We start from the raw sequence: 144,179 nt of genomic DNA, 5'->3' as shown, positions 1-144,179 counted from the left end.
CAGCGCCCGTAGAAATGTTCGACCCGCAGCACTCTGGTGTACTAGGAGAAGTACCGAGGCTGGACCACGGCTGAGGCTTCCAATTATCCCATTGGTCTATTCTTGGCCTAATAGCGCCTGTAGAAGTGTTCGACCCGCAGCATTCTGGTGTACTAGGAGAAGTACCGAGGCTGGACCACGGTTGAGGCTTCCAATTATCCCATTGGTCTATTTTTGGCCTACCAGCGCCTGTAGAAGTGTTCGACCCGCAGCACTCTGGTGTACTAGGAGAAGTACCGAGGCTGGACCACGGCTGAAGCTTCCACCCTGTATTTTTTAAATATTGTTTATAAGTCAGCGTTGTTGAAAGTAACAAGATGTCACGGATATTTAAGTACACACAATATTTTAAATTTTAAATTTAAATTTGAGCAAATTTTCAATCATCTTGTACATCAACTTAATAAACCCAAGCGGAATTTTATCGAAAATAAAGTTTTCGAGTTGCTTGGTCAGAAATCTCACGTAAAATTAAAATTTCTTAATGCAACCGAAAACGCAGTTCAGAAATGATCAGTACTAACTAAAAATATAATATTCAACCAAGTCGCTTTTAATTTAAAAAACGTATGTAGATTTTATTATTATTATTATTAAAATCGCCAAAAACCTCTAACATGGGAAAATTATTAACTACTTGTTCTTCGATTCCAAAAATTTATAACGAGATACCGAGGGCATAAAAACAGATATCGTTGGGCTGCCGAGGCAGAAATTTTTGTAAAAATGTTGCCGTTGTTTTATTAGGCCTAAATGTTTTCTAATTTTGTACTTTAATCGTCGTGAAATCATATCTCTCCGACATTACAATAAGTTGGGTTCACTATTTCTACGTTTCTCAACATGCGTACCTAATACCATAAGTGAATATTATTATTACATAAGGCTGACACTTCTTATTCTTCACACGCAAAAGGTTTACTGAGAGCTATTCGCACGTAGCTTTTGACAGCGCCTCGCTAGGGGGATATTTTCTTCTTGTGATGACGTCACCCCGTTACTAGCTCTCAATAAAATATTCCCCAAAGTGACAAACTTATGGAACAATATTATACACTTATGCTAATACCTATTCAATGCGCAACTTCATAACTTTTCTTATTACTATTTTATCAGTTTTAAAAACTATCTGTATTTTTTATTATTTTAATGTTAATTTTCTTCGACACTGACACTCTAAGCCAGCTCCAACTTGGACTCGCAACCACAGCGAGTAGTATTTTATAGTCCTTGGACATATTTAGACACTTGGCGGCTCTTGCGCGCTTGATTGCGAAATAATTAGTTCGATGATAATTTTAGCTAATTGCCATACTTATTACTTATTTATTTAATGTTGCTTATGGATAACGTCATTCAGCTGAATCATGTTCCTAACATCAGAAGTATATAAAATATCTCTTACGATATAAGTATTTATCTTTAAAACGTTAAAAGGAACCACCTATGGAAGTAGTCCTGTAATGCAAAGGATGATAAAATTAGCGAATTAGTAGATTAGTAAATTATAAAAAAGGACAAAAAAGCTAAACCCTAAACAAATTTGAAGAAAATTTAAAAAAACTTACTATTCTCCACCACTCTCCCCCTATTCGGCTTTCCGTTGCTACGCAACTCGTTTTGACATTTTTAATGTTTAGGCTTAGTTTCGCGCACGGTACTGATGAGTTCCAAGTAGGACGAAACCGGTCTACCGTTGGAAATTCTGGCTATTTTATTTATTTTAAATTTAGTTTTTCACTCGAAGATCTATTGGTCCGAGTTTCGCGTCTTTTGTTTGCTCGAAGACCTATCGGTACGAGCTATGTAAGTTTTTAAATTTTCTTTTTCTTTTTTATCCCTTTTTATAATGGACTAATCTACTAATTCGCTAATTTTATCATCCATAAGTATTTATCTACCTATCCTGCGAATGTTATTAGCATATTCCGGTTTATTTTTGTCATATCGTTATTTGAGAATAATATTTCATTGTGGAAAATACGGTTATTAATGGGTAAATATATCTCAAGATAGTAAAATTTGGGATCCTAACAAGGCGATATCTGCAGAACTTTGAGAAACTGCCGCTATGGCAAACGCCGAAATATATTTTAAAATCCTTTTGCCGCAATTAACGGGTCATATTTACACGAGCAGAGCCAATGCATACGAGACTTAGTTCTTGAGACAATGTCATTAAAACTTGCAAAACTATACGAAACTGTAACCGCCGAGCCGTTCCGGATGCGGAGATGGGCCGTTTGCCTTTTCATCATAATAGCACGCGCGTCGCTAATATCGACTAGGACTTTTAAAACCTTCAAAGTGTTCCGGAAACTTCGGCTCTCTTTTATCGATTAATCAAGGAATGAAACGCCGGCGAGTTGAAGTGCGGGGAAGTATCCCGCGAAGGAGGAACGTTTCTATAGAGGCGCTGCCAATTTTCCAGTTCAGCGAACTTTTAAAATGTCGTTTTCCCTATAAGATGTAAATATTTGACCAACAATCTACGCGTATACCGATTCCCTATAACCGGTTTTAACCCATGGGTTTACCTCTCTCTCTTTGACTTCGACCGGAAGCTGTTAGTACGTTGGACGGACTCCAGGGGGAGGGACGGAGGTGTTTGAATGTTGTTCGGACACATCGAATTCCTCCCCTTTAGCGTCGTCTGCTATCTTGTAGGACGTCGATTAGAACGAGAGGCGAACCCCTCGTCTTTAAGATTAGCGCGATGCTACGCGACCATCGCCGCCGGAGTTTTCGCTTAAGTAAACAAAGTTATTTACCCTTTTCCGCCACTATCCCAATCCCCCCCCCCTAGTCGTCGAAGCTGACACATATATCACGAGGTGATTTTTAAAGAGAGGCTAAATTTAGACAGGTCATTTTAGATTCCACATACCTGTAAATTTTGAAAAGCAGGTTTTCCTCATTTCGTTTTGTGAGAGTCCATAAATTAGTTTTGTCAAAGTTCGTAGTTTAGTTTTGTCAGAGTTCGTAATTTAGTTTTGTCAGAGTTCATAATTTATTTTTGTCAGAGTTCATAATTTAGTTTTGTCAGAGTTCATAATTTAGTTTGGTCAAAGTTCGTAATTTAGTTTGGTCAGAGTTCATAATTTAGTTTTGTCAAAGTTCATAATTTAGTTTTGTCAGAGTTCATAATTTAGTTTGGTCAAAGTTCATAATTTAGTTTGGTCAGAGTTCATAATTTAGTTTGGTCAAAGTTCGTAATTTAGTTTTGTCAGAGTTCATAATTTAGTTTGGTCAAAGTTCGCAATTTAGTTTGGTCAGAGTTCATAATTTAGTTTGGTCAGAGTTCATAATTTTGTTTTGTCAGAGTTCATAAGTTAGTTTTGTCAGAGTTCATAATTTAGTTTTGTCAGAGTCCATAAATTAGTTTTGTCAGAGCTCATAATTTAGTTTTGTGAAATTCGGTGAAATTCGTAATTTTGTTTTGTGAAATTCGTAATCTAGTTTTGTGAAATTCGTAATTTAGTTTGGTCAAAATTCGTAATTTAGTTTTGTCAAAGTTGGTAATTTAGTTTTGTCAAAGTTGGTAATTTAGTTTTGTCAATGTTGGTAATTTACTCTTGTGAAATTCATAACTTAGCTTTGTCAGATTCCATAATTAATTAGCTTTGTCAAATTCCATAATTAATTAGCTTTGTCAAATTTCATAATTAATTAGCTTTGTTAAATTCCATAATTAATTAGCTTTGTTAGATTCCATAATTAATTAGCTTTGTCAAATTCCATAATTAATTAGCTTTGTCAGGTTCCATAATTAATTAGCTTTTCCAAATTTCATAATTTAAAAGTAGCTTTTTCAAATTGCATAATTTATAAGTAGCTTTTTCAAATTTTATAATTTATAAGTAGCTTTTTCAAATTTCATAATTTATAAGTAGCTTTTTCAAATTTCATAATTTATAAGTAGCTTTCAAAATTTAGCTTTGTGAAATCTTAAATTTATCTTTGGTCAGATTTCCTAAATGTGTTTGTCAGCTTCATAAGTTAGTTGTACCAGTTTTTATAACAAAACTTAGCATTGTCATTTTTATAACTTAGCATGGTCATCTTCATAACTTAGCATTGTCATCTTCATAACTTAGCATTGTCATCTTCATAACATTGCATTGTCATCTTCATAAATTAGCATAGTCATCTTCATAACTTAGCATGGTAATCTTCATAACTTAGCATGGTAATCTTCATAACTTAGCATGGTCATCTTCATAACTTAGCATGGTCATCTTCATAACTTAGCATGGTCATCTTCATAACTTAGCATGGTCATCTTCATAACTTAGCATGGTCATCTTCATAACTTAGCATGGTCATCTTCATAACTTAGCATGGTCATCTTCATAACTTAGCATGGTCATCTTCATAACTTAGCATGGTCATCTTCATAACTTAGCATGGTCATCTTCATAACTTAGAATGGTCATCTTCATAACTTAGAATGGTCATCTTCATAACTTAGCATAGTCATCTTCATAACTTAGCATAGTCATCTTCATAAATTAGCATAGTCATCTTCATAAATTAGCATTGTCATCTTCATAACTTAGCATAGTCATCTTCATAACTTAGCATAGTCATCTTCATAACTTAGCATAGTCATCTTCATAACTTAGCATGGTCATCTTCATAACTTAGCATGGTCATCTTCATAACTTAGCATGGTCATCTTCATAACTTAGCATGGTCATCTTCATAACTTAGCATGGTCATCTTCATAACTTAGCATGGTCATCTTCATAACTTAGCATGGTCATCTTCATAACTTAGCATGGTCATCTTCATAACTTAGCATGGTCATCTTCATAACTTAGCATGGTCATCTTCATAACTTAGCATAGTCATCTTCATAACTTAGCATAGTCATCTTCATAAATTAGCATAGTCATCTTCATAAATTAGCATTGTCATCTTCATAACTTAGCATAGTCATCTTCATAACTTAGCATGGTCATCTTCATAACTTAGCATGGTCATCTTCATAACTTAGCATGGTCATCTTCATAACTTAGCATGGTCATCTTCATAACTTAGCATGGTCATCTTCATAACTTAGCATGGTCATCTTCATAAATTAGCATGATCATCTTCATAACTAATTAGCATGGTCATCTTCATAACTTAGCATGGTCATCTTCATAACTTAGCATGGTCATCTTCAAACCTTAGCATGGTCATCTTCATAACTTAGCATGATCATCTTCATAACTAATTAGCATGGTCATCTTCATAACTAATTAGCATGGTCATCTTCATAACTTAGCATTGTCATCTTCATAATTTAGCTTTACCAAATGTCTTAATTTAGCTTTCTTTAATGTCTTAATTACTTAACTTCGACAAATTTCGTAACTTAGAGTACATTATTACCCCGGATTTTGTATAGATCGCAAAACAAATTTGTGTATTTGTATTTCAACTTGAACCCCAATTTAAATCGTTTTTTTTTATACTAGACGAAATTCTGAAAGAAAGACTTATCGGGATGACAATAATGCGCTTTAAACTTTTAAAACGATAACAAACTTCAACTTCAAAGTCGGCTTAGAGTATACTTTTCACTCTCCGCTATATATTACGTGTCTGGAAAATGTTTTTAAGGTCCAATTAGATTGAAATCGCCTCTGAATCATTTCGATTTAAAATTCCGTTCACACGTTATCTTTTCCCCAAAACCAACAGCGCCCTATTCCCGCCAAAAGGGCCGAATGGCTGGGCCGCTTATTTCTAGCACTCTACGAACCGGCCAAGGTTGTTTATTTCAGTCTGGTCGTTGTATTCTTCGGCCTCGTCTTTTTCTCCTTTCGCGAGAATAAGAACTAAGTTAGTGGATAGAGAATGGGGACTGTGTCTGGTCTAAGCGAATAAAAGTGCAGCTCGGAGGACCACTGGCAACCCTTCATTCTTCTTATTATCTCTCCGAGGGGACTATGTCCTCTAGGAGGGGTTTTACAATCACCGTGTCTGTCTGTCTGTGGGTCTGTCTGTCTAGGCTACGAACGCGTACGCATTTTCGGGGAAAAGTGTAATCACCGCGTTCGCAGTTTCTGGGAATTAGGCAGTAGCGTCACCAGGATTTCCAAACTGGTGGCGCTTAAGCCGTAAGCACTGGTCAGGGTCATCCCATTGAGTGATAGGGGGGGGGGGGCTCCCAAAAAGGTTTGTAGAGTTTAAACATTGAAGCCGGCTAGAAAAAATGAAATTTTTGATGCCCATTTTTAAGTTCGAAGAAACATTTCGCCAAGTAAATTGTAAAAATTCTGAATTTTAGGAGGCGCTTTTCGGATATTTTAGGTGGTGCTTCAGAAATTTTACAGGTGGATCAAGCGCTGCCTAAAACACCCTAGTGACGCCACTGTCAATTAGGTATAAATTTTTTTCAATTTGCGTTAGTATCGAGCGGGATTCGATACCCGAGCCCTCCTGGACGACAGGTGAGCGTTCTACCACAGAACCAAGGATACGCGTTACGCTTGCGAAGAGAGGTATATTTTGGCTTTCCAACTTGTTTTTCTTTAAAAGTCGCGTTTCTTTTCGGGGATTTTCCTCTTCTTCGTCGAGACGTGAGGTGAAGCCCCGAAAAATCCACATCCCTGATCAAATCAAGCCGGCTAAAAAAATTCGCCAGAGGGGTTTTGATTGTCGTACCTTTCGAGCGTGGCTCTTTCCTCGCGGCTTGATGACCTTCCTAACTGACTAAGTCACGCTGCGGATGCTTCTCGCGTTCTTGTCCGCGTATCCTTGGGCGAGCCGAGGCTTATTTCCTACTTTAGCGGTCAATTGTATCCCTCGACGTCCGGGTCGCGACAAATTGAATTAGCTCCTTTCGCCGTCCTCCGAATATCCGCGACTCTGCGCTGGACTGCGAGGCTTAGCTCGTGTTTGCTTTGGTTTGTTTCCCGATATGTTTTGATTTGGAGGCTGTGGAAAACGTATCTAGGATGAACCGTTCATCTCCCTTACTTTCTTTCGAATACGAGTGCCATCTAGTGGCTTATCCGGTAAATATTTTTTGTCCCTTTCTTAATAGAGTAACAGGGTTGCCAGTGCCACGGTACCTGGAAAACCTGGAAAAGTCCAATTTGAATATTGGTATAAGGGAAAACTCGGTCAATTTTAAAAATTAGTCTAAAAATCAGGGAAATGTCAGTAAATTTTAAAAAATAGTCTAAAAATCAGGGGAAAGTCAATAAATTTTAAAAATTAGTCTAAAAATCAGGGAAATGTCAGTAAATTTTAAAAATTAGTCTAAAAATCAGGGGAAAGTCAGTAAATTTTAAAAATTAGTCTAAAAATCAGGGAAATGTCAGTAAATTTTAAAAGTTAGTCTAAAAATCAGGGAAATGTCAGTAAATTTAAAAAAAAAGTCTAAAAATCAGGGGAAAGTCAGTAAATTTTAAAAATTAGTCCAAAAATCAGGGAAAAGTCAGGGAATTTGATTGTGAAAAAACTGGCAACCCTGAGTAATAACAACGCGTATCTTTTGGACATATTTTATCTATAGGGAATTGTGTGGGTGATGTTCTGTGACGTCACGGTTCCGTTACTCTATTCTGAAATTAAGTATTTACACCATTACACAATGAGGTAAAATATAAGATGTATATTCTATCTAATTGGTTGTCTTTGCCCCATCGTCTTAGTGAAATCGCGCATTGCCGTGACTAGGCCCTGTTAGGGGCACGTTTTCTCGCTAGAGGCGCTTATCGTATAAGGCTGAACTCAATTCTACGTTATTCCATACGTAGCTATCGGTACACACTTATTATAGACTTATGGTATTATTATTATTATTATAACCCTTACGGTGATTACAGGTATCTTTAGTTTTTTCTAAATTATATGAAATACAGTGGTGTAGCTGAGAACTCAGAGCCCCCCCCCCCCCGCAAAAATCTCTATGGGGTCCCCCTTTTCAAATTTTTAATGGTGAGAGGGGCCCCCGAAGCTCGTGGCCCTCGCACCGCGGGCCCTGCGGATCATCAGCTACGCCACTGATGAAATGGAGTTGTAGGTCGGAAAAACTCGAAAAATTGGCCGGAAAATTACTGAGTACGTTTTCCGGAAAATTTTCCACGCATAAAATTAAGGTTTTCATTTCATGATTAGCCTAATATTGTTCGCAAAATTAACAATTCTAGTATGAAATAACTTGCCTTAGAAGTTACGTTCCACGTATGGAACATAATTATATACTTATTACTTATGGTATTTCGTTATTGTATTTTTTACTTTGGGTGTATTTTAGTTTTACAAACTTCTATGAAATAACTTGTATTTGTGATTACGAAATTTAAACGCTACGGGTAGTATTTTATACTAGCTGAGAAGCCCGCCTTACATGCGGGCCCTCAGCTAGTGGTGTGTTTCGAGTCACCATTTTCCCCATATTCGAACCACCGCAGTAAGGCCACCTCCTCCTGTTTCCCATGCGAAAATTACCGTGGCACACTTTATCCCATAGTCGAACCACCGTAGTAAGGCCCCCGACCCTTTTTTCCACGCGATAATTGCCGTGGTATCCTTTACCCCATAGTCGAACTCCCCCCCCCAATAAGGTCTCCCCCCCTTTTCCCTAGGGGATAATTTCCATGGTACTCTTTTCCCCATAGTAAAACCACCCCAGTAACTCTTTTCCCCACAGTAGAACCACCCCAGTAAGGCCCTTCCTCTCCTTTTCCCCCATGTGATAACTACCGTGGTACCCCTCCCCCCTTTTCGCATGCGATAATTACCTTAGTACTCCCTCCCCCTTTTCCCGTGTGATAACTACCGTGGTGTCCCCTCCACCCTTTTACCATGTGAAAATAACCGCAGGACCCCTCCCCCTACGTGCCATGCAATAATTACCGTGGTACCCCCTCCCCCCTTTCCCATGTGATAACTACCGTGGTGTCCCCTCCACCCTTTTCCCATGTGAAAATAACCGCGGGACCCCTCCCCCTAGGTGCCATGCGATAATTACCGTGGTACCCCCTCCCCCCTTTCCCATGTGATAACTACCGTGGTGTCCCCTCCACCCTTTTCCCATGTGAAAATAACCGCGGGACCCCTCCCCCTAGGTGCCATGCGATAATTACCGTGGTACCCCCTCCCCCCTTTCCCATGTAATAACTACCGTGGTGTCCCCTCCACCCTTTTCCCATGTGAAAATAACCGCGGGACCCCTCCCCCTAGGTGCCATGCGATAATTACCGTGGTACCCCCTCCCCCCTTTCCCATGTGATAACTACCGTGGTGTCCCCTCCACCCTTTTCCCATGTGAAAATAACCGCGGGACCCCTCCCCCTAGGTGCCATGCGATAATTACCGTGGTACCCCCTCCCCCCTTTCCCATGTGATAACTACCGTGGTGTCCCCTCCACCCTTTTCCCATGTGAAAATAACCGCGGGACCCCTCCCCCTAGGTGCCATGCGATAATTACCGTGGTACCCCCTCCCCCCTTTCCCATGTGATAACTACCGTGGTGTCCCCTCCACCCTTTTCCCATGTGAAAATAACCGCGGGACCCCTCCCCCTAGGTGCCATGCGATAATTACCGTGGTACCCCCTCCCCCCTTCTCCCATGTGATAACTACCGTGGTGTCCCCTCCACCCTTTTCCCATGTGAAAATAACCGCGGGACCCCTCCCCCTAGGTGCCATGCGATAATTACCGTGGTACCCCCTCCCCCCTTTCCCATGTGATAACTACCGTGGTGTCCCCTCCACCCTTTTCCCATGTGAAAATAACCGCGGGACCCCTCCCCCTAGGTGCCATGCGATAATTACCGTGGTACCCCCTCCCCCCTTTCCCATGTGATAACTACCGTGGTGTCTCCTCCACCCTTTTCCCATGTGAAAATAACCGCGGGACCCCTCCCCCTAGGTGCCATGCGATAATTACCGTGGTACCCCCTCCCCCCTTTCCCATGTGATAACTACCGTGGTGTCCCCTCCACCCTTTTCCCATGTGAAAATAACCGCGGGACCCCTCCCCCTAGGTGCCATGCGATAATTACCGTGGTACCCCCTCCCCCCTTTCCCATGTGATAACTACCGTGGTGTCCCCTCCACCCTTTTCCCATGTGAAAATAACCGCGGGACCCCTCCCCCTAGGTGCCATGCGATAATTACCGTGGTACCCCTTCCCCCCTTTCCCATGTGATAACTACCGTGGTGTCCCCTCCACCCTTTTCCCATGTGAAAATAACCGCGGGACCCCTCCCCCTAGGTGCCATGCGATAATTACCGTGGTACCCCTTCCCCCCTTTCCCATGTGATAACTACCGTGGTGTCCCCTCCACCCTTTTCCCATGTGAAAATAACCGCGGGACCCCTCCCCCTAGGTGCCATGCGATAATTACCGTGGTACCCCCTCCCCCCTTTCCCATGTGATAACTACCGTGGTGTCCCCTCCACCCTTTTCCCATGTGAAAATAACCGCGGGACCCCTCCCCCTAGGTGCCATGCGATAATTACCGTGGTACCCCTTCCCCCCTTTCCCATGTGATAACTACCGTGGTGTCCCCTCCACCCTTTTCCCATGTGAAAATAACCGCGGGACCCCTCCCCCTAGGTGCCATGCGATAATTACCGTGGTATCCCCTCCCCCCTTTCCCATGTGATAACTACCGTGGTGTCCCCTCCACCCTTTTCCCATGTGAAAATAACCGCGGGACCCCTCCCCCTAGGTGCCATGCGATAATTACCGTGGTACCCCCTCCCCCCTTTCCCATGTGATAACTACCCTGGTGTCCCCTCCACCCTTTTCCCATGTGAAAATAACCGCGGGACCCCTCCCCCTAGGTGCCATGCGATAATTACCGTGGTACCCCCTCCCCCCTTTCCCATGTGATAACTACCGTGGTGTCCCCTCCACCCTTTTCCCATGTGAAAATAACCGCGGGACCCCTCCCCCTAGGTGCCATGCGATAATTACCGTGGTACCCCCTCCCCCCTTTCCCATGTGATAACTACCGTGGTGTCCCCTCCACCCTTTTCCCATGTGAAAATAACCGCGGGACCCCTCCCCCTAGGTGCCATGCGATAATTACCGTGGTACCCCCTCCCCCCTTTCCCATGTGATAACTACCGTGGTGTCCCCTCCACCCTTTTCCCATGTGAAAATAACCGCGGGACCCCTCCCCCTAGGTGCCATGCGATAATTACCGTGGTACCCCCTCCCCCCTTTCCCATGTGATAACTACCGTGGTGTCCCCTCCACCCTTTTCCCATGTGAAAATAACCGCGGGACCCCTCCCCCTAGGTGCCATGCGATAATTACCGTGGTACCCCCTCCCCCCTTTCCCATGTGATAACTACCGTGGTGTCCCCTCCACCCTTTTCCCATGTGAAAATAACCGCGGGACCCCTCCCCCTAGGTGCCATGCGATAATTACCGTGGTACCCCCTCCCCCCTTTCCCATGTGATAACTACCGTGGTGTCCCCTCCACCCTTTTCCCATGTGAAAATAACCGCAGGACCCCTCCCCCTACGTGCCATGCAATAATTACCGTGGTACCCCCTCCCCCCCTTTCCCATGTGATAGTTACCGTGGTACCCCCTCCCCCCCTTTCCCATGTGATAGTTACCGTGGTACTCCCCTCCCCCCTTTTCCCACGCGAGAGTTTCCGTGGTACTCTTTTCCCCAACCCACCTGTACTCCTTGAAAACCCCTGTATCCAATGACTGATTTACTCTCATGACGAACAAATTAAAATACGCTCGTCCTTGAGTCCCGATTGACAGTGCGAAATTCGAGCCAGTGCGAAATCCGATCCGAAATTCCAAAAACAAACTTAATGACCAAACGTATACTTGACTGAGTATTAAGACGAAGCGCAACGACCGCGGGTTTTACACAGAGAAATTACCTTCGGCGATGTCACGTTAGACCCGATTTCTGAAATATGCTCAACGACCTAGTATTAAGGCGAAGCGCTAGGTATACCTTCGGTGTGTACCTCCGTGTACATGCGGCGATGCCACGTTAGAGTCGCGAATGAGAGTCAGAAAAAAATGCGACGAAAGGGGCTTAGAGTTTTATAATGTAGATATGGAGTCTGGCTACACCCTGAACACGAAAGTGCTGCGGTTCGAACACTTCTACAGGCGCTTAAGGTCTACTTTTGACCTACTCAGCTTTCGGAATTTCCAAGAGGATTATTTCCAAAACCAAATACGTGTAATTCTTCCATAGATTTCAGGCGGGGGTACAATAAATGTATTTGTACCCTCCAAATGGCCCTTCCAAAAATTTCATAAATCACATTTTAGTCTATAACTTTCGAAAAGCCTCAGAAATAATAATTATATTATTCATAATATAATTATATGAATAAAGAAAGATATTTAATTAGGGATGCACCGATATGGATGCAGCTTATATATCGGCTATTCGTGGCTGATAATAACAAAGATATCTATCATAACAGTAGTGTGTATGATAAAATGATTGTAAAAGACGGTTCAGTGTCATACCATTTTATTCTAATTTTTCATTAAAACAAAGGTTTGCAAGAGGATATCCGAATATGTTTCTTTTCAGTTTACTTTATACATATTTTCCATCACAAATCGAATATCCTTTTTTTTTATTAGTTAACCCCCTTTCTAAAAAAGGTATGATATAGCTTCTGAAGTCTGGCGTAGGTGGCGCGGCCAATCAAATCAAATATTATCATTAGTTTGTTAAACAAGAATATGTTTTTATTTTTAAAAGTTTTTCCTTAAAACATTTTTCTAATACCGGTATCGGCCCATATCGGCTTCGCTTAAATCGATATTGGCCGATACCGATATTCGAAAAATAGTCCGATATATCGGTGCATCCCTAGATTTAATTAAATACTGAATTAGACTCGCTATTTTTCTAAGGAAAGACGTCGGAAACATAATAAGCTTACTCTTCGATCATGACGGGAAATGGGAGCGAATCGCATTAACAAAGCCATTCTCTCTAAGTATAAATAAAAACATTCTTACTGAAACCGTCTATTAAATGAGTACGTAAGAATCGTGAATAGTTGTACGTGTTTCTCTGGTTCGTCAAATCCCGGGGGAATTCATTTAGCTAAGATAAACGAGGCGTATTACGAGGCAAATGTGTCCCTTTCTCAGGCTGTACGTTCTTAAGGGCCGTTATCAGTCTTCCGCAGCGCTTAGGAACAGAGAGATACTGGCCGTGGCGATCAAGGACGAACTTAGAAGCCTAAAGGCAGTTCTCCCACTTATAAGGGAGATCCTGGAAATTAGGGCGGATTTGAGAGGCTGTCACTGTCAAGGGGGCCCCCGGAATTAAGCCGACACCGTCCTGATTAAGGCTCTGTATAAATATTGAATGGTTTTGCCTTAAAGCGGATTAATCGGGATCAGGACGGATTCGGTTAGCTAGTCCCCCCGGATCGCGTATATTTAGTCAACCGAATAGTCAACTCAAACCCAATTAATATACGTACTATGTGTTCGATTTTCGTGATTTATCTTTCTTTATTGACTCTTCTATCCAAATTTCCAAGTAACGCCACGAGTGTGCGCCGTATATTTAGATTTTAGCCAATGCCATTTTACCGTTTATCAGCCGACGTTCGGACGTTGCGCCGAAATTCTAACGTTCGCGCGAATCAGCTTATATCGGGTTTCTTTTCGAAGAATTTCTAACTCTCTCCAACAACCGGCTGAATATAAAGGCGATTAATGTCCGCCGAGTTCACCCCCAACTCGGCCTTGATTCCACTGCTAAGTAACGCGACGCCGAAAAGTTCCTCCGTCACACAAATCCGATGAGACAAATTAAGAGCACTCCGCGTACTTTCATTTTAAAGTCTTCCTATGAAGAGGTGAATTTCCCCGGAGGAAGAGTAAGTAGACGCGCGTATCCAATTAATGTCCTTCTAATAGCCCTGGAATAGCGCGGTTGATAGATTCGATTGGACACGCTCTTAAAAGGACGCCGGAGTAAAAACGTTTCGAAAACCATCTTCCATAAAATTATATTGGAGCCAATGAAGGTTGTTAAAGTTGATGCGTTTTTGCGTCCTCGGCAGTTGGCCAGTTGTAAAAGCCTTTTCTCGCCACTGCTGAAGTTAGCCTCGTCTTCAAAGGCGCCTATTTAATTCAACTCTCGGCGACTCCATTAGGCCTAGGCGTGTTCTCTGCGCCTTTCATCTTGTATCGTCACTAAGCCTCGAACGCGTTTCGTGAATGCAACGAGGGCCCGGATGGATGTCCCTAATGAAGACAATATCTCGGATCCTTTGTGTCGTCCAACATTTTCACTTTCGCGACTTACCCTGCCCCCTGGCGGATGCGAAACTGAGCTTTGTCATTTCACTTCTGGCGTTTTAAGCCTAGTTGTACACGCGTTTTTTTGCGGTTCCTATTCTTTCAAAAATCCCTCCTATTTTGACTCGGTGATTCTGGGAATTGCTAATTAATAATCCCCTCTTAATTCCTACATACTTATACGAGCTTCTAAAATTATACGTATGTCTCTGTGATGGTTTTATTTAAAGGGGAACGGCCGAGCTTTTCCAAATATGGCCTTATTTCCGTATCAAAAGATTAACAGGACGTTCAATATATTAACACGTACCTATTTTTTTGTCTTGAAAAAATAGCTTTTGGCCCAAAAAGTTGAAACGAAAAATAACGCCAGGTGTTTGGGTTTGAATTTTCGCCGCCATCTTAGGGGCTGCCGCCAGCGCCCCTAACCCCGTATGAGCGGTTTGCGACCTATCCAAACTTTTAAAATCGCGCAATTTAGGCTTAGGTCTCTTATAACTGGAACGCGCCGCGCGTGCAAAACATATTTTTCGCGTCTTCAGCAGCGCGCGCTTTTACGTTGTTTTTCGCGGCGGACGCACGCTTTTCGATTTCCCGAAATTTCTTTATTTTATTAAAAATTAACCACTCAATATTTTTTGATGCGGTTTTCGCCATAAATTTTAGTTTTTAATGGGCTATAGGGCTATCTAACTGGTTAAAGCTTGACCGTTCCCCTTTAAAGATTAAACTTGCTGCGCGTCTGATGGCTTATAGAGCATGTGAAAAAATTATCGATCGCATTATCAAGTTCGCGCATACGCCACAAACGATCTTGGCGCTGTAATCTTCTTTACCAGCTAATTTTAGCTCGGGACCTACGCTTATTAAAAATTAAAACGCTTTCATAACGAAAACTGACTCTTAAAGGGCCACACCGGCGTTTGAATTTGACCTGTTTCACGCGCTAGGTTCCAGAATAGGATTGGATAGCTACCACGAGCTAAATGCGGGTCGAATTTTCTAATTCCGATGTGGCCCTTTAAATAATGATGAATTATTGAATTGCAACACAAAATAGACTGTTATAAACTTTATTGTTCCTTTTCGGATTATATGTTGCAATTTTTTGCCATCAACGTAACCACTGTAGTTTGTTGAAGCTTAGTTTTCCGTCTATGCCGATGAAGTGTAAAACCCTTTTTAAAAACGGATTAAAAATGAATATTTGAAAATAACTTTTAACGCGAGCCTCCCTAGTTAGGAAAATATCCGGGCTTCGAAGCCTGCCAGATTGAAAATATAAAATGAAAAACTTTTCGCGTCGTAGGCGGAAAGCTCCACCTGGAGGGGAAAGTTCGCGAACTAAAACACAACAGTTTTTTCTTCCTTTTCCAATCACATTTTCCCTCTTCCTCGAAAAAGTATAGAAAAATAAGCTCTTACTCTCTCGCTTAAAACGGGAATAAACTGGCGAAGTTTCTCTGGATTGCTAAACCATTAATTTTAGAGGGAATGATATCTCTCTCTTTCTATGGGAGACGCGGAACTAGCTTTTGTCTTTCTCGAGACCTTTCTCCCTCGCACTGGCCCTCGCATTCTTTTTCTTTATAATTTAATCAAGAAAGAGCTCCCCCAATCCCTTCGAAACGGTATCATCTCCCGCTAGCACTCGTTCGCCGTTCCTTAGGGCGTTTTGCCAAAGACAGAGCCCTCTATTGCCGAGAAATAGAAATCAACACTCTCCCCCCTTAATAGAAGGAAGAAGAAAAAGCCCTATCGCTTCTTTATTCTTTGAAGAAAGCCTTTCATTCTTCCGTTACGATTTCATTACCTGTTTAGCATTTTATTAGTTTTCATTACCAATGCGAATAAATATCATTTAATCCGCTAACTTTCGCTATTTTACAACCGTCTTCTCAATCAGTTTGTTATATTAATACTCCGAAATTTGACTTTTTTCTCGCCGTTTTAAGTAGAATGAAAAATGGACGCGTTTTTAAGCCAAGGCCTAATGGCGCTCGACGGCGAAACCGATTCGTGCTAGGTCTCGGGTCGTGGAGGAAGAGCCCCTTGAGCGCCATCTATCTCCATTTTCTTCGGGGCTTAATCGACTTGTAGATGGCGTTATTAAGCTTCCTTTTTGCAGAGGGAGTTTCGCCAAGGACGCGAACGCTTTCTCGCGAGTTCTAACGGTTGTTGTAGCGAGCCCGAGGTCTCTACGTATCGAGTATTACCGTACTCGATCCTCGCCGTTTGGCAGACTCTCTTCGACGTCTTCGTGCATCGGTACCTTCTTATAGAAGCGAGTCTAGTTTCTCTCTTGGGAAATTTCGGCGTAAAACACAATTAAATAGATCATGGCTTTCAGGGTTTTGGAGGGGATATCGTCTGTAGCCTGAGGAAGTGTATTCTATGGTAGACACCACTACATTCCGGGAATATAGCTGCTTGTATAATTTTAGCGTTCACTTTCTACCCTTACGAGAATGTTGGATCAAATTTGATTGCAAAAATGGGCAGATACAAATAAGATTTTATTCGAAATTTGGGTCCAAAATGTCAGGTCCGTATTTGATCCAATTACAATGTATGAAATTTAAATTTATTCCGATTTGAGAAATAAAATATTCAAAACAGAATTGGATTCAAACTGGCTGTGTTGGATTCAAATTTGTACAATTGGATCAAGTCATTTTCGTCATTAACGTTACGCTGTTTATTAATTAAAATTTTAAATATATAATACGTTATCGTTTTGGTCTCAATTAGGAAGATTTTTACTCTGACTAGACTAAAGATGGCGGTACACAACACTAGTGTGCTTTCCCGCTGTTTATTTAATAACTAGACTGAAGATGGCACTAGGGTGCTTTCCCGCTTTCTATTTCATAACTAGACTAAAGATGGCGCTACACGACACTAAGGGGCTTTCCCGCTTTTTATTTCATAACTAGACTAAAGATGGCGCTACACGACACTAAGGGGCTTTCCCGCTGTTTATTTTATAACTAGACTAAAGATGGCGCTACACGACACTAAGGGGCTTTCCCGCTGTTTATTTTATAACTAGACTAAAGATGGCACTACACGACACTAGGGGGCTTTCCCGCTTTATATTTAATGATAAGCAACGTTCGGTGGCACGTTTTAATTTTAACGTGCCATATGGAGCGTGCGTCGCGCGCCGTTATGAAATAGAAGAGGGGACATCCCCTAGTGATGTGTGGCGCCATCTTCCACATAGTCCGAGTACAAATCTTCCTTATTATATAATTTTCATTAATTGTAATTTCAAAATGAACTCTATCTAGTGAAGTAACCAATTATTTTGTAGCGATGGAATTTCTTCGACCGAATCCAACATTTTCAAGCATTGTTGCCTCAATGACGAAGTTTCCCAGGAGACCACGGACAGAATCTTAGAAATTTATTTCCCAGGATTCTTCGAAAAGTCTATGGAGGTAAACGATTTTCCCGTCAATCACAGCCTCTTAATTAAACCAATTAAAATATTTTAGCTCCTCGAAGATCCAGTCGTCCGAATCTTCAGAAGTTTAACAATTTCCAAAATAAAAGACAACAAAAAAATCTGTGCGCGCGCGCGAACGCCGAGTTAAATTTCCAGTTCGAGATCTTTAATTTAATCTTAAATATATTTATAGATAGCGGCCGGAGACGCTGCGCCTCAATTCAATTTAAGACTCGGTTTAGTGTCGGGAGCATCCATCCGAATACTCCTCTTCCAAGCGAACTAAAACGCTATAAATTTAGATAAGGAAGACTTATATGTTTAGACGCTTAGAGAGCGAGTCCTCGACTTGTTAGCCGCGTGCAAATATTTAACAGTTATCGCGCCAAACCTAATTTTCCAGCTGCAGTTATTTAAATTTTGGTGGAACTGGCTGGGAAATTTCGGCGCTTTCATCATCTAGAATTCCATCCTTCAAATGATAATATAGTTTACAAAAGGACAAAATTAAGAAGACCTCTTTAAACCGTACTACAATCGTATTAATAATTTAGGTTTTAAATTTGGTCGTTTTGGAAAATGGATGAAATTGTCACTATTAGCTTGTACCGCTGCTGAGAATAGAGCGTTCTATAAAATCTGCCCAGGTGTTGAAATATGTTTGGGGTTAAGAATATTTTCATGATCTAAGTTTCTTTTTAAACCCGTGGATTGGGACTAGTATTTTGCTTATTTGCTATCATACATTTATTACAAAAATCATTTAAAATAAGAAAAACGGCGCGGATAACCGGAAATTAGAGAAGCCTAGGCCAGCAACTACGCTACTCATAAAAATCAACTGCTCTCAATTTCTTACGGGTTTGCCAGATAAATATTTTTCTCTCACACAAAAAACCGGCCAAACATTCACCTCCTCCGAACTTAAAGGTGGAAAGCACAACACACTGATTTTATAGAACGCTCTATTTTTTTTTAAATAGAGCTAATACCCAAGGCACCACCTTCGACCACATAAGCAATGCTGCTTGTGCGTGATCAAGTAATAGGTGGCCGGGTTACAATGCGTAGGAGGGTGGTGGCAAGCCCTTCATGCCACGCGAGCCAACACTAACTATTACCGTTAACCTCAGCAAGTTTTTATGGGAAGGGGAAACCGAAGATCTCGGTGGAAAACCCCTTTAACCAGTGGGGAGAGAACTTACAAACTCTACGCAGAAGGAGTGGTTCCGGATTTTCACCCAGTGCCACTAGCTGGGATCGAACCCGGCTCCTCTTGCTGCGAGGCTAAAGTGCTAACCACTCAGCCACCCCACCTTACTCGGCACTTATTGGCCAGCTGGTATTTGTGGTGCTCTTTCAAGTCCTCCAACTTACTGTAATCTGATTTCATCGCATGCAATAAGACCTTTCCATATCTTAGCCAGTCTTATTAAAAGCATGGTGGAACCTTGGATAAATAATAGTAGTTCCTAATTGGATATATCACCCTATAGTCCCGCGTGCTTTTGCTTAGTGTTTCTTACGGGTTCTGACTTGTAGAAGGCTACGTGTTACGGGAGTTTCGGAAATTCTCCGTTAACTTCGCCGAAGCGGCGCTGCTGTCGCAAAAGCCATTTGCTGGTCAGGTTTTATTTCAAGTGATAAATCCAGGTAGGAACTACTATTATTAATCCAAGGTGGAACTATTCGGCACTGTAGTAATTTTGAAAGATAATTACTAAAAATTATATTAAGTTTACGGTTGAGATAGTGCCATTAGCGTTAATAACTTAATAATTATTTGTAAATTACCAATTACCTTTAAAATAATATTTTTCGTCTTCGTTAGTGGCGTGACCGAGCTAGAGGTCTTCTAAGCTAGTGTTTTTCGTCAAGACTACCAAATGAAAAAATACTTATTCTTGACATTACCAATGAAATTAAAACTGGTTGTTAAGATCAACAATGGAATGAATACTTGTTGTTAAAATAAACAAAGAAATGAATACTTGTGGTTAAGACTGCCAATCGAAAAATACTTGTTCTAAAGACTACCAATCGATTAAATGTTTGTTGTCAAGACTACCAATCGAATAAATACTTGTTGTAAAGACTACCATTGCACTGAGAGTGTATTTGTAAGGGTAAACCTAACGCAAAATCCCTAAAATATAATAAATAATTATAATAATTGTATCATTAATTCCCATCATCGTAAATTACGTAATTTTAGAAATTCTTTGTGTGCACACTTCCATCCTTTACCGCACTCGATGATTTCCGGCGATGAGGGGCTCTTAAATGAGTGGGGAGAAGATACCCATCAGCTGGGAGGGAAAGATACCTTAAGAATACTCGTAAATAGAAACAATGGTGTCTGCTGAGTAATTAGTGTTTGTCCTGGAAGCTTCTTTCATTACTTTTCTTTGATGATAGATTCATTCAATAATATCTGTCTAAAGAGAAAATAATAAGCTATCTAAACCTCAAGATTTAGTTTTATCCGCAACGTTTTCATATTCGGTGATGCAAAGAGTCTAAAACCAAAATTGACTTTATCGAAAATCTCAAAAAATAAAAATGGCTTATAATTGCGGTAGTTATCGCTACAGAAACGATTATTACTTTTTATCCGCCATTTTCCAATATGGCGTTTTGTTTTAATCAAAACCCATCGGTTTGATCGGTTGATTGTGCCTAACAAAAAAAGAAAATCTAAAAACAATTGGCTAATAATTGCGGTATTTATGGAACGGATTGTTTATAGTTTTTGATCGGCCATTTTCAAAGATGGCGTTTGCGTTTAACTCAAAAACCATAAGCCGAACCAAACATAAAATCTGAACGAAATCCGTTTTTCATTGCCGTAGCTATTGCGTCAAGAACGTTTCGATCTTTTAATCCGCCATTTTTAAAGATGGCGTCCGATTAGGGCCGTGCTTAGAGTTCTCGCGGCCCCGGGCGAAATGCATGGGCGAAACTGAGTGTAGCGGCCCTCCGGCATATACATCCCTATGGTGAAATTTTAGCGGCCCTGGGTGACCGCCCTGCTCGCCTCCCCCTAAGCACGGCCCTGCGTCCGATTTTAAACAAAACCATAGATGTCTTCGATTAGGTGCCGATTTGGACGTGCTGTATTCCAAGAGAGCGTCGAATTTCAACCAAAAACCATTGGTATTTTCTATTAGGGTGTCATTTTCGATCCGCCATTTTCCAAGATGGCACCGGATTTCAGTCAAAAACCATTGGAATTATCTATTAGGGTGTAATTTTCGATCCGCCATTTTCCAAGATGGCACCGGATTTCAACCAAAAACCATTGGAATTATCTATTAGTGTGTAATTTCCGATCCACCATTTTCCAAGATGGCACCGGATTTAAGCCAAACACAATTGGTATTATCTATTAGTGTGTAATTTCCGATCGACCATTTTCCAAGATGGCCCCGGATTTCGACCATAAACCAGTGTCACCTGCTAGTTCCCGAAACGAAAAATATCAGCTCACTAATGGACAAACCTTTTCTTAAACCCCGCCATCGCTGGTAATTCTTATCTGGTCATTTCCACATTCATGGCTATATTTTGTGCAGGACACTTTATCGAGGTAACGGAAATGTTTGGCACTTGATAGGTTTCGCCCGTTTTATGCGCCATGATATTCTGCCAACAACGCGTGGCCCTACTCAGACATGCAGACGACGACGTGCCCCGATTTCATCCTCTCGCTCCCTCTCGCGGGAAGATGCTCTTGCTTGGAGCCGTATAGATCCCTTCCGAGACCTTATCTGGACTGCTGTACGCGTACTATCGTAAGTAACGTAATAAATAGAAGTGAGACCAGCGTTCCGAGGTGGAAAATAATGGAAAATTCCGGCCTGGACAAAAATTAATCTAGTGGCCAGTAAATATTTTACCACAGAAAATTATAAAATAATAATAAAAAAATATTTTAACGCATAAATGTAAAATTTGGGCTACTTAAGGCAAATATACAGGGTGTATTAAAAGGTTATGCAAAACGTTTAAGGAGTTGTAGGGGGTAAGTTGAGAAATACGCCTGTTTTTTCCCCATTTTCCTACGATGAGTTAAAGAGAGCTTCAAAGTGTGACCTACTAGCCTCTGGAAGTAGACGCAAAACCAAGCAGCAGGGAAACGCGAACATTAAGGTTTGGTTTCGTGTGATAGGTAAAAAAGGACTTTGTAAACAAATCGAGGAAATCATTGTAAAAAAGTAAACTTAAACAAAGTCCCTGCTGCTTGCTTTTGCGCTTGTCGCAGCCTACGTACTTCTTTTCACTCATCGTAGGAAAATGGGAAAACAAACAGGTATACTTCTCAACTCACCCCCTACAACTCCTTAACATTTTTGCATAACCTTTTTAAACACCCTGTATATGTATAGGAATGGTCAGATTCTGATTAACATTAGAATAGTCTGTTAATTTTTTTGGAATAATTAATTCTAACATAGGAAGTTCAGTGTAAACTAAGACATTTTTAGAATAAACTTTGGGGGGGGGGGATGCTAAGCACCCCCAAATGCACTTATATCATTTAACATCGGTTACCTGTATTTTTATATAAAATATTCGGTTTTCAACGAAAATTCATAATTTAAAAAAAAACAAAATAAAGCCAATTTCGGTATATTTACTAATATCAGGAGTGGGACTTATAACTTATGATTTTTAGTATCAAAGCATAGGCGCCCCCCAAAAAACCTTGATCGCCCCCGAGTTTTGGCGGCTGGTTACGGGCCTAATGACCTTCCTTGTCCTCCCTACGCTAATGTTGCTTAATAGTAGTCTGTTACTCTGTTTCTCCAATTCATTACGTGGCTAAAGACTGACAACTTTCCGCTACTCTTTTGGAACGTATCAACCAAGGCTTAGTGAAAATTTAAACGCTTTCAATTATAAAATTAGCGGTTACTCGGAATATAACATTGATTATTATAAACATCTTTTTCGTTTCTGAAGCTAGTTATTTTAGAATTTTAGATCTAAATGCGTTTTCGCGAGTATTTATCGTCCTCAAACTAACCTGGCTGTAATTTTGTCAAAGAAGTAAGCAGGAAGTAACAAAATTTCGAGTTTCGAAACCACCGATTACGAATTCGTTCAGTGTGATATTTATGATTATGCTACTTATAATCTTATGAAGCAGTTTAGTAAAATTTTAATTTAAAACAATCATTTTAAAATATTAAAAGATATAAATATTAAGTTTTACCTAAAAATACGCAAATTAACCTTAAATATTAATAATTGAAAATTGTTTCGGTGTACCTATGTATGACTATTATGAAGCAATTTAGTAAAATTTTTATTTAAAACAAGCATTTTAAATTTGTAAAAGAGAGGGTACAAATATTAATTACCTTAAAAACACGCAAAATAACCTTAAAAATTAATTATTGAAAATTGTTTCGGTGTACCTATGTATGACTATTATGGAGCAGTTTAGTAAAATTTTAATTTAAAACAAGCATTTTAAAATTTTAAAAGAGAGGGTACAAATATTAATTTTTAACTAAAAATACGCAAATTAACCTTAAATATTAATTATTGAAAATTGTTTCGGTGTACCTATGTATGACTATTATGAAGCAATTTAGTAAAATTTTAATTTAAAACAATCATTTTAAAATATTAAAAGATGAGGTATAAATATTAAGTTTTACCTAAAAATACGCAAATTAACCTTAAATATTAATTATTGAAAATTGTTTCGGTGTACCTATGTATGACTATTATGAAGCAATTTAGTTAAATTTTAATTTAAAACAAGCATTTTAAAATTTTAAAAGAGATGGTACAAATATTAATTACCTTAAAAACCCGCAAAATAACCTTAAATATTAATTATTGAAAATTGTTTCGGTGTACCTATGTATGACTATTATGAAGCAATTTAGTAAAATTTTAATTTAAAACAAGCATTTTAAAATTTTAAAAGAGAGGGTACAAATATTAATTACCTTAAAAACACGCAAAATAACCTTAAATATTAATTATTGAAAATTGTTTCGGTGTACCTATGTATGACTATTATGAAGCAATTTAGTAAAATTTTTATTTAAAACAAGCATTTTAAATTTGTAAAAGAGAGGGTACAAATATTAATTACCTTAAAAACACGCAAAATAACCTTAAAAATTAATTATTGAAAATTGTTTCGGTGTACCTATGTATGACTATTATGGAGCAGTTTAGTAAAATTTTAATTTAAAACAAGCATTTTAAAATTTTAAAAGAGAGGGTACAAATATTAATTTTTACCTAAAAATACGCAAATTAACCTTAAATATTAATTATTGAAAATTGTTTCGGTGTACCTATGTATGACTATTATGAAGCAATTTAGTAAAATTTTAAATTAAAACAATCATTTTAAAATATTAAAAGATGAGGTATAAATATTAAGTTTTACCTAAAAATACGCAAATTAACCTTAAATATTAATTATTGAAAATTGTTTCGGTGTACCTATGTATGACTATTATGAAGCAATTTAGTTAAATTTTAATTTAAAACAAGCATTTTAAAATTTTAAAAGAGAGGGTACAAATATTAATTACCTTAAAAACCCGCAAAATAACCTTAAATATTAATTATTGAAAATTGTTTCGTTGTACCTATGTATGACTATTATGAAGCAATTTAGTAAAATTTTAATTTAAAACAAGCATTTTAAAATTTTAAAAGAGAGGGTACAAATATTAATTACCTTAAAAACCCGCAAAATAACCTTAAATATTAATTATTGAAAATTGTTTCGTTGTACCTATGTATGACTATTATGAAGCAATTTAGTAAAATTTTAATTTAAAACAAGCATTTTAAAATTTTAAAAGAGAGGGTACAAATATTAATTACCTTAAAAACCCGCAAAATAACCTTAAATATTAATTATTGAAAATTGTTTCGTTGTACCTATGTATGACTATTATGAAGCAATTTAGTAAAATTTTAATTTAAAACAAGCATTTTAAAATTTTAAAAGAGAGGGTACAAATATTAATTACCTTAAAAACCCGCAAAATAACCTTAAATATTAATTATTGAAAATTGTTTCGGTGTACCTATGTATGACTATTATGAAGCAATTTAGTAAAATTTTAATTTAAAACAAGCATTTTAAAATTTTAAAAGAGAGGGTACAAATATTAATTACCTTAAAAACACGCAAAATAACCTTAAATATTAATTATTGAAAATTGTTTCGGTGTACCTATGTATGACTATTATGAAGCAATTTAGTAAAATTTTAATTTAAAACAAGCATTTTAAAATTTTAAAAGAGAGGGTACAAATATTAATTACCTTAAAAACCCGCAAAATAACCTTAAATATTAATTATTGAAAATTGTTTCGGTGTACCTATGTATGACTATTATGGAGCAGTTTAGTAAAATTTTAATTTAAAACAAGCATTTTAAAATTTTAAAAGAGAGGGTACAAATATTAATTTTTACCTTAAAAATACGCAAATTAACCATAAATTATTAAAATTGGTTTTGGTGTACCTATGTAAGCTTCATTTTTTTTTCCCCATTTCATGAAAGTTGTGGATTTTCTAGAAATTTTGGTTAGGCTGTATCCGCTACATACTATCATTAACGGTAAATCTTTCAGTGTCATACTTTTGAGTATTAGGTGACTTACGGAATGATGCGCATCAGCGATGGCTCCCTTCTCGCGTATCAACACGGCACTTTCTCCCGCGCTCATTTTAGATATTTTCCATAATGGCCCTGCGCGGACTGTGTGCTTAGTCAGCGCCCTCCAGTGGATGTACGCGATACTGACCCCTTCTTCGTCAGTTCGGCTGTATATAATAATGTAAACGCTCGCTCGCTTTTGCGGTCGTTTTCGGGCCCGAAGAAAATGAATATCTTCGCGCGAGACGATGCGGAGAAAATGCTTGTAAATTATCTTCCGTTCGCTGTATATCCGATAATTCCGCCTTATAACCGTAACGGAGCCAAAACCCTTTCTAAGAATAGTATGTACCCCGTTCTCGCCCTTCGACTTGGCTGTCGACTGAGCTGACGCTCCTTTCAAAGCATTTCCGATTACTATGTAAAGTGCTAAGAGCAAAAAATTTCAGCGATTTTCACGTATCCGATTTGAATTTTTAGTCTAGCTAGCTCTTACATTTTTCTGACTACCTATTTTTTCACGGATTATTTTTTAGCGAGGAGGGTTTCTATTCCCCGGGGAGTGAAGAGGACCGTTTCACTTTAGCGTAGATATAGGGTTTATTTTACTTTTTAATATTACTTTTTTTAGTAGCTATAAGAAAATGTCAATTCGGTGATTCGCCTCACGGTGGCGAAATTCCCTAAATGGCTTTGGCTCGAAATTTCGGAAAATAACCCCCTTTTCGGATTTTAATTGAAAGTAAAATTGATATGTATTTTATCATAAGTAATATAATATAATATAATATAACAACCAGCAAAAAAAATATCACCGAACTGATTTTTAGTGATATTGCGCAATATAGGTTTATAAAAACTTGTTGAGGTTAACGGTAATAGTGTAAGGAGCTGTTGACTCGCGTGGCATGACGGGCTTGCCACCATCCTCATACGGATTGTAACCCGGCCACCAGAATTAATGGCTTGATGACTTAGATGGTGCCTTGGGTATTAGCCTAGCTGTTTATTATCAGCCCCCTAGTGTCTAAATATGCCTAAGACGAAATATATCATATCAAGGACGATAATATTTTAAAGTTGATTTACATTTATTTACGAGTTATTTTAAGTGTATTGGTTAAATATAGAGATGAATAATTTAAGTGTGAGCAATATATTGCGCGCCCAGACTTTAGTAACTTGACCCAAGGCCAACTTGGTAATTGGAAAACAGATTTGTTTCATTCAGCGGTATTCGGTTTTAGCATTTTTCTTAAAACGTTATGAAACAAATATTTAATTAATTAATAATTACGATTACATACCTTTGAAGAATCCATGTTTTTTTAATTCGGGAATGTAACGTGTGGGACAAATTCAGTCCGCTCGTCCACCTGAGGAGGATCCGTGAGGACAGGGGTGGGGACACCCGTGGCGGAAGGATTGGTGGTCGTCCTCACACGGCCATCCACAAACTCTCCCTCCCAGACGCTTGGGATCAAGGTTCGTAAAATACTGCGTATAATAAGGTTGGCTTATAGAGCCGGTTCTGGGGAACGAGAGATCGGCGCGCAAAAAAAGGGAGGCAAACAACCCCTTTCATGACGTCAGTGGATGCCACTGCCGAATAAACGAGCCTTCGCGTAGTCGCGTTATATTTTGGGGTACCACAACAAAATCGGCGAGTGGCGTGTAGCAGAAGTTGGGATTTTACCCATTCGGACCGTCTATTATACGCAGTATTTTACGAACCTTGCGGACCGTCGGACGATGGCTTGTCATCATGGCTAACCAATTTATAATTCAAACGCAGGTAAAAATAATTTTTTTTAAATTTTAATGTAGTAAATAGCTTCGAGTATTATATAGGTTATAGTGGTAATTTGCAAGCTTAGTGATTTTATTGAATAATCTGTTGTAAATTAGTATTAGTTATTGCCGAGTCTTAACTTTGGGATTACAGGACTACACCACTACTCCCGGCAAGAATCCATGTTGATAATTTACACCTTCACGAGACCATAAAACCGTCTGCTTTAACCTACAAATTTCTAAAAATTCGTTGCGCCATTACGGCAATTCTATGAAATAAAATCGCGCAACAAAAAATTGGACGTCAACTCCCTAATAAACAAAAAATAAGAAATAAAATAACCTTCGGAGTGATCTAGTCTTTTGAAGGTGTATGGGGGGAGGGGGGTATAAAGGAGAAGTGGCGATTTAGGAGAATATTTTTATCGGTATAATAAAAATCAGAGCTTGCCGAGAATGACAGTAGAAAAATGGTTCGCTCAGGAAATTAGCATTAAAACCGTGTCATACTTATTATTGTTATGTTACTTATGATTTTATTTACTTGATAAATGAAATTGATTTATGTTAATAGATAATATGTGGCCGCAACTATTTCATAATTCCTGGACGATATTCTCCGCCTCCACGGAGTGAGAGAGAGATAGAGCCTGCGCTCACACCGGAGGGTCTTCCCCCCTTACCGAACAGAAAGGGGTAAAGTTTACCCGAGAAAAGGCGGAGGGGCGTGATGTTGGAACGAGGGAATCACGAGGCGAACAGGGTGCTACGAACATATTCTCTGCTCACCTAAATGCATGCTTGATTAATATTTATTGACTATGCTCCAGACTTCAAATTAATTAATAAGTGAAAAGCATGGTTATTATATTTTTAAGAGGTTGTATGACGCGAGATTTTGGCTGTCACCCGATAGTCAGATCCGCTAGAAAAATTTTCAGAAAAATTACCAAGGCTTTTTTTTTCCGTAAACATTTCCATATTTTTCTGATAAAAATAAAAAAGATTTTTATTTCATGATTAGCGTAATATTGTTCGCAAATTTAAATTTCGCGGCATTTTCGCCAACATTTTTTTAATCCAAAAGTAAAACTAAACCTCTAGTCTAGTTTAGAATGAAAACCCTTAAAAAGTAATGTATGTTTAAATTTTTGCTAATTTAATATTTCCGGAAAATTAACTACTATAATCAGATCTATGTACCCACTCTTTTATCGTTATAGGAGGCGAGTGATTTCTTTGAAACGCAACTTAACTTAAAAATTAAATACAGTAATCAAAGGCGCAATTTAAATATATATTTACGAAAATTTCTTAATTTTTATATTCAAAAGTACATTAATTTATCGGCAACAGAAGCATTGTTAGCAAACAAACTCACCCTTTTTTAGTCCGGCGCAACGTAGATGGCGCTAGAATCATACTCTTATAAATGGACACATTTCTTAAATTTTGTTTTTGTAGGACTGCCCTTGCAAACTAGATCCCAGAGACTTTTCGTTTCGCTTCGTCGTTGTCTGTTGTAGGAATGGAGCGTTCTCTATATAGTGTGGTCGAAGGCTAAACTTAAAAAGCTTATTTTTGAATTAAATTAATATTAAATTAATTAAATTGAATTAATATTTGAATATTTTCTGTGCTCTTCTCGCCAGGTGTGCGATTTTAAGAATTAAGATGACTTTTGACAGAAGCCTAGGGCTACATCTAACCAGTGTCGTAGCCAGAAATTTGTCAAGGGGGGGGTCGAACTATGTGAATGTTAAGAGGGTGCTCGAGAAGAGGGTGGAAATTTAGTACAGTCAAAGGTAGGCCCAAAAGGGGTCTTGACCTGGAAACCCCCCCTTGCCTACGCCACTGCATCTAACCTCATAGAAGTATAATAATTATGGCTAAAATTTAGAATTTCCATTTAGTAGCTTTAGTTGATAAATATAACGCCACAGTCTAACAATTTCAATAATTTATTGCTTTGAAAACTGTGAAGTTTTACTCCAAATTAATCCCGGATAAAAATTGCAGACGTTAAAATTTCCCGGACTCCTTAGCACTAAGTTTCTTTCTTTTCTTAGGCGCGAAAAGCATCTCGCCACTTTTTCCCACTTTTAATCCGCTACTTCATAAATCGTCTCGCTATTTTTCGCACTTTGCCTAAAAATTAATTAACTTCTTCGTTTACCAGGTTAATTTGACATCGCGTACGACGCGACCTTTTTACTAAGCGGATTACGTATACTACGTATCAAGTTAAACTGACGCCAAAAAGTCCTCTTTTATCTAAGTATACTTGGCTCGTGTGGCAAAGAGGTGAGAAAAATTAAACCGGGTTTTCTTGGAATTTAAATTTTTACCAAATATTTTACAACTTGTAAAGGCGGAAAGGAAAATTTCATTATTCCAAACGCGAGAGTAAAATTAACTTTTGGTTATAAATATGCGGGCTATTAAAAGCGTGAACATAATTTCGCGCGACGTCGTGTTCCCCGGAGACCAGCCATCGCCGAAAATTAGCATGCAAATCTGTCCCGTTTTCCAAGAAGTTTTATACGTCTTCTTGTCTTCATTTTTCCTTTCTTTCGCCGCTTTATTCTTGGAAGTATCTTTCTTATCGGGCTCGCGCCTTAGCGACCGAGTCTCGGAACAAATATCTACATTCTTTCGAAGTTTCTTCTCCCGGCAACAAACGCGATTGCGAAAATTTGCATACTTTTAACCTTTCGGGTAAAAATCGTTTTCAACCCCTCCCACACTTCATTTTGTCACTTGGGAGACAACAAGGTCGTTGAAATGCAGTTACGCATTCCAAAAATCGATTTTAGAAGTTGTGGAAATTCGTTTTGGAAATACGAAAACTATTTTATACGTTTCTGCGATTATTAAAAGGTGTGTGTTTAGAGGCTTGCGCCGCCGCTGTCGTTAATTTTGAACGCGCCGGTCGCGCCGCCGCCGATTGTTCGAAAATCGGCGCACGCCGCCGATACAAAGAACGGCGCTCCGCCGTTTCTTTTTTTTCTTTATACATTTTTTTTGGTATATTAAGCTTGGTGAACACGACGTCCGTTTTCCGTTAGTTCCTAACTCCGCCGCCAGAGCGAACATTTAACAATCGCCCGAAGCAAATATTCGGAAACGGGGCGTCCCTGTGTGAAGTACATTAATTAGTCCATGGAAGGACTAGTACGAGTCGGTATTTGCCCTTGCCCTTCTGAGCGCGTGTTTTTTAAACTGTGGCTACAAAAAATAGCTCTAAAATTTATACAAACGCCGGCGTACGCCGCCGCCGCCGGTATATTTTTGGCCAAACGCCGCCGCCGACCCATATCAGATCGGCGCAGGCCTCTATGTGTGTGTGTTTTAAATCCTAAAAGGATCTTGAAGTATTTTAAATTATTTAAAAAATTTATATATATATAAAACTACTCTTTGAAATATTGGTAGATTTCCAAATATTTGGGTCTTAAGACCACTCAAAGCAGCCAAATATTTTGATCTATTAATAAATTAAGAAACATTTATGAATTTCCTATAGATAAACAAGGTTTATTTCGATAGAATTATTCATTTTTAATAAATAAAACTATGATATGTATTCTCAAATTTATTCAGAGCAATATGTTACGAAATGTCTGGTTAGAGACAAGTGCTTACCTCGTCTGGTGTCGGGAAACGTTAATAAACATTCACAGGCAGATTCCAATAAGCGTAACATTTTCGTCCAACTGCACACGTATTTAAATTTATAGCGTGTATTACTCCGCCTGACGTAGTAAAATGTAAACACTACACTGTCTAAGAATATTTACCTTTTGGAAATCAAAATTTTCATAATTTCCGCCATGTTTTAAGCGAATAATTTCAGCAGCTTAGGAATATGAATATTCTAAGATATTTATTATATACTTTTGGTAAAACTAATGTAATTATTTTGCCAGTATGTTATTTCCATTAGATATCAATCAAATTGATTTGATTTCCTAAAACGTGACGTGATTAAAACACACTAGGGTGACTTTTTTCTATAATGTAATACAAATAAAGTACCATAGTGACCTTAAGCATAAATAAATACAGTCTTGATCATAGGTCGGCAACACTCTTGGTCTCCAGTCTCCGGTCCTCTAGTCTCCAAGTCTCCAATCTATCTCGACTAGAGGTCTCTCCGGTCTCCAGCACTCATCACCTCTAGTCTCCATAGAAACCTCCGGTCTTGGAGACTGAAACTGGAGGCCGGAGCCACCGATTTATGGTCGGAAACACTTTTGGTCTCTAGGTCTCGAGTTTCCATCCCGACTAGGAGACTCTAGTATCCTCACCTCCAGTCTCAATAAAAAATCTCAGGCCTCTGGTCTCGGAGACTGAAACGGGAGGCCGGAGCCACTGATTTATGGTAGGCAACACTTTTGGTCTTCAGTCTCCCTGGAGACTGGAGCCACTGATGTATGGTCTTGATATTGAATATTATTCTGTACAAATTCCAAGTTAGCTTCCAACGGCCAACGTTTTAGCTTATTCCGCTCGTAATTATCAGATATCTGAAAATAATCGGATCAGGTTTATCTTTTATATTATTACCACCACCTAGTAATCATATCTCAAATTTTAAGTAATTCATTATCCATTATAATTCAGCTCAACAGATTCAGGTATGCAAATCAAAATAAAATTCCGAAAGGCATAAATTAAAAAGATATTTGTGAGGCATCAGAAATCTGAATTCGTCGCCGTTAAAATAAAACCACGTAACTTGAGATACGTGGTTTTGTAAAAATTTACATATTTAGATTCTACACCCCAATTTACGTATATAACATTAAAAACATTAATAGGTTGCGATTGAATTTCTTTTTTTAAATCGAGAAAACCTTTAAACGTATCTTTGATAGTCACAACGAATTTCACGCAAAAGCACGTATCTCGCTTATTTTCAGCTCCTATCTCACTTCATGACGCGAAACCACGTATCTCTAAAAATTCACCTTTAGCAAAATATTTTTAAATTAAAATCCTCATCAATTCAATATTGAAACGAAATTATTTAACTATAAAATTAGCTCGCGTGTAAAAACCTAACACGCGATTTCACGAGTCCCAGCAAAATTAAAAATCCATTTTTCTCAAAAAGGCCAACGAAAAGATACGTGGTTTTGTTTTGAATTATTGGCTTTAAAAGTCGCTTGATGACATAGGCCTAAGGTGGTGCCTTGGGTATTAGCCTAACCGATTACAGCAAATTCAGATACGCATTGTAACCCGACCACCTGTTTAAAAGCATTAAATCAGCTAGTTGACTTACAAGGAGAGTATCCGAGGTGTTTATTGCCGATTTTGTTCAAAGTCGGGCGTAATGTAGACCTATATGAGATTTGAAATTTTCCAAAAGGAGACGTTGCATTACCCATTCGATTTGTCATGGCAACCGAAAATGTTTTTGAACACTTTAAACAAAAAAATCTCCGTTTAAAAAAGCATGGGATTGTCTCGGTTTCACAGGGTACTTACCTACGAAATTTTGTTTAAATATTTAAAAATCGCGAAATGGGTAATTTGGACCACATTTAGGTAAATTTCATCAAGTTTGGGAAAATTGGAACATTTTTGGGGTAAAATTGCAACATTTGTTTTGGGTAAAATAAGGAAAAAATCTTATTTTAGTTTTAAGTGGTCAAACAATTTTCGGTTGCCATGGCAAATCGAACGGGTAGTGCAACGTCTCCTTTTGGAAAATTTCATATCTCATATAGGTCTACATTAGGCCCGACTTTGAAAAAAATCGACAATAAATACCTCGGGTACTCTCCTTGTTAGATATTAGCCTAGCTGATTATTCTTATAAGTTTCGGTTTCAAATTATCTAGTTTTCATTTTGACCCATATCAACTGATTTGATAATAACTGAACGTAAATGCGGATAATCTGATATCTGATATATCGCACCGGTATTAAGTTTAAACGTAAGCCTTTAAAACTATTCACTAGAGGGCGTCGGGGTGTAAAATTAAAAACTAGAATGAAATTTGGTTATTTTAAAAAAAAAAGGTAAATAACATTTTATTAAAAATTGGGGTGCTCAGCGTGAACGGTTCCGAACTTTCTTTATCATTATTATTTAACCCGTTTTTTGTGATATCCCGCGAGTAATATTAAGTCTTTGTGCAGTTCCAAAGGGACTTTGCTAAATTGGTTTTTCCGTAATGGGATAGCACGCGCTTTTTTCCTCACATAACCAGGATAATATCTTATTCCATATCACAGATAGGACTTAAGCCTATCGCGGCCGGAAAAAGCGCTCCCTGGTTTATATTATCTTTCTAATCTTTCGGTCGTCGCTGCTCGCGATAAAAGGATATGGTCTGTATTATTGCCCTAGTTATACTCTCTATATTAAAACTATAGATAGATGGCGCCGTTACCGAAATGAGACGCCTTTCCTTTCTCTATGACGAAGTTGTTTACCTAATAGCGTCCCCCTTTTTCAGTCCGGCGTGTCATAGAGGGCGCCGGATTTATTCTCTGATAAAAGGACATATTTAATAAATTTCGTTTCGGCTGACACCATTGTTAAAGGTAGAACGGCCCTTGGATATCTGCAAACTGGCTTCCAGGGTATGGAAAGAGAATGTATATAGTGGAATTCGTCGCTGTCTGTTCTAGGAATATGGAACCCTCTATCTAGTGGGGTTAAAGTTAAATTTATAAGTTTTGAGAATTAAATTAATATTAAATACAAATTGAGAATTAAATTAATATTAAATAAAAATTTAGAATTTATTTAATATTAAATTAAAGTTGAGAATTAAATTAGTATAGAAGAAAAATAGGAATTAAATTAATATTGAAAAAAAAATAGGAATTAAATTAATATTGAAAAAAAATAGGAATTAAATTAATATTAGAGAAAAATTGAGAATTAAATAAAAATAAAAATTGAGAATTAAATAAAAATTGAGAATTAAATAAAAATTGAGAATTAAAAAAAAAAATAGAGAATTAAATAAAAATAAAAATTGAGAATTAAATAAAAATAAAAATTGAGAATTAAATAAAAATAAAAATTGAGAATTAAATAAAAATAAAAATTGAGAATTAAATAAAAATAAAAATTGAGAATTAAATAAAAATAAAAATTGAGAATTAAATAAAAATAAAAATTGAGAATTAAATAAAAATAAAAATTGAGAATTAAATAAAAATAAAAATTGAGAATTAAATAAAAATAAAAATTGAGAATTAAATAAAAATAAAAATTGAGAATTAAATAAAAATAAAAATTGAGAATTAAATAAAAATAAAAATTGAGAATTAAATAAAAATAAAAATTGAGAATTAAATAAAAATAAAAATTGAGAATTAAATAAAAATAAAAATTGAGAATTAAATAAAAATAAAAATTGAGAATTAAATAAAAATAAAAATTGAGAATTAAATAAAAATAAAAATTGAGAATTAAATAAAAATAAAAATTGAGAATTAAATAAAAATAAAAATTGAGAATTAAATTATTATTGATTAAATAATGTGAATTAAATTAATATTAAAGAAAAATTTAGTATTGAAGAAAAATTGCGAATTAAATTAATATTAAAGAAAAATTTAGTATAGAAGAAAAATTGGGAATTAAATTAGTATTGAAGAAAAATTGGGAATTAAATTAGTATTGAAGAAAAATTGGGAATTAAATTAGTATTGAAGAAAAAATGGGAATTAAATTAGTATTGAAGAAAAATTGGGAATTAAATTAGTATTGAAGAAAAATTGGGAATTAAATTAGTATTGAAGAAAAATTGGGAATTAAATTAGTATTGAAGAAAAATTGGGAATTAATATTAATGAAAAGTTGAGTTAAATTAATATTATTTAAAGCTAAAATTAAAAATTAAATTAATATTATTTAAAGCTAAAATTAAAAATTAAATTAATATTATTAAAAGTTAAAATTAAAAGATAAATTAATATTAATTAAATTATAGTATTATTAAAATAGTATTACTGCGTGTTTCTCGCCAAATGTTGGGCTTCTCGTTTGTAGATGGCGACTTAAGCGCCGGGCTAAATTTTAGCCTTTTGTAAACTTGTTTTGTCCACTTAAAGCTGATTGGCTATTTATCCTTTAAAGATACGTCGTCTACTTATCTGTAGAAGTATAGAGTCGCCACTTGGCAAAATAATATACGTCGGAGTACGCTGTTCTCAGATATCTATGGTTCTTTTTTCTGGACGTTGATGGTCTCGCGAACGACCTTTTGATAGATTTATGTTTTGTCTTCAACGCGCAACAATCGAGTTTTTATTATAAGTAGCTTTTGATGATACTTTCATTACGACACTGTCATCAACTTAATTGGACCAAAATTAATTAGTCTTAGCGTAATTTGTATTATTTCAAATGTTAAGTAAACATTTTGTTAAAAGTTTGCAACATTCTATTCGATGTAATAGTATAATGTAGACTCGAAATAAAAATGTTTATATACTTTGTAAAATTATATTTTTTGCTGTACACGTTTTGGGTGTAATTCTTTTGAAAAGCTTAAATCGAATATTTATATTTGGATAGTTATATTTAATGTTTTTATATTTATAGTTATAAACAATTATTTTGAAATTTAATAATAAGCTTCCGCAACGTTTGGTTACGATAAAAGTGTAGTAAATTTTGGCATCAGTTGTTAGAAATATCTCACAACGTTCACCATTATAATAGATGTCTCTATAAAATAAAATTAATAAAAAGTTGCTCATACGTCACAAAACACAGTTTCATTAGTATATTATTCGCACGCGCGATTTTCACGCGCGCTAGAAAAAGTGATATTTCTCTGGCGACTGTAGCGCGCGCTCGTAGACTTGTAAAAGTAAGAGACTATGACGTAAGAGCCACAAGCAAACAAGAAGGCCACGTTACTTTATACACTCTTTCATATCCTTATTTGTGAGAGCTGCCATTTTATTACAGGTCTGATTTCAAATAGTGCATGCAAGGCCGCTTCACGCGGTCAAGTGCACGCGACGTCTCGAGCTGATGAGCACGTGCAGGCGCTCTTGCCTGTACTGTTTTAAAATAAGCCTGTAATGAAATGGCCGACTTCGTAAAAGAGTGTATAGTGCACGAGAGCGTTCTAAAGAGAACACTGTATGATGATAATTTGTTAGTAGGCAGTATATTTAAAAACCAACATCATATCGGTAATTATAGTAAACTGTAATTTTTAATTTTAGGCTTATTCCTTTATTTATAATTTACTCAGTGCCACAAGTTGGGATTAAACCCGGCACGTCTTGCAGCGAGCCGATAGTGCTAATCACTCCGCCACCCCACTTCATGTTGGTTACCTACTTACCTTAACAACTGGAAGGTACTAAATTATTGAAGGATCAGTGGCGTAGCTAGGGGGAGGGGGCGGCACCCAACCGTGAAAAAAACAAAAACTTAAACAAACTAGAGAAATTCTTTATTACGCGTTTTGACTTGTAAGTATAGCACACCATGTTATCCGCACCGGGTGTCACCCATGCTAGCTACGCCACTATGGAGGATGGCTGTAGTGTTATGTAGAGTATGTTTATATTATCTTCACTACTACAGTCACGTTCTACAATCATAAAAGTAAGCGGTGGAATGGGTACTCGTTAGGCCAAATAGTTCTGTATCCTAAATCCTAGTTTAATGATTTTTCTTTTACAGTAAGACAATTTCTTTTTCTTTATCAAACTTTTGTTTTTTGACACTTAAAAGAAATCTCTCTTATGATTAACGTTTATTGTAGGAAATACTGTTATTTCCTTTATTTCTTAGTACGGATCCAATACACGTAATCTTCAATAACAAGAAAAGAAATGCGTTTTTTCCGTCTCTTCGTATAAGTGCTAGAGTCGAAATCGAACTTATATCACAAAAGGCTCGTCCGAGTAAAAAGCAAAAAGCTCCCGCGAAATAAATTGAAAGGGAAAAACTAATAAAGGCCACTAATAGAAATACAATAATCCTCGAAGATCAACTTTTGATTGCTACGGCTCCACTTTCCACCCCCAGCGTTGTTCCCAGCTTCCCCCAGATCGCATTCTCTTCCATTGTTTGTAATGATTACTTTCCCGCCGTAGTCGGCCCGTCGTTCGTTTGAACCGTAAAGTACCCTTTCTATCGATGGCTTATAATGGCTATACCGAGATTTTGAGCATTTTTGGGGCCCTCCCTGACCATTTCCCCCCCTTCGACACCGGGCCACGAGTATATGTTTGGAAGAAGCTAGCTACAGATGGAGTTCGCGAGTCCCTGGAAGAGTTTGCGAGTTCCCAAGGCGCGTCAGAAGTCAACAAAGGTTGTCGAAATCGCGGGGGAGGTATTAACGGGGGCTTCTCCGCCGTTTTCCCGGGAACCTTATAAGACCCCTCGATCTCCCTCATAACTTAAGAACAGAGAGAGGCGAGTACTCCGGGCCATAAGCCCCGGAATAAAAGAAGAAGGACCTCCGCCATTAATCCTATACCAGCGCCATCTAGAAGCGGCGGCGAAAAGTAAAGAGGGGGGAAGGGAATAAAGTATTAAGGCCGTTGCGTATGCCAGCGAATTCTTATCAAGAAGACTTCTCTCCTAACCCTCATAGCGGTATGCCTCCGAGACTCTCAATTTCCTACTTATCCCACGTCGTTCGGTCAGTTCGCCAAATAGCGATGACAACGACGCCACCGAGAAAGTAACGTAGACCGTACCCTAGCGGCGCTTTTCGACCCCGTAACGCGGTCGTTCTTACCGGGACCGTAAGTCCGCTTTTCTCACGAATCCTTCGAATGTAGATACTTATAGGTGAAGCGTTCGCGGACCACTATCGGATTATCGCGCACTTTCGTCGGTAGGGTGCGCTGTTTTGTGTTTGCCCGCTAAGATCGCTAATACGCGTACCGTTGAAACAAGGAATAGGTCCAGGGCGGGAGGGCGATAATGTATATCCATTCTCGAGGGCCACCAACTACAGTTTAACACGCCACGTCAATAATGAAGAGTTTATAGACCATTTTTCCGCGGACTGACTCTCGATCAAATATTGACTCGTTCATGACGAACCGTATCAGAGAGGCGAAAGCGAAAGAATGGAATCTTCGTGTAATATAATATTCAACACGGAAAGGTACATTTGGTTGGTCAGCTTCTTTTTTACGACCACTTTGCCCGGAATATTTTGCCTTTCTCTCAAGTACCTCTTATCTTTCGCGGTTAAAAATGTAGACGATACTCATCCTGAAAATGTTTTTGGCTTTATGGCCAGTAGGACCATTGAGAGGGGGGGGGGGGCGGAGATATAATTGCCGGGGGCCTGTACAACCTCAGGGGCCTTGGTTTGGATAAGGGCTGTATCCTACTATCCTTCTAACTTGTTTCTCGTATAAGTTTAAAGCTTAAAGTTTTTTTTATTATTGAAAATTATTATACATTTTTTATAATTACTCTCGTGGGAAATTATTGTATTATCATTTTAATTTAAAGTTCCAATTTTTTTTAACTCTTATGGTAATATCTACAGGGGGTGGGGGGGCTCTCTCAACTTAAGGATAAAACATGCTCTACCAGTGAAGGACTTTTGGCGTCCAGTAGGTTCAAAGTTCATTCTTGACCGCGTTGGTGCCTTTCTATAGAAATAGCAAGTAGGCTACAGGGCCCTCAAAGTCTCAACGCATTTCAGCGCCGGTCATGATGACCACGTACGGGGTCATGACTCCGAGATGCCCTTTATACTAGGCAACTTCAATTGGGGAATTTAATAAACCGCGATCTTGACCGTCATAATTATATATATATATATATATTTCGACCTTGAAAATGGCAATCTCGACCTTCAAAATGTTTGTCCAGAAAATAAATAATAGTCTTATAATAAAAAATAATTAAATTAGACGATGTTGACCTTGACTGGTGATTTTGAATTTAAAAATGGCGATCTTTTGAATTGTAAATTTCGGCACCACTGGGACGGAGACCCAGGGTCACCAGGGGCGTACCGAAGAGAGTACGTTTGGGGGGGGGAGGTAAGTTAAATTTGATAAGTAAAAAACAAAGTTTGTCAAGTCGTCTAAGTTTGGATTGTTACGGTAGATTTCAATTTAAATATTTCATTAAAATTATAAACGGTGGCGCCATCAGCTGTTAGCGGCGGGAACTATATACTATATAATTGATTTAATAGTACTAATGTACCTTGAAAGTTATAGATGGCGCCACTCGTATAATGATAGAGTTAACGGCTGAGTGCGCCGACTGGAAATTTCAGAATATAATATAATATCACTACCGAAAGCGCCTATGCCATTCTAGCGGTACTATTCCCAATTCAATTGCGAAAACGGCTCGGCGTCTAGTTATAGTGAATCATGGATTAAACACTAGTGTTTAATCCATGAGTGAGTGAAGCATTTGCGTACTCTCTTTATATATAAAGCGAGATACACGAAGAAGAAAAAAGAGATTGAACGATGCTACAGCAATTTAAAAATCCCATCAAACCCGCTTACTATTTTCTCGTCGTGTATCCTGCTGTAGTAAAAAAATACATTTCATCCTGACGAATACTAGTTGTTGTTTAACTGAACTGCTTTGAATAACTGGAATTATTCATACCCAAATATAACATAAACAATTCAAACACTTATTACTGAAATATTAACGTAAGAGCAACCGACACTGTATCACACCATATGATCACACGTTATCTTTACCCAACGCAACTTTAGGAATATTGGCTTGTGAAATTTTCACTTTCCTAAAGAATATCACTATAATATTCACGACTTACCTAATTTACCCTAAGTAAACAAAACTGTGACATCTCCTATAGAAATTAAAACTATTTTTATAAATTTTATTCAATTGCCAAATTTAATGTAGAAAATTAACACTGAAATAATAACGAACCGATATTCTCTATCACGCGTCTATCTGCCTTTCAATTTTATAAGGTGCTGTAGGAAAAATGACTATTTAAAAAGCTTTTACCACAACGCTGAACTAAAGTTCCGACACACTAGCTGCCTAGCATAGAAATCAGGTCTTGTAAGTTATACATAAGGAGAAGCAACTACATAGAAATCTCAAACATAGTTAATGATTTTAGGGAAGTAAATTGCTGGGAAATTCTACATGATTTGTTGCAATATCGTTTACCATCGATTTAGTAGTTTTTTAATTAACTAACATGTTTCATAATTTTCATTTTGCCAAGTCCACCTCGATTTGCCAACTCTACAAAGCTTTGGGGGGGGGGGGAAGCCTCCCCCTCCCCCCCAAAGGTACGTCCCTGAGGGTCACTAATTGCTGGTTTTGATTTCGGGCCACAATGGACGCGTAAAAAGTTCAATATCGTATGGTATCCTCTCAAAAATTAGTCTATTTAAAATGTCTCCGGCTAAAGTAAAACGTACACTTTTTTAAACCATGATATGTTGCCAATTATTTTGTTTAGAGGTTTTCAACGGTAGAAAAATAAAATGTTAATTGTATTTAATTATCTGCGGATAGTAGTTAGCTGGTTCACAGTAATCCGAATAAAAAAATTTATATTTATTTTCTTAACCCAAATTTCTAATTTTTTCGCTTGTGATAATGATTTTTAACAAGTCGGCCAGCCGTACTATAAGTTCCACATCGAATTTGTTAAGCCGCTTCCCCAGTCATGTCCAAAACACAATATTAAAATTGATATATGGCAGAGGGGAACCAAGTATCGTGTGAAAACGCTTACAGATTCATTTGGTATTAGCCTAGCTGATTATTATTATTATGTAACTAATGATTGTGCGTTACACAGCTTCATTTAGTATCTTACTTATGGATATGGTTACTTATGATTATACGTTTAATTCACCATTCACAGCTTCATTTAGTGTCATACTTAAGGATATTGTTATTTATGATTGTATGTTACACAGCTTCATTTATTGCCATACTTATGGATATCTTTACTTATGATTGTCATTGCATTTTACGAGTCATTGGTTTGGGCAGACAGATACTAGAAAATCTTCCTCAAATTATTGATCTGTATTTCTTCTACTAAATTCAAAGCAATCAGCTTCTCAAAACGTTGCAACATGCATAAACAAACCCTTTGTTTCAGTTTCGTTTTTATCCCTCGATATGAATGTAGGACTCCCCATAGCGGGCACTCCCAAGGCGGGGAGTAGTTCAAATCGAAAAGGAATCATAATTATAATTTTACGAAACGTAATCAACAGTCTGAAATTTGAGAGCGAACCGTGCAAGGCGTCTACAAGGAGAGTAAAACATCTCTGCGCGAAAATTCGGACCTCGAGTGATTAGCACTTTCGCCTCGCAGCAAGAAGAGCCGGGTTCGATCCCAGCTTGTGGCACTTGGTGAAAACTCGGAACAACTGCTTTTGCGTTGAATTTGCAAGTTCTCTCCCCACTGGTTAAAGGGATTTCCCCTTTCCCTAAAAACTTATCGTGGTTAACGGTAATAGTAAGTTTAGAGAGCTGTTGGCTCGCGTGGCAAGAAGGGCTTGCCACCACCCTCCTACGCATTGTAACCCGGCCACCGGAATTAATGGCAATGAACGTCGCTAGATGACGTAGGCCTAGGGTGGTGCCTTGGGTATTAGCGTAGCTGGTTATTATTATATAGAAAACGATGCGCTACCTCGATCTCTCGGGTTGTAAAAATGTTCTAAGCTAGAATCTCTAACACTTTTAAGGTAATGGTTCTGTGGCTGGTTCAGCTCACTGGATCTAGCATTATCTCTATAACACTGTAGCGGCTCAAGACTACCACTACTACTACTACTACTACTACTACTACTACTACTACTACTACTACTACTACTACTACTACTACTACAACATTTCAATCAGACCAATTGTCGTACTCTATGTATATACTCATCGATATATATATATATATATATATATATATCGATGAGTATCTAAAATGTCGTTTTAGAAAGACAACGTAACATTATTCTAAAACATGAAGCAGAGAGCTGTTTGATTAATGGATTTTTAAATTAAAATCAAACCAGATATCATACTTCGATAAGGCTAACAGATTTTTATCTGATCAGATAAAATAAATTCGATAAGATTATGAGAAACAGATTCCCCGTTAAAACAATATCCATTCCCAATCAAATATTTGTCGTAAAACAATTGCAATTCCCGAAATTTCCCTTTCGCTCTATCATTCCCGAAATCTCCCATTCCGTATACCATTCCCGAAATTTCCCATTCCGTATACCATTCCCGAAATCTCCCATTCCCGGAATTTTCCACTCCGTATACCATTCCCGGAATTTTACATTCCGTATACCATTCCCGAACTTTCCCATTCGCTTTACCATTCCCAAAATTTTCCATTCCGTATACCATTCCCGAAATTTCCCATTCGCTTTACCATTCCCAAAATTTCCATTCCCTATACCATTCCCGAAATTTCCCATTCGCTATAGCATTCCCGGAATCTCCCATTCCGTATACCATTCCCGAAATCTCCCATTCCGTATACCATTCCCGAAATCTCCCATTCCATATACCATTCCCGAAATATCCCATTCCGTATACCATTCCCGAAATCTCCCATTCGGTATACCATTCCCGAAATCTCCCATTCCGTAAACCATTCCCGAAATCTCCCATTCCGTATACCATTCCCGAAATCTCCCATTCCGTATACCATTCCCGAAATCTCCCATTCCGTAAACCATTCCCGAAATCTCCCATTCCGTATACCATTCTTGAAATCTCCCATTCCGTATACCATTCCCGAAATTTCCCATTCCGTATACCATTCCCGAAATCTCCCATTCCGTATACCATTCCCGAAATTTTCCATTCCGTATACCATTCCCGAAATTTCCCATTCGCTTTACCATTCCCAAAATTTCCATTCCCTATACCATTCCCGAAATTTCCCATTCGCTATAGCATTCCCGGAATCTCCCATTCCGTATACCATTCCCGAAATCTCCCATTCCATATACCATTCCCGAAATATCCCATTCCGTATACCATTCCTGAAATTTCCCATTCCGTATAACATTCCCGAAATCTCCCATTCCGTATACCATTCCCGAAATCTCCCATTCCGTATACCATTCCCGAAATCTCCCATTCCGTATACCATTCCCGAAATCTCCCATTCCGTAAACCATTCCCGAAATCTCCCATTCCGTATACCGTTCTTGAAATCTCCCATTCCGTATACCATTCCCGAAATTTCCCATTCCGTATAACATTCCCGAAATCTCCCATTCCGTATACCATTCCCGAAATTTCCCATTCCGTATAACATTCCCGAAATTTCCATTCCTTAAACCATTCCCGAACTAAAAATTATTAGTTCAAATAACTTTGATTTGACCAAATTTGAACAATCAGAAGCCGATAAATTGAGGTTTTGCGAGAAAGTGCCTTCCGTGACATTTCAAACTATGAACTCCGTCGTTAAACGACCTCAAGCGTGTATCGTAACCGACAGTGGCATAATTGAACCGTTGTAAACTACTCAGTATTTATTTGATTTAGTCACATTAAAACTAATCAGATTATTTTATTATAAAACACTGAATTCATTAACCTTCAATTTATCGGCTTCTGATTGGTCAAATCAAAGTTATTTGAACTAATAGTATGGCAAGCAACAACTTTTTATTTGAAACCAAATCCGTAAACCCAACCATTCTCGAGGTAGATTTTGAATGACCTTAAAGACATGGTTCAAGGTCATTCAACTTTACACTAGTAAATGTTCCCCTGCACGAGGAATGTTCCATAGAAATTTTAAATAAAAAAAAACGTTTTTCAGTTATTTATAATTTTTCGTTTTTTAGTGGACACCCTGTATATCAATTTGATCTTTATTCATTCCCGTGGTATTCCCAGGGCAAATGCGAATAAACCAATTCCGCGCAGCCCTCTAGTGTCGATACGTGACTAATTTTCGGAAAATTATTCCTTGCAAAAATGTATATTCCAAAATAATGAAAAAGATTTAATTTCGCCAAACAGGATGGCAGAGTTATAGCGAGTACGAAACAGAGAGTGGTAAATACCATTAAGCCAATCTTGGAAGCGAGAAGAGAGGGAAAGAGGGGAGATTCCAACTAAGGGACTTTTAATCCAGGCAACCATCAAATGGTCGTCTTGGCAAGCGGACAAGTGACGCCACCCCGCGGAACGACTGCGAAGAGAAAGTTCCCGAGCGGAGGTCTGCTGGCCGGAGAGATATAACGCTCTGGATGGAGAAGAAACAGAGGGCTCGAGAGATGATCTTGAGAGGAGAGAGGAAAAGGAAGAATTGAGAGTGGGACAAGACCCTGAAGAAAGATGAGCCGATTCTTACCCGGATAATAGAAAAACCACGACGAGAAAATACGCAGTAAGGCTTTAAGGTTTTTCTTATTAGTTTTATCGATGGCCGCCACTCGAAACGGCGGCGGTTCGACCCTCTCCCCGGAGAAGCCGAGTGTGTGTGTAGTGACCATTCTCGGGGGTCATTTAATAAATTGATGACGTCGATACGGTCATCCGCTTCTCGGAATTGGCTTCTCTTTCTCTAATGAAAATATTGTTTCGAGGGAGCTGTGACGGGCTGCGAGCCTCGTCCACAGCGACTCCTTCACGTCCGCGTGATTAGGGATCGGTCGCACTGGCGAAAAGGGGATGGTTGGAGTTCCGGATTTGCAACGGAAATGGCTCTTTGGATATCTTCGTACCAGCATTTTGTTGGTCGACAACGAGCCTTCCATTAACTGGCTGCAGTCATTTTTGTACGCTTGTCCATTAAGTGTTGGTTACCGTTCTTTAATCTTTCTTTTACGATTTCACCTTGGATCTGAAGCACGAACGGTACTTACGCCACCTCGTGCAATCTCCTCGTAACTCTCAGAATTGCCTTTCTTGTTTGTTACTTTAAAGGATCAAGCGCCATTAAAAATATAATTTTTTATCTTCGTATAAAGAAATGATGTTATTATATGAGTATTGGAACCTTAACTATACTCACAAAGAGACATCTCGAGGTGTTTTTCCCCGATATTCATGTACTTTGAAAGCTCCTGAAGGGAAAATTTTCAATTCGTTCAAAGGACTCCCATCGCAAACCAACCATTTTGGACCATATTGACCACTCCCATCGCAAACCGACCATTTTGGACCATATTGACCACTCCCATCGCAAACCGACCATTTTGGACCATATTGACCACTCCCATCGCAAACCAACCATTTTGGACCATATTGACCACTCCCATCGCAAACCGACCATTTTGGACCATATTGACCACTCCCATCGCAAACCGACCATTTTGGACCATATTGACCACTCCCATCGCAAACCGACCATTTTGGACCATATTGACCACTCCCATCGCAAACAAACCATTTTGGACCATATTGACCACTCCCATCGCAAACCGACCATTTTGGACCATATTGACCACTCCCATCGCAAACCGACCATTTTGGACCATATTGACCACTCCCATCGCAAACCGACCATTTTGGACCATATTGACCACTCCCATCGCAAACCGACCATTTTGGACCATATTGACCACTCCCATCGCAAACCGACCATTTTGGACCATATTGACCACTCCCATCGCAAACCAACCATTTTGGACCATATTGACCACTCCCATCGCAAACCGACCATTTTGGACCATATTGACCACTCCCATCGCAAACCGACCATTTTGGACCATATTGACCACTCCCATCGCAAACCAACCATTTTGGACCATATTGACCACTCCCATCGCAAACCGACCATTTTGGACCATATTGACCACTCCCATCGCAAACCGACCATTTTGGACCATATTGACCACTCCCATCGCAAACCGACCATTTTGGACCATATTGACCACTCCCATCGCAAACCGACCATTTTGGACCATATTGACCACTCCCATCGCAAACCGACCATTTTGGACCATATTGACCACTCCCATCGCAAACAAACCATTTTGGACCATATTGACCACTCCCATCGCAAACCGACCATTTTGGACCATATTGACCACTCCCATCGCAAACCGACCATTTTGGACCATATTGACCACTCCCATCGCAAACCGACCATTTTGGACCATATTGACCACTCCCATCGCAAACCGACCATTTTGGACCATATTGACCACTCCCATCGCAAACAAACCATTTTGGACCATATTGACCACTCCCATCGCAAACCGACCATTTTGGACCATATTGACCACTCCCATCGCAAACCGACCATTTTGGACCATATTGACCACTCCCATCGCAAACCGACCATTTTGGACCATATTGACCACTCCCATCGCAAACCGACCATTTTGGACCATATTGACCACTCCCATCGCAAACCGACCATTTTGGACCATATTGACCACTCCCATCGCAAACCAACCATTTTGGACCATATTGACCACTCCCATCGCAAACCGACCATTTTGGACCATATTGACCACTCCCATCGCAAACCGACCATTTTGGACCATATTGACCACTCCCATCGCAAACCAACCATTTTGGACCATATTGACCACTCCCATCGCAAACCGACCATTTTGGACCATATTGACCACTCCCATCGCAAACCGACCATTTTGGACCATATTGACCACTCCCATCGCAAACCGACCATTTTGGACCATATTGACCACTCCCATCGCAAACCGACCATTTTGGACCATATTGACCACTCCCATCGCAAACCGACCATTTTGGACCATATTGACCACTCCCATCGCAAACAAACCATTTTGGACCATATTGACCACTCCCATCGCAAACCGACCATTTTGGACCATATTGACCACTCCCATCGCAAACCAACCATTTTGGACCATATTGACCACTCCCATCGCAAACCGACCATTTTGGACCATATTGACCACTCCCATCGCAAACAAACCATTTTGGACCATATTGACCACTCCCATCGCAAACCGACCATTTTGGACCATATTGACCACTCCCATCGCAAACCGACCATTTTGGACCATATTGACCACTCCCATCGCAAACAAACCATTTTGGACCATATTGACCACTCCCATCGCAAACCGACCATTTTGGACCATATTGACCACTCCCATCGCAAACCGACCATTTTGGACCATATTGACCACTCCCATCGCAAACCGACCATTTTGGACCATATTGACCACTCCCATCGCAAACAAACCATTTTGGACCATATTGACCACTCCCATCGCAAACCGACCATTTTGGACCATATTGACCACTCCCATCGCAAACCAACCATTTTGGACCATATTGACCACTCCCATCGCAAACCGACCATTTTGGACCATATTGACCACTCCCATCGCAAACCGACCATTTTGGACCATATTGACCACTCCCATCGCAAACCGACCATTTTGGACCATATTGACCACTCCCATCGCAAACCGACCATTTTGGACCATATTGACCACTCCCATCGCAAACCGACCATTTTGGACCATATTGACCACTCCCATCGCAAACCGACCATTTTGGACCATATTGACCACTCCCATCGCAAACCGACCATTTTGGACCATATTGACCACTCCCATCGCAAACCGACCATTTTGGACCATATTGACCACTCCCATCGCAAACCGACCATTTTGGACCATATTGACCACTCCCATCGCAAACCGACCATTTTGGACCATATTGACCACTCCCATCGCAAACCGACCATTTTGGACCATATTGACCACTCCCATCGCAAACAAACCATTTTGGACCATATTGACCACTCCCATCGCAAACCGACCATTTTGGACCATATTGACCACTCCCATCGCAAACCGACCATTTTGGACCATATTGACCACTCCCATCGCAAACCAACCATTTTGGACCATATTGACCACTCCCATCGCAAACCGACCATTTTGGACCATATTGACCACTCCCATCGCAAACCGACCATTTTGGACCATATTGACCACTCCCATCGCAAACCGACCATTTTGGACCATATTGACCACTCCCATCGCAAACCAACCATTTTGGACCATATTGACCACTCCCATCGCAAACCAACCATTTTGGACCATATTGACCACTCCCATCGCAAACCGACCATTTTGGACCATATTGACCACTCCCATCGAAAACCGACCATTTCGGACCATATTGACCACTCCCATCGCAAACCGACCATTTTGGACCATATTGACCACTCCGGATTCAAACTGGCCAGTTTTGGCCATTTTAGCCAATTTTAACTTTGAATGACCTTTTTTACGCATGTTTGACATGAGCATCACAAAAGTAAAAATTTGAAAAATTCTCAAAGCAGCAGCAATCGCTAAACCAAGCAGCAGGGAAACGCGAACATTCGGGTTTGTGTTCGTGTGATAGGTAAAAAAGGACTTTGTAAACAAATCGAGGTAACCATTGTAAAAAAGTCAACTTAAACAGTTTTTAAAGTCCCTGCTGCTTGGTTTTTTTGCTTGTAGCAGCTTACTTCCAGGGACTAGTAGGCCACACTTTGAAGCTCTCTGGCGCACTTTTAACTCATCGTAGGAAAATGGGAAAAAAGGCAAAAAGGCATACTTGTCAACTCACCGCCTACAACTCCTTAAACATTTTTGTATAACCTTTTGAAACACCCTGTATAACGCAACAGACGGTAGGTGGCGCAACACTATTATTTTTCAACCGGATTTTAATATAATCTCTAAACATTTTATAAAATTTAAGGAAATTAAATCAAATTTCGCTGGGCCTTTAACGAGTACACTATTTGTTTCAAAATAGTGCATTTTTTCGATCGTAAGTTGGTGTTATTTATCAGGGCCTGTTACGTGAAACTTCCAAAGAATAATAAGAGCTTGCGGAGACTCGTCTATCCTAGGCCTTATTTAATGATTTATATGGTCATTGGAGAAGCAAATATGGTCATTGGAGAAGCAAATATGGTCATTGGGGAAACAAATATGGTCATTGGGGAAACAAAATGGGTCTATGATACTTATGCTGGAAATACAAAGATCACAAATAAATTTCTATTAATAATAATAAAAATAGTAATGCTATCGTCTAAAAATATTAAAGGGTCATACTTATTCCGCCTATGTTACTTCTGATAATAGTTAATTTAGTTTCCCGCGTTTGACCTAATCCCTGAAGTGGGCGTTTCAAGTACCATTACGTTGATGTCCACCAAAGAAGCTAGGTCACCCATCGCAGCCACCTCTGATGTGCGAAGTGCTGTAGGGTAGCCTTGCCTGCTAAACTACTTATTTCGTAGAGTGGCTAGTGGCCAGGAAAAAATTTTCTTTTTTAAATAGTGCAAGGTTATTATTCTCTTTAGCAACTGCTATTAAGTACCTTCTCTCTATCCTTTTGGTACGTTCGATTATACCTTAAACCGTGCGAAACTGTCGAAGTTGACCCTAGTGTGGCCCACTGTTGTAGAGTAGAAAGTTCTTACAGTTTGGTATGTCGTCCTTTTGGGCTCATTAGTACTGTGTAGGAACTATGGCTTATCTCGGAAATCTGCCGATATCAGTTAAATCATAAGTAACATAATAAAAAGAAGTAAGACACTTCCTATTGCTTTAATGCTAATTTTCTAACCAAACCTTTTTTCGGCACTGATACTCTCTTCAAGCTGAGACTTGGACTCGCGACTCACCGTTTTGGATGACTACTTTTTGATAAAAATTCAAGTTTAATATCGGAGAGCACGGTCTGGAGTCGCGAGGGGCTTGGGCTTTGTTTTGAAGCCCGCGTGCGAATCACTCGTGATAAAAAACATGAGCTCGTGGCGCCGAGAAAAACGTTTTTAATTTTTATCATTTTAGCCTAATATTCCGCCTATCTATCGGAAACCAGATATTTCGGCTTAGCGGAAGTCTCGCGTATTTTAGACACTAGAGGGCTCTGTGCTGAGAAAACATCTTATTTACGCAATAACTATGAAAATCAGTTTGGTTGTAAATCTCGTTAACTGTCATACTTATTTTTATTATATTACTTATGGTAAAACTAATATACATCCAGGGTACCCTATAAATTGCAAAGGACTGCTCGCATAATCTCTGGTTAGATTATGTAACGTTACGTTACGTTAGGTTTAGGTTTAAATTTAATTGTGTTATTTATGCTTGGCGTTAGTTAATTTACGAATAGGTTATGCGTAGGTTTAAGCTAAGTTGAGACTAAATTTGGCTATGTAAAGCTTAGTTTATCTTAGGATGGGTTAAGTTAGGCTTAGAATTTTAGATTAAGTTCGGTTATGCTAGGCTTAGGTTGGGTTTTTGCAGGGTTTTCCAGTTCAAACCACCCTTTGCCAAATCCTGAAAAAAAGGCTTATTATTCTAATATAACAATAAATATTAACGTATTTATTGATTTGACCCATTGAATTCCAAGGACTATATTATCCCTTTAAATATAGATAAATGGCAGTGAATCTATGATTGTGTCGCGCAACGACGAGCTTGTTTACCCCCTAAATGTATTCGGTGCTCTTGGCTGGCGCGCTCGTGGTTATTCCGAAAGCGATAAGCCGAAAGTGTTCGATGCAGTTTAAGGGGAAGAGTACGCTAAAATGATATTCTCTCGAAATGGGCTAAGTGCGCGTAGTTATAAGTCCATCGGCGAAAATGTGTTGCCAATGAGCGGGTCTTTTTTGTTTTAATGGGTACTCCGAAAGGATTAAGGCTAATTAAGGAGATTAACTTCCGCGCTAAGACAATGTCGGAGAAGACAGACCGCCATTAACCCGCGCTTCTTCTTTCGCCCGCTAATGGCGCTTCGAGATTCGTTCCAGTTTCAATCTTAGCTCTCACTATTATCAGGGCTGTAGAGAAACCTGCTAGTATATAGTAATATCACCGTGACGTATGTCGACGTCACCCATGCTTTTTCCTATATATAAAAAACTGCCCTCAAAATGGCGGCCGTAGCCCAAAGCTACAGAGCGATACTACTCTATACTTTAAATTTTGTTATTTTTTAATTATAATAATCCCATTTTCACAGGCGTTGTTTTGTTAGAATGAAAATGAATTGAATTATTTTCGAACCGAAAATTGGAACAAACAATGACCGGTAACTAGGGCTGTTCGAGTACTCGAACATCATCGAGTACTCGAACTTGACCTCAAATAAGTAATTGGAGAATACTCGTCGATTATCGAGTACCATAAAATTGCATATTCGGGTACACGATTACTCGAATAAGCTGCTCTCTAAACTCGTCGAGTATTTGTTTTTCTATCGTCGTTGCTTCAAAGTTCAAAGAGGGGTTTTTACAACTTTTTGGGGGGCAATCAACGGTACCTATAAAATTGTGGAAACTGTGGTTCATTTAAATTAAAGGAATATTTTTCAGCATTGTAAGTAACTTTATACTCTTTTTAAATTTAATTTCATAATTACTTGAATAAAACAACTGCTCCTAATCATATAACCCGACTCGTTAAAAATATTACTCAAGGTTTTTTCTGAATTACTTGACTCGAGTAATAGAAAATTTCCCTTTAATCAAGTATTCGACTACTCGACTCAAATACTCGATGAAAAAAATTTGATACTCGATAACCGACTCGATTGCCTAAAACCACTAATCGCACAGTCCTACCAGTAACAATTATTTCGTGATTGGTTGTTAGTAAGAAGAAGGTTTTATTATTTATTATTATTTATTTATTTATTTATTATTTATTTAAGTACTATCTTTTCTAAAAATTCCTCATTGTGGGAATATTTTTGAGGATCTGAGTTTAGAGATAACTAATTTTTTAAGGGAACAACCGAATTTTTTTAATTGATGTTTTTATAAACTGCCATTATTGGTAACTGCGATTGAGGGAACTTCGCTAATCTATGCTACTGCGCATTTAGAACCTAATTTTAGGGAACTGCTTTTTGGGAATGAAATCATATTTGATGTTGCGTTATTTTTAGCTTTAGAAATTCAATACCAATCTTAAAACACCAATCTTCCTTTGTTATATTTCTTTCGATCGTATTTTCTTCATTCGTGTTGTTCGTAAGGACAGTAGCGATTATATCAAAATCAATATAACTTGAAAACATTGCGTGTAATATCGCCATTCCGCTCTGACAGATGCAGTTTGTCTCATGACCTAGTACTAATAACGTGCTCTCTTTAAGCAGAAGGTAGTTAAACGCTACGATTGAGATATTTAGAGACAACATTTTAACTCGAAATATTCACACGTAATAAGCGAGTTTCAATAATATCTGGCGCAGTTAGTCGCAGACGAGGGTTGTACTTTGACGTCATACCTCAGCGTGACCTTGGTGACTTATGACGTCAGCTTAGACCAGGGGCGTAGGAACGTTCTAGAAGTTGGAGGGGGCAAAGTGTAACCAATCTGGAGAATGGTTTTGAATTTTTAATGGAGTGTAGCTTCACCGAATGCATTTGTACATTTTTCTACTATATACATTGGCGGGAAAAGACTGAAATTTAAACACAGTTGAGGTTCTATAAGCTTTATATGCTTCTAAAATGATAATTTGAGCCTTGTGAAGATTGCAACTGACCAAAAAGTTGGAGGGGGCAATAACATTAGTTGCCCCTCCCAGTAAAATTCTAGGGAGGGGCATTGCCCCCCTTGCCCCCCCTGGTTCCTACGCCCCTGGCTTAGACTTCTCGTTGTTGTGACAAGTACCATATTAATACTTATTTTTAAAGCCGATAGATGGCGGAGCGGTTATTTGAAACTCGCTTATTGTCGCATTTGAGTGAGCAACACCAGGGAGGCTATTCTGTAAAAATCAAAAATTACAAAAATAATCATGAACAGTCAAAAATGACAATGCGCGTACATGCCGAAGAGGCTGCTATAGAAATATCAAACTATCGACAGTATTGGTCAAATTCAAAATCGTGGTGGTCTGTAATTGCGACGCAAGTGATTTTAATTAAATACTTCGACATATGGTCGATATGGTGGCAATTTAAGTCTTGGGCGATAAAAATAAACAGATATTTGTCATCCACTTAAGCATTTAGTTGATGATTTAACTAAAATACCAGATATAGCGTAACATACTGTCACTACATAAAATTGAACTTACACAATCGATAGTTTAATTTTTTGATATCCACCCCTTCTCCATATGAGCATTGTTATTTTTGACGGATCGAGTTTTTTTTGCAATTTTTAATTTTTAAAGAATAGCGGCAATAGCCCTCCAGAAAGAGAATTAACTGGCATCAACATACACTTGATTGTACCTAAAAAGGTATTTTTCATTGCATCCCACGCGTACCAATAAAAGGTATTGCGAAATTCCCTTTCTATCTAAAAATACCCACACAGTGAAGTATTTTTTGAAACCTTAAAGTTATTTACTAATACCTTTTATGGTCCCAAATCGAACATGTTTTAGCATTAATTGGGTCCTTTTTAAAAAATGCTTTTATAGGAGCTATCAAATGCTTCGAGCGTGCAGAATTTTTTAATCTTTAAGGCACTTACTAGTACCTTTATTGGATGGAAACCGAACAACCAATTTTACCATGTATAGAGTAATATTTTTGGTTATGGACGCCATTTTGAGGGTACATAAGACTGTGCTCCCTGAACTAATAGGTGAGCCACCCTGTTCCAAAAGGGCTGTATTTTTTTTACAAGTCGTCTATTAAAATCTTTGATCTTTAATCTTTAATATGTTCTAATTGACAAGTAGAAGGAAAGTGAGGGTATGACATCGATCCCAGGTTCAGGTTTAGATTCGGGATCGAGATCCGGGATTTAAGGGGTGAAATGGGGGTAAAATCGTCGAAAAGTCAATGTATTTATGATATTTCTCGCGACGATTTGTTTTTTCGTATATCAACATATTGTGTCCAGGCCAACTTGTTCATTTATCTACGCTTATCTCGAAAGATACTTGAACGTATATCTTATCAAGTTTTATCGTACGGAATAAGTTGAAATGATGTAAAAATTGATAACCTAGGCGACGCGTGCGCAGATTACCCCGGGGGACGCGGTTAATTTGAATTTAAGAGTGTTTTGACGTCATGGAATATTCGTTGTTAAAGTAGAATGGAAATATTTTTAAACTTCATTTTAATATAATTGTAGTACTTAAATATGCTTGACACTTGAACCAATCTCACGAGTATTTCTTAAAACGAATATCTCGATCGCGTTTTATCGTACGAAATAAGTGGAAATTATGTAAGTTGTATGATACTTGATAACCTAGGCAGGAAGATAGCGCGCGCGTGCGCGGATTACCTGGGAGGCGCGGATTGCCCGGGCGCGCGGTTAATTTGAATTTAAAACAGGATTCCCTCTCCGAAATAATTCATGTACCCAAAATTGGACCGCAAGTTTTTTTTCTTTTAGGGGAATCTCTATGGGAGTTTAACATTACAATAAAGCTAATAGGTCCAGTTTGGGGTACTTTTGGTCCGAAATGGGGTACAAAGGGCCGAAAATGGTGACTTTGGTCGTTTTAAGGGTACGTTTGGTCTATTTTGGTCCATTTTTGGGTACATCAGAAAAGCAGTTGGAAAAACGAAGAGCCTTATTTTTTTTTCCACCCATCTCCAAACTCCAAAAATTTATTGCTTTAATTTATTTATCCCTTCCGTAGGTATAAAATAAGATTAAAACCACTTACCTATATTTTAATTACGGTAAATTAAAAATACTTAATTAGTGTACTAAGTTACGTTTAAAAGAACCATTTGTAACAATTCCAATATGTAAATATAGGTATAAGGATTGAAAAAATACTTAGTGGTTTTACTGATAAACTCTAAAGGAATTTAACTTTAAAGGGTATCTTAGATTATTGTTTTTAATTTTATTCAAGTTGAAAACGTATTAAGAGTCCTTCAAAGTACTATAAAAGGATTTTATTTACGAACTTAATTCATATTTTCTTCAAACTTTCAATTAGCTTTTATTACTATTTAAATACGGTAAAATATAATTCTTATACACAAATATAGTCAGAAAGATACTATAAAACACTAAAATTAAAATTAAATTAAATTTGTGTGGATAAGATTTGTAAATATCATTTTGAAACTAATAACTTTCACGCTTTATTTAAGTCAAGCCAATAAAAACAATTACCTATATTTTAAAAACGGTAAAATATAAATACATTTCCGATATGTAAATAGGTAGAATAACACTACGAAAAGTTCCTTTTTCTTCTTTTAATACGACAACACACAACTCTGATACGCAAATATATAAAGCAAATATAAAAAAAAATTTACTCTACGTTCGATACGTTAAAATACATTTCCGATACACAAATATAGATAAAGAAATACTATAAAATGTAAAAAGGTAGAAAAATACTACACATTAACCATTATGAATTTAAGCTTACAACATCCTTCACGTATAGAGCATAACATATATGTTCAAAGTTAACTTGTTTCCTCGTTATCTTTATCGCATGTGTTTTAAATAGCGTATGGAATAAGTTAAGAATGTACTGAAATGGTGTATGTTTAAACCTCGTAGAATAAAGAGTAAAACATATGTTCAGAGTCGGCTTGATTACTAAAGCGAATAACACAGAGACGTTTCCGGTGTAGTCACGTAGGAAGAAAAATACTACAACACTCTCTATACTCTACATTCAACACGTTAAAATATACTTCCGAAATGCTAATATAGGTAGTAAAATACTACAAAATCTCTATACTTTACCTTCAATACGTTAAATTACATTCCAATATGTAAATATAGGAGGAAAAATACTACAAAAGCCTCTTTTCTTGGCGTTCAATATGTTAAAATAGATTTCTGAAATGCAAATGTAGGTAGTAAATACTACAAAATCTCTATACTCTACCTTCAATACGTTAAATTACATTCCAATATGTAAATATAGGTAGTAAATACTACAAAAGCCTCTTTTCTTGGCGTTCAATATGTTAAAATAGATTTCTGAAATGCAAATATAGGTAGTAATTACTACAAAAGCCTCTTACTCTACGTTCAATACGTTAAATTAATGATATGCCTCCGATCGAATCGTTAATTTTTTCCTATTTAAATATACGCATTTAAATTAGAATTGCTTCTAGTGTTCGGCAGTCGATTAATTTTTATCCACAAATTTTCCGATTTATTTAAAAAACGTTGGTAAAAAGAATATCATTTTAACTTATTTAATTGTGTTTTTTACCCAACCAAGCATTTATTTGAATAAAAGTGGTTTTTATTTAAATAACCAATAGTTAAATAAAAATTGTTCAATGTTTAAATAATCGAAAGTGAACAAGCCTATTTTTTAAATAAAACAAACAGACTTTAGAGTTGATAAGATTTGTAAATATCATTTGAAACTAATAATTTTCACGCTTTATTTAAGTCAAGCAATTACATTTTTAAAAATGAAAGAAGTTAAACAATATAAAAATTTGTAAATATTGTAAATATTTTTAGGTAATAAAGAAATTAAGAAATGTTTTAATTAAAATATCTTTCATTTTCTACTACATTTTTAAAAATGAAAGAAGTTTAACAATATAATTATTCTAATATAATTTCAAAATCAGGTAATATTTAAAGTACAAATGCATAATTTAGTGAAGCAATTCTTATTTAAATACTTTTATTTAATTAATTTGTGTATCTGAAATGTATTTATTGAAAAATAAGTGGGTTTTACTATTTATCACGGTTTATATATATATATATATATATATATATATATATATATATTGGAATTGTTACAAAAGGTTCTTTTAAACGTAACTTAGTACATTAATTTATTTTGGAAGTTCAAAACATATTAAGAGCCCTTCAGAGTACTATAAAAGGATTTCATTTACAAACTAAATTAATATTTTCTTCAAACTTTCAATTCGTTATAATTTGAATTTAAATGAAAACATCATGGATTATAGGTGCGTAATCTACTATTAGACCGAACGGATTAAAAAATTATTTTGGAAGTTCAAAACGTATTAAGAGCCCTTCAGAGTACTATAAAAGGATTTCATTTACAAACTAAATTAATTAATAGCAAAGTAAAACTAAAACGTAAACCAAGTTTACGTTTTAGTTTTACTTTGCTATTCTAGAAAATTCCAAAATTCCTTTAGAGTTTATCAGTAAAACCACTTTCTTTAAGTATTTTTTTTAATTAGTTCGGTCTAATAGTAGATTACGCACCTATAATCCATGATGTTTTCATTTAAATTCAAATTATAACGAATTGAAAGTTTGAAGAAAATATTAATTTAGTTTGTAAATGAAATCCTTTTATAGTACTCTGAAGGGCTCTTAATACGTTTTGAACTTCCAAAATAAATTAATGTACTAAGTTACGTTTAAAAGAACCTTTTGTAACAATTCCAATATATATATATATATATATATATATATATATATATATATATATATAAAACCGTGATAAATAGTAAAACCCACTTATTTTTCAATAAATACATTTCAGATACACAAATTAATTAAATAAAAGTATTTAAATAAGAATTGCTTCACTAAATTATGCATTTGTACTTTAAATAATACCTAATTTTGAAATTATATTAGAATAATTATATTGTTAAACTTCTTTCATTTTTAAAAATGTAGTAGAAAATGAAAGATATTTTAATTAAAACATTTCTTAATTTCTTTATTACCTAAAAATATTTACAATATTTACAAATTTTTATAATGTTTAACTTCTTTCATTTTTAAAAATGTAATTGCTTGACTTAAATAAAGCGTGAAAAATATTAGTTTCAAATGATATTTACAAATCTTATCAACTCTAAAGTCCATTTTTCAGGTATTAGTAAGTATTTCATACAAACTAACTTCTAAAATATGGATTTAGTTCGTAAATAAAATTCTTTTAAATTACTTTGAAGGACTCTTTATACGTTTTGAACTTGAATAATATTAAAAACAATATTTTAAGATACCCTTTAAAGTTAAATTCCTTTAGTTTATCAGTAAAACCACTTACTTTAAGTATTTTTTAATCCGTTCGGTCTAATAGTAGATTACGCACCTATAATCCATGATGTTTTCATTTAAATTCAAATTATAACGAATTGAAAGTTTGAAGAAAATATTAATTTAGTTTGTAAATGAAATCCTTTTATAGTACTCTGAAGGGCTCTTAATACGTTTTGAACTTCCAAAATAAATTAATGTACTAAGTTACGTTTAAAAGAACCTTTTGTAACAATTCCAATATATATATATATATATGAAAAACCGTGATAAATAGTAAAACCCACTTATTTTTCAATAAATACATTTCAGATACACAAATTAATTAAATAAAAGTATTTAAATAAGAATTGCTTCACTAAATTATGCATTTGTACTTTAAATAATACCTAATTTTGAAATTATATTAGAATAATTATATTGTTAAACTTCTTTCATTTTAAAAATGTAGTAGAAAATGAAAGATATTTTAATTTAAACATTTCTTAATTTCTTTATTACCTAAAAATATTTACAATATTTACAAATTTTTATATTGTTTAACTTCTTTCATTTTTAAAAATGTAATTGCTTGACTTAAATAAAGCTTTAATCCGTTCGGTCTAATAGTAGATTACGCACCTATAATCCATGATGTTTTCATTTAAATTCAAATTATAACGAATTGAAAGTTTGAAGAAAATATTAATTTAGTTTGTAAATGAAATCCTTTTATAGTACTCTGAAGGGCTCTTAATATGTTTTGAACTTCCAAAATAAATTAATGTACTAAGTTACGTTTAAAAGAACCTTTTGTAACAATTCCAATATATATATATATATATATATATATATATATATATATATATAAACCGTGATAAATAGTAAAACCCACTTATTTTTCAATAAATACATTTCAGATACACAAATTAATTAAATAAAAGTATTTAAATAAGAATTGCTTCACTAAATTATGCATTTGTACTTTAAATATTACCTGATTTTGAAATTATATTAGAATAATTATATTGTTAAACTTCTTTCATTTTTAAAAATGTAGTAGAAAATGAAAGATATTTTAATTAAAACATTTCTTAATTTCTTTATTACCTAAAAATATTTACAATATTTACAAATTTTTATATTGTTTAACTTCTTTCATTTTTAAAAATGTAATTGCTTGACTTAAATAAAGCGTGAAAATTATTAGTTTCAAATGATATTTACAAATCTTATCAACTCTAAAGTCTGTTTGTTTTATTTAAAAAATAGGCTTGTTCACTTTCGATTATTTAAACATTTAACAATTTTTATTTAACTATTGGTTATTTAAATAAAAACCACTTTTATTCAAATAAATGCTTGGTTGGGTAAAAAACACAATTAAATAAGTTAAAATGATATTCTTTTTACCAACGTTTTTTAAATAAATCGGAAAATTTGTGGATAAAAATTAATCGACTGCCGAACACTAGAAGCAATTCTAATTTAAATGCGTATATTTAAATAGGAAAAAATTAACGATTCGATCGGAGGCATATCATTAATTTAACGTATTGAACGTAGAGTAAGAGGCTTTTGTAGTAATTACTACCTATATTTGCATTTCAGAAATCTATTTTAACATATTGAACGCCAAGAAAAGAGGCTTTTGTAGTATTTACTACCTATATTTACATATTGGAATGTAATTTAACGTATTGAAGGTAGAGTATAGAGATTTTGTAGTATTTACTACCTACATTTGCATTTCAGAAATCTATTTTAACATATTGAACGCCAAGAAAAGAGGCTTTTGTAGTATTTTTCCTCCTATATTTACATATTGGAATGTAATTTAACGTATTGAAGGTAAAGTATAGAGATTTTGTAGTATTTTACTACCTATATTAGCATTTCGGAAGTATATTTTAACGTGTTGAATGTAGAGTATAGAGAGTGTTGTAGTATTTTTCTTCCTACGTGACTACACCGGAAACGTCTCTGTGTTATTCGCTTTAGTAATCAAGCCGACTCTGAACATATGTTTTACTCTTTATTCTACGAGGTTTAAACATACACCATTTCAGTACATTCTTAACTTATTCCATACGCTATTTAAAACACATGCGATAAAGATAACGAGGAAACAAGTTAACTCTGAACATATATGTTATGCTCTATACGTGAAGGATGTTGTAAGCTTAAATTCATAATGGTTAATGTGTAGTATTTTTCTACCTTTTTACATTTTATAGTATTTCTTTATCTATATTTGTGTATCGGAAATGTATTTTAACGTATCGAATGTAGAGTAAATTTTTTTTTATATTTTCTTTATATATTTGCGTATCAGAGTTGTGTGTTGTCGTATTAAATAATTTTGGGTACATGAATTATTTCGGAGAGGGAATCCATGTTTTAAATTCAAATTAACCGCGCGCCCGGGCAATCCGCGCCTCCCAGGTAATCCGCGCACGCGCGCGCTATCTTCCTGCCTAGGTTATCAAGTATCATACAACTTACATAATTTCCACTTATTTCGTACGATAAAACGCGATCGAGATATTCGTTTTAAGAAATACTCGTGAGATTGGTTCAAGTGTCAAGCATATTTAAGTACTACAATGATATTAAAATGAAGTTTAAAAATATTTCCATTCTACTTTAACAACGAATATTCCATGACGTCAAAACACTCTTAAATTCAAATTAACCGCGTCCCCCGGGGTAATCTGCGCACGCGTCGCCTAGGTTATCAATTTTTACATCATTTCAACTTATTCCGTACGATAAAACTTGATAAGATATACGTTCAAGTATCTTTCGAGATAAGCGTAGATAAATGAACAAGTTGGCCTGGACACAATATGTTGATATACGAAAAAACACATCGTCGCGAGAAATATCATAAATACATTGACTTTTCGACGATTTTACCCCCATTTCACCCCTTAAATCCCGGATCTCGATCCCGAACCTAAACCTGAACCTGGGATCGATGTCATACCCTCACTTTCCTTCTACTTTGACAAAAAGCGTGCGAGATGGTGGGTCACGTGGGAGTGATAATACCCTATTCAGTTTCTTTGTTTATTGCTTAAGGCTAACAATAGCGCAATCGTTCTGAAAAAGGAAAACACAATATGTTATATAAAGATTATATAAAGCCCGATCATGTCATTCACTGCGAACAACAAGTGACGTGTTTGTTAGAATGGTTAGTAGAGTTTCAAGAGGAAAGCATCTGGATTAACTTGAGTTTTGTTTTGGAAAAACTAATATTCTAATAAAAATTAATAGAAATTTACAACCCTAATGTTCAAAAAGGGTTTTATTAGAGTTACAATTTTTATTTTTTCAGGCTTTATGTAGATTCCTAATAATAACTTTTGGCTCTTTTCAATTATTTTTTAGGATTTACTAGCATTGTATTTATCAAAGTCACCAATTTGAATTTGAATTGAATCGGGAAAAAATTAACAATACGTAAAATGCATAGCTTGAAAATTAAAATATTAATACTTTTTGTAAAGATATTTGTGTTACAAATACAGAATTTTCAATATTACAATCGTATTAACCGCAGGCTTGAAAAATAAACCCGTTTTTTAAATAATAACCCAGAAACCGGTTTTAAAACCAGGTTTTTTTTATTTAAATCAGGTTTTTTTTAAACACTGCTTTATTTTAATCTATTTTTCGCTATTGTTTAACCGTGCATACTAATTACCAATCAACTAAAAATTAATATTATTACAAGCCTCACGTGACCAGAACAAAGTTTTATTTTAGGTTTCATTTTTGATTTTGTATAAATGCAGGGTGACCAGGAAAATGCGTCTAAAATTTTATAGAAAAAATAGGAAATTTTCAAGCGAATTAAAGGAAAATATAGGAAAAACCATGAGCAAAAATAAGGATTCTTATCGAAAATCAGTAGCTAAAATAAAGTGACATATGGGATGAAGAAGGCTACACGACAACGGAATGTTTTCGGGTTTTATACTACATAAGAAAACCTAAGAAATTTATAGGAAGGCATTAAAAATATCGGAGATGTGGTCACCTTGTAAATGTTTTAGAAATGTAAGATAATGTACAAACATTTTGGAATAATTTTTAGTTAATTAAAAAAATCCAAATGATTAAAAAAACCTTGTCTTAAACCATAATTTATACCATAATTTAAACCATAATTTAAACCATAATTTAAACCATAATTAAAACCATAATTTAAACCATAATTTAAACCATAATTTAAACCATAATTTAAACCATAATTTTAACCATAATTTAAACCATAATTTAAACCATAATTTAAACCATAATTTAAACCATAATTTAAACCATAATTTAAACCATAATTTAAACCATAATTAAAACCATAATTTAAACCATAATTTAAACCATAATTTAAACCATAATTTAAACCATAATTTAAACCATAATTAAAACCATAATTTAAACCATAATTTAAACCATAATTTAAACCATAATTTAAACCATAATTTAAACCATAATTTAAACCATAATTTAAACCATAATTTTAACCATAATTTAAACCATAATTTAAACCATAAATTAAACCATAATTTAAACCATAATTTAAACCAAGGTTTCAACCAGTGTGGTTTAAACCAGCCAACATTGATTAACGGTTTTATCAAATACCGGTCCCATCTCGCGCGCAGTGAATGACACACGGTTTGTCTCTACGTACAATCTTTCCCCTCAGTTATTAAAAGGAGTTTAAAATGAACCCGCGAAGGTCAAAATAAAGTCGGCCATCCCTTAAACTTTAGCCAGCTACGCTAGAAATAACAGTAACCGGAGACTCAAGAGCGATGAAATACGAAGGTGCTTAAGCCTTCTGTAGTGGTAACGTAGTAAGGGCCTTATCGAGTTTAGTTAGAGGGAGTGAAGTCGCCGATTTCCATAATTAAAGGCTGCCAGACAATTGAATTCTGCTGCTGCGAAACTGTAATAAGAGAAACGTAACCGGCCGAAATGAGGACTAATGTCATCGTTAGTTCTTCGGAGCGCTTCGGTTTACGCCACGCTAACCGGGTGCCAGTCGACGGTACTGGCAAAGGCGGGGAAGGGGTAGGGCTCGCGTAGACAAAGGCTGCAGTGACGTCGGACAGAAACGGCGTGGGGCGCCCGCGTAATGACTGGGGAGACGGGCGACTTTGCGCGTTGCTTCTATCCTTTAAATTGATAGCCTTCGGGTCGGAGTCCCTGTAGAACATTCTTTTCCGCGTGGTTTAACGACTCTGCGCGGAAACAAACGCTCCGGGGCGCCATCTCTCGTTCGCCTCTTTGTTAAACCATCCGGCGAAAATCGCTCGGGAAAAAGGGGGGGGGGAGGGGGGTACCGTGGCTCTCCGGAAGACGACAATACGTTTCGAGGATTCAATGTTGATATGACATTTTCAATACACTCGATGTTGAGTCCAGAAATTTCTAGAATTTACCCGATAGAAACTGAAAGTTCTCGAATAGGGGGTTTGATTGCCGAGAGCTCCTACCTGAGGTGACAAACATTTACCTATTTTGTATCTATTTTGGTTTAATTGAAAGTGTCTATGTAATATATATTTCCTAACGTCTGTCTGTCTCACTATAGGCCTTAGAACGTCCAACCCTTTGCACAATTCTTTTCAAGGTACAAAGTACGAGAATTCAGTTACTAAAGTCCATTATCTTAACCTGAGATTTCTGGCCCTTACGGTTTTGTTTCGCGGGCCCATAAGAATCTCATCTCATTAATACGAGCGTAAAATCGTTTCTACGCTCGAAGATAAGTGACTAGCCCTTCAGCACGCTAGTGGGACATAAGCATTGCAATGTAATAATAGAAAGTTTCAGCAAACCCATTTCTAGGCTTTTACGAGAACTTCTGCAACGTTCTGAAGATTGGTAGAAGTTCGTGTAAACGCCTAGAAATGGGTTGGCTGAAATTCTCTAATTATCGAGATTTCACCGGAAGTAAATTCATCTGATTTCCCCGCAATTAAATTCATCTGATTTAACCGGAAGTAAATTCATCTGATTTCACCGGAAGTAAATTCATCTGATTTCACCGGAAGTAAATTCATCTGATTTAACCGGAAGTAAATTCATCTGATTTCACCGGAAGTAAATTCATCTGATTTCACCGGAAGTAAATTCATCTGATTTCACCGGAAGTAAATTCATCTGATTTAACCGGAAGTAAATTCATCTGATTTCACCGGAAGTAAATTCATCTGATTTCACCGGAATTAAATTCATCTGATTTAACCGGAAGTAAATTCATCTGATTTAACCGGAAGTAAATTCATCTGATTTCAATGGAAGTAAATTCATCTGATTTCAATGTAAGTAAATTCATCTGATTTCACCGGAAATAAATTAATCTGATTTCAATTGAAGTAAATTCATCTGATTTCACCGGAAGTAAATTCGTCTGATTTTACTTTTTTTATTCAATAATAATAATAATCAGCCAATACCTTAGGCTCAAGTCATCGAGCGACTTTAAATGACTTTAGATCAGGTGGCGTAGGAGGGTGGCGGCAAGCCCTTCATGCTACGCGAGCCAACAGCTCCCTACACTAATTACTACACTCTTAAAAAAAGGGTGTTTTAATGGTATATTAAGGGGGTAATCTCTGTAAAAAAACACTCTTTAATGTTAATTTAAACGCCCTAAAGGGATTTTTATTGTCCCAAATTAAAAACTTGAAAAGGTGTATAAAGGGTGTTATATTACCCCGTAAATTGAGTGATTTAACACCTCGTAAGGGTGTAGCTCCCTTAAGGCAGTAGTTTAGTACCCCAAAAGGAGTATTTTAACACTTTAAAGGGAGTATTGTAGCACCCTTACGGCAGTAGTTTAGAACCTTAAAGGGAGTAGTTAAAAACTTTAAAGGGAGTATTATAGAACCGTTAAGGGAGTATTGCAGAACCTTGAAGGGGGTAGTGTAACACCCTGAAGGGAGTCGTTTAGTACCCTTAAAGGAGTGGTCTTGTACCCTAGAGGGAGTAGATAATAACCCTGAAGGGAATAGTTTTATACCACAAACTGTTAACAAAGGAACCAAAACGGAGGACATAAGCACCCCAAACAGTGTAAATAAACACCCTAGCAGGAAAACTGCTTTTTAAGGTGTAGAATAACATCCTTTATAAACCTGTTAAGGTGCTAAATATGGGACAAGAAAAAACTCTTAAAGGTTTGAAAATACACCCTTTTTTAAAGAGTGTATCGTTAACCTAAATAAGTTTTTCGTAGGAAGGGATTTAAACCTCTTTAATCAGTGGGGAGATAACTAGCAAACACAACGCAAAAGCAGTCGTTGCGAGTTTTCACCTAGTGCCACAAACTGGGATCGAACCCAGGTGGGCATTTCCCCTTCCAAATATTTTATTGCGAGATAATCTAAAGAACTAGAACTTTTTGGGCGGTTCAAAAATTGAATTTGCCATTTAAAATATTTATGGTAAATTTTCATATAAATGTTTTCTCCAAAAACAAAATGATATGCTACATTTTTTAACCAATAAATCTTTTCAGAAAATTTTGGCTCATAATAGTAAAGGAGCTTATTTCCATGAACTATTTTATTTTCTGCTTTAAGTGACTATATTATATAAAACATTATATTTAAAAATAACGATTAAATTTTAAAAATGCTAGATCTACTAAAAGATAGAGTAGGAAAATTATTAATCAGAAGAGCAAGGCCTTTCCCTCACAACCGGAAGAAACGTGATCAGACAATAACAACGTGATAGCTTTTCGCGTCAAAAATTGAGTTCTCCCATTGGTCCGTGACCTGGGGATAAAATTTCGACTATATAACAGCGTTGACGATTAATAGGAATCGCTAAAACAACTGCACCGCGATTGCGAGGATCGCTAAATAAACAGTTTGATAAATCTAAAATTGGAGATGGTCCCATTAAAAAACTGATTTATGGATACGATGAGTGCGTTTCCTTGCTACATTCTGTAAGAGTAAACGTTACGTTTATCAACGCAACATTGAAATCATTCAGGAATGATCTCTTTCGGGTGATAAAGACAATATAGGAGTTGATTTAGGTGAATGCAAAAATCACTGGTTTGCGTTATGAGCATTATCAAAAAACTACGAAGAAATAGGCTCATTATTTGATTACAGCCATTATTGGGAAATATATTGTCCATCATGTGGCTTCAAAGATAAAGAAAAGTTAGCATTTCATGGTTTCAATTTACTGACTTTTAATGTGTTTTTCATTGCAGTAAAAAAAATTCCTAACATTCCCGGCCATTTTAAATCATTTATCGGTACCAGCCAACGCATTCACGACTTTTGCATGTAGTCACTGTTCAAATTCAAGTGTGAAAAGGGTTTAAAAATTTTATCCCACAGTGTTAGCCTTACAGTTTGAAAAAGGAATTTCAGGTTCAAACATTTGTGATAATTACTTTCAAATTGAAGGAGCCAAGGGCGTATCCAGGATTTTATTTTAGGGGGGGGGGGGGGTTTGAGGGAAAATTTCAAGAGCGGGGTGCTGACGGAAGTTTCACTGATTTTTATTAGGCACCCCCCCCCCTTAAATACGCCCTTGGAATTGGAAGGAGCTTCATATAAATTTTCATCATTCATTCAATACATTACAAGTGCAAATCATTTCATTACCTAGATTTGAAATTTCACAATTTTGTAACTTTTTTATATGGTCTGTATTATAATAATTGTTACTGTTAATTATAATTTTTGGCAAAGAAACAGTTTTTAAAAAAACAAAACAATAAATTTAATTATAAACTAGAATCGTTACATAATTTAAAACGTGAGATAGACAAGGTTCCAATTTTTTTGTTTTAAGCTAATAAGGCCTTAGGTGTCTCGAGAGCTAGCACAATTGACGTCATCACAGGTCACTTGACTAATAAATGTGGAACTATCTGATTGGTCATTCATTCTGCACTAAGGAACATTATTTTGAAATACATGAGAAGAATTTTATGGCCAAATGGGCTATTAAGAATATGGCATGGGGATCATATGACAAATATGCAGTTGCCTGAACTTTATGGAAATCTGTCGTGGTACCTGCTTTGACTTATGCCAACGAAGTCGTTAGTTTATCTAAACGCGTGATTGCATCTTCGGACTTTGCTCAAAGGGACGTCGGGCGTTATACATTAATGACAGGGCCTTTCTGCGCCAAAGCGGCCTTTAAGGGTGAAATGGGGTGGAGTGACATGGTAGACCGTGAGGCAACTAGTAAACTTAAATACCTTGGACGTTTGATGTTAGTACCACATTCTATCCTCCCCAATACAGTTTTCAGATCACTAAGATATGAGGGTTTGTAAACGCACCTGTTAAAAAAGATTGATCAACTGTATCGTATGTTCATGTATGGTAAGACTCTCTTTGTATAAGTTGAAGCCCAAACCACAGGCAGAAGAATGGTACGATGGTTCTTGGACAAGCGGTTTACTCTTTGATGCAAGGACAGGGACTTTATTGACACTATTATACTGCCCTGTTTTGGAGAAAGATGAAAAATTATTTATGTGGAGAATCCGCAACCAAAAGACAACGGTAGAAGATATGTTAGGGTTCTCAAATGACTACTGTGACCTCTCTATAATAAAACATATCCTGTCTCTCTGGTCTCTGGAAGAAAATTACAGACAAATTTTGTCCAGATTGTCGTAGCGTTAACTAAATTAAATAGCTTACTCGGGTAATATCTACCTATTTTACCTTATTTTACCTTGGTCCACCATTTTGCGCATTGTGAATGGTATATGCTTTTTTAAACATTTTGGTATTACTGCATAATAAGTTAATATATCTTTCTATTGAAATAACCCCGTCTAAATGTATTATTTTCCCGTGTGTTATGTGATATTTTCTAAGCGGTATGTATTCTTTTCCAAGCGTTATGTATTCTTTTCCAAGCGTTATGTATCTTTTTCAAGAGTTATGTATTCTTTTTCAAGCGTTATGTATTCTTTTTCAAGAGTTATGTATTCTTTTTCAAGAGTTATGTATTCTTTTCCAAGAGTTATGCATTCTTTTCCAAGTGTCATGTATTCTTTTCCAAGTGTCATGTATTCTTTTCCAAGTGTCATGTATTATTATTTTTTTAATTGTTTCGACCTGGCCTCCCAAAATTATTGTTTTGGTGATGCCGCCCCGTACGGGACTAAATAAAATCTCGAAACTTGGAGCATGTCAACATTGGGAGCATGCTACCGTCAGTCGGCGATATCCTGGAAAAACTTTTTTATTTTTCATATTTGTACGGTTTCCCAAAGATTACCCATAAAAGATATTCATCATAAAACGTTAACAATGCGACCCAGAAATTGAATAAAATATAAAACTCAATTTTCTATATGCCACTTAAATGGACAGTGTTTTACGTATTTTCATTATATTCTCAGTGCATATATTTTCCATTTTAAAAGATTAAGAACCAATTAATCTCAATTATCGTTATTAATGTGGTTTCCAAGTGTATTTGTATGTTGAAAGTGTTTATTTGTTTTGTGTCAGTGTTATTAACATAGTGTTTATATTTCTTGTGTAAAGTACGATTAACCTTTACAGATAAGCTCCACTATTATGGAAAGGTCAAAAGCTCAATTAAAAGTGAGACAATTAAAATTACAACCTTTTATTAAACCCCTTCTGATAATCTAACCCTATTGATATTTGATATACCTAAAACCCCTTCAAACCAATTGCGATATGCTTCGTATTCTGATTTTCCGCTTTGGTCCCATTCGACCGAAATCCCATTCGTTCGAAAACGATTTAATATTGAGTCCCAATCGATCGAAAATACCCCAATTGTGCGGTTTACAGCCCAATTTTGCACGTTTATATTATTTTTTATAGTACATCAAATTTCGTTTTTATGAGTCGTTTTTTAAATAGGTTTACTTCTTATATAAATAAGTGTTTCGAATTGTTCGAATTATTGTATTCTTGATATAAATAAAAAGTTCAAAGCATAAATATATTTATAAAAGCGCGCCACCCTAGGGAAGTGAGAGACTAACCTAACCTAACCTAACCTTACCGTTAGTACACCTGTAGCAATTTTGTTTAGGTATAACGTTTTTTGCGTACCCTGCTATATCTCGGGGCAAAAGTAAAAACAAAACAAAAGGTCTCAATGAACTGAATCCGCCTTTTGGGCTATATTTCGGAAACATATTGAATTCGGTCGAATGGGATTTCGATCGAATGGGAATATACCGATTTTCCACATTATTGTTGGCAAAACAAATAGTCGATTAATTTTTACAAAATAATACTGGTTGGGGTATATCTACACTAAAAAGTTTTAGTTAACCAATAATAGGACATAACCAAGAAAGTTATTTCACTCAGAGGCGTAGCTAGGGGAGAGGGAAGGGGGGCATCGGCCCCGGGCGCCGATGGCTAGGGGTTGCCAGAGGGGCGCCCAAAGTATGTAAAATGGATTTGTTGGATTATAAGCTTGAAAAGTACACTTTTTTAAATAAAACAAAATAATGTGTTTCTCCAGATACCAGTCTTTGTAAGTATTATTTCAGTTTCTCGCCCAGTCATTAAAGGGGAACGGTCAAGCTTTATCCAGTTAGATAGACCTATAGCCCGTTAAAAACTAAAATTTATGGTGAAAAGCGCATAAAAAATATTAAGTGGTTAATTTTTAATAAAATAATGAAAATTCGGGAAATTGAAAAGCGCGCGTCCACCGCGACACCTGGTGGGAAATCGGTGAGACAGAAAAACAACATAAAAACGCGCGCTGCTGAAGACGCGAAAGATTTGTTTTGCACGCGCGGCGCGTTCCAGTTATACGAGACCTAAGCCTAAATTGCGCGATTTTATAAGTTAGGATAGGTCGCAAATCGCTCACTAAGGTGCTGCTGGCGCTGGCGATACACCTTATGATGGCGGCGAAAATTCAAACCCATATACTTGGCGTTATTTTGCGTTTCAACTTTTTGGGCCAAAAACTATTTTTTCAAGACAAAATAAGGTACGTGTAAGTATATTGAACGTCTTGTTGATCTTTTGATATGCAAATAAGGCGATATTTGGAAAAGCTTGGCCGTTCCCCATTAAATATATTTTTAACTATCTTTTAAATGAATTGAACTTATTAAACATTGATTATTAAACACTGCTTCGGATAATGCAACGTACTCCGCCTCGAGGTAGACAAGGAAACAGATCTCTGCTTAATGGACCTCCATGAAAACGACTCTGATCCGATCAATGCCACCTGACCACAGTTGGATTTCCGTGTGTCTCTATCGGATGCCCAATCGATTTCACTCTAAATTCTGAGCACCGGTAACTCTCCTCTACGGTAAACCAACGCACGCTTCTAAGTAGTTAAAAGATATCGAGTCACCTGACTCAAACGTTGCTAGTGATTAACGCCTGGGTTGCAGCTATATCGCGAAAGGCTGATAACGGAGAAGAAAATGTCCGGTCTTGGCCGTTGAGCCACAAATAAAAAACAACCAATTAATGATTTGTACGGTACTTCTCGCATCCGTTCTACAGGGCGTCCACTAAAAAATTGAACAAGGCGAATATCTCCAAATCTGTTTAAGGTACAAATTTGAAATTTTCAGGTCGCATAGACTGTGTAGGGAGAAAACCTACTATGAAAATCACGATGACCTTGAACCATGTCTTCAAGGTCATCCAAACATTATCTCGAGAACCGTAAGTGTTAGAAAGTTGGTTAAAATTACAAAAATGTTCCCCGTCACGTTTTAGGTCTAAATAGCTTTGACTTGATCGGATTTAACGAATAGGTAGTCGAGAAAGTGTTACCAAAATCACAAAGGTCGTAAAAGGTAATTTGACTACTTCCATCACCTTCCGCTCCTTCAATGTCTTCATCTACTCGTCCACCGCTAGTTACCATTCTTCCCTCTGTGGTGATTGTATGGCTTTTTTTAAGAACTTAGGCACCTGTATCTCTGTACAATGAACTTCATAAAGATCGGAGGCCTTTTTTGTTATAGCAGAGACTAAAATCCCAAGCAGTAATGTCATATAGTAGATTCACTGCAAATAAATCGTTCACCTTAAGATCACTATTGTACACATTGGTAGCACATACATGTGATCTGTATATGTTTTACAAAGTGATCCCATGTGTGCTTTTACGATCTCTGAGTGTTCACTCTTTTGAAAATATCGCTTATAAGTGATCTCGTTTCACCTATCAGTGATCTTAAAGTGATCAGGGGGCCCTTAAAGAACGCATAACACATTTAGAACACTAGTATCAATGGTTTGGTACACTAAATTATCACTTTGAGGACACCACGTTGTAAAATTTGGTACGCCACATAATCTCTTTTCGAACACTTTAAATTTATAGTGCCAATTGGTACACTAAGCGTAACATCAAATTGTTTATATATATCCTCCTAGCAGACGCTAAAGCTTGAGCGTCGCTGCGCCACCTAGTCTAATTTCGGTAGCGAATTGAAATTTTATACTTTTGTTTTATCCCCATTAGCTACTGAAAACTTTCGTTATGCCCCCTTTCGGCGGCCATCCACGACATGTTGAGGATACAAATACGTAATGAAGTCAAAGCTACGAGAACAGGGGGCTTAACAGACGTTTGATACACGGTGATCCCACTTAGCAGAAGCTAAGCAAAAGCTTCTGCGTCGCTGGCGCCACCTAGATTCGTTTCAGTATGGCTAACACACTTGTTTTCAAACACGGACAGTAGGCGCCGACTCTTATTCCTGTTTTTCTACGCACGGCGTCTATAGGCAAGTAAATTCAATATCGTATGCTTAACTTTTAATTTATCCAAGGACTATAGTGTAAACTTAATAAAGCAGACGAAAATGAGAGCCACATGTGGTATTTTTCCTCATTGCGGATAGCTTTAATGCTGCCAGATATCTAATCTACGCCAGGGGCCTATTGCCTTACATATTTATTTCCTACCCATATCGGTAAAACCAAGATTTTTAACGCACGGGGTCTAAACTATTTTTTTAGATATATCTGTAGTAGCAGAAAAATATACTTATATCATTCACGTTAATAAATTGCCAACAAAAATAATGCCGTTCAATATTAGAGCACTAAATGATCACCTGCGCAACAAAATTGGCTCACCTGTTCACTTAAAGAAATAAGGGAACACTACTGTTTAAGTGTTCTACTGTGTTTCCGGTGTGTTCTTTAATTGAACAAGTGAGCCAATTTTGTTGCGCAGGTGATCTTTTAGTGCTCTATTTTGAACCGTTTTTGAAACACTTTCAGAATGCCAAAAAACACTACAAGATCACTCAGGAACACTAAAAACACACCAAAAAACACTTAAACAGTAGTGTTCTCTTATGTGTTTCCGAAGTGTGATTTAAGTGAGCAAGTGAGCCAATTTTGTTGCGCTGGTGATCTTTGAGTGATCCACCTGTACACACTTTTGAATTGCTTAAAGAACGCATTATTCACGCTTGTAGATCCTTATAGTACACTAGTTACACACACACGAAGTACTATGTTCCAAATGTGATCTCTTGGTGTATAGTGATCCGATTTTGTTGCGCACTTTTAGCGTGCTTTTAGTGATTTACTAGTGAACGTTTTTTTGCAGTGTTATTTTGTGCAAGATATCACTCAATTTCTGGTTTAGATCGGAATTGTTCACCATTGGGGCTATAATAATAAATGTCGGCTATACCTTTTGTTATTCCTGACTTCCTTTAGCTGACCTGCCTTCTCCAGCCTTCGGGTAATGCTGGTTGTTGAACTGAGAAGTACCCGAAGTGTTTTTGGCCGATTTTGTTCAAAGTCGGGCGTAATGTAGACCTATATGAGATATAAAATTTCCCAAAAGGAGACGTTGCACTACCCATTCGATTTGCCATGGCAACCGAAAATGTTTTTGACCACTTAAAACAAAAATTAGATTTTTTCCTTATTTTACCCAAAAATGTTCCAAATTACCCAAACTTGAGGAAATTTACCTAAATGTGGTCCAAATTACCCATTTCGTGATTTTAATTTTTTTTAAAAAGTTTTCGTTGTTTTTTTTGTTTTAAGTGGTCAAAAACATTTTCGGTTGCCATGGCAAATCAAATGGGTAGTGCAACGTCTCCTTTTGGGAAATTTCATATCTCGTATAGATCTACATATAGATTAGTCCATTAAGAAAAGGGATAATAAAGCTAAACCTTAAACAAATTTGAAGAAATTTAAAAACTTACTAATGGACGTCTTACCATTGTTATAATCAGCTAGGCTAATACCCAAGGCACCACCTTAGGCCTAAGTCGTCAAGCGACTTTTGAAGCCTTTAATACAGGTATAGTATCATCCAATCCCTTTTCTTTTTTCGTGTATCCTGGTGTAGCCCCAATATACCAAGGCAATTCTGTATCCAACGAAACACTGTTGATTGGCTGGTTCAGTATTTCTTCAATTGAAACACCGACACGTATTTAGTATTTTTTGATGCGTTACTCGAGCTTGGAAGAAAATTTCTTCTTTTCCCATTAATTTATATAGTTAAAATATCATAAGCTATTGTTGTGACATATTTCATTTTATTTTAATTAAATATTGTTGTATAAAGTATGTGATTTTTGTGGTTTCATTACATTTCGCATTAAATTGCCAAAATATTTATAGTTTTGTTTTGGTGCAGCAAAACGCTCGAAAACAAAATTTTCCAAAACTATAGTAAAAAGGTTTTAAATATTTACTGAAATTAAATAATGGAAACTTTTCACTTGTACGGTATGCAACAATAGACCCTTAAATAAATAATCTTCCAAGGAAATCGCCAAGAAGTAATATTTCTGAGATCCAGGACCCACAAGGTATTATTTATATAGTGCTTGTTGAAATAATGGAAACAGAACGTCGTGTTTTTGACGAGCTCTTATATGTCAAAAAAGCTACCTGGTTAAAAAGGAACGCTTGTGGCTGCCGTAAAGGTGAAAAATTTCCATTATTTTAACAAGCACTATATAAACAGTGGCTTGCAGGTCCTGGCTCTCGGAAATAAAACTTCTTGGCAATTTCCTTGAAGATGTTTTATTGAAGCGCCTTTTATTATAGCATGTGCCTGTGAATCTGAAACCTTGATTCTTTCAATTATATGTCTGTTCAAACCTTCTCTCTTCATTGTCTTTACTTTTATTTTGTACTGCAAAAGCATCAATCTTCTTAGCTTGTTCATATCTCTCTGCTGTTGTAGCCTTGTAGGCTTTACTCAACGATCAAAGTTTTCTTGATGTTTACAGGAGTAAATTGTGAATAGTTGTAATGATCTATCTGCTGCACTAAGGTTTCATAATTCTTAGTTAATTTAGTGATTAGCTGGTACGAAATATCTTTAACTTCTTCGTCTGCCTCAACAAGCTGCCTATTAACACCATAGAGCCTTCCAATAAACGCTGGTATTGACTCACAAGTAATCCTCGATCTTGGGTAAAATGAATCCCTCAATGCTAACCAGGCTTCATGAATTATCCGCATCCCCAATAATACTTCTAACATCTCCTGTAAGTGATGAAGCTATAAGAGTACAAGCAATTTCTGCCCTTAACTTGAACTTCTTTAAATCTTCTACATTAACTTTATCTCCCAACTACATGCCATAAATATCTTGCTTTTAATAACAATAATAATAATAATAATAATCAGCTAGGCTAATACCCAAGGCACCCGCTTAGGCCTAAGTCATCAAACGACTTAAAAAAGCCATGAATTCAGGAGGCCGGGTTAAATTGCCTAGGAGGGTGGTGGCCAGTCCTTCATGCCACGCGAGCCAACAGCTCCCTACACTAACTATTACTGTTGTAGTTCATAGCTCCAATTACAGTAGTTGTCTTAAGTTAATTTCAAAATGGATTGCATAACATAACCTTCCGCCATCTTAAGAAAACAATCGCTGAGTCTTGCTGACGAGTTAACATTCAAGGGTTCCCTAATGACTCGAAATAAGTGGTTCTCTTTACAAAGTCAAAAATGTTTAACAGAAGTACCTTCCCCTTATTTTTGGTCTGGATGTAACCTTCAGAGAGTTAATGATTGTAGAGACTTAGGTGTTCATGTTGGCGTGCAAATGGCTTATTACCAACTATTAAAACAACGTTAGGCTCACGATATAAAATTGCCCTCGATTCCCTATACCAACTTCTCTATCTACCTAGTGGCAAACGACTTTCCATAACTTAATTCCATGATTTGACAAGCTTGTTCAAAATTTTATGTGACTTAAAGCAACTCTATTTTCAATATTCGGATAGTGCCGAAGGGACTCGGGGTACATTCTAGGAAGCTGTTTTAAAATCAATTTAATAAAGATACTATGTGTCCGTCTTTTTTCATTAGGGTCATTCCACTTTGGAACGCCTTACCCGAAAAGCTTATCTCCCTTAGGCTCATTGCTTATTTTAAAATTCAGTTAAAGAAACATCATGGCCTCTCATTTTAAACTTTAATATTTATTACTATATAAATTGCTTTTTTGCAAGCTCCCCTGTTGCCTCCCTGTATGCCACTGTGGCAGCTACTTAATTTCATATAATTATTAATATAACAATTACTATAAACTCAGTAATAGTATTTAATGTCATTAACTAAGTACGGTTTTCAAGTTATATTAGGCTTGTACCTTCCCTAAATGGACTGATTGACTATACAATCTCAGAGCTGTTAAGGCTACCTAGCCTTAGCTCTTAAACAACAAGGAACAAAAACCAGCCTTGTCGAGCTAAATTCTAACTACAAAAACACTAATGACATTAAGCATCGTTAACCACGCTCTGCTACCAAATGTTACTTTAAATGATCATCTTTAGATAGAAACGGCTTTAAAAAAAAACAAAACAATATATTTAATTATAAACTAGAAACGTTACATAATTTGAAACGATTAACTGAAACGGTGAGATATTTCTTTGCTCAACGGTATAGTGCATGGCCCGAGCATAAATATAATTGTAGTGAAACTTAATGGATTTATCGATAATTCTTTTGTTTTATGAATAAAGATGCAAAATAATTATGAAAAAACCAAATAATTAAGAAAATTTGCAATATTTCTCAAAATTGACAATGGCCAAAATAATCGTTCAGCAAGATTCTACAACAACGGTCTCAACGAAAATATATTTTTCAGAAAACGGTTTCTTCTCCTTTGAGTCTTACTGAACGCAGAACATGGTCTCGAGAGCTAGCACAATCGACGTCATCACAGGCCACGTGACTAATAAATGTGGAACTATCTGATTGGTCATAAATAGGTGATTCCGAAAAATATTGGTGGTCAGATGATTTGGTTACTTTCTGTCGTATGGTTCAAGTATTTGAGCACGCGCTTCTTTTTCAATTTCCACACGATCGAGATCTCGCGAGCCACAATCTACTAATGTATCAAGAGCACGCGCCCAAATAAAATAACTCTTTTATACATGTATTTGTCGTAATAGGTGTTTCTATAAAATACGTTTGGTCACGTGTAAATGTTTTTTCTTCGTCACTAGCTAAAGTTCATAGACATTAGAATAAGTGTTGGTTGCACGAAAAATCGATAGTAATAAAAACGAATGAATGCTGGCTTGTTTTGAAGCCCAGGACGTTTTCTTTCCAAAAATGTCATTGTCGAACCAAATTTCCAAGCCTAAGTGTATTAACTTTGAGTCCGAAACTGACATTTTTCGCTCCCCAAAATCCTGAAATTTTCGGCGAATTTCTCTCCTCCGTAGCACGAGCAATTTGGCGCAAATCAAAGCTGTAGTTTTATTCCTAAAATAGAAGGAACTGAAGAGGAGGGATTCTGTTTACTTGTAGAAGTTTTCAAACCAAAGGTTTTTAATCATAATATTAGGCTTATTATCGAAATAATTTTTTTTTACGCACGCTCTACGCGGCGCGCGCGACCCGACGTTTTAAGAAGAATTAACAAGGAGCCTTCGGTGTCATATCGTTTTTCTACTACGTAGGCTTGTGTATGCATATTTCAATTACTAGTGCGTAGGACTTTTTCCTGGGTGTTAAATCAACCCGCTTTTAATCCCAGATGTAAAGAAATGTATTACAGACAATTAGCCAATGATACGCCTCGCATTTTCTGACGTCATGGGTGCCGAGAAGTCTGGAAATTCGCCGAAAAACTCGACTTCCACCATTTCGACTACTTTTTATAATAATTCAAAGACCACTTAACCGATTTTGATGAAATTTTCTGTACTTGCTATAAAATGTTTGCTCTTTCTAATGAACCATTAATTAGCCATAGCTAAAATTTCGTGCAACCAACACTTTAATAATGATAAAATACGCGAAAAAAGCTTAAACTCGTGACGCGGGGAAAAACATTATATACATTTAATTTTTTTATTGATTAATTTTATAGAAACACCTATTGACGGATTTTGAAATGACGTTTTAGCGCGCGACACTACACAGCCTTCTTTGCGTACTTTTTTGACCATAACATGTAGAGGTATTTTCACGCGCAAAATGAATTTTAAAAGCCGTCAATTATATTTCAAAATCACCTATTCTAGGAACAATATGGCGGGTAATTTTAAATGGCAAATCATCTTATTATTATTTAACATTAATTACATATTTTTTTTTAAACCATGGTTAATTGATAATAACAAAAAAACGTTAAATAAAAGTACTGCTACTACTTTTATTTAACATTTTTTAATTATAATAATTATATTATTTGGTTTACTTAATATTATAGCTGAGAAATGGCTCCATTGCAATGATTTAAATCCAGTAGAAACTTGACGTTAAAAACTCAGAAATGCATATATTATTTTTAGAGTTATTTTTAGCGTTAGACAATCACTGTGATAATGATAAGTGTACATCTAACATAAACGATTAACTTTAATTCTCTTGATAATGCCGAAGCTACCTGCAATAACTGGATAAATGAAGATGGTACGAATCATTCAAACTGCACAGCTTCGTTATCTGAAACGGCTACGTCGTTCGATTCAACTGAAATTAAAACTAGTCCAAGTAAACGGTGCTCTAAACATTAAAAAAACTTTAACAAGCGAAGGCCCAACGGAAATGATTTTATGCAATGTAAAAAGAATGTCAAATCACAGACAAGAAATTGCAAAACCACCCAAAGTATTGCTAGTTCTTCAGTCAATAAAGTGTCAAATGCGTCTGATGGTGTAATTGCTTCGTCTATTGAGTATAAAAACATTTAACATTTTTGCGCGTGTATAAAATAACATATAATATTTTTCATTAGGAAATAGTTGCAGTTGGTCACCATACAAAGCACGTGTTTCAAAAAAATTGTCCAGACCACTTAAAAAATTAGCTAAACCATCAAAATCACATCTCAAAAATGCCTTGAAAAAGGTTCAAAATACCAACTGTGACAATATTTTTATTAGACTCCATTAAATCATTATTGGATGCAACTAGTGTCTTCTTAAAAGGGAATTTGAATTACTAATTTGATCCCATGTGTAAATTTAATTTCCTTAAATATTTCGTAACACAGTAAATATGAATAAAACTATTTATTTTACAAAACAATTCTTTTAAATAATTTAAAGTTATATATAGTTCCCCTAATAAAATAAACAATTAATTGTATTTCACAATTTTTCCTAAATATTTCAATGTGAAAGTTAATTTAAAATTGAAGATAATTATTTTTCTAAGCAAAATTTACTTTAGTTACATTTTGGACATTTTTTGTATAACTTAAAAATGGTAATTAAAGCTCCATTTGAAATTCTATCGGTAATGGTTTGAAAGAGTGCTTAGTACTTACTCCAAAGGAATAGGCCCAAATGCCCAAAATTGCCTCAGGTATGGGAAGAGCACGATATCTCCTACGGATTGCTGTAACATTTCCATTTCTATCCTTTACGGTGCGAGGGACAGCAAATGGGCTCCAAGTGCCCTTTCCTCAAAAATGTTGATTATAACAAACAGGAAATTTCTTACTTTGAAGAATTAAATTAGTTTACCCTAGAAATCGAATATAGAATGGTTTATTTAAACAAGTTAACACAGATTTCCAAGCATTAAGAAATACCTTCCCACAACGTTTTCGCCTTCTAGTCTTTCTTACTTTGTCACGGATAATCAAGCATACACAATCCCCTGCGATAAGGACATAGAGACCTCTCAATTGACGGCTAGCTGCTTAAGTGCCGTGGTATTTGTTGTAATATTTCAGTTAGTTAAAGATTTCAAAGTAGGAGATAAAAAAGTAAATTTCAATAGCGCTGAATTATTGATATTCAATTGGGACTAATACAAACATCACAACAATGCGTACGCCGATTGTTAGGTCCTTCGAATTGGCTTAAATCCTACTTAAAAATTCTTAATAGGCTACTTGTAGAGGTTAACGGTAATACTTAGTGTAGGGAGCTGTTGGCTCGCGTGGCATGAAGTGCTTGCCATCTAGGAGCAACAAACACAAGGAGAACGCAACTAGCCTTTAAACACGCTAACGAAGGGTTCTGTACGAATTTCATTGGACGAGCGTCACGAGCCTTTTCGCTGAACGTTTTACGGGCGGGGGGGGGGGAAGACAATTTCCGAATTTTCCCCTTCCGACGGCAGCAGGCGCTAAAGCGTCTAGCCAATGAAAAACGTACGCAAGAAAATCCACGACTTTTGACGGGTTGCGTTCTCCTTGTGTGGGGTGCTGTGTTTGTTGCTCCTAGTTGCCATCACCCTCTTACGCTTTGTAACCCGGCCACCAGTTTAAGGCATTAAAATTCGCAAGATGACTTGGGCCTAAGGTGGTGTTTTGTGTATTAGCCTAGCTGATTATTATTATTATCGTACAGATCGAATATTATTTTCTGTTGATTGAGCTTTAGAGATATATCTGTTGGAAACATTGTAAGCATTTACTTGTTCTATTTTTTCAGTCGGGTCAGATTGAGCCGGGTAAAGTTCATTTGGTTTTTTTTTAGAGTTAGGTTGGGTAAAATTTCTTTTGATTTTTTTTCGGGCCGGACCGGGTCGGGCCTAAAACATAATCGGCCCGACTCGTCTCTACCTTTTACCCATAGCTTTGTACTGTTCAATTTGAACGCTCATTAGTTTCTATGACAGCATGGCCAAGTTCCGAAGATATCTTGTTGACATACTCCACAACCCGGTCTTTCGTCTCTTTATCAACCTAGAATATAAAAAATATGCTCTCGACCTTAACACTACTTGCTAAACAGAACGTATTTAGGTTATTGAAAAAGTACGAGTCAACCCCTTTTACACAGAAGCAAGAGGCAACATAGGCAAATGTGTACGAAGATATTGTTATTTTTTTATAATACTTATTGAGACCTAGGAGGATGGAAATTATGGAGTAGGTTGGCTTGGCAACGTTAAACCATTGAACTGAATACAATATAGACATCTAGCGGAAATAGTTTGAACTTAAGAAAATATTTTCGTCTGCTAGTTGTTGGCACACCACGTATAGTTTTTACAATGAAACAAGGAAAAGCGTTCCATTTAATTTTCCAAGAACACAACTATACTGTTGTTTCCAAAAGTAAAAAAGATACATATAATAGTAAAAATTTATTGTTTAATTAGAGATTACAATATTTTGCTAGTAAAACCAAACATTCAGCTTCCTCCACTTATTAAAATCAGTTTCCACACTAAACCAAAGAAAAACACGTTCTTATTTCAAACGTCTAGCAGACGAAATTATGTGTACATGTATATATGTTAATCTAGTAACACAGCCTGCCATAAGATGGCGCTACAGGATTAGGTTCAAGTTTTAGCTCGAGCAAGGCTATAGAAGAGATGGTTGAGTCACTTTGGCTACGAAAGTGTAACTTCCTCCCGCCTCCGTTTCTGGCTCTCCTGGGATGCGGTATTTAGCGCAATCGAGCGGCCGGAATTTGGAACATAAATTTATGTATTTACTCTACTAGCGCCTTCTAGCGCCCACGTCAAGCTTCGGTTTGTCAACAAAGTACGAGATTGTTTCTGCTTTCATCGGAAAATTTATTTTTACACGATTGCTAAACGCTTAAAGGTATATAAAGTTAAAAAAATTTAAATAATCAATCAAATAGTTTATATTAAACAGCAAAATTTACATATATATATTTATTATTAATAAATAATGAGTTATTAATAAATTAACTCTCCTTAGACCTTGGTCAACATTCTGAAAGTACCAAAATGGTATCTAGTGTAGTGTAGAAACAAAATTAATAAAACTTGAATTTTAAGAGCCAATCTTGTTGATTTCTTTTATTTAAAATAGTGTTTTGTGAATGCTATTAAATTAATTAAAATTAGTTCAGTTGAAAAATATCAAATATCAACCTCCAACCATTAAAATATGTTGAATTTAATATTAATAATTTCTATTTAACAAATCAATTGCTATAGATTTTATATTACAAATTGTTTTCCTAATTTTTTTAAAACTTTAAATAGAAAATTATTTAAATAAAATTTTATAACGATTTCTTAAAATTTCAGTTTAAAAAATTTATTTAATTTATTTATTATTTTCAAAAGTTAACACCGTTTATACCGCGATGTGGCGCTAAGCCAATTGGGGGGTGCCAATGCCTTCATACTAAAAATCGTCATTTTTAACTGCAACTAAAGAATTAGTAAGTATACCGAAATTGGCTTTATTTTGTTATTTTTTAAATTATGAATTATCCCAAAAATACCAAGGGAATGTTATATCCGAAGAAACACTTTTGATTGGCTAGCTCGGTATTTCTTCAATTGAAATATTTAAACTTTTGGTGCAGTGAAACACGCTATAACATTTTTTTCCAAAACTATATTAAAAACGTTTTAAATATATATTGGAAATTAAATAGTAATGTAGCTCTTCTTTTTGATTAATATAGAAATATTTAAAATCATATCATTTGGTAGTTGAGCCAACGATTTTTATTTGGGTCGGTCGGGTTGGGGATGTTCAAGTATTAATTTGGGGGCGCAGAGCATCACCTGGCGCCCCCCTTCCATATACGGGCCTGCTGAGCGGGGAAGACAGTTCTCCATTATTTAATTCCATTTAATTCCAGGTACGGGTCATTCGTATTCCTACTTGAGAGCCGCAGCTTCCCCCATCTCTCAACAGGCCTAGCAAGAAGTACTTCCTATGCCACACTTAAAATCTCAAATCAAAACCGTTACGCCATCTGTCAGGAAATTGTATTATATAGGGTGTCCACTAAAAAACGAAAAATAACTGAAAATCGTTGTTTTTTTAAATTTTAAATTTCTATGGAACATTCGTCGTGCGGAGGGGCATTTACTAGTGTAAAATTGAATGACCTTGAACCATATCTTCAAGGTATTTCAAAAGCTATCTCGAGAACCGTTTAGTTTACGGATTTGGTTTCAATTTTAAAGTTGTTGCTCGCCATATTATTAGTTCAAATAACTTTGATTTGACCAAATTTGACCAATCAAAAGCCGAGAAATTGAAGATTAATGAATTCAGTGTTTGATAATAAAATAATCTGATTAGTTTCAATGTTACTAAATAAAAATAAAAACAAACCACTTTTGCATAGTAAAACTTGTTTTACTATGCAAAAGTGTGTGTTTTTTTTATTTAGTACTTTAATGCATAGGGTTAGTAGCACCCTAGTAATAGTTTTAATGTGACTAAATCAAATAAATACCGAATAGTTTACAACGGTTCAATTATGCCACCATCGGCTACGATACAGGCTTGAGTCGTTTAAAGACGGAGTTCAAAGTGTTGTTCAACTTTTCAATTGAAATGTCACGAAAGGCATTAGTTATTCTTTCTTGTTGTCATGACAACCAATCTTACAGAAATCAGGTTAAATTCATTAACCTTCAATTTATCGGCTTCAGCTTGGTCAAATTTGGTCAAATCAAATTTATTTGAACTAATAATATGGCGAGCAACAACTGTATAATTGGAACCAAATGCGCAAACCCAACGCTTCTCGAGATAGCTTTTCAATGATCTTGAAGACGCTGATTTTGCTGTTTGTATTTGGATTTTTCGCCATTTCTATCTGGGTTGAAAAGGAGCGAGTGGGCTCGAAAAGCTTCCCCAATATTCTTTTTAATAAAAGTTTATTTTAAACCATGAAGTATCTGTCTCTATAGTATATTACTTACTATTTACTAGTATGGTTCACGGTCATTCTGTTTTACACTAATAAATGTCCCCCAGCACGAGGAATGTTCCATAGAAATTTTCAATTTAACAAAATCAGTGATTTACCATTTTTTGTTTTTTAGTGGACACCCTGTATTAATGGTAAATCGTAAAATTCAGCTGTAATTAAAGTTGCACAAACTAAATTTATAGTTACATTTAACATTTCTGTAACTAATTATATACGTTTTTGGATACTACGGGGCAATAAAAAAGTTGTTTGAAAAAGGTCTCTTAAGTAGTAGTTAATTCTATTGGGCTTTAAGGATATCAAGGTTACAGAGATTTTACGAGACTAAGTTCCTGTTAAAAACTAATATACGTACTTCTGGCATAACACTTCCTCTGTCAGGTTTTAGAGTAATGAAAATTCGACTGTTATCATTTGGACACATGTGGCAGGCAATTTCAGTTTGTTCTTGTTTATCGTCATCTTTATTACTACGCAAAGAACCTAGTTAAATTTCTGACACTTGGTCATTTTAGTAATTAAGGAATATTTGAACGTATTGACTAACTTGGGAAGTTAAAACCAAAGCATCTGAGGCCTGATGTCCAGAAGATGTAACGTGTGTAGCATCCAAAAAAAAATGATGTTTCACTGCCAAGTGCCCCCCTTCGAAATCTTCCACGAATTCTTAACATTGGTGTTAGTTCGAGCCCCCAAATTTGAACTGATTAACAAGAACCGTGGACTCGGTTGAATTTCCCAACCAACTCCGGGTAATAACCCTTTAAAAAGCACAACGCAATTGTGAACAAAACTTAAGGCGTAGTTGATAAAATCACCTTGTCCAATTTGATAAATTAACTCGGCAGCCCCACCAATTATTTTGACGATCATGCCGACAATTAAATTCAATTTCAATTTATTATTAGTTTCTGTGGCTGTTTTTAGAACAAAAGTCGCATCAGACGATGAAGCAACATTATCTGAGATGTCTCCTTGAAGTGGTTGGTGAATTAAATCTGCCACTGCCCCTAAGAGTTACGGACAACAATAAGAATGACTTAAGACCTTTTCACACGGGCCAACTTTTCAAATAAAAATGCTGAGTCAGCAAAAATGGATCATTGATCCATTTTTTTCTCGCGTACTTTTTTGGTGGATCAACTCATCGAACTTTTATTCACACGAACCAACTAGTTGACTAAACTCAAGTTGACTCATCTAGTTGTATCAAAAAGTTGACTCGTGTGAAAAGGCCTTTACATGAGTTTAACCGTTTTTAAAAAAGGGTCATACCTAGTAAACTGACTCCAAAGCTTCCTTAAGCCGTGATAACTAGATAAGCCATCAACACTCTTTTTTCTATAAAGTTTCTGCCTTTTGAGATGATCCTTGTCCAAAGACATGTAATTTATCCATATTTTTTGAAATGCTACTAGCCATGTTAGTCATGGATATAACAGCACCTAAAAATACCATACACATTTTCAGAGTATAAATAATAATTATAATAATTTAAACTTAACTGTTTAAAATTTATACCTGACGAATAAAGAAACATTTTCATGAGATATTCCAGTTAAAAACGCCCAAGGACTTTGAAGAATTCCTCTGTAGGGTAGGAAAACCATGTCCGAAACACCACTACTTAAAGCTTTAGCCAACCCAGCTGGGTTTCCAAGCAGATCTACACTCTTAAAAACGTTGGGTTAAATGATTTTGGTTATTTCATTTTTAACTACTTTTTGAGTAAAAAATAACGCAAATGTAGTTGAAAATATTGAAGCGAAAAATTTGGGTTAAACAAAATTAGGTTGTTTTTAAGATAATATAATAGCAAAATTGGGTCATACTATCGAATTTAAAGTTCCCACCCACCAAAGACGATATTAGCATCGAAAATGTGTCCATCGAACTTGTAGTCTTTGGAAGACTGGAAATTAACAATTTTGCGCAATTCTTGCATCGTTTCCATGAGTGCTTGAAAGGATTCTTAATTTTTGATTCTAAAGGTATAGAATATTTTTAATTTTATATACTATTTATAATTAAAATTTTTCCAATATTTTATATTTATTTTTATGTTGTGTTGATATTTCAGCGGAAGAACGTAATGAGCTCCCATGTTTAAATTTATTGCAAATTTCCAAGGCCTTACGATATTCTTTCAAGTGTGATCAAATTTATCAATGGATGTTTTTGTGGAAACAAAATTGAATGAGTGGTCAATTTATAGGCATCTTTATATCCCCATAGAAAAAAATCTTAACAGGACATGCAGGTACAAAGAATAAATTTGGAAAACTTATAATTTCAAGACATACTTTTATACAACCAAATTAATTGTTAATTTATAACCCAAAATTGAGTCATATATTAACCATATTTTGGGAAACTTATAAATTTAACCCAAAATATCGTTATTAAAATAACCCATTTTGGGTGAAAACTAAAACAACCCTATATTTTGTTTGGTTAAATACTGGCCCAACAATGGGTAAAAAAACAACCCAATTTGGGTCAAAAACAACCCAATATTTTTAAGAGTGTGACTAGAGCTATCTAAGGTTTTATTTCCAACTGAATGAGGAAGAGAAGCTGCTTAAGCGAGTATTGTTTTGGGAATCTTTGTTTACTATTTCAATATTTCAACGTTTTTGTAAAATATTACCATTTTTTGGGTATGATTTTACTATGAGTGTCGCCCCCCCCCCCCCCTAGATGGCGTTTTTGTTTCTCAATTTCCTGTAAAATGAAAATTCAGGGTACAAACGGGTACTTGATTTTGTTAATATTTATATTATTAGTACCTCAATAATTTGGTTTTTGGCGTTTTGAGCACGTAGAGCACGTGCAATTGTTTGATCATTTGCTAGATTTTAGGCCAAAGTAGACGAATATTGGGATATATCGTAGGTTTCATAGGTTTTTGACATACAAAATCGATTTAAACTATGGTGTCTTATCGTTCTGCGGCTTGTTCTGCGGAAATTAACAATCGCTGGGCAAAATCCAATATTAACTCATCCAAGGATAGTAAATTTGTGGCACAATACTTATCAGAGTATTGCAACTTGTCCATGTTTGGCAAAAACCAAGATTGCAAATAGCTTCCAGTTGGAGATATTTTCGCCAATATCATAAAATATTAGTAGATAAATTTGTTTCTCAAATATGATATAAGTATATTAATTTAAAATAATGTTTTCAATTGTTCCCCCTTATTCCCACCAGACGGTGCCGCGCACTCGCTTGAGCGCTGGGGCCGCGCGACGCTACCCTAACCTAACCAGCTAAAATTTACCCAATAGTAAACTGCAATAAGCTTAACTTAGAGAAGTAATCTTTAACAAAACGGCTGTGGAGGCGATTTGCAACGTGACAGATACTATATTTACCGCTGAGCAGAACAGCCGTCGAAGCACTCGAGAGCGTAACAGATCCAACATGTCCTCTTGGCCTAGAGGCCCAGAGACGGTGCATGGTTTCGTGGGATAATGTGTTATATATAAAAGAGACCAAGCCGCAGAACGATAAAGCACCATAGTCGAAATCGATTTTGTAGGTCAAAAACCTATGAAACCTACGATATATCCCAATATTCGTCTACTTTGGTCTAAAATCTAAAAAATGCTATAAAAAACACATGAAAAATCTGTTTAAATTTTAAACACTCTATAATATAATAAAAAAACTCATTAGTTTTGTCTACATATAATAATTGCATCTTCGTGTACCCTACGGAATATCAAAATGTATTAATATGACCAAATTGCGCCCTCTACTAGTGTTAACACTCATAGTAAAATCTTACCATTTTTTTTCAATGTATGGTAACACGTCATCTACATAAAAAGCTAGTAGTTCAAGAACCATTTTAGTATCCCCAAAGTTTTCGTCAAGGTCAGTCCTAACTAGAGCTCGGCGAAACAGATAAATGAACCGTTAAATTACGATTAACCATAAAAATTACGATTAACTGTTTATTCGTGGATATTATCCAGACTAAAAAGCAATTTAACATGTAAAAATAATAGATTTTTTCGGATAATTTGTGGATAAATATGTGTTTTGGATAAAAATAAATAAAGTGATTAATTCTTATCCAAACGCTGAGCTCTAGTCCTAACGCAGAAGGGTTTTTTGTCTCTACAATCTACAAATAGGTCGCACCATTTAAGGCATGTTAATCCTAGCTGGCCTTGTATTTTAAAATAAAAATTGCAGTGTTGATCAAAATGCATTTTTCATTTTTTGCATATAGAAAAATTATTTTGGATTTTACATTTTGAGTTTCTAGATCTAGGAAACTATTTTTCATTTTGTGGGTTTGATTTGTGGAAAAACATTTTCAAAATGTTTTTACTCTGGTACCAACATCGCAACTCTTGTAGAGAAAGTTCGTCTGCTATTTTCTCGCAAGCAATAATAGATGGCGATACTCAGCGTTTTCCATTGAAACTACGCCGAGAGCGACCCGATTTTGTGTCCTACATCATCGCTCTAGATCGGAGGTGCTCGGAGGACCGATCTAATAGGCGCTTAAATAAAACATATTCCCAGAAATTGCCAAGAAGTAATATTTCCGACAGCCAGGACTCATAAGGTATTATTTATATAGTGCTTGTTGAAATATTAGAAAGCTGGAAACTTTCTCGCACGTAACATCGGTTTTTTGCTAAGCCTTAACATGCCAAAAAAGTTACCTGGTTAAAAGGAAACACTTGTTGCATACCATACTGCAAAAGTAATAATATTTAGTTCTAAAGGAATGAGTTTTCATCTTTTTCCAAAAGTTAATTTTATACGAAATGAAATAACTCTGCCTCCATGAGAAGCTTTAAAATTGCCCGGTATTATAAAAATATTACATATAATTTTAATTATTAATACCATAAGAGGATGATTATAATAATAATATTATCTTCTTATACTTAGTTTTAGTAACATTATATATTTTACCTTAAAATATATTATCGAAAATTAACATTAGTATGTTCCTTATACACGTGAGCCGACGAGTTTCTTATCTGACGCAAAATTCTCATGAGGGCAAAAACGCGTCTCCAATCGACTTAAATATGACTTTTTGGCTAGCCATTCTAACCGTTTAACCGACCGACCGGAAATAGTTCCTTCCCAGATTAATTTGGAGAGCAAAAGCTTGTGAAGTTCGTATCCCATTGGCGCTCCGAGCGATCTGAAAATTTCGCTCCGTCTCTCGAGACGGAGGCTCGGAGCAGCTCGGATCAATCCGCGAAGGAGCAAGTACAGGGTCCATGGAAAACGTTAATTCGTCTCGGAGCTGCTCGTTGCGATCCGGGACAGCTCGGAGCAGCCCAATGGAAAAAGCAATTACTTACTAAATAACTCGACTAAATAAGCAGACGAACTTTCGTACAGATCTACCGCTTTATTTCCACGCTGCGAGGATGCTCGACGTCATTATTATTCATTACGGATTAATAATTAATCATTAATTAGTAATTAATTATTAATAATTACAAACTAACGGGTTAGGCTAACAGAGTGAATTTGTAAAAACATTTTGCATTTTGCAAAACCATTTTCAAAATGAATGCATTTTGTATTTTTATTTTGTGCTGCAAAAACCATTTTACATTTTTCATTTAGAAAAACCAATTTTCAAAATACATTTTACATTTTTCATTTAGAAAAACCAATTTTCAAAATACATTTTACATTTTGCATTTAGAAAAACCAATTTTCAAAATACATTTTACATTTTTCATTTAGAAAAACCAATTTTCAAAATACATTTTACATTTTGCATTTAGAAAAACCAATTTTCAAAATACATTTTACATTTTCCATTTTGAATTAGGGATAAAGTATTGGGCATTTTGGCATTTTACATTTTGAATTAGGGAGAAAGTATTGGGCATTTTGGCATTTTACATTTTGAATTAGGGAGAAAGTATTGGGCATTTTGGCATTTTCCATTTTGAATTATGGAGAAAGTATAGGGCATTTTGGCATTTTACATTTTGAATTAGGGAGAAAGTATTAGGCATTTTGTCATTTTCCATTTTGAATTATGGAGAAAGTATTGGGCATTTTGGCATGTTCCATTTTGAATTAGGGAGAAAGTATTGGGCATTTTGGCATTTTCCATTTTGAATTATGGAGAAAGTATTGGGCATTTTGGCATTTTACATTTTGAATTATGGAGAAAGTATTTGGCATTTTGGCATTTTCCATTTTGAATTATGGAGAAAGTATAGGGCATTTTGGCATTTTACATTTTGAATTAGGGAGAAAGTATTGGGCATTTTGGCATTTTCCATTTTGAATTATGGAGAAAGTATTGGGCATTTTGGCATGTTCCATTTTGAATTAAGGAGAAAGTATTGGGCATTTTGGCATTTTCCATTTTGAATTATGGAGAAAGTATTGGGCATTTTGGCATTTTACATTTTGAATTATGGAGAAAGTATTGGGAATTTTGGCTATTCCATTTTGAATTATGGAGAAAGTATTGGGCATTTTGGCATTTTCCATTTTGAATTATGGAGAAAGTATAGGGAATTTTGGCATTTTACATTTTGAATTAGGGAGAAAGTATTGGGCATTTTGGCATTTTACATTTTGAATTATGGAGAAAGTATAGGGCATTTTGGCATTTTACATTTTGAATTAGGGAGAAAGTATTGGGCATTTTGGCATTTTCCATTTTGAATTATGGAGAAAGTATTGGGCATTTTGGCATGTTCCATTTTGAATTAGGGAGAAAGTATTGGGCATTTTGGCATTTTCCATTTTGAATTATCGATAAAGTATTGGCCATTTTGGCATGTTCCATTTTGAATTAGGGAGAAAGTATTGGGCATTTTGGCATTTTCCATTTTGAATTATGGAGAAAGTATTGGGCATTTTGGCATTTTACATTTTGAATTATGGAGAAAGTATTGGGCATTTTGGCATTTTACATTTTGAATTATGGAGAAAGTATTGGGCATTTTGGAATTTTCCATTTTGAATTATGGAGAAAGTATTGGGCATTTTGGCATTTTCCATTTTGAATTATGGAGAAAGTATTGGGCATTTTGGCATTTTCCATTTTGAATTATGGAGAAAGTATTGGGCATTTGGGCATTTTCCATTTTGAATTATGGAGAAAGTATTGGGCATTTTGGCATTTTCCATTTTGAATTATGAAGAAAGTATTGGGCACTTTGGCATTTTCCATTTTGAATTATGGAGAAAGTATTGGGCATTTTGGCATTTTACATTTTGAATTATGGAGAAAGTATTGGGCATTTTGGCATTTTCCATTTTGAATTATGGAGAAAGTATTGGGCATTTTGGCATTTTCCATTTTGAATTATGGAGAAAGTATTGGGCATTTTGGCATTTTACATTTTGAATTATGGAGAAAGTATTGGGAATTTTGGCATTTTCCATTTTGAATTAAGGAGAAAGTATTGGGCATTTTGGCATGTTCCATTTTGAATTAGGGAGAAAGTATTGGGCATTTTGGCATTTTCCATTTTGAATTATCGATAAAGTATTGGGCATTTTGGCATGTTCCATTTTGAATTAGGGAGAAAGTATTGGGCATTTTGGCATTTTCCATTTTGAATTATGGAGAAAGTATTGGGCATTTTGGCATTTTACATTTTGAATTATGGAGAAAGTATTGGGCATTTTGTCATTTTCAATTTTGAATTATGGAGAAAGTATTGGGCATTTTGGCATTTTACATTTTGAATTATGGAGAAAGTATTGGGCATTTTGGCATTTTCCATTTTGAATTATGGAGAAAGTATTGGGCATTTTGGCATTTTCCATTTTGAATTATGGAGAAAGTATTGGGCAATTTGGCATTTTCCATTTTGAATTATGGAGAAAGTATTGGGCATTTTGGCATTTTCCATTTTGAATTATGGAGAAAGTATTGGGCAATTTGGCATTTTCCATTTTGAATTATGGAGAAAGTATTGGGCATTTTGGCATTTTCCATTTTGAATTATGGAGAAAGTATTGGGCATTTTGGCATTTTACATTTTGAATTAGGGAGAAAGTATTGGGCATTTTGGCATTTTCTATTTTGAATTATGGAGAAAGTATTGGGCATTTTGGCATTTTCCATTTTGAATTATGGAGAAAGTATTGGGCATTTTGGCATTTTCCATTTTGAATTATGGAGAAAGTATTGGGCATTTTGGCATTTTACATTTTGAATTAGGGAGAAAGTATTGGGCATTTTGGCATTTTACATATTGAATTAGGGAGAAAGTATTGGGCATTTTGGCATTTTACATTTTGAATTAGGGAGAAAGTATTGGGCATTTTGGCATTTTCCATTTTGAATTATGGAGAAAGTATAGGGCATTTTGGCATTTTACATTTTGAATTAGGGAGAAAGTATTAGGCATTTTGTCATTTTCAATTTTGAATTATGGAGAAAGTATTGGGCATTTTGGCATGTTCCATTTTGAATTAGGGAGAAAGTATTGGGCATTTTGGCATTTTCCATTTTGAATTATGGAGAAAGTATTGGGCATTTTGGCATTTTACATTTTGAATTATGGAGAAAGTATTGGGAATTTTGGCATTTTCCATTTTGAATTATTGAGAAAGTATTTGGCATTTTGGCATTTTCCATTTTGAATTATGGAGAAAGTATTGGGCATTTTGGCATTTTACATTTTGAATTATGGAGAAAGTATTGGGCATTTTGGCATTTTACATTTTGAATTATGGAGAAAGTATTGGGCATTTTGGCATTTTACATTTTGAATTATGGAGAAAGTATTGGGCATTTTGGCATTTTCCATTTTGAATTATGGAGAAAGTATTGGGCATTTTGGCATTTTCCATTTTGAATTATGGAGAAAGTATTGGGCAATTTGGCATTTTCCATTTTGAATTATGGAGAAAGTATTGGGCATTTTGGCATTTTCCATTTTGAATTATGGAGAAAGTATTGGGCATTTTGGCATTTTACATTTTGAATTAGGGAGAAAGTATTGGGCATTTTGGCATTTTCTATTTTGAATTATGGAGAAAGTATTGGGCATTTTGGCATTTTCCATTTTGAATTATGGAGAAAGTATTGGGCATTTTGGCATTTTACATTTTGAATTAGGGAGAAAGTATTGGGCATTTTGGCATTTTACATTTTGAATTAGGGAGAAAGTATTGGGCATTTTGGCATTTTACATTTTGAATTAGGGAGAAAGTATTGGGCATTTTGGCATTTTCCATTTTGAATTATGGAGAAAGTATAGGGCATTTTGGCATTTTACATTTTGAATTAGGGAGAAAGTATTAGGCATTTTGTCATTTTCAATTTTGAATTATGGAGAAAGTATTGGGCATTTTGGCATGTTCCATTTTGAATTAGGGAGAAAGTATTGGGCATTTTGGCATTTTCCATTTTGAATTATGGAGAAAGTATTGGGCATTTTGGCATTTTACATTTTGAATTATGGAGAAAGTATTGGGAATTTTGGCATTTTCCATTTTGAATTATGGAGAAAGTATTTGGCATTTTGGCATTTTCCATTTTGAATTATGGAGAAAGTATTGGGCATTTTGGCATTTTACATTTTGAATTATGGAGAAAGTATTGGGCATTTTGGCATTTTACATTTTGAATTATGGAGAAAGTATTGGGCATTTTGGCATTTTACATTTTGAATTATGGAGAAAGTATTGGGCATTTTGGCATTTTCCATTTTGAATTATGGAGAAAGTATTGGGCATTTTGGCATTTTCCATTTTGAATTATGGAGAAAGTATTGGGCAATTTGGCATTTTCCATTTTGAATTATGGAGAAAGTATTGGGCATTTTGGCATTTTCCATTTTGAATTATGAAGAAAGTATTGGGCATTTTGGCATTTTACATTTTGAATTAGGGAGAAAGTATTGGGCATTTTGGCATTTTCTATTTTGAATTATGGAGAAAGTATTGGGCAATTTGGCATTTTCCATTTTGAATTATGGAGAAAGTATTGGGCATTTTGGCATTTTCCATTTTGAATTATGGAGAAAGTATTGGGCAATTTGGCATTTTTCATTTTGAATTATGGAGAAAGTATTGGGCATTTTGGCATTTTCCATTTTGAATTATGGAGAAAGTATTGGGCATTTTGGCATTTTACATTTTGAATTAGGGAGAAAGTATTGGGCATTTTGGCATTTTCTATTTTGAATTATGGAGAAAGTATTGGGCATTTTGGCATTTTACATTTTGAATTAGGGAGAAAGTATTAGGCATTTTGTCATTTTCAATTTTGAATTATGGAGAAAGTATTGGGCATTTTGGCATGTTCCATTTTGAATTAGGGAGAAAGTATTGGGCATTTTGGCATTTTCCATTTTGAATTATGGAGAAAGTATTGGGCATTTTGGCATTTTACATTTTGAATTATGGAGAAAGTATTGGGAATTTTGGCATTTTCCATTTTGAATTATGGAGAAAGTATTTGGCATTTTGGCATTTTCCATTTTGAATTATGGAGAAAGTATTGGGCATTTTGGCATTTTACATTTTGAATTATGGAGAAAGTATTGGGCATTTTGGCATTTTACATTTTGAATTATGGAGAAAGTATTGGGCATTTTGGCATTTTACATTTTGAATTATGGAGAAAGTATTGGGCATTTTGGCATTTTCCATTTTGAATTATGGAGAAAGTATTGGGCATTTTGGCATTTTCCATTTTGAATTATGGAGAAAGTATTGGGCAATTTGGCATTTTCCATTTTGAATTATGGAGAAAGTATTGGGCATTTTGGCATTTTCCATTTTGAATTATGGAGAAAGTATTGGGCATTTTGGCATTTTACATTTTGAATTAGGGAGAAAGTATTGGGCATTTTGGCATTTTCTATTTTGAATTATGGAGAAAGTATTGGGCATTTTGGCATTTTCCATTTTGAATTATGGAGAAAGTATTGGGCATTTTGGCATTTTCCATTTTGAATTATGGAGAAAGTATTGGGCATTTTGGCATTTTACATTTTGAATTAGGGAGAAAGTATTGGGCATTTTGGCATTTTACATTTTGAATTAGGGAGAAAGTATTGGGCATTTTGGCATTTTACATTTTGAATTAGGGAGAAAGTATTGGGCATTTTGGCATTTTCCATTTTGAATTATGGAGAAAGTATAGGGCATTTTGGCATTTTACATTTTGAATTATGGAGAAAGTATTGGGCATTTTGGCATTTTACATTTTGAATTATGGAGAAAGTATTGGGCATTTTGGCATTTTACATTTTGAATTATGGAGAAAGTATTGGGCATTTTGGCATTTTCCATTTTGAATTATGGAGAAAGTATTGGGCATTTTGGCATTTTCCATTTTGAATTATGGAGAAAGTATTGGGCAATTTGGCATTTTCCATTTTGAATTATGGAGAAAGTATTGGGCATTTTGGCATTTTCCATTTTGAATTATGGAGAAAGTATTGGGCATTTTGGCATTTTACATTTTGAATTAGGGAGAAAGTATTGGGCATTTTGGCATTTTCTATTTTGAATTATGGAGAAAGTATTGGGCATTTTGGCATTTTCCATTTTGAATTATGGAGAAAGTATTGGGCATTTTGGCATTTTCCATTTTGAATTATGGAGAAAGTATTGGGCATTTTGGCATTTTACATTTTGAATTAGGGAGAAAGTATTGGGCATTTTGGCATTTTACATTTTGAATTAGGGAGAAAGTATTGGGCATTTTGGCATTTTACATTTTGAATTAGGGAGAAAGTATTGGGCATTTTGGCATTTTCCATTTTGAATTATGGAGAAAGTATAGGGCATTTTGGCATTTTACATTTTGAATTAGGGATAAAGTATTAGGCATTTTGTCATTTTCAATTTTGAATTATGGAGAAAGTATTGGGCATTTTGGCATGTTCCATTTTGAATTAGGGAGAAAGTATTGGGCATTTTGGCATTTTCCATTTTGAATTATGGAGAAAGTATTGGGCATTTTGGCATTTTACATTTTGAATTATGGAGAAAGTATTGGGAATTTTGGCATTTTCCATTTTGAATTATGGAGAAAGTATTGGGCATTTTGGCATTTTACATTTTGAATTATGGAGAAAGTATTGGGCATTTTGGCATTTTCCATTTTGAATTATGGAGAAAGTATTGGGCATTTTGGCATTTTACATTTTGAATTATGGAGAAAGTATTGGGAATTTTGGCATTTTCCATTTTGAATTATGGAGAAAGTATTGGGCATTTTGGCATTTTACATTTTGAATTATGGAGAAAGTATTGGGCATTTTGGCATTTTCCATTTTGAATTATGGAGAAAGTATTGGGCATTTTGGCATTTTACATTTTGAATTATGGAGAAAGTATTGGGAATTTTGGCATTTTCCATTTTGAATTAAGGAGAAAGTATTGGGCATTTTGGCATGTTCCATTTTGAATTAGGGAGAAAGTATTGGGCATTTTGGCATTTTCCATTTTGAATTATCGATAAAGTATTGGGCATTTTGGCATGTTCCATTTTGAATTAGGGAGAAAGTATTGGGCATTTTGGCATTTTCCATTTTGAATTATGGAGAAAGTATTGGGCATTTTGGCATTTTACATTTTGAATTATGGAGAAAGTATTGGGCATTTTGGCATTTTCCATTTTGAATTATGGAGAAAATATTGGGCATTTTGGCATTTTACATTTTGAATTATGGAGAAAGTATTGGGAATTTTGGCATTTTCCATTTTGAATTATGGAGAAAGTATTGGGCATTTTGGCATTTTACATTTTGAATTATGGAGAAAGTATTGGGCATTTTGGCATTTTCCATTTTGAATTATGGAGAAAGTATTGGGCATTTTGGCATTTTACATTTTGAATTATGGAGAAAGTATTGGGAATTTTGGCATTTTCCATTTTGAATTAAGGAGAAAGTATTGGGCATTTTGGCATGTTCCATTTTGAATTAGGGAGAAAGTATTGGGCATTTTGGCATTTTCCATTTTGAATTATCGATAAAGTATTGGGCATTTTGGCATGTTCCATTTTGAATTAGGGAGAAAGTATTGGGCATTTTGGCATTTTCCATTTTGAATTATGGAGAAAGTATTGGGCATTTTGGCATTTTACATTTTGAATTATGGAGAAAGTATTGGGCATTTTGGCATTTTACATTTTGAATTATGGAGAAAGTATTGGGCATTTTGGAATTTTCCATTTTGAATTATCGATAAAGTATTGGGCATTTTGGCATTTTACATTTTGAATTATGGAGAAAGTATTGGGCATTTTGGCATTTTCCATTTTGAATTATGGAGAAAGTATTGGGCATTTTGGCATTTTACATTTTGAATTATGGAGAAAGTATTGGGAATTTTGGCATTTTCCATTTTGAATTATGGAGAAAGTATTGGGCATTTTGGCATTTTACATTTTGAATTATGGAGAAAGTATTGGGCATTTTGGCATTTTCCATTTTGAATTATGGAGAAAGTATTGGGCATTTTGGCATTTTACATTTTGAATTATGGAGAAAGTATTGGGAATTTTGGCATTTTCCATTTTGAATTAAGGAGAAAGTATTGGGCATTTTGGCATGTTCCATTTTGAATTAGGGAGAAAGTATTGGGCATTTTGGCATTTTCCATTTTGAATTATCGATAAAGTATTGGGCATTTTGGCATGTTCCATTTTGAATTAGGGAGAAAGTATTGGGCATTTTGGCATTTTCCATTTTGAATTATGGAGAAAGTATTGGGCATTTTGGCATTTTACATTTTGAATTATGGAGAAAGTATTGGGCATTTTGGCATTTTCCATTTTGAATTATGGAGAAAATATTGGGCATTTTGGCATTTTACATTTTGAATTATGGAGAAAGTATTGGGAATTTTGGCATTTTCCATTTTGAATTATGGAGAAAGTATTGGGCATTTTGGCATTTTACATTTTGAATTATGGAGAAAGTATTGGGCATTTTGGCATTTTCCATTTTGAATTATGGAGAAAGTATTGGGCATTTTGGCATTTTACATTTTGAATTATGGAGAAAGTATTGGGAATTTTGGCATTTTCCATTTTGAATTAAGGAGAAAGTATTGGGCATTTTGGCATGTTCCATTTTGAATTAGGGAGAAAGTATTGGGCATTTTGGCATTTTCCATTTTGAATTATCGATAAAGTATTGGGCATTTTGGCATGTTCCATTTTGAATTAGGGAGAAAGTATTGGGCATTTTGGCATTTTCCATTTTGAATTATGGAGAAAGTATTGGGCATTTTGGCATTTTACATTTTGAATTATGGAGAAAGTATTGGGCATTTTGGCATTTTACATTTTGAATTATGGAGAAAGTATTGGGCATTTTGGAATTTTCTATTTTGAATTATGGAGAAAGTATTGGGCATTTTGGCATTTTCCATTTTGAATTATGGAGAAAGTATTGGGCATTTTCGCATTTTCCATTTTGAATTATGGAGAAAGTATTGGGCATTTGGGCATTTTCCATTTTGAATTATGGAGAAAGTATTGGGCATTTTGGCATTTTCCATTTTGAATTATGGAGAAAGTATTGGGAACTTTGGCATTTTCCATTTTGAATTATGGAGAAAGTATTGGGCATTTTGGCATTTTACATTTTGAATTATGGAGAAAGTATTGGGCATTTTGGCATTTTCCATTTTGAATTATGGAGAAAGTATTGGGCATTTTGGCATTTTACATTTTGAATTATGGAGAAAGTATTGGGAATTTTGGCATTTTCCATTTTGAATTAAGGAGAAAGTATTGGGCATTTGGGAATTTTCCATTTTGAATTATGGAGAAAGTATTGGGCATTTTGGCATTTTACATTTTTAATTATGGAGAAAGTATTGGGCATTTTGGCATTTTACATTTTGAATTATGGAGAAAGTATTGGGCATTTTGGCATTTTACATTTTGAATTATGGAGAAAGTATTGGGCATTTTGGCATTTTCCATTTTGAATTATGGAGAAAGTATTGGGCATTTTGGCATTTTCCATTTTGAATTATGGAGAAAGTATTGGGCAATTTGGCATTTTCCATTTTGAATTATGGAGAAAGTATTGGGCATTTTGGCATTTTCCATTTTGAATTATGGAGAAAGTATTGGGCATTTTGGCATTTTACATTTTGAATTAGGGAGAAAGTATTGGGCATTTTGGCATTTTCTATTTTGAATTATGGAGAAAGTATTGGGCATTTTGGCATTTTCCATTTTGAATTATGGAGAAAGTATTGGGCATTTTGGCATTTTCCATTTTGAATTATGGAGAAAGTATTGGGCATTTTGGCATTTTACATTTTGAATTAGGGAGAAAGTATTGGGCATTTTGGCATTTTACATTTTGAATTAGGGAGAAAGTATTGGGCATTTTGGCATTTTACATTTTGAATTAGGGAGAAAGTATTGGGCATTTTGGCATTTTCCATTTTGAATTATGGAGAAAGTATAGGGCATTTTGGCATTTTACATTTTGAATTAGGGAGAAAGTATTAGGCATTTTGTCATTTTCAATTTTGAATTATGGAGAAAGTATTGGGCATTTTGGCATGTTCCATTTTGAATTAGGGAGAAAGTATTGGGCATTTTGGCATTTTCCATTTTGAATTATGGAGAAAGTATTGGGCATTTTGGCATTTTACATTTTGAATTATGGAGAAAGTATTGGGAATTTTGGCATTTTCCATTTTGAATTATGGAGAAAGTATTTGGCATTTTGGCATTTTCCATTTTGAATTATGGAGAAAGTATAGGGCATTTTGGCATTTTACATTTTGAATTAGGGAGAAAGTATTGGGCATTTTGGCATTTTCCATTTTGAATTATGGAGAAAGTATTGGGCATTTTGGCATGTTCCATTTTGAATTAGGGAGAAAGTATTGGGCATTTTGGCATTTTCCATTTTGAATTATGGAGAAAGTATTGGGCATTTTGGCATTTTACATTTTTTATTATGGAGAAAGTATTGGGAATTTTGGCTATTCCATTTTGAATTATGGAGAAAGTATTGGGCATTTTGGCATTTTCCATTTTGAATTATGGAGAAAGTATTGGGCATTTTGGCATTTTCCATTTTGAATTAGGGAGAAAGTATTGGGCATTTTGGCATTTTCCATTTTGAATTATGGAGAAAGTATTGGGCATTTTGGCATTTTACATTTTGAATTATGGAGAAAGTATTGGGAATTTTGGCATTTTCCATTTTGAATTATGGAGAAAGTATTTGGCATTTTGGCATTTTCCATTTTGAATTATGGAGAAAGTATAGGGCATTTTGGCATTTTACATTTTGAATTAGGGAGAAAGTATTGGGCATTTTGGCATTTTCCATTTTGAATTATGGAGAAAGTATTGGGCATTTTGGCATGTTCCATTTTGAATTAGGGAGAAAGTATTGGGCATTTTGGCATTTTCCATTTTGAATTATGGAGAAAGTATTGGGCATTTTGGCATTTTACATTTTGAATTATGGAGAAAGTATTGGGAATTTTGGCTATTCCATTTTGAATTATGGAGAAAGTATTGGGCATTTTGGCATTTTCCATTTTGAATTATGGAGAAAGTATAGGGAATTTTGGCATTTTACATTTTGAATTAGGGAGAAAGTATTGGGCATTTTGGCATTTTCCATTTTGAATTATGGAGAAAGTATAGGGCATTTTGGCATTTTACATTTTGAATTAGGGAGAAAGTATTGGGCATTTTGGCATTTTCCATTTTGAATTATGGAGAAAGTATTGGGCATTTTGGCATGTTCCATTTTGAATTAGGGAGAAAGTATTGGGCATTTTGGCATTTTCCATTTTGAATTATCGATAAAGTATTGGGCATTTTGGCATGTTCCATTTTGAATTAGGGAGAAAGTATTGGGCATTTTGGCATTTTCCATTTTGAATTATGGAGAAAGTATTGGGCATTTTGGCATTTTCCATTTTGAATTATGGAGAAAGTATTGGGCAATTTGGCATTTTCCATTTTGAATTATGGAGAAAGTATTGGGCATTTTGGCATTTTCCATTTTGAATTATGGAGAAAGTATTGGGCATTTTGGCATTTTACATTTTGAATTAGGGAGAAAGTATTGGGCATTTTGGCATTTTCTATTTTGAATTATGGAGAAAGTATTGGGCATTTTGGCATTTTACATTTTGAATTAGGGAGAAAGTATTAGGCATTTTGTCATTTTCAATTTTGAATTATGGAGAAAGTATTGGGCATTTTGGCATGTTCCATTTTGAATTAGGGAGAAAGTATTGGGCATTTTGGCATTTTCCATTTTGAATTATGGAGAAAGTATTGGGCATTTTGGCATTTTACATTTTGAATTATGGAGAAAGTATTGGGAATTTTGGCATTTTCCATTTTGAATTATGGAGAAAGTATTTGGCATTTTGGCATTTTCCATTTTGAATTATGGAGAAAGTATTGGGCATTTTGGCATTTTACATTTTGAATTATGGAGAAAGTATTGGGCATTTTGGCATTTTACATTTTGAATTATGGAGAAAGTATTGGGCATTTTGGCATTTTACATTTTGAATTATGGAGAAAGTATTGGGCATTTTGGCATTTTCCATTTTGAATTATGGAGAAAGTATTGGGCATTTTGGCATTTTCCATTTTGAATTATGGAGAAAGTATTGGGCAATTTGGCATTTTCCATTTTGAATTATGGAGAAAGTATTGGGCATTTTGGCATTTTCCATTTTGAATTATGGAGAAAGTATTGGGCATTTTGGCATTTTACATTTTGAATTAGGGAGAAAGTATTGGGCATTTTGGCATTTTCTATTTTGAATTATGGAGAAAGTATTGGGCATTTTGGCATTTTCCATTTTGAATTATGGAGAAAGTATTGGGCATTTTGGCATTTTCCATTTTGAATTATGGAGAAAGTATTGGGCATTTTGGCATTTTACATTTTGAATTAGGGAGAAAGTATTGGGCATTTTGGCATTTTACATTTTGAATTAGGGAGAAAGTATTGGGCATTTTGGCATTTTACATTTTGAATTAGGGAGAAAGTATTAGGCATTTTGGCATTTTCCATTTTGAATTATGGAGAAAGTATAGGGCATTTTGGCATTTTACATTTTGAATTATGGAGAAAGTATTGGGCATTTTGGCATTTTACATTTTGAATTATGGAGAAAGTATTGGGCATTTTGGCATTTTACATTTTGAATTATGGAGAAAGTATTGGGCATTTTGGCATTTTCCATTTTGAATTATGGAGAAAGTATTGGGCATTTTGGCATTTTCCATTTTGAATTATGGAGAAAGTATTGGGCAATTTGGCATTTTCCATTTTGAATTATGGAGAAAGTATTGGGCATTTTGGCATTTTCCATTTTGAATTATGGAGAAAGTATTGGGCATTTTGGCATTTTACATTTTGAATTAGGGAGAAAGTATTGGGCATTTTGGCATTTTCTATTTTGAATTATGGAGAAAGTATTGGGCATTTTGGCATTTTCCATTTTGAATTATGGAGAAAGTATTGGGCATTTTGGCATTTTCCATTTTGAATTATGGAGAAAGTATTGGGCATTTTGGCATTTTACATTTTGAATTAGGGAGAAAGTATTGGGCATTTTGGCATTTTACATTTTGAATTAGGGAGAAAGTATTGGGCATTTTGGCATTTTACATTTTGAATTAGGGAGAAAGTATTGGGCATTTTGGCATTTTCCATTTTGAATTATGGAGAAAGTATAGGGCATTTTGGCATTTTACATTTTGAATTAGGGATAAAGTATTAGGCATTTTGTCATTTTCAATTTTGAATTATGGAGAAAGTATTGGGCATTTTGGCATGTTCCATTTTGAATTAGGGAGAAAGTATTGGGCATTTTGGCATTTTCCATTTTGAATTATGGAGAAAGTATTGGGCATTTTGGCATTTTACATTTTGAATTATGGAGAAAGTATTGGGAATTTTGGCATTTTCCATTTTGAATTATGGAGAAAGTATTGAGCATTTTGGCATTTTACATTTTGAATTATGGAGAAAGTATTGGGCATTTTGGCATTTTCCATTTTGAATTATGGAGAAAGTATTGGGCATTTTGGCATTTTACATTTTGAATTATGGAGAAAGTATTGGGAATTTTGGCATTTTCCATTTTGAATTATGGAGAAAGTATTGGGCATTTTGGCATTTTACATTTTGAATTATGGAGAAAGTATTGGGCATTTTGGCATTTTCCATTTTGAATTATGGAGAAAGTATTGGGCATTTTGGCATTTTACATTTTGAATTATGGAGAAAGTATTGGGAATTTTGGCATTTTCCATTTTGAATTAAGGAGAAAGTATTGGGCATTTTGGCATGTTCCATTTTGAATTAGGGAGAAAGTATTGGGCATTTTGGCATTTTCCATTTTGAATTATCGATAAAGTATTGGGCATTTTGGCATGTTCCATTTTGAATTAGGGAGAAAGTATTGGGCATTTTGGCATTTTCCATTTTGAATTATGGAGAAAGTATTGGGCATTTTGGCATTTTACATTTTGAATTATGGAGAAAGTATTGGGCATTTTGGCATTTTCCATTTTGAATTATGGAGAAAATATTGGGCATTTTGGCATTTTACATTTTGAATTATGGAGAAAGTATTGGGAATTTTGGCATTTTCCATTTTGAATTATGGAGAAAGTATTGGGCATTTTGGCATTTTACATTTTGAATTATGGAGAAAGTATTGGGCATTTTGGCATTTTCCATTTTGAATTATGGAGAAAGTATTGGGCATTTTGGCATTTTACATTTTGAATTATGGAGAAAGTATTGGGAATTTTGGCATTTTCCATTTTGAATTAAGGAGAAAGTATTGGGCATTTTGGCATGTTCCATTTTGAATTAGGGAGAAAGTATTGGGCATTTTGGCATTTTCCATTTTGAATTATCGATAAAGTATTGGGCATTTTGGCATGTTCCATTTTGAATTAGGGAGAAAGTATTGGGCATTTTGGCATTTTCCATTTTGAATTATGGAGAAAGTATTGGGCATTTTGGCATTTTACATTTTGAATTATGGAGAAAGTATTGGGCATTTTGGCATTTTACATTTTGAATTATGGAGAAAGTATTGGGCATTTTGGAATTTTCTATTTTGAATTATGGAGAAAGTATTGGGCATTTTGGCATTTTCCATTTTGAATTATGGAGAAAGTATTGGGCATTTTCGCATTTTCCATTTTGAATTATGGAGAAAGTATTGGGCATTTGGGCATTTTCCATTTTGAATTATGGAGAAAGTATTGGGCATTTTGGCATTTTCCATTTTGAATTATGGAGAAAGTATTGGGAACTTTGGCATTTTCCATTTTGAATTATGGAGAAAGTATTGGGCATTTTGGCATTTTACATTTTGAATTATGGAGAAAGTATTGGGCATTTTGGCATTTTCCATTTTGAATTATGGAGAAAGTATTGGGCATTTTGGCATTTTACATTTTGAATTATGGAGAAAGTATTGGGAATTTTGGCATTTTCCATTTTGAATTAAGGAGAAAGTATTGGGCATTTGGGAATTTTCCATTTTGAATTATGGAGAAAGTATTGGGCATTTTGGCATTTTACATTTTTAATTATGGAGAAAGTATTGGGCATTTTGGCATTTTACATTTTGAATTATGGAGAAAGTATTGGGCATTTTGGCATTTTACATTTTGAATTATGGAGAAAGTATTGGGCATTTTGGCATTTTCCATTTTGAATTATGGAGAAAGTATTGGGCATTTTGGCATTTTCCATTTTGAATTATGGAGAAAGTATTGGGCAATTTGGCATTTTCCATTTTGAATTATGGAGAAAGTATTGGGCATTTTGGCATTTTCCATTTTGAATTATGGAGAAAGTATTGGGCATTTTGGCATTTTACATTTTGAATTAGGGAGAAAGTATTGGGCATTTTGGCATTTTCTATTTTGAATTATGGAGAAAGTATTGGGCATTTTGGCATTTTCCATTTTGAATTATGGAGAAAGTATTGGGCATTTTGGCATTTTCCATTTTGAATTATGGAGAAAGTATTGGGCATTTTGGCATTTTACATTTTGAATTAGGGAGAAAGTATTGGGCATTTTGGCATTTTACATTTTGAATTAGGGAGAAAGTATTGGGCATTTTGGCATTTTACATTTTGAATTAGGGAGAAAGTATTGGGCATTTTGGCATTTTCCATTTTGAATTATGGAGAAAGTATAGGGCATTTTGGCATTTTACATTTTGAATTAGGGAGAAAGTATTAGGCATTTTGTCATTTTCAATTTTGAATTATGGAGAAAGTATTGGGCATTTTGGCATGTTCCATTTTGAATTAGGGAGAAAGTATTGGGCATTTTGGCATTTTCCATTTTGAATTATGGAGAAAGTATTGGGCATTTTGGCATTTTACATTTTGAATTATGGAGAAAGTATTGGGAATTTTGGCATTTTCCATTTTGAATTATGGAGAAAGTATTTGGCATTTTGGCATTTTCCATTTTGAATTATGGAGAAAGTATAGGGCATTTTGGCATTTTACATTTTGAATTAGGGAGAAAGTATTGGGCATTTTGGCATTTTCCATTTTGAATTATGGAGAAAGTATTGGGCATTTTGGCATGTTCCATTTTGAATTAGGGAGAAAGTATTGGGCATTTTGGCATTTTCCATTTTGAATTATGGAGAAAGTATTGGGCATTTTGGCATTTTACATTTTTTATTATGGAGAAAGTATTGGGAATTTTGGCTATTCCATTTTGAATTATGGAGAAAGTATTGGGCATTTTGGCATTTTCCATTTTGAATTATGGAGAAAGTATTGGGCATTTTGGCATTTTCCATTTTGAATTAGGGAGAAAGTATTGGGCATTTTGGCATTTTCCATTTTGAATTATGGAGAAAGTATTGGGCATTTTGGCATTTTACATTTTGAATTATGGAGAAAGTATTGGGAATTTTGGCATTTTCCATTTTGAATTATGGAGAAAGTATTTGGCATTTTGGCATTTTCCATTTTGAATTATGGAGAAAGTATAGGGCATTTTGGCATTTTACATTTTGAATTAGGGAGAAAGTATTGGGCATTTTGGCATTTTCCATTTTGAATTATGGAGAAAGTATTGGGCATTTTGGCATGTTCCATTTTGAATTAGGGAGAAAGTATTGGGCATTTTGGCATTTTCCATTTTGAATTATGGAGAAAGTATTGGGCATTTTGGCATTTTACATTTTGAATTATGGAGAAAGTATTGGGAATTTTGGCTATTCCATTTTGAATTATGGAGAAAGTATTGGGCATTTTGGCATTTTCCATTTTGAATTATGGAGAAAGTATAGGGAATTTTGGCATTTTACATTTTGAATTAGGGAGAAAGTATTGGGCATTTTGGCATTTTCCATTTTGAATTATGGAGAAAGTATAGGGCATTTTGGCATTTTACATTTTGAATTAGGGAGAAAGTATTGGGCATTTTGGCATTTTCCATTTTGAATTATGGAGAAAGTATTGGGCATTTTGGCATGTTCCATTTTGAATTAGGGAGAAAGTATTGGGCATTTTGGCATTTTCCATTTTGAATTATCGATAAAGTATTGGGCATTTTGGCATGTTCCATTTTGAATTAGGGAGAAAGTATTGGGCATTTTGGCATTTTCCATTTTGAATTATGGAGAAAGTATTGGGCATTTTGGCATTTTACATTTTGAATTATGGAGAAAGTATTGGGCATTTTGGCATTTTACATTTTGAATTATGGAGAAAGTATTGGGCATTTTGGAATTTGCCATTTTGAATTATGGGGAAAGTATTGGGCATTTTGGCATTTTCCATTTTGAATTATGGAGAAAGTATTGGGCATTTTGGCATTTTCCATTTTGAATTATGGAGAAAGTATTGGGCATTTGGGCATTTTCCATTTTGAAATATGGAGAAAGTATTGGGCATTTTGGCATTTTCCATTTTGAATTATGAAGAAAGTATTGGGCACTTTGGCATTTTCCATTTTGAATTATGGAGAAAGTATTGGGCATTTTGGCATTTTACATTTTGAATTATGGAGAAAGTATTGGGCATTTTGGCATTTTCCATTTTGAATTATGGAGAAAGTATTGGGCATTTTGGCATTTTACATTTTGAATTATGGAGAAAGTATTGGGAATTTTGGCATTTTCCATTTTGAATTAAGGAGAAAGTATTGGGCATTTTGGCATGTTCCATTTTGAATTAGGGAGAAAGTATTGGGCATTTTGGCATTTTCCATTTTGAATTATCGATAAAGTATTGGGCATTTTGGCATGTTCCATTTTGAATTAGGGAGAAAGTATTGGGCATTTTGGCATTTTCCATTTTGAATTATGGAGAAAGTATTGGGCATTTTGGCATTTTACATTTTGAATTATGGAGAAAGTATTGGGCATTTTGGCATTTTACATTTTGAATTATGGAGAAAGTATTGGGCATTTTGGAATTTTCCATTTTGAATTATGGAGAAAGTATTGGGCATTTTGGCATTTTCCATTTTGAATTATGGAGAAAGTATTGGGCATTTTCGCATTTTCCATTTTGAATTATGGAGAAAGTATTGGGCATTTGGGCATTTTCCATTTTGAATTATGGAGAAAGTATTGGGCATTTTGGCATTTTCCATTTTGAATTATGGAGAAAGTATTGGGAACTTTGGCATTTTCCATTTTGAATTATGGAGAAAGTATTGGGCATTTTGGCATTTTACATTTTGAATTATGGAGAAAGTATTGGGCATTTTGGCATTTTCCATTTTGAATTATGGAGAAAGTATTGGGCATTTTGGCATTTTACATTTTGAATTATGGAGAAAGTATTGGGAATTTTGGCATTTTCCATTTTGAATTAAGGAGAAAGTATTGGGCATTTGGGAATTTTCCATTTTGAATTATGGAGAAAGTATTGGGCATTTTGGCATTTTACATTTTGAATTATGGAGAAAGTATTGGGCATTTTGGCATTTTACATTTTGAATTATGGAGAAAGTATTGGGCATTTTGGCATTTTACATTTTGAATTATGGAGAAAGTATTGGGCATTTTGGCATTTTCCATTTTGAATTATGGAGAAAGTATTGGGCATTTTGGCATTTTCCATTTTGAATTATGGAGAAAGTATTGGGCAATTTGGCATTTTCCATTTTGAATTATGGAGAAAGTATTGGGCATTTTGGCATTTTCCATTTTGAATTATGGAGAAAGTATTGGGCATTTTGGCATTTTACATTTTGAATTAGGGAGAAAGTATTGGGCATTTTGGCATTTTCTATTTTGAATTATGGAGAAAGTATTGGGCATTTTGGCATTTTCCATTTTGAATTATGGAGAAAGTATTGGGCATTTTGGCATTTTCCATTTTGAATTATGGAGAAAGTATTGGGCATTTTGGCATTTTACATTTTGAATTAGGGAGAAAGTATTGGGCATTTTGGCATTTTACATTTTGAATTAGGGAGAAAGTATTGGGCATTTTGGCATTTTACATTTTGAATTAGGGAGAAAGTATTGGGCATTTTGGCATTTTCCATTTTGAATTATGGATAAAGTATAGGGCATTTTGGCATTTTACATTTTGAATTAGGGAGAAAGTATTGGGAATTTTGACATTTTACATTTTGAATTAGGGAGAAAGTATTGGGCATTTTGGCATTTTCCATTTTGAATTATGGAGAAAGTATAGGGCATTTTGGCATTTTACATTTTGAATTAGGGAGAAAGTATTGGGCATTTTGGCATTTTCCATTTTGAATTATGGAGAAAGTATTGGGCATTTTGGCATGTTCCATTTTGAATTAGGGAGAAAGTATTGGGAATTTTGGCATTTTCCATTTTGAATTATCGATAAAGTATTGGGCATTTTGGCATGTTCCATTTTGAATTAGGGAGAAAGTATTGGGCATTTTGGCATTTTCCATTTTGAATTATGGAGAAAGTATTGGGCATTTTGGCATTTTACATTTTGAATTATGGAGAAAGTATTGGGCATTTTGTCATTTTCAATTTTGAATTATGGAGAAAGTATTGGGCATTTTGGCATGTTCCATTTTGAATTAGGGAGAAAGTATTGGGCATTTTGGCATTTTCCATTTTGAATTATGGAGAAAGTATTGGGCATTTTGGCATTTTACATTTTGAATTATGGAGAAAGTATTGGGAATTTTGGCATTTTCCATTTTGAATTATGGAGAAAGTATTTGGCATTTTGGCATTTTCCATTTTGAATTATGGAGAAAGTATAGTGCATTTTGGCATTTTACATTTTGAATTAGGGAGAAAGTATTGGGCATTTTGGCATTTTCCATTTTGAATTATGGAGAAAGTATTGGGCATTTTGGCATGTTCCATTTTGAATTAGGGAGAAAGTATTGGGCATTTTGGCATTTTCCATTTTGAATTATGGAGAAAGTATTGGGCATTTTGGCATTTTACATTTTGAATTATGGAGAAAGTATTGGGAATTTTGGCTATTCCATTTTGAATTATGGAGAAAGTATTGGGCATTTTGGCATTTTCCATTTTGAATTATGGAGAAAGTATAGGGAATTTTGGCATTTTACATTTTGAATTAGGGAGAAAGTATTGGGCATTTTGGCATTTTCCATTTTGAATTATGGAGAAAGTATAGGGCATTTTGGAATTTTACATTTTGAATTAGGGAGAAAGTATTGGGCATTTTGGCATTTTCCATTTTGAATTATGGAGAAAGTATTGGGCATTTTGGCATGTTCCATTTTGAATTAGGAAGAAAGTATTGGGCATTTTGGCATTTTCCATTTTGAATTATCGATAAAGTATTGGGCATTTTGGCATGTTCCATTTTGAATTAGGGAGAAAGTATTGGGCATTTCGGCATTTTCCATTTTGAATTATGGAGAAAGTATTGGGCATTTTGGCATTTTACATTTTGAATTATGGAGAAAGTATTGGGCATTTTGGCATTTTACATTTTGAATTATGGAGAAAGTATTGGGCATTTTGGAATTTTCCATTTTGAATTATGGGGAAAGTATTGGGCATTTTGGCATTTTCCATTTTGAATTATGGAGAAAGTATTGGGCATTTTGGCATTTTCCATTTTGAATTATGGAGAAAGTATTGGGCATTTGGGCATTTTCCATTTTGAATTATGGAGAAAGTATTGGGCATTTTGGCATTTTCCATTTTGAATTATGAAGAAAGTATTGGGCACTTTGGCATTTTCCATTTTGAATTATGGAGAAAGTATTGGGCATTTTGGCATTTTCTATTTTGAATTATGGAGAAAGTATTGGGCATTTTGGCATTTTCCATTTTGAATTATGGAGAAAGTATTGGGCATTTTGGCATTTTCCATTTTGAATTATGGAGAAAGTATTGGGCATTTTGGCATTTTCCATTTTGAATTATGGAGAAAGTATAGGGAATTTGGGAATTTTCCATTTTGAATTATGGAGAAAGTATTGGGCATTTTGGCATTTTCCATTTTGAATTATGGAGAAAGTATTGGGCATTTTGGCATTTTCCATTTTGAATTATGGAGAAAGTATTGGGCATTTTGGCATTTTCTATTTTGAATTATGGAGAAAGTATTGGGCATTTTGGCATTTTCCATTTTGAATTATGGAGAAAGTATTGGGCATTTTGGCATTTTCCATTTTGAATTATGGAGAAAGTATTGGGCATTTTGGCATTTTCCATTTTGAATTATGGAGAAAGTATAGGGAATTTGGGAATTTTCCATTTTGAATTATGGAGAAAGTATTGGGCATTTTGGCATTTTCCATTTTGAATTATGGAGAAAGTATTGGGCATTTTGGCATTTTCCATTTTGAATTATGGAGAAAGTATTGGGCATTAAGGCATTTTACATTTTGAATTATGTTGAAAGTATTGGGCATTTTGGCATGTTCCATTTTGAATTATGGAGAAAGTATTGGGCATTTTGGCATTTTCCATTTTGAATTATGGAGAAAGTATTGGGCATTTTGGCATTTTACATTTTGAATTATGGAGAAAGTATTGGGCATTTTGGCATTTTACATATTGAATTATGGAGAAAGTATTGGGCATTTTGGCATTTTCCATTTTGAATTATGGAGAAAGTATTGGGCATTTTGGCATTTTCCATTTTGAATTATGGAGAAAGTTTTGGGCATTTTGGCATTTTCCATTTTGAATTATGGAGAAAGTATTGGGCATTTGGGCATTTTCCATTTTGAATTATGGAGAAAGTATTGGGCATTTTGGCATTTTCCATTTTGAATTATGGAGAAAGTATTGGGCATTTTGGCATTTTACATTTTGAATTATGTAGAAAGTATTGGGCATTTTGGCATGTTCCATTTTGAATTATAGAGAAAGTATTGGGCATTTTGGCAAATTTCATTTTGAATTATGGAGAAAGTATTGGGCATTTTGGCATTTTCCATTTTGAATTATGGAGAAAGTATTGGGCATTTTGGCATTTTCCATTTTGAATTAGGGAGAAAGTATTGGGCTTTTGGCATTTTCCATTTTGAATTATGGAGAAAGTATTGGGCATTTTGGCATTTTACATTTTGAGTTATGGAGAAAGTATTGGGCATTTTGGCATTTTCCATTTTGAATTATGGAGAAAGTATTGGGCATTTTGGCATTTTCCATTTTGAATTATGGAGAAAGTATTGGGCATTTTGGCATTTTCCATTTTGAATTATGGAGAAAGTATTGGGTATTTTGGCATTTTACATTTTGAATTATGGAGAAAGTATTGGGCATTTTGGCATTTTCCATTTTGAATTATGGAGAAAGTATTGGGGATTTTGGCATTTTACATTTTGAATTATGGAGAAAGTATTGGGCATTTTGGCATTTTCCATTTTGAATTATGGAGAAAGTATTGGGCATTTTGGCATTTTCCATTTTGAATTATGGAGAAAGTATTGGGCATTTTGGCATTTTACATTTTGAATTATGGAGAAAGTATTGGGCATTTTGGCATTTTACATTTTGAATTATGGAGAAAGTATTGGGCATTTTGGCATGTTCCATTTTGAATTAGGGAGAAAGTATTGGGCATTTTGGCATTTTCCATTTTGAATTATGGAGAAAGTATTGGGCATTTTGGCATTTTACATTTTGAATTATGGAGAAAGTATTGGGAATTTTGGCATTTTCCATTTTGAATTATGGAGAAAGTATTTGGCATTTTGGCATTTTCCATTTTGAATTATGGAGAAAGTATAGGGCATTTTGGCATTTTCCATTTTGAATTAGGGAGAAAGTATTGGGCATTTTGGCATTTTCCATTTTGAATTATGGAGAAAGTATTGGGCATTTTGGCATGTTCCATTTTGAATTAGGGAGAAAGTATTGGGCATTTTGGCATTTTCCATTTTGAATTATGGAGAAAGTATTGGGCATTTTGGCATTTTACATTTTGAATTATGGAGAAAGTATTGGGAATTTTGGCATTTTCCATTTTGAATTATGGAGAAAGTATTGGGCATTTTGGCATTTTCCATTTTGAATTATGGAGAAAGTATAGGGAATTTTGGCATTTTACATTTTGAATTAGGGAGAAAGTATTGGGCATTTTGGCATTTTCCATTTTGAATTATGGAGAAAGTATAGGGCATTTTGGCATTTTACATTTTGAATTAGGGAGAAAGTATTGGGCATTTTGGCATTTTCCATTTTGAATTATGGAGAAAGTATTGGGCATTTTGGCATGTTCCATTTTGAATTAGGGAGAAAGTATTGGGTATTTTGGCATTTTCCATTTTGAATTATCGATAAAGTATTGGGCATTTTGGCATGTTACATTTTGAATTAGGGAGAAAGTATTGGGCATTTTGGCATTTTCCATTTTGAATTAGGGAGAAAGTATTGGGCATTTTGGCATTTTCCATTTTGAATTATGGAGAAAGTATTGGGCATTTTGGCATGTTCCATTTTGAATTAGGGAGAAAGTATTGGGTATTTTGGCATTTTCCATTTTGAATTATCGATAAAGTATTGGGCATTTTGGCATGTTACATTTTGAATTAGGGAGAAAGTATTGGGAATTTTGGCATTTTCCATTTTGAATTATGGAGAAAGTATTGGACATTTTGGCATTTTCCATTTTGAATTATGGAGAAAGTATAGGGAATTTGGGAATTTTCCATTTTGAATTATGGAGAAAGTATTGGGCATTTTGGCATTTTACATTTTGAATTATGGAGAAAGTATTTGGACTTTAAAAAACAAGCATTTTGAACAACCCCGAAAAATTGTGGATTTTATCTAATTGCAATTTTCCATTTTCATCTACTTTTAAAAATATGGCTGTGGTTTTTTTGGTTTTAATTGCCTCCTCAATACTTAGGCCTAACTCTTTACATTTAGCTAAAGCTTTTATTACTAACAAACCATACCCAATATTTTCGAAATGCGCCAAGGGATCAGGTGATGCTCCAACATCGGAAGGGTGGGATTTAAACATAGACCCACTGAGAATGTGGTAACATTTGGGATACTTTTGTTTATATTTGCTAGTGATAAGTTGTTCATTTTGTAGACCGTATTGCCCGTACTTATTGAATTACTATCTTGTTGTATTTCACACAACATCAATCTTTTTTCCGCACAATTAATTTACTAGTTGTATTTTCAAACCTTTATTTCAGTAAACTTTTATAGTATGACGTTTCAATCGAGGAGGTGTAGACACATTGTGCCTTTAGTGTTTCTTTTTGCTTTCCGCTATTTTTTCCAGGCGGGGCTTGATAAATTCTAGTTCATTGAAACTTCTTTTTGACAAGGCCTTATTATCAGAAGAGGCACTAAATGTTCTCGGCTTCTCTGTGCAAGAATGTTTTCCCTCTCTTTGCAATCTAAGACATAACAAACAAGACGTACGACGGTCAGAATACACACAATCCTTCTAATGTGTTAAGTTTGTTTGAGCTATTCACAGCAACCAGCAACGCCGGTATCACAACCAATATATATCCACGGTCACACATAATTGTATTTACACTTATTTGTTACTTCTAGTCATACTTTGAAAGCATCGAAGATTCCTTCGAATCTTCGATCAGTGTCACTCTTATTTTTTACTTCTGATTACACTTATTTGTTACTAGTAGTCAGCCGTTGAGTGTCACACTTATTTTTTCTGGTTATACGACAAAGACTAGTTCGATCAGTTTCATACTTATTTGTTACTTCTGATCACACTTATTTGTTACGTTGAGTGTCAGACTTATTACTTCTGGTCATACGCCGAAGACTAGGTCGATCAGTGTCATACTTAATTGTTTCTTCTAATCATACGTTGAAAGCGCGGCGCACTCTGAACGGCCTTGAAAATCGCTAGAGGGAAACGGGCGCGTAGACCTCTATAAACACGCGTATTTACAATGTTGGAAATTGCGGGGCTCCGTATACGCTGCCCAAAAAACCTTACTTAGAATTAAAATTAAGGAACGTATTTGCAACTCTAGGCTATATGTAAACCACAACTATTCAAAAATATAACTTTCATGAAAATCGGACTTAAATTAAGGAACTGTTTGTAGATTTTTAGGCGAAAATATAAAACCACGAAAAATGGGGTCCTGTAAATTACCCTGAAAAATATACTTAAATTTAATATTTACTGACATAACTGAAGTTGTAGGTCCGCTGAATCCTTACCTATCCAATAAATATTTAACGTTATCGGACTTAATTTTAAATAAAATATCTACCACATAAAGCGAAAACACCGAAAAAAGTAAATTGGGCAAATGCCCAACTTCTTGGGCTCCGATTTGAAAACATTATGAAAGGCTATCAATGGCGATGTATGTACATTCAAACGAGATATCATTGACTCTTTTAGCCCTAACCGTTGAAGAGGTATGCGCGACACGGCGGCATCGGCATCGGCGACACTGTACGTGAGACTAATACCCACAAATCCTTAGGATTGTGTGTAAAAACCGCACCATTTGGTGTGGAAAGAAAATGATCCTGCAACTTTTCTTTTAATATACACATAAGCTTCACCTTGATTAGTTACATTTCCGCTTAAATTTTCTCTTGGCTAAAAATACTTCTGAAACTTTAGAGACTTTAATGTTTGCTCTTTCAGAATTAAGCAAGGCAAAGCACTCATTGTATCCAGAAACCAGATTTTTAAGGGGATCATCTCCAATTTTACCAGACTCAGTTTATGCACGATCACGCACATCAATTAGTGTAACCGCCATAAATTAATACGTCCCAAAATAATCAGCTAGGCTAATAGGCACCACGTTAGACCCAAGTCATCTAGCGACTTTTAATGCCTTAAACAGGTGGCCGGGTTACAATGCGTAGGAGGGTGGTGGCAAGCCAACAGCTCCCTACTCTAACTATTACCTTGAACACTTCACACTAAGGCTTCCGATAACTAGGCTTCCAGTTTAGTAATCTTAACTCTTTTGAGTTTATATTCACTCCTAAAAGAAAATCAATATTGGGTTTTAAATAATATTCAGTTAAAAATTATAAAAAAAAAAACATTATCTTGCTTTTCTATCGCTAGGTGGTTTTTTTTCACCTGTTCTCGGACTAAAAGTGTACTCTTTTTACCCCAAAAGGTTTTATTCGCCTGTCCCGGGGATGAGAATTACTCCGCCCCATACTCTATTCGCTTGTTCCGGAGTACTCGTTTTACTCCTTCTGAAAAGGAGGTGTCAAGAGCGTAACTGGCCAAAATTTATCTGCTGGAAAGGCCACAGGCAGCCATTTTGGAAAAACGTTTTTACTCCGATTCAAACTATTCGCCACCACAGAATCGGAGTAAAATGACGTCATAGGGTTACTCTTCTTACTCTATTTCGAAATCCCGAAACGAGTGAAAAGAAACCACCTAATGATAGAATTGAAGATAAGCCTGACTGAACAACAGTGACCAAAGTTTACAACCTGGAATCGGAAATAGACTGCCGCCCATAAAGGAAACAAACATTTAACATGTACTCCTTAGAGGTTCTGCCTTAATGCTTATAATCATTTTTAATTAATATGTGGGGTGGTGGTGTGGTTAGCAGAAAATAAGCCTGGTTCGATTCCAGCTAGTGGCACTAGGTGAAAACTCGGAACCAATCCTTTTGCGTAGAGTTTGCAAGTTCTCTACCCACTGGTTAAAGGGGTTTTTCCCCGAGATCTTCGGTTTACCCTTCGTATAAAAACTACGCATTATAACCCGGTCACCTCTATAAAGGCAAAAAGTGTCGCTTGATGACTTGGGCCTCAGGTGGTATCTTGGGTATTAGCCTAGCTGATAGGGAGCTGTTGGCTCGCGTGGGATGAAGGGCTCGCCACCTCCCCGCCCTACGCATTATAACCCGGTCACCTCTATAAAGGCAAAAAGTGTCGCTTGATGACTAGGGCCTCAGGTGGTGCCTTGGGTATTAGCCTAGCTGATAGGGAGCTGTTGGCTCGCGTGGCATGAAGGGCTCGCCACCCCCCCCCCTACGCATTATAACCCGGTCACCTCTATAAAGGCAAAAAGTGTCGCTTGATGACTTGGGCCTCAGGTGGTGCCTTGGGTATTAGCCTAGCTGATAGGGAGCTGTTGGCTCGCGTGGGATGAAGGGCTTTCCACCCTCCCCCCTACGCATTATAACCCGGTCACCTCTATAAAGGCAAAAAGTGTCGCTTGATGACTTGGGCCTCAGTTGGTGCCTTGGGTATTATCCTAGCTGTTAGGGAGCTGTTGGCTCGCGTGGCATGAAGGGCTTGCCACCCCCCCCCCTACACATTATAACCCGGTCACCTCTATAAAGGTAAAAAGTGTCGCTTGATGACTTGGGCCTCAGGTGGTGCCTTGGGTATTAGCCTAGCTGATAGGGAGCTGTTGGCTCGCGTGGCATGAAGGGCTCGCCAACCCCCCCCCCCCTAAGCATTATAACCCGGTCACCTCTATAAAGGCAAAAAGTGTCGCTTGATGACTTGGGCCTCAGGTGGTGCCTTGGGTATTAGCCTAGCTGATAGGGAGCTGTTGGCTCGCGTGGCAAGAAGGGCTGCCCCCCCCCCCCCCTACGCATTATAACCCGGTCACCTCTATAAAGGCAAAAAGTGTCGCTTGATGACTTGGGCCTCAGGTGGTGCCTTGGGTATTAGCCTAGCTGATAGGGAGCTGTTGGCTCGCTTGGCATGAAGGGCTTGCTACTTATTATAAATACATTATTAAAACCAACCACTTCTAACATTATTTTAATCATTATAAGAGCACAAATCTTTGATAATAAAATTAATATTTATTACTGTTTTTAGATAATTTAATATATTAACGTTTCACACTGTCACACTTCGGGTATTTAAAAATCTAATGGCGTTACCCCTGTGAAATGATCTTCTCTTTGACAAATATGTACGCGTGTATTTCAATCTAAAAAGGCATATTTCTACATTGTTACATTTGCCAAAAAAGAATGATATTTAAATCAAACGGTTGAAACTATAAATGCATTTGGTGGGGAAGGCAATGGAGGGGCTGGGTCGTCACCGCAACTCGGCGCCCGGAAACAAATGGTGAAAAGAATCATCAAGATCGGGAGACGGGAGGGGAGGAAGCCTAGGCTTAACTTCGATAAGTCTTGGCCTGACGTAAACAGAGCCCTTATAATCATTCGCTTCGTTTAAAACGGCCGCTGCTGAAGTCGCCTTTAAACGCCCACAGAGCCGCGTGCTAGAGGCTCCGCGTTTCGGGATGACGATAAAACTAGGGCTGGCCAAGATTGATTAACGCTATTGGCACTCTACCAGCCCTTCCATCTCTCTCCCCGACAATCTTTCGCTTGGTAAAGCGGCACCCGCGATGGACCTTCAAGGAACAATCTTTGTTTAGTATATACGTCAGCTTGCCAATGTTCAACATTGATTGCGTTCTCTCCGGGCTTAAAGTTCTCCCTTCCTACATCGGTGGTTCGTTCCCCCTCTTTGATTTTGCCCTAATAATAAGCCCGGTCCCCCTCCCCCGTTGTCTTTTGAAGTTTGCCAAACTAGCGAAGACAGCGCCCTCGAGCGAGCTTCAATCTCGACTCTTCGGTTGGCGTTTCGTTTCGCCGCTTCCGTTCACCCCTATGCCTCCTATTTTGCCTCTTCCCGCTTATTTTACCCTCTGAGGTACCTGTATTATTCAGCGAACTGAGTTGGGGTTGCGGAATTTGTTTGCCAATGCGTGGTAGTATAGGATATATTCTAATTAAAGCTCATCTTCTGTTGGTTTTTCGCTGCCAACCAGGGGGCAGTACCCCCGCGCTCTGACCACGCGCAAAATCTCTTTAAACAATCACTCTCCGTAATCACGACTAGAAAAAAGAAATTTAACACAATAAAAATAGATTGGGTATCTTTAAGTATATCAAATAATAGGGAATAGACGCTTAAATAAAACCTGTTCAGCGATCGGCCTAGAAGTATTAATACAGAGATTGAGGACATGTAAAATCGGTATATTTTAATATTTCAAAATAGAAGGGCTCTATCAACTTTAGCTAATAGATATATGAAATAGTATAGACCCACAATTCTACGAGGGACTGATAGGGAAATGACAGCTAGCAGACAACGCGTATTTTCTGGATGCGCTACTATATAGCGCCATCTTTCCACCAAAAGCATAAAAAAATACAGGTTGCTTCAACTCCACGTTACTCTAGGGCTATCAACATTATTAGGCCTAGGTTAATGCGTTATTTTTTCCAAATACTAATTTTGATCACCGATAGATGGCCATATTACGTAGCGCACCCAGAAAATATTTTCTAATACTAATTTTGATCACCGATAGATGGCGCTATTACGTAGCGCATCCAGAAAATATTTTCCAAATACTAATTTTGATCACCGATAGATGGCACTATTACGTAGCGCAACCAGGAAATATTTTCCAAATACTAATTTTAGTCACACTTGAATCTTAGCCAATCGATGTAGAAGAAAGCTTATTTATTATGAATTTAAAAAACGAAATTACCAAGAAATCTTTTTTATTTTTGACCTTAATTAAAAACGATGGATATTATTATAAAATTTAAAAAAATACGAAAATATCTATTTTGTTGTTGCTAAAAGATACTACATTTTGATCTTTGCCAAACGATTAAGAAAATTATTACTAAATATAAAATAAATCTATTTTTTTAGTAATCTTAATATAAGTATTCCTTTATCTTTAGCCAGATTCAGAATGTATTTATGTATATATTCTAACTTGCTCTTGAAGGTTTTATTTTTAATAAAACCACACTTATATATTGCGTTGAGCATATGGTCTAAGGTAAGGTTGCCTAAATGTGTGATTATGTAAAATCAATAGGCTTGGCTCGAAAATATACTAAAATCTTATCTCGACCTTGAAAATGGTGATATCAACCTTCAAAATTGAGTGTAGTCGGAGTCCTGCCTTCCGAGTCGGGGTCATTTTCGCCTGGTGACATCTATTTGAGGAAAAGAGAACCAATAACCAATAGAGACATAGTTATCTCATCTGAATGAATACAAATGTCGCCAGGCAAATATGACCCCTACTTAGAGGGCGGAACTATATCCACTAATGAAACCCAAAGCCTCACCCATTCGCAGTGCCGTATTAACCTATGGCAGGGCCCCTAGGCTTCGAGCTCGTTTGGGCCCCTCAACCACTCAACATTCCCCTCCCCCTTGTGATGCATGGGTCCCTGCTCTTGGTGGGCCCTTGGATTCAGCCTAATAAGCCTTATGGATAATGCGACACTGTATTAAGTCTGGAGCTGTGCAAGTAGTGGTTTTAGGCAATCGAATCGGTTGTAGAGTATCAAATATTTTTTCATCGAGTATTCGAGTCGAGTAATATTGAAGTCGAGTCAAGTAATCGAGTACTTGATTAAGGGGAAACTTTCTCTTATTCGAGTCGAGTAACTAAAAAAACCTCGAGTAATATTTTTAACGAGTACGTAATTAGGAGCTGGTTTTATTCAAGTAATTATTAAATTAAATTTAAATGGAGTATAAAGTAACTTTCAATGCTGAAAAATATTCCTTTAATTTAAACGAACCACAATTTCCACAACTTTGAAGGTACCGTTTATTGCCCCCCAAAAAGTTGTAAAAACCCCTCTTGGAACTTTGAAGCAACGAGGATAGAAAAACAAATACTCGACGAGTTTAGAGAGCAGCTTATTCGAGTAATCTGGTACCCGAATATGCTATTTTTTGGTACTCGGTAATCGAGGAGTATTCTCCAATTACTTATTCGAGGTCGAGTTCGAGTTCGAGTACTCGACATAAAAAAGGCTGAGTACTCGATGATGTTCGAGTACTCGCACAGCCCTAATTAAGTCTGATATTTCGATAATAACAATATTAGATAGTAGGCAGTCGACTGGTCAAATGTTTCAGTGAGGTGACCTAATAGCTTAATTTCATTGGTTGAATTTCAAATAGTTGCATATCTCAAACAAATTGTACACCCAAAAAACTGGTCAGGGCTGAGGGCCCCTTCTGAGGTTGGGGCCCATAGGCAGCGAAAATCTACCACATCCTTTATTACTTCCAGTCATAACGTTTGGTACTTCAATAACAAATTGTTAGCCAGCTATTTTCTGTTGCACGCGAGTTCCCCAAGGATACTCGCAAAACGCTTAAATTTAAATTGTTACTGGCGCACTAATAAGATCCCAAAAAAAATTAAAATTTAGCAACGTAATTAAAATTATGAATTTTGAAAATAATGCTAAATATTTATTTTAAGGGGGAAGACTATAGTAAAAACCTCTTTTTCGTTCAAGCTGAACGTTTTAGTTTTAACAATTACACAATCGAATTATATTTTTATTAATAGGCTGAACCTTCCTCTAGTGCTTAAAATAATTTTGACAATTCTAATATTAATAGTTAACGAGATGTAAGGCTATAACTAAAGGGTAGTTTGGGCGCTTACTCAACTTGTTTAGCTCCGGGGTCCGAACTAAAACGTAATAATTAAATTACTTTGAAATTTAAAATTGTCAAAATTATTTTAAGCACTAAATAAGAGGCTGTTCTACACATCAATATTAATTTTATAAGTTAAAACACAAAAATAAAACAGTTCAGCTTGAAATAGCGCGAAACTAGACAATGGCCACTGTAGTCTTCCCCCTTAAAATCATAAATTTCCCCTTTTTCCAAAATATCAATTTGGCGCTCCAAGACTAGAGATTTGGTACCATTCAAAAGTTTCAACCACTACGCGATGAATTGGAGGGAAAGCGAGGAGATGGAATAGATTAAGAATACCCTTGTTCGGGATTAACTAACTTTCCAGATTATATACCTGAAAAGTGGCGTCTTAACGTTAAACTTATAGATTAATGCTTTTCGAGTTTCGCCCAAAAAACTTCGGAGATACTTTAGAGAGAGATCCGTGAAATACATCATTAATAAGTCTTATTTGGACGCCGAGTTGCTGGCGAAGGGCTGAAAGGCTGCCCTAGGGCTTATTTTGAATTTGCAGCGAAAGAGAATTCCTCCTTCCCCCCTCTGTTCCTCAGAGCGGCGCCGTTAATGGAAAATTAAAGGATCATCAATTTATTCCGAAGTAAAATTGGCTTTCTCTTAAATCCTGCGAAATTCGCTTCCGTCGGCCTGGAATTTTAGACTTCCTATGTGCATAAAGATGAGCTGAAACTTCCCCCGCTCACTGAGATTAAAATTATTAATTATTACCTTAAACCTGGAATCAAAGTCACGGATTGTATATCTATTTAAAAGCGGATTATATTCTTATTTTATTCTTTAATAGTTATTAATTAATTTGTTATTGGGTAAAATGTTAACGAGATTTTGATAATTACCGCCTAATATTGAAACTTTAATTCTAGGTTTCCTGGGAAGTGATTTTACTAGATTTTGTAAGTGAAATGCATTAACTTAATTTCAATGTTATCGTATTGTATTATTTTGTATTTTATTTAATTGGTACAGTGAAGATATTCTTAATACCATAAGTAACGTAATAACCATCAATTCTGGGTTTTCTGGGAAGTGATTTTACTAGATTTTGTAAGTGAAATGCATTAACTTAATTTCTAGTGGTTTAATTTTAATGTTATTGTATTGTATTTAATTGGTACAGTTAAGATATTCTTAATACCATAAGTAACGTAATAACCATAAATTCTGGGTTTTCTGGGAAGTGATTTTACTAGATTTTGTAAGTGAAATGCATTAACTTAATTTCTAGTGGTTTAATTTTAATTTTATTGTATTTTATTATTTTGTATTTTATTTAATTGGTACAGTTAAGATATTCTTAATACCATAAGTATCGTAATAACAATAAATATGGCACTTGTTTTTCTTGCTAAATACCTTTCTTAGCTAATGACAAATAAGTTTTCAACACCTTAAAGGCCGACTACATAAATCTTCGGTTTACTCTGTCTTTCACTGGAAGTAGGCTGACTGCATGGCACACGTGTATTGCAGTAAGCCTACTTCCAGTGAAAGACAGAGTAAACCGAAGATTTATGTAGTCGGCCTTTAATACATAAATTTAAACAAACCGTACAATTATTTCAACTATTCAAACTTTAAAGCCAATTAGTTTGGCTACGAAGTTGGTTCAACTAATTGGCAATGAAACAAGCCGTGGGAACGACCAAAGTTATTATACTTTTTTGGAAACAAACACTACGTAGATGACAATTGTTGTGTATGTAAATTTTTTAAGATATTCAAAGAATGAAATTGCTTTTTCCGTGACATGATCGAACTTTTGAAACCCTTGATCCGTCGTATAAAATATTACTTTTATTGAAATTTCAGCTTTGTACTGAAATTGAATATTTATTTTTTAAAAGTGTGATAATTAGTTGGTACATGGTATACTAACAACTAAACCACTAAACAGGCAGCTAGCAAATCGAATTTGCATATTTTATCAAATCCTTTAAAAAGGGCTTATCATCCGTTAATTTTAATTTTTATATTCATGGGATATTCCTTGATTATAATGATCCAAACTTTTACCGTAAGTAAACTTTTCACAAATATTGAATTTAATACATGTAGATGTTTTAACATACCCCTGGCTATCTACTTACAAACTTGAACCTTTGGGAAATGCAGTTTGAAAACCACTCCTTGAATAATTCATCGTTATTTTGTCAACGTTAGCGTGAGTTTTCGTTTTGAAAGCCTTTAAAATTTCACAAACTTTTGTTTTCATATGGTAAACAAGCGAGGAAATTTCATTCCCGGATAGTTCTCAAAGTCGCTACCAGGTGGCGCTATTTCTTTAGTTTTTTGAAGTCGCTTTAGCTGTTACCCTAGTATCATTTTACGGTTATCCTGTTATTAGAGATGACGCTTTGAACAAGAAACGTAATAAACATGAGTATAGCGACTTTAAATGCCTTTAATTAAGGTGGCCGGGCTACAGTGCGTAGGAGGGTGGTGGCAAGCCCTTCACGCCACGCGAGACAACATACACTTATGACTCCCTAATTACCGCGTAAGTCATAACGTGAATAAGGACTGACAACTCTTCGCTAGTCGTTACTGGTTTTTAAACACAGTCCAAAGGATTTGTATGTATTGGTTTCACGTACAGTGTAGCCGATGCCACCGATGCCGCCGTGTCGTACATAACTCTTTACCAGTTAGGGTTATACATTTCAACGATATATAGATATTTACCGGCATCGGTATCCGAAAATAATTATTTTAATTCTGAGCCTAAAAAGTTGATAATTTTTCAATTTAAGGGTTATTTTCGCGATTTTAATCTTTAAATCTACATACATTTCTTAAATTAAGACCGACTTACCAGTTAGGGTTATAAATTTCCACGATATCTAGTTCGACGCTACATTTACCGGCCTCGATATCCCAATATAATTATTTTAAATCTGAGCCCAAGAAGTTGATAATTTTTCCATTTAAGTGTTTTTTTTCGCGATTTTAATCTTTAAATCTACATACATTTCTTAAATTAAGACCGACTTGCTTGAAAATTACATTTTTAGTTAGTGGGTTTTTTAAGTGGGTCGTACCCAATTGTGATATTTGAATTTCGTACCAATTGATACAGGTGCCATCTAACTCCAAAAAACATGGCTACCTTATTTAAAAAACCAAGTAACTCGAAAAATTGATTTTCTATAAAATTCCTCTTGGGTTTATTAAGTTGATGTACAAGATGATTGAAAATTGGTTCAAATTTAAATTTAATATTTAAGATATAGTTATAACATCGGGTGGATTGTGGGTACTTAAATGTCCGTGACATGCTGTTGGAATTGTCAGGTATCAAAGCCAAAAAGTCGCCATCGCCAGCTATTTTCACTGATTAACGCTTTGAAAAGCGGAAGTAATGTTTAGTAACTATATTTAGTAAAATTTTAATTTAAAGGAAGTATAACCTTTATCGGAACTTAGGGGAAAAGGTTTTATATTCCTCCCAGGCGCTCAAGATAAAAAATCATACGAGGGATAATAAACTAAAATTTTTACCCCGAATTATCTTACTGAATGCGGATCAAGTCGATATTTAATAGATAGTTAGGGGAAACTACAAGAAGAAAATATATTTCAAAATATAGCACGTTTATGACTTAACTATTTACGTAATCATTGAGATATAGTTAATTCACTACTTACGATGCTTTTGTTTAAAAATATAACGGGGAAATCAGTAGGATTATGACCTTAAACCCAAATATACAAGTATATTTCTAGTATAAAGTATAGGTCATTAGCAGCGTGCTATAGAGGTTTTATCTGGATCCTACTATTTCACCGTAGCGCCTCGTGTGGATTTTTGAGTAAGCTTAGTGCACCCTACCAAACACGTAGGGTTATACTCCCTTTAAAACAGCATTTTAAAGGATATGGATTTTAATTTAAAACAGCATTTTAAACGAAATTGATTTTAATTTAATCAACCCCTTGATCGAAGTGGTTTTATTAAAAGGGGAATTTTAAGGCCAAAGAATCTGCCAAAATGAAAAATAAAAATATATATATTCTTCGCGTCGAGTTCCGATGGAATATTGTCCCCGTAAAATATCTCGTTCACTCGATTCTGAAAGTAATAGTTCTGTCCCGCAAATTTAATATAATTTCTCCCCCCAAAAGCCAATAACAGGACTTCGAGGACACCCGGGGCTTTTATAAAGTCCGAGTTTTCAAAGCCTGAGTGGTTTTGGATCCCGAGTTTTCCGGGGCCTTTCTTACGCGATATACATAACGTAAACCGAACCGCTCCGCCTGGTGGTCGCTGACGATCTGGGGCGAGCGTTTGCGTACGTATTTTCGGAAACGCGTTTTGGACATCGATCTTGGTAAAGAGTTCGGCGAGGCGAGTCTCGAGCCGACCTCCTTCTACAGACCGACCGAAACCGACCACTGGCCTCAAACGACTAGCTATATTTCCATTTTGACAAGCCTACCTCCACCCCCGCGTCACGAACTTCCACGCGCCGCTATGGGAATTATGACGTATATGGAGGAACCTCATTTTTAATTTTAATATCAATATTTGTAAAACCTCTTAAATATTTTGTCCCAAATTTAACTATTCGATTGTAAGGCAAAAAAAGCAAAGCTACGCTCTGATGCTAATTATAATAATAATAATAATCAACTACGCTAATACCCAAGGTACCACCTTAGGCCTAAGTCATCTAGCGACTTTTAAAGCCATTTATTCAGGTGGCCAGGTTACAAGGCATAGGAGGGTGGTGGCAAGCCCTTCATGCCACGCGAGCAAACAGCTTTTTACACTAACTATTACCGTTAACCTCAACAAGTTTTTATGTAAGGGGAAACCGATGAGCTTAAACATGTGGGGAGATAATTTGCAAACTCAACGCGGAAGGAGTTGTTCCGAGTTTTCACCCAGTGCCACAAGCTGGGATCGAACCCGGTTCCTCTTGCTGCGAGGGGAAAGTGCTAACCACTCAGCCACCCCATAGCTAGTGTAGGGCGCTGTTGGCTCGCGTATCATGAAAGGTTTGTCACCACCCTCCTACGCATTGTAACCCGGCCACCTGAATTAAAAGGCTTTAAAAGTCTTTCGATGACTTAGGCCTAAGGTGGTCCAAGGGTATTAGCCCAGCTGATTGTTATTATTATTAAATTAAATGCATTCTTTGAGTTCTCGCTTTTATAAATTATGAAAATAATAATAACATAAATAATAGTTTTTGAGGACATGGTACTTTGTTTGCGAACACCCTGTATGGATTGAAAACTTCGTTCACCTTTTTCCTTAACTCTAAAAAAAGAATATATATATATATATTGGGCCTACGGGGCGCGTGTCATCCTAACCAGTCCAGTGTAGAGCTTACGGGCTCTTTCGGGAGGACCACTCTGTACTCTTGGGCGGATATCTCAATCCATATCAGTTTTTTATCTCCTCAGCCCCACAGCCCTTAAAATGTAAATTCCCTCCCCCAACAGATATCTAGAAGTATATCGCTCACTCTAACGGCGTTTTTTTTTCAGGGTTTCCCTTAAACGCCCTTCTAGGGCAAATCCCTCTCCGTGGTCTATATCGCTTCTCCAAAATTTCTTCTGTCACAGCAGCTGACGTAACTTTAGATGAGAGGGGGGGACATCAGCCTATCCTTCGCTCCCTCCCCCCCGTTACTTTGGGTGCGTCCAAGTTTCTCCATCTTCCGCGTAGGAAGATCTCCCGCTATGCTAAAACCCGAATATATCCATCCATACCTCGAGACAATTTTTCTTCTTCTTTCAACTTGTGTTTTTCAGCTCGACGCCATCGTGGCTGTCGCGGGTATTATACTATCATCATGGGATAAATTTTATCGCAAATATTTAATTTCACAGTTAAAAAATCTAATGAGCAGTAAATTATGAAATAAAAACAGCTTTAGGCTTATAGATATACCACTCACTAGTGCATTAGTATAGTTAAAATTGAATAAAAACAACGTATTTAAGTGCATTATAAAAAATTAAAGTTTTTATAGTGCACTGAAATACGTTGTTTTTATTCAATTTTAACTATAAAGCTGTAGGCTATATACTAGAAAATAAATAAAAATGCATATCCTCTAATAACCGCTATCCCGGTTTTTATTACTGCCTAATTAATTCATTATTTTATTAATTCATTCATTTCGTTTTGGTTAACACCAATGGAAATGTAGAGCGGTCCTTTGATGTTTGCAAAGTGGCTCTCAGGAGGTAGAGGGGGGGGGTATTTAGAGGACTTTGTCGCGTAATTAAATAAAACATAATTTTAGAATTAAATTAATATTAAATTTCTTGTTCTCTATCTAGTGGCTAGAAGTTAAACTTAAAAGCAAAGCATAATTTTAGAATTAAATTAATAATAAATTTGTTGTTCTTAATATAGTTAGACGTAAAAGCATAAATTTAGAAATAAATTAATATTAAATTAAATTATAGCTAAACTTTAGAGCAAAATTTTAGAATTAAATTAATATGATAATATATTAAATTATTACAAAATAAAAATAAAAATGAAATTAAATTATTATTTAATTAATTGGAAGAAATAAAAATTAAGAATTCAATTACTATTAAATAAAAATTAAGAATTTAATTGCTATTAAATTAAAATAAATAATTAAATTACTATTAAATTAAAAAACTAAGAATTCAATTACCATTAAATAAAAATTAGGAATTTAATTGCTATTAAATTAAAATAAATAATTAAATTACTATTAAAATAAATTAATAATGATATATTATGACTGTGCCTTTCTCGCCAAATGTTCTTTAGCTTTGGCGACTTAAGCGCCGAACCGTATTTTTCAATTCGGCCACCTTGTTTGTTCTTCAACTTGTGTTTTTTGCAATTCTCTCGCTCTTGTTCTCCTCATAGTGGCGGCGCCATATCAATTCCTCTCTCGAGTGGAGTTGCAAACCTCGAAAGCGAGAAAAAATGTCTTCTCCAATTGCGCGCCGCTTTTAACTTTTCCAGAACTGGCGTCGCCATTGTAGGATTCTTTCCAAGTTGGAATATATCGTTTGCCTAAAAGTGGGGACAGACCGGACGGAAAAAACACCTATTTATTGACCAGGCTTTCTTCGCAGGTACCTTTTTTTATCTCTATATCTTTCTTATTTTATTTTTCGTTTTTTTTTTAAAGTTTTAGCATTATTTTCTCCACTTTAAGTCTCCAGAATGTTTTCAGTCGATCCATAAGTATAGAAATAACAATAAGTATGAGACTTTGTATTGTTTTAATGCAAATTTCCAAGCTCCAACTTGGACTGGCACTCGAGTTGAGGAGCTTAAATCAAGTTTACCTACCGCTCTTTTAATCTATTTATTTCAATTTCTTTTAATTTTACTGCCTCATTAATTCATTATTTTATTCATAAATTCATTTCGTTTTGGTTAACACCGTTGGAAATGCGGTTCTTTGATGTTTGCAAAGTGGCTCTCAGGAGGTAGAGTGGGGCTTTTTAGAGGACTTTGTCGCGCAATTAAGTAAAGCATAATATTAGAATTAAATCATTATTAAATTTGTTGTTCTCTGTCTACTGGCTAGATGTTAAGCTTAAAAGCATAATTTTAGAATTAAATTAATATTATATTATTGTTAAACTTGAAAGCATAATTGAGACTTCCTATTGTTTAAATGCAAATTTCCTGACCGAACCTTTTTTCGACAAGCTCTGACTTGAGCTCGCACTCGAGCTGAGTAGCGTGATATCGTCCTTGGTACTATTGCATATTTCGCCTTAGGCATATTTGAACACTAGGGGGCTCTGTTAATTAACATAGATTGCGCAATAGCCCTGAAAATCAGTTCAGTGATAATTTTTCCTAATTGACATACTTATTTTATTATATTATTTATGGTCGAACGGAGAATATGCGGGTGATTTGTGATTCTCGTAAGTAAAACCACGCCCCTTTACCACATTTTTCTCGTGTAATTTTCCCCCTTTCTCCAGATTGGTGATTCCCATAAGGAAAACCACACCAATATATGTCTTTCCTCGTGTAATCTTTCCCAATTTCTTCAGATTCCTAATTCCCATGAGAAACACCATGCCCCTATCTGTCTTTCCTCGTGTACTATTTCCCTATTTCTTCAGATTCCTGATTATCATAAGAAAAACCACGCCCCTATCTGCCTTTCCTCGTGTAATCTTTCCCCATTTCTTAAGATTCCCGATTCCCATAAGAAAAACCACGCCCCTATCTGTCTTTCCTCGTGTATTATTTCCCTATTTCTTAAGATTCCTGATTCTCATAAGAAAAACCACGCCCCTATCTGTCTTTCCTCGTGTATTATTTCCCCATTTCTTCAGATTCCTATTCCCATAAGAAAAACCACGCCCCTACCCGGGTTTCCTAGTGTAATCTTTGCCCATTCCTCTGGATTCATGTGGAAGTTATATATTCTCTGTTAACGTGAATATATCCTTCGTTACAATCGTATACTTTTACACGTGTTTAACACGTGTTTTTTAGAACGTCAGCGACGTCACGCAGCGGTTCGCATCCATCCTAGAGTTTTTTATGTATGATATATTTGAACTAAAAAAAGTCGCGGTTCATTTAACCGAATATAGATGGCGACCAAGCCGTTATAAGTCTTATTCACAATGGGATTCAAATGGAATCGCTTTGGTTTAAGGACTGGTCTTAAGATTGACTGAAACATCCTAACCCCTATTTTAAGCCCTAAGCAACGCGCTAAGTCATTTTCCAACATTATATCTTAACTTACGGTTCGATATGGCAGTTCTAGAATTGTGGACAGATTCCTAAAATCAGTCCTGCCAACTAGTTTGAGTCTGAACTGGAAAGCACCTAATGGACATGGCACCTAAGCACATTGCATTCTTCCACTTTTATCCAAGCATATATTGAGGTTAACATAGAAAATGTAGCTCTGTTTTCATGATTCCCTGAAGACATTCTCGCGCTACCCAGAGACCGGTTACAATCAAAGATAATAGGTCTTTCCATAATTTTTTTTACGTGATTTCACTGTTTTTTCTTCTACGTCATCCACTACCAATTTCGCTAAAACTAAACAAAAAGCTGGCTGTCCTTTTTGCATTTTCCGTTAAGATTACCCCAAACATTTTACACGGAGCTCGGGTTAGGCATAGTGACTTCAGAGTTCAAACTGATTTTAATTTATTTTCATACTAATTAAATAGATTATTATTGCAATACTCATATCAACTCTGTGAAGGTATTGTTAATATTTCGATATTTATTAGCTGGTATTTTATGATAAACAACAATCTTTACCTGATGTTAAGTTAAAAGGAACCACCTATGGACTGCATTGAAAAGGATGATCAATCTTTACCTGATACACTATATATGGGTGTCAATGAAATGTTAAGCGTTAGTTCACAAGGCTATCAACATCAACTGTTAAACATCATCGAAACCCTGCAAAATGTTTCGTTATTTTAAATATTTAAATCCTCTCCTTTTATGACTAGTTAAGTAAACTAAATACTTTTATTTTTAAACATTTGATATAAAAAATTTATTAATATCTCTTGGATTAATTTTAATCCGCCGTGTTTTGTAAATACTTCCACTCGGTAGCAGACGACATACCGAGCTCAAGAGTCTAGCGAGGGTAAAAACAAGGAGTAAAATATATAACGTTGATCAAAATCATCCTTGCAAAAACATTTTTCCTTCCGCCTCTTATCGTAACGAACATTTTATGGAAAGGTCAATTTACAAGATTCGAAATAACTCACTCGCGGGTAGTCAATAGCGTTTACCCACTTCCTGGCAGAACTCCGAAAAAATTCAGTTCCATAGTTACCATGGTAACCAAATAAAGTTAGCGCCTTACAGTGACCGAGAGAGGCCGTTTTTTCGGAGGTCACATTCTGAAAGTGGGTAATAGCTTCGTTACAAAACCGTCAATCGGAAAGCTCTCTCAATTCGAATCTATAGAGTATGGAGTTCTAAACCAGGGTTGCCACATGTCAGGGAAATCAGGGAAAAGTCAGGGAATGGTCAGGGAATTTTAAGAATTTGTTAAACGTCAGGGAAAGTCAGGGAATTCTATTTTACTCTAGATCTATGACAAATTCTGGATATCATTTATTTCCTTCAAAGTTTGGCTGATTTTTTCAACATTGCAATAACCATTTTACTAAAACCAAAAATAGCATAAGACCCAAAAGTGTGCCAGCTGTACATTCGCGCTGGAGTACCTCAATTTTGATGACGTATTTTACGACCCTCCTTCGTTTCCCTTTTTTACTTTGCGACAAACTCTCATTAACTACTATACCGTTCTGACACACTTTTGGGTCTTATGCTACTTTTGCTAAAACATAAGTACATTTAAATTGACTTCTAATGTAAAATATAAAATAAAAATTTTGGCCTTAAAAAGTCAGAGAAAATATCTTAAAATGGTCAGGGAATTCGCGACCGAAAACTATGGATACGCCCTCATTCGGCAGCAGACGGAAGCAGTAACAGGTCGCGCATTAGCAGACGGTACTAACAATCAAAGTTTTAAATCGCGCTGAAATATATAAAAATATATAATATTTTCCTCAGAAGTTACTAGTTTTATTACTAGAATACAACACAGATTGTCATAGACCCCAGATGTATTTATTTTCGGCTCTAGCAGACGCTACACACACAAGAAGTGGCGGGAAAACTAAGGCACCGCATCGCCACCTAGAGCTGTTTCGGTCGCGAATAGTCAGAGAATTTGAATCTGGAAAATTTGTGGCAACCCTGTAAACTAACTTTGTTGCCATCGTATTGGAGGAAAGGTGGATGGGCGTGGTTTTTCTCTCTGCGATCGCGAGACCAGCTGGGCACTGACCACATATTTTACTTCCACAGTAAAATCGTCATGATTCACGTCCATTTTTATCTCGGAGGGAGAGAGAATTGAAAATAAAATATGAATATTGGACCTATTTACTCTTCTCCTCGGAACGGTGAATTCGGATTTGAGCGCCACCATCCGCTAGGATAGAGTATTTTTGGGACTATAGTTACCGTCTCCCCCAACCCTATTTAAGCTCCTAGTTCCCGTAACCTATTACGGAAATGGCATCATTTGCTAAACATTATTTTTTTTGAGCTTCTCCCCTTTTTTTACACGCGCGAAAAGGTTAAAATGGAAGAAGCGAGCGCCATCTAGAGAGTGTGTCTGAGAAAACAGTAATATCTCGCGAAGAAGAAGCTCTGATGCGAAGTTTTTCGGAGCTATGATTGAGTGTGATTGTTTAACAAAGTTGTCGAGGAGAGAAAAAAGAAACAGCAACAAACGTGGAAAAGGCGGCTGCTGGCGAAGAAGAAAAGAACACTTTCTTTCTGCGAAAAGGAATATTGAAAGACTGCATATCGTTCTGATCGTTTCTCGTAAAGAGCCAAGGCTTATTTCGAATCAGTTTCCATCTTTCTTAATGACTCTCGTTGCTTTCTCTTTTAAGGAGTATGATTTTTCAAAGGGTTTATCTAGATGGCGCTGCTTTTTACCGTAATGCGTTACTTTGTACAGAGGGCGTCTTTTTTCTAATGGTAGTATTATTATGAAAAATTTTGTAATTACGTTGAGTTTTTTTCTCCTCTCGAAATGGCCGATATTACTTTAGAGGAATTGGGTCTTTTTACTTTACACTGATGCTATTTAGGAATTTAGGATTTTACTCAAATAAATTAAGGTTACCGACCTCTTTTCGAACACTACTACTACTACTACTACTACTACTACTGTTCGATTAAAATTAATATTAAATAATCGGGGCTTTAAAATATTAAAATTATTTATTTATTTTCTGCCTCCTTAAAATAAATTTTCTTATATAAAAATCATTGATTCTTTTTCAAATCAAAATTTTTACTTTAGTTCTGAAATACTAATATTTGAGATTTATCCAAAATTTTATTTGTTTTTGAGAAAAATATTCGAGATTGACTTTTGAGAATAATATTTTCGAGAATAATATTCGAGAATAATTTTTATTAATTTTCGAGAATAATATTCGAGAATAATTTTTATTAATTTTCGAGAATAATTTTTATTAATTTTCGAGAATAATTTTCATTCAAATTCGAGAATAATATTCGAGAATAATTTTTATTAATTTTCGAGAATAATTTTTATTAATTTTCGAGAATAATTTTCATTCAAATTCGAGAATAATTTTCTGGGTTTAGTGGTTTATTTTCGAGAATAATATTCGAGAATAATTTTTACTAATTTTCGAGACTAATTTTTATTAATTTTCGAGAATAATTTTCGTAATATACTAGGTTTAGTGGTTTATTGTCGAGATTCATTTTCGAGAATAATATACTAGGTTTAGTGGTTTATGGTCGAGATTCATTTTCGAGAATAATATACTAGGTTTAGTGGTTTATTGTCGAGATTAATTTTCGAGAATAATATACTAGGTTTAGTGGTTTATTGTCGAGATTAATTTTCGAGAATAATATACTAGGTTTAGTGGTTTATTGTCGAGATTCATTTTCGAGAATAATATACTAGGTTTAGTGGTTTATGGTCGAGATTCATTTTCGAGAATAATATACTAGGTTTAGTGGTTTATTGTCGAGATTAATTTTCGAGAATAATATACTAGGTTTAGTGGTTTATTGTCGAGATTAATTTTCGAGAATAATATACTAGGTTTAGTGGTTTATTGTCGAGATTCATTTTCGAGAATAATATACTAGGTTTAGTGGTTTATGGTCGAGATTCATTTTCGAGAATAATATACTAGGTTTAGTGGTTTATTGTCGAGATTAATTTTCGAGAATAATATACTAGGTTTAGTGGTTTATTGTCGAGATTAATTTTCGAGAATAATATACTAGGTTTAGTGGTTTATTGTCGAGATTCATTTTTGAGAATAATATACTAGGTTTAGTGGTTTATTGTCGAGATTCATTTTCGAGAATAATATACTAGGTTTAGTGGTTTATGGTCGAGATTCATTTTCGAGAATAATATACTAGGTTTAGTGGTTTATTGTCGAGATTAATTTTCGAGAATAATATACTAGGTTTAGTGGTTTATGGTCGAGATTCATTTTCGAGAATAATATACTAGGTTTAGTGGTTTATTGTCGAGATTAATTTTCGAGAATAATATACTAGGTTTAGTGGTTTATTGTCGAGATTAATTTTCGAGAATAATATACTAGGTTTAGTGGTTTATTGTCGAGATTAATTTTCGAGAATAATATACTAGGTTTAGTGGTTTATTGTCGAGATTCATTTTCGAGAATAATATACTAGGTTTAGTGGTTTATGGTCGAGATTCATTTTCGAGAATAATATACTAGGTTTAGTGGTTTATTGTCGAGATTCATTTTCGAGAATAATATACTAGGTTTAGTGGTTTATGGTCGAGATTCATTTTCGAGAATAATATACTAGGTTTAGTGGTTTATTGTCGAGATTAATTTTCGAGAATAATATACTAGGTTTAGTGGTTTATTGTCGAGATTAATTTTCGAGAATAATATACTAGGTTTAGTGGTTTATTGTCGAGATTCATTTTCGAGAATAATATACTAGGTTTAGTGGTTTATGGTCGAGATTCATTTTCGAGAATAATATACTAGGTTTAGTGGTTTATTGTCGAGATTAATTTTCGAGAATAATATACTAGGTTTAGTGGTTTATTGTCGAGATTAATTTTCGAGAATAATATACTAGGTTTAGTGGTTTATTGTCGAGATTCATTTTCGAGAATAATATACTAGGTTTAGTGGTTTATTGTCGAGATTCATTTTCGAGAATAATATACTAGGTTTAGTGGTTTATTGTCGAGATTCATTTTCGAGAATAATATACTAGGTTTAGTGGTTTATTGTCGAGATTCATTTTAGAGAATAATATACTAGGTTTAGTGGTTTATTGTCGAGATTCATTTTTGAGAATAATATACTAGGTTTAGTGGTTTATTGTCGAGATTCATTTTCGAGAATAATATACTAGGTTTAGTGGTTTATTGTCGAGATTCATTTTCGAGAATAATATACTAGGTTTAGTGGTTTATTGTCGAGATTCATTTTCGAGAATAATATACTAGGTTTAGTGGTTTATTGTCGAGATTCATTTTCGAGAATAATATACTAGGTTTAGTGGTTTATTGTCGAGATTCATTTTCGAGAATAATATACTAGGTTTAGTGGTTTATTGTCGAGATTCATTTTCGAGAATAATATACTAGGTTTAGTGGTTTATTGTCGAGATTCATTTTCGAGAATAATATACTAGGTTTAGTGGTTTATTGTCGAGATTCATTTTCGAGAATAATATACTAGGTTTAGTGGTTTATTGTCGAGATTCATTTTCGAGAATAATATACTAGGTTTAGTGGTGTATTGTCGAGATTCATTTTCGAGAATAATATACTAGGTTTAGTGGTTTATTGTCGAGATTCATTTTCGAGAATAATATACTAGGTTTAGTGGTTTATTGTCGAGATTCATTTTCGAGAATAATATACTAGGTTTAGTGGTTTATTGTCGAGATTCATTTTCGAGAATAATATACTAGGTTTAGTGGTTTATGGTCGAGATTCATTTTCGAGAATAATATACTAGGTTTAGTGGTTTATGGTCGAGATTCATTTTCGAGAATAATATACTAGGTTTAGTGGTTTATTGTCGAGATTCATTTTCGAGAATAATATACTAGGTTTAGTGGTTTATTGTCGAGATTCATTTTCGAGAATAATATACTAGGTTTAGTGGTTTATTGTCGAGATTCATTTTCGAGAATAATATACTAGGTTTAGTGGTTTATTGTCGAGATTCATTTTCGAGAATAATATACTAGGTTTAGTGGTTTATTGTCGAGATTCATTTTCGAGAATAATATACTAGGTTTAGTGGTTTATTGTCGAGATTCATTTTCGAGAATAATATACTAGGTTTAGTGGTTTATTGTCGAGATTCATTTTCGAGAATAATATACTAGGTTTAGTGGTTTATTGTCGAGATTCATTTTCGAGAATAATATACTAGGTTTAGTGGTTTATGGTCGAGATTCATTTTCGAGAATAATATACTAGGCTTAGTGGTTTATTGTCGAGATTCATTTTCGAGAATAATATACTAGGTTTAGTGGTTTATTGTCGAGATTCATTTTCGAGAATAATATACTAGGTTTAGTGGTTTATTGTCGAGATTCATTTTCGAGAATAATGTACTAGGTTTAGTGGTTTATTGTCGAGATTCATTTTCGAGAATAATATACTAGGTTTAGTGGTTTATTGTCGAGATTCATTTTCGAGAATAATATACTAGGTTTAGTGGTTTATTGTCGAGATTCATTTTCGAGAATAATATACTAGGTTTAGTGGTTTATTGTCGAGATTCATTTTCGAGAATAATATACTAGGTTTAGTGGTTTATGGTCGAGATTCATTTTCGAGAATAATATACTAGGTTTAGTGGTTTATGGTCGAGATTCATTTTCGAGAGTAACTTTTGAGAATAATATTCTTCCATTTTCGAGAATAATTTTCTGGGTTAATTTTCGAAATTTATTTTAAAGGTTTAATTAAGGGAATAGTTTTGAGGTTCCATTTATTCCGACTAATTTAGATAAATATTTTTAAAGGAATTCAAGCACGAATTAACTGTTTTTGAGAGTAGTTATTGCATCTGGACTTGTCAACCATAATACCCTTTTCCTTGCGCGAATCAAATGGCAAAAGATTTCTTCCATCGCTCCACAGAGAGCAGGAGGAAAACTAAACCCCCCCCCCTCGTGGCGACACTGGTAGGTTTTATCTTTAAACCCGCATCTCGTGGAATACGCTTTGAGTTGGAGAAAAAGCGTGAGAGGCTGGAGGAAACTTTGTGTCTTCAATTTCCGGTGACATTTCTATTGACTTTGGCTCTATTTTCTCCGGCGGAGGAACTAGCGACAGAAAGGGAGTCGCAAAAAGTACCTGCTTCGCTTTAAAAGTGTCACTCGGATTGGAAATTGAAGGAGGATTTAAAGGGATATTTTTATTTATTTTTCCGCTATTGGCCCATACTCTGCCATTTCCCGCATTCGATTTACGAACTTACGAGCGATTCCAAACCTCATCCTTTATAAATAAGAACAATGCTCAGCTTTGGAAAAGCTTCTTACGTTTAAAGTATTTTGGATTTCTTGGATTAGTTTTTCACATTTAAATCATGTATTGTACCAAGAATGTATTTATTTATACTCAGGGAGAATGAATATGTCGAGACTATCGACGGACACTTTGAGGCCCTAACCCCGTCACACTAAGGGGGGGGGGGAGAGAAAAAAGGAGGCGGTCTTATTTTTTGCGTCCTCGCAGCAGCGTTAATCGCGTCGAAAAACGTAATTTTTAAGAACCAATGAGATTGCAGTATTATTTGATTTTATTAAAGCGGAGGAGCATACCGGGGGCCCCAACGGGTGGAATTGGAGAAACGCTAAAAATAATCTCGACACATTCATTCTCCCTGAGTATAAATAAATACATTCTTGATTGTACGTAATATTATTTTTTTTGGTAAATATAACTATTCCTACATTGGTAAATAGTAAAAATTACAGAAAATTTCGTTATATTTTCAAAATGTGTCATAATAAATAATAAAAGAAAAATAAATTTTATTTCCAAATTCTAAAATAAAAATTTACTTTAGTTCATGGTTTCAAAAAAATATATATTTAATAATTAAGGAGAGTACCCGAGGTACTTATTGTCGATTTTGTTCAAAGTCGGGCGTAATGTAGACCTATATGCGATATGAAATTTCCCAAAAGGAGACTTTGCACTACCCATTCGATTTGCCATGGCAACCGAAAATGTTTTTTTTAAGTAAAACAAGTCTAATGGATTACGAGAAATATTTGGCCTATGGTTTAAAAAGCTACGTGAAGTGTTTGGCGGCTCGGTGGACGAGCGGACTGAATTGTCCTACACGTTACACTCCCGAATAAAAGAAGAAAAAATTATATATATTGGGATTTTGGGACCAATGCATCTGGAGGAGCGACAAACATAATGAACAAACATTTATATTATATCGTTTTAAATATATTTTAACGAATTGAAGTTTCTTTAAATAACCAAGCAAATATCATACAGGGTGGAAGCCTCAGCCATGGTCCAGCCCCGCGAATTCTCCTAGTACACCAGAGTGCTGCGGGTCGAGCACTTCTACAGGAGCTGGTATTCCACAAATAGACCAATGGGATAATTATAAGCGCATATTTATCCAATCGCCCGAAAAAGAATTTGTAAGATTCGCTTCTAATTATCCCATTTGTCTATTTTTAGACTAGGAAAAGTACCGAGGCTGGACCACGGCTGAGGCTTCCAATTCTCCCATTGGTCTATTTTTGGCCTACCAACTCCTGTACAAGTGTTCCACCCGCCGTACTCTGGTGTACTAGGAAAAGTACCGAGGCTGGACCACGGCTGAGGCTTCCAATTCTCCCATTGGTCTATTTTTGGCCTACCAACGCCTGTAGAAGTGTTCCACTCGCGGAACTCTGGTGTACTAGGAGAAGTACCGAGGCTGGACCACGGCTGAGGCTTCCACCCTACTCCGAAATATATAAATTCTAAATTCGCCGACTTTAAGATTGAGATGCCTAGTTGCCCATTTGCCCCCCTGTGGATTGGTATAAGCGCAATTAAATTCATTTTTTTGGTATAGTAAATTAGCTTACCATTTTATCAAAATGGGCAAAATAATGAGTAACCGTAACTGGACAAAATAAAGGCCCTAAATCAAATCGTTAGAAACGTTTGGGTTTTTGTCGGGCAATGAATTTTTCCCCTGTGGAAAACACTTTCGCTTCTAGTTATCAAATATTCCCGAGTACGAAATTCGTTTGGTTCGCAGTCTGGTTTTTTTGAAACAAAAGAGGGCGTGTTTTGAGGGGAACGTTTCGTGTCCAACCACCATCAGAACCTCTCTCGCTCCTTCGTCCATCAAGTAGTTTTGCATGACAATACCGGAATGACCTCCTAAATATATATACTTTACTGGACGACGCGTAAAATAAGCATTTTCATTCACGAAGCCATATTTCCCCGCTCGAGGGCGCTCTCTCTCGGCTTGTTCTTCGGCGCGCGTAATGACAAAAGTAACTACCGGCAAGGTCAAGGCTTAGTATATGGATTGGTCATTTCCGTTTCGAAGGACTAGAGCGCCGCCTATCGAGCATCAGTTGCCGGCTTTTAAATCGATTGCTGCAGAGTACTTTTCGACACATTTATGGAAATTTTACCTTTTTATTATTCTTGGCGTGCCTATTCTAATGAATCATAATCAACGGATAGAAATAATGATAGCTTTTATAAATGAAAATTGTTATTTTAGTTATATTTTTTTCGGTTTTTATTCTGGTTGAGGTATATCCAGGTACATTAATGTTGACCATTATTTTAGCATTTTTCCAATATCTCTAAAGATATGGTCCATTAAGAATATCATTATTTAAAAGTAAGCGCGTCGTCAAAAAAATATTTTAAATTTGGGTAATAGGCAGGTTAAATTTTGCTAGAGAACGTGTTGGATGGACGTGTTGGATTCTAGGACGTACTTAACGTTTTTAATGATTTGTCCTGTAATTAACATAAAAACCGTAAGAATGACACTTCTTATTGTTTTAATGCTTATTTTCTTACCGAACACTGACAATTGTGAGTTACTGACACTAATATTTAGAACGTTCTTGGCTGTAATATATTTCGCGTTGGGCATATTTAGACACTAGGGGGCTCTGTGCTGAGAACTATTAACATAGATTGCGCAATAGCCCTGAGAATAGGTTCGGTGATAATTTTTCCTAATTGACATACTTATTTTATTATGTTACTTATGGTCGAACGGAGAATATGCGGATGATTTGTGATTATCGTAAGTAAAACCACGCCCCTTTACCACATTTTTACTCGTGTAATCAGTGGCGGCACCAGGAATTGTCGCGAGGGTAGGCAAACCAAATAAATGGGCCCCCGACCCGGGATAACCCCCTTATCTCAACGAAATGCTTCAATAAAATAAAGTAGTGATGTACATGACGAACAAAAAAGTTCTAACAACAGTAAAACGAGTCCAAATATAACAGAACTGGTTTTATTTACTAGGAGATACCTCCAAAATTTTTAAATACATTATCGACATTTGTTTCATTGTTATTTATAAATACTTTTTTCACTTGGGACAATTTTGAGACCCTTTCTAGATCAATTTGGGGCCCCTTATAGGGTGATTTTGGGGCCCCTCAAAATTTTAAGGTACGCAGTGGCCTACCTGGCCTACCCCCTAGCGCCGCCACTGCGTGTAATCTTTTACCCTTTCAACTTATTAATGACGCCAGTAAAAAACACCACGCACTTACCACTTTTATTCGTGTAATTTTCCCCCTTTCTCCAGATTGGTGATTCCCTTAAGAAAAACCACGCCCCTATCTGTCTTTCCTCGTGTAATCCTTCCCCATTTCTTCAGATTCCTGATTCCCATTTAAAACAGTTTACCATAATGTACCGTGTTTTAGGGAGAAGAAAAAAACAAATACAAAAATATTGATTTTGTCAACATTGCCCAGCGTCAAATGTGTAAAGATGTTTTGCGTGATTCTTCATTATAGCTTATCTCTTTGAAAAAAATATGATTTAAGTATCTCGAAATTGAATTTAAAATTCAGAAATTCGATAATCTACCCAAGAACTCAAAATCTCTCGAAAAGTTCGAAAATAAATCTCAAAAGCTATCAAAAATCTCCCGAATACCTCGAAATCTCTTGAAAATTTCAAAAATAAATCCAGAAATCTCTCAAACATATCTCGAAAATATCGAAATATCTCAAACATCTTGATAATATCAAAATCTCTCTAAAATAAGTTTCGAAATTTCTTGAACATAAAAATCTGTCGAAAACAAATCTCGAAATCTCTCGAAAATCTGTAAACCAATTTCGAATATCTTGAAATATCTAAAAAAATCTCGAAAATAAATCTCGAGATATCTAAAAAATGTCTCGAAAATCTTGAAAATAAATCTCGAAATATCTAAAAAATGTCGCGAAAATCTTGAAAATAAATCTCGAAATATCTAAAAAATGTCGCGAAAATCTTGAAAATAAATCTCGAAATATCTAAAAATGTCGCGAAAATCTTGAAAATAAATCTCGAAATATCTAAAAAATGTCGTGAAAATCTTGAAAATAAATCTCGAAATATCTAAAAAATGTCGCGAAAATCTTGAAAATAAATCTCGAAATATCTAAGAAATGTCGCGAAAATCTTGAAAATAAATCTCGAAATATCTAAAAAATGTCTCGAAAATCTTGAAAATAAATCTCGAAATATCTAAAAAATGTCTCGAAAATCTTGAAAATAAATCTCGAAATATCTAAAAAATGTCGCGAAAATCTTGATAATAAATCTCGAAATATCTAAAAAATGTCGCGAAAATCTTGAAAATAAATCTCGAAATATCTAAAAAATGTCGCGAAAATCTTGAAAATAAATCTCGAAATATCTAAAAAATGTCGCGAAAATCTTGAAAATAAATCTCGAAATATCTAAAAATGTCGCGAAAATCTTGAAAATAAATCTCGAAATATCTAAAAAATGTCGTGAAAATCTTGAAAATAAATCTCGAAATATCTAAAAAATGTCGCGAAAATCTTGAAAATAAATCTCGAAATATCTAAGAAATGTCGCGAAAATCTTGAAAATAAATCTCGAAATATCTAAAAAATGTCTCGAAAATCTTGAAAATAAATCTCGAAATATCTAAAAAATGTCTCGAAAATCTTGAAAATAAATCTCGAAATATCTAAAAAATGTCGCGAAAATCTTGAAAATAAATCTCAAAATATCTAAAAAATGTCGCGAAAATCTTGAAAATAAATCTCGAAATATCTAAAAAATGTCGCGAAAATCTTGAAAATAAATCTCGAAATATCTAAAAAATTTCTCGAAAATCTTGAAAATAAATTTCGAAATATCTCAAAAATGTCGCGAAAATCTTGAAAATAAATCTCGAAATATCTAAAAAATGTCTCGAAAATCTTGAAAATAAATCTCGAAATATCTAAAAAATGTCGCGAAAATCTTGATAATAAATCTCGAAATATCTAAAAAATGTCGCGAAAATCTTGAAAATAAATCTCGAAATATCTTAAAAAATGTCGCGAAAATCTTGAAAATAAATCTCGAAATATCTAAAAAATGTCGCGAAAATCTTGAAAATAAATCTCGAAATATCTAAAAATGTCGCGAAAATCTTGAAAATAAATCTCGAAATATCTAAAAAATGTCGTGAAAATCTTGAAAATAAATCTCGAAATATCTAAAAAATGTCGCGAAAATCTTGAAAATAAATCTCGAAATATCTAAGAAATGTCGCGAAAATCTTGAAAATAAATCTCGAAATATCTAAAAAATGTCTCGAAAATCTTGAAAATAAATCTCGAAATATCTAAAAAATGTCTCGAAAATCTTGAAAATAAATCTCGAAATATCTAAAAAATGTCGCGAAAATCTTGAAAATAAATCTCAAAATATCTAAAAAATGTCGCGAAAATCTTGAAAATAAATCTCGAAATATCTAAAAAATGTCGCGAAAATCTTGAAAATAAATCTCGAAATATCTAAAAAATGTCTCGAAAATCTTGAAAATAAATCTCGAAATATCTCAAAAATGTCGCGAAAATCTTTAAAATAAATCTCGAAATATCTAAAAAATGTCTCGAAATATCTAAAAAATGTCTCGAAAATCTTGAAAATAAATCTCGAAATATCTAAAAAATGTCGCGAAAATCTTGAAAATAAATCTCGAAATATCTAAGAAATGTCGCGAAAATCTTGAAAATAAATCTCGAAATATCTAAAAAAGTCTCGAAAATCTTGAAAATAAATCTCGAAATATCTAAAAAATGTCTCGAAAATCTTGAAAATAAATCTCGAAATATCTAAAAAATGTCGCGAAAATCTTGAAAATAAATCTCGAAATATCTAAAAAATGTCTCGAAAATCTTTAAAATAAATCTCGAAATATCTAAAAAATGTCTCGAAAATCTTGAAAATAAATCTCGAAATATCTAAGAAATGTCGCGAAAATCTTGAAAATAAATCTCGAAATATCTAAAAAATGTCGCGAAAATCTTTGCTCGTGTAATCCTTCCCCATTTCTTCAGATTCCTGATTCCCATTTAAAACAGTTTACCATAATGTACCGTGTTTTAGGGAGAAGAAAAAAACAAATACAAAAATATTGATTTTGTCAACATTGCCCAGCGTCAAATGTGTAAAGATGTTTTGCGTGATTCTTCATTATAGCTTATCTCTTTGAAAAAAATATGATTTAAGTATCTCGAAATTGAATTTAAAATTCAGAAATTCGATAATCTACCCAAGAACTCAAAATCTCTCGAAAAGTTCGAAAATAAATCTCAAAAGCTATCAAAAATCTCCCGAATACCTCGAAATCTCTTGAAAATTTCAAAAATAAATCCAGAAATCTCTCAAACATATCTCGAAAATATCGAAATATCTCAAACATCTTGATAATATCAAAATCTCTCTAAAATAAGTTTCGAAATTTCTTGAACATAAAAATCTGTCGAAAACAAATCTCGAAATCTCTCGAAAATCTGTAAACCAATTTCGAATATCTTGAAATATCTAAAAAAATCTCGAAAATAAATCTCGAGATATCTAAAAAATGTCTCGAAAATCTTGAAAATAAATCTCGAAATATCTAAAAAATGTCGCGAAAATCTTGATAATAAATCTCGAAATATCTAAAAAATGTCGCGAAAATCTTGAAAATAAATCTCGAAATATCTTAAAAAATGTCGCGAAAATCTTGAAAATAAATCTCGAAATATCTAAAAAATGTCGCGAAAATCTTGAAAATAAATCTCGAAATATCTAAAAATGTCGCGAAAATCTTTAAAATAAATCTCGAAATATCTAAAAAATGTCGTGAAAATCTTGAAAATAAATCTCGAAATATCTTAAAAATGTCGCGAAAATCTTGAAAATAAATCTCGAAATATCTAAGAAATGTCGCGAAAATCTTGAAAATAAATCTCGAAATATCTAAAAAATGTCTCGAAAATCTTGAAAATAAATCTCGAAATATCTAAAAAATGTCTCGAAAATCTTGAAAATAAATCTCGAAATATCTAAAAAATGTCGCGAAAATCTTGAAAATAAATCTCAAAATATCTAAAAAATGTCGCGAAAATCTTGAAAATAAATCTCGAAATATCTAAAAAATGTCGCGAAAATCTTGAAAATAAATCTCGAAATATCTAAAAAATTTCTCGAAAATCTTGAAAATAAATTTCGAAATATCTCAAAAATGTCGCGAAAATCTTGAAAATAAATCTCGAAATATCTAAAAAATGTCTCGAAAAACTTTAAAATAAATCTAGAAATATCTAAAAAATGTCTCGAAAATCTTGAAAATAAATCTCGAAATATCTAAGAAATGTCTCGAAAATCTTGAAAATAAATCTCGAAATATCTAAAAAATGTCGCGAAAATCTTGATAATAAATCTCGAAATATCTAAAAAATGTCGCGAAAATCTTGAAAATAAATCTCGAAATATCTTAAAAAATGTCGCGAAAATCTTGAAAATAAATCTCGAAATATCTAAAAAATGTCGCGAAAATCTTGAAAATAAATCTCGAAATATCTAAAAATGTCGCGAAAATCTTGAAAATAAATCTCGAAATATCTAAAAAATGTCGTGAAAATCTTGAAAATAAATCTCGAAATATCTAAAAAATGTCGCGAAAATCTTGAAAATAAATCTCGAAATATCTAAGAAATGTCGCGAAAATCTTGAAAATAAATCTCGAAATATCTAAAAAATGTCTCGAAAATCTTGAAAATAAATCTCGAAATATCTAAAAAATGTCTCGAAAATCTTGAAAATAAATCTCGAAATATCTAAAAAATGTCGCGAAAATCTTGAAAATAAATCTCAAAATA

The sequence above is a fragment of the Leiobunum rupestre genome, chromosome 7, assembly GCF_980474605.1.
Source record: "Leiobunum rupestre chromosome 7, qqLeiRupe1.1.hap1, whole genome shotgun sequence".
Classification (NCBI taxonomy): Eukaryota; Metazoa; Arthropoda; class Arachnida; order Opiliones; family Sclerosomatidae; genus Leiobunum; species Leiobunum rupestre.
The sequence above is the reverse complement of the archived record's forward strand: the minus strand, read 5'-3'. Positions refer to the sequence as shown.